The sequence below is a fragment of the Marmota flaviventris genome (genome assembly GCF_047511675.1).
Source record: "Marmota flaviventris isolate mMarFla1 chromosome 5 unlocalized genomic scaffold, mMarFla1.hap1 SUPER_5_unloc_1, whole genome shotgun sequence".
In the NCBI taxonomy this organism is placed as follows: Eukaryota; Metazoa; Chordata; class Mammalia; order Rodentia; family Sciuridae; genus Marmota; species Marmota flaviventris.
This window is the reverse complement of record NW_027287679.1, coordinates 1,080,744-1,224,922: the sequence shown is the minus strand read 5'-3', so window position 1 is coordinate 1,224,922 and position 144,179 is coordinate 1,080,744. Positions and strand designations below refer to the sequence as shown.

At 38.1% G+C, this 144,179-nt stretch overlaps 3 protein-coding genes and 5 pseudogenes across 3 annotated transcripts; 3 read left to right on the top strand and 5 right to left on the bottom strand.

Annotated features, from left to right (window-relative positions):
• Positions 1-1,893: 1,893 nt before the first annotated feature.
• On the top strand, positions 1,894-2,937 carry LOC139703610 (olfactory receptor 2W3-like). Its single transcript, XM_071607099.1, has one exon. The coding sequence runs from the start codon at positions 1,894-1,896 to the stop codon at positions 2,836-2,838; it is 945 nt and encodes a 314-aa protein (XP_071463200.1). The 3' UTR covers positions 2,839-2,937.
• A 3,668-nt stretch (positions 2,938-6,605) lies between these two features.
• LOC114080382 (olfactory receptor 2L13-like) lies at positions 6,606-13,556 on the bottom strand (annotated as a pseudogene).
• Positions 13,557-34,773: 21,217 nt separating this feature from the next.
• LOC114080381 (olfactory receptor 2L13-like) lies at positions 34,774-35,785 on the bottom strand (annotated as a pseudogene).
• Positions 35,786-72,019: 36,234 nt separating this feature from the next.
• LOC139703643 (olfactory receptor 2W3-like) lies at positions 72,020-73,062 on the top strand (annotated as a pseudogene).
• A 3,133-nt stretch (positions 73,063-76,195) lies between these two features.
• Positions 76,196-77,134, bottom strand: LOC139703625 (olfactory receptor 2L13-like). Its single transcript, XM_071607110.1, has one exon. The coding sequence runs from the start codon at positions 77,132-77,134 to the stop codon at positions 76,196-76,198; it is 939 nt and encodes a 312-aa protein (XP_071463211.1).
• A 15,100-nt stretch (positions 77,135-92,234) lies between these two features.
• Positions 92,235-93,172, bottom strand: LOC139703627 (olfactory receptor 2L13-like; annotated as a pseudogene).
• A 10,658-nt stretch (positions 93,173-103,830) lies between these two features.
• LOC139703626 (olfactory receptor 2L13-like) lies at positions 103,831-104,769 on the bottom strand (annotated as a pseudogene).
• Positions 104,770-139,143: 34,374 nt separating this feature from the next.
• Positions 139,144-140,076, top strand: LOC114083335 (olfactory receptor 2L8-like). Its single transcript, XM_027924564.3, has one exon. It carries the CDS (start codon positions 139,144-139,146, stop codon positions 140,074-140,076), a length of 933 nt encoding a protein of 310 aa, XP_027780365.3.
• Positions 140,077-144,179: the final 4,103 nt, after the last annotated feature.

Sequence of the window (144,179 nt, the reverse complement as noted above, 5' to 3'; positions counted from 1 at the left end):
CATTCAGCAATGCTCTTGGAAAAAGGCAATGTTGTAGTATAGGTCAACATTCTCAAAATAGCCAACACCATGGGATTTTTACCCAGTTTTGCTAAAATAAATTATTTTGTGTGTTTTTCTGCTCCCTGGCAGGTCTAGGAATTGTGCACTGTACCATTGTCCCAGCTACTTTCAACCGACTGGTGACATCAGGGAGGCAGAAGACACCACAGTGAGTGCTGGCTCTGTCCACTGTACCAGCACCCTGGCTGCAACCAATTACCTAAGGGCCTAAATCAATAGGAAAGGGATTTCTAGGAAAAGCAGAATTCGGAGCTTGGGAGGTCAGCATACACAATGTGTGTGATAGTAGGAGCATCAGCCGCGGCTCTCTTTAGACCCTTCACTACAATGCCAATCACTTATTGGCTGTCAGTTTGTGAGGTCTTCAGTGCTCAGCTTGTCCAACTCTACCATGGCCTGCTGAAGTATTAAAATTGTGTCTTACTCCCTGTCCAAGCTCTGCGGTGCTGGTCACAGGCTTTAAGTGGGTGTCATTTTAATTTGTTCCACTCAGACTGAGAGTCTGAGCCATGACCTAATGGATCAGAACGGTGACTACTGTTCACTTCCGGGTTGGAGGTACTGTGTCTGACCTAGGATGATGGTGAATGTGGAACCATAGAATCTGTGTCAGTTTTGGTTTCCTTTCATGGGAGCTATGGTTTAGAATTTCACCTAAAAAGGAAGCAATATGTGCACTGGGTGAAGAGGGTGAGGGGCTCCCTAGAATTGAGGACCCAGGAAGCTCCTCTCAGCACATCATTACCTCCTCCAGGTAAGGTTCCATGTGCAGGGTGCCCTTTCTCTGGGGGTCTATAGGTGAGTTCCACTGCCCGGTGGGGAGAGGGTCACAGGAGTCAGGACTGCTGGTGCTCCTAGGGGTCTGTTTTTCCTGGTGGGAGTCAGAAACCTAACCAGGTAACCACCACACATGTTCCAGGGCTTTGAATTCTGTCCCCATTTATTAAGGGAGGAGAAGGACACATTTTTTTCCCCACACCAGGGGTGGCTGAGATCATTACCCAGAGTCAGGCTCCCTGAGTTCCTCTCCTGCAGTGATGATGCCTGATACAGTTTGCTTTGGTTTCCATTTCTCTCCTTTGCAAGTGGCAGGTTGTATGGTCTCTGTTTGTGAAAATATTGATACATTTTAATTTTATATAATATTTATGTATAATTTATGTTAGTAAATGATAAAAATGTAGCATTACCAGCATGTATTTCATGCATTTATGACATTCTAAATGTTTCTTAAATTTTGGGGGTATTTATAGTCACATGCTTTTTCTTCAAGTTTTATCAAATGCTTGCAAATCTCCAAACATGTTTCCAATGCATTTACTAAAAAAAAAAAAAAAAAAAAAAAAAAAAAAAAAAAAAAGATTTTTGTAGAAGTTTACCCATGTAGTTCAAACCCGTGATGTTCAAGGATGAGCTGCCTTTGCTATTTCCTAAATCTTGACAGGGGGTTCTTTGGAGTGTTCTTTTGTGCCTCTGAGCTCAGAAACTTGTGACTCTGGAAGAAGCAGAGGTTGGAGCTCGGCAGGTGTGTGCCTTTCCTCTCTGGAATGACAGAGCACAGGGGTGGATACAGATGATGTCAGGCACGTTCCCTGGGGCAGACCAGCTCTGCCTCTCCACATGTGGCATTTACTTATCACACCGGTGCCTCAGTTTCCTTTTCTATAATTTGGAGATAATAATCATAGCAGAGCCTCCACACCAGTGTTTAGGGCTTAGGTGAGTAAAAAAAACCTGCTCTGTGCTCCTTTAAGCCTGGCTAGGAGTCCATATTCCAGCATCAGCAGGTGCCACTACTGGTGTTGACACCTCTCCTCAGGTGAAGTAGAGATGGATGGGACCAATGGTAGCACCCAGAGCCACTTCATCCTCCTGGGTTTCTCTGACCGCCCCCACCTGGAGAGGGTCCTCTTTGTGGTCATCCTGGTAGCCTACCTGCTGACCCTGGTGGGCAACAGCACCATCATCCTGGTGTCTCGGCTGGACTCCCGGCTCCACATGCCCATGTACTTCTTCCTCACCCACCTGTCCTTCCTGGACCTCAGCTTCACCACCAGCTCCATCCCCCAGCTGCTCCACAACCTGAGTGGCCGTGACAAGACCATCAGCTATGTGGGCTGCGTGGTCCAGCTCTTCCTGTTCCTGGGCCTGGGTGGAGTGGAGTGTCTGCTGCTGGCCGTCATGGCCTATGACAGGTTCGTGGCCGTCTGCAAGCCCCTGCACTACATGACTATTATGCATCCACAACTCTGCTTGGGCTTGGTGTCAGTGGCCTGGAGCTGTGGAATGGCCAACTCCTTGGTTATGTCTCCAGTGACCCTACGATTACCCCGCTGTGGGCACAACAAGGTGGACCACTTCCTGTGTGAGATGCCAGCCCTGATCCGCATGGCCTGCGTCAACACAGTGGCCATAGAAGGCACTGTCTTTGTCCTGGCCGTGGGCATCGTGCTGTCTCTCCTGGTCTTCATCTTGGTGTCCTATGGCCACATCGTCAGGGCGGTGTTCAGAATCCAGTCGTCCTCAGGAAGACACAGAATCTTCAACACCTGTGGCTCCCACCTCACTGTGGTCTCCCTGTTCTATGGGAACATCATCTACATGTACATGCAGCCAGGAAGCAGGTCCTCCCAGGACCAGGGCAAGTTCCTCACCCTCTTCTACAACATGGTCACCCCCCTCCTGAACCCCCTGATCTACACCCTCAGAAACAAGGAGGTGAAGGGGGCACTGAGAAGGCTGCTGCTGGGGAACAGAAAGGGGGGCAAGGAGTGAGGCCCTGGACTGCCCAGCATCCAGCCTCAGGGTCAGCTGCAGTGGGGCCACTGCTGGCCTCTGAGCTGTGGAGCAGAACTGGTCTCAGCCTGGAGGTCTCAGCATCCTAGCAGGGCTGGCCTTCTGAAACCTGTTTATGAGAGAACAACACAGGGCCTGTCACCCACACCCAGGTGTGCAGACATCACCCACCAGCTCGAACCAGGGCCTCACTGGAAGAAGCCCCTCTCTGAGTTCTGCTTCTGTAGCTTGTTGTTAGTTCACATAGTGCTATCAGCATTTTATCTAGAATCCCCCAGCTCTCTCTGGGCTCTTGGTGTGAACCACTGTCTCTTCCTGGATGGCATCAAAGGCTGAGTTCAGTGTGGTTTGGTATTTTCTCTCCCATATTGCACCACAGGCTTACATGGGATCATGTTGTCTTTTTCTGTCCTTTATTAGGGAACAGATAGATGAGTATGGTTGGAACACAAGTTTAAGAGAATAAGTATAAAATAGGCCCACTGTGCTCACTGCACAAGCATTCTTTACCAAAAAGCAATTTCCCTGCAGCCCTGCCAGGCCTAAGTGGACAGAAAGTGTGGATTCCTCAGCAAACTACCTCTTATCTGCATGGAAATGCAGGTAGGAATTAGCATTAATGAGAGGAACCCAAGACACTTTGAAGGGAGTGACTTTTGTGACCCTTTTTCCATACCAGATTCTGAAAGATAAGGAAAATGTCTCCTAACCATAAATCTGTAAGAATGTGTAGTGAAGACTGCAATTAGACCTGGTCAGCATGGGCCAAGGTAACATAGGGTTGCCATGACAGTGGGAACATGAAAGTCTGAGGTCACCCTGTTTTCAATCTAAAGTCAAGAGGCAGACCTGGGCTGGACTTTCTGGAAACTTCTCTGGGACCCCAATAAAACTGGAGTGCAGGAATGGTACACTGTCTCTCTCCTCTGAGTGGACAAAGTCTCTCACTTGAGAGTTTCCCCTTCCTTGTTTTCCTAACCCTTCAGTGAACTCATGCCTGTTACTCTGACTGACATGTCTGAAACCTTTCTGACATGATCACAGAGTCAGGGTTTGAAGGGAGTCTTTCCTGTGCCTCAGTTTCTCTGAAGGCCCTATACCTGTAATATCTTCATCCCCAAATTTGGTCATTGTCCCTGATTCATTGTCCTTGGTAATTTTCTTGATTCATTTCTGGATTAACACTCTGGATTCATGAAGATTTTCACAATGACATTGAATTTTGGCTCATTTACATCTTGAACCATGATGATTTTGTAGTTGTGTTTTAATTTTGCTTGTGAGAAGCACTTGGTGTTTGCCAGGTTCCCACCTGGTGCTCAGTTCATCTCACCTCTGTGCTTGTGAGAGGCCAGTGTGACTGGCATCCTTTCCAGTGTACCCACTTGGTGTTTGAGATGTGGAGGTTGCATCAGGAGATTTGTTCAGGAGAAGAGAACCAGGATTTACTCAGGGCCTCTCTGACTCCAATTTCTGAGGTTCCTACTGCACAGCAAATTTTCAAAGTAAAAAGGTCCTTCAGCCTTTGACAGGTAGAGACTCTCCCCAGGGCTCCTCCACTTGCTGTGCACCCACATCCCCTGAGCTGGGAGGCACACTCTGATTCAGGGGGTCCTGGGAGGGCTGAGGGTCTGCACTTCCCTCATCCCCCAGTTGACACTCACTCCTGGGACTCAGGTTGCATTTTGAGGACCTAGGGGCAGGTCACCTTTGCCCTGAGGGCAGATACCTTTAGGGAAGAGCCAGGACAACATCACAGACCTGGGAAAGGAGGTGGGAGAAGGTGACACAGGCTCCTCTGCCACCATAGCCCTTCTCAGCCCTGTGCCTCCCAGACCTCCTTGGCCTGTGCACTCCCCACCCCACCTCTCATTTCCTCCTTTCCACCCCACAAGTCACCAGCCCCAGGGTGGGAGTAGTGGAAGCAAACCAGAGCTCCCTGAATGGGATTGCAAGGCTTCAGGGGAACCCAGGTGTGAATATGCAAAGGATTAAGGGTGTGGCCAGGCTGAGGGTGAATGGGCAACTGGGGCTCCCTGTGAGACCCTCCCCAGAATGAAACCCAGGAATCCTGCTGGAGCTGAGCCAGCCCTGGGAGGGGTTACTGGGAACTGGGAAGAGCTCCCTGGACCCCTGGGGAACTCTCCTCTTTTTGGAAGGAGCTCACTGGTGCTCTGAGTGGACTCCATGCTCCTTGTTCCCAGGCATCTGGGAATGTCCAAACTTTCTGCTTCCAAAGTATATTCCTGAAAGAACAAACATCACCAATTTTTGACCTTATAGACTGGATTGTTTTTCCTTCTTGGAATTTTGGAAGCAGAAACAAGACTAAGTTCCAATTGAGCAGCCAAATACACTTTTACTCTTTCTCCAAGAGATGAAGAGGTGCTCACTGAGGACAGTATGTCCCTGAATATGCCTCAATTTTCTGCCCCCTCATTTTGTTTATCACCCTTTGACGTCTTCATCAAGCTTTCTTTTGGTGGTCTTGGTGTTTGGTTGCCAGGGTGACTGGGTTGTGGTAGCTTCTGTGATAAGTGAGGGTCCAGTCCACCAGGCAGGAAAGGGTCTGAACTTGAAAAGCTGGTTTTTCTCAGGGTTGTGACTATGGGCTGTGGAAGGTGTGACTCACCAGGCCCCACCCTCTCCCTCCCTGAAGGAGAAGACTTTGAGTCTCCCAGAAACCCTGTGATTATTTGGACAGTGGCCTCCTGTGTTTGTGGGTCACTAGAAGAGTTTATAGTCCATGTTGCTGGGACTTGGGGGCTAGTATGAATTACACACAGAATTGACAAAATAGAAGCAAAACAAAGTCTACAACAATAATAATTTTATGTGAAGCATGTAGATGCGGTAACATATCAACATCAGTATGAATATTAGAACATTAACTAATATATAAGCACATATCATATATATGATAACTTATAATGACATAAGTTATGGTTAATATCTATATCATTCATATTAACATGGATTTTAATGTATTCCATTAAACTCATTAATTATTTTTATATTTGTTTATAATGATCACTATATTAAATTAATTTTACTAATAAACATCTTACTAGAAATTAATTACATATGTGAAATCACATCATAATTCTCTTGGTCATCTCTGCTCCAGAGTGTGCTAGTCAGCATGGAGCAACACAACAGAGAGAAGCAGGTGATGAACCCAGCCTAATTCCACCTTAAGATTGGGGGCTGTCTTGTCACAAAGTCATGAAAATTTAATTTCTGTTTTACTATAAATTATTGCAATTTCTAAACTTGTTTGGAATTCCTGCCCATGACTTGAACTCTCCCATGCCTGGCTTTCCCTGCCCATATAACAACCCTCTCTGAAACCTTAGTGGCAATTGATAAATCCTGGCTCCCCTTGACCAGATAACAACCCTTCTGAAACCTCAGCAGCACCTCATAAATTCTGATGTTGGGATCTGAGTTTATTCCCCACTTTGAAATATCATGCCGTGCAGATCACTAACCTGCTATCTGCTTTTGTATTATGCTTGTCAAAATCTTGTTAACTATAAGTTCTCAAGATACCTCCCCTTTGCAATTTTTTGTGCTATAAAACCTGTTTCCTGAAGAGCTGGGGGCTGCTCTCTAGCCCACGTTAAGAGAGACAGCCACTGATCAGCTCTCTTTGTGTACACAAATACAAGTTTGCTTTAATTGATTTAAAATTGGAGTCGGTGGTCTTTTCTTTGCATCAGGGTTCAACACAGGGACAGTCATGCTCACTTCTTCCTGGGGTTGAACACTTCACATACTCTTCCTGTGGCCCCCAGGACCTCCTTGTCCCTCAGGCTGTAGGTGATGTGATTGCACATTGGGAGTGATAATGGTGTAGAAGACAGCTAGATTCTCATGCTCTGCTGATAAGCCAAGACTCCTGGGCCTGAAGAAGCCAGAATTAGATAGGCAGATAAGCAAGGATCAGATCCAGAGAATGGAGAAATTGAAATCTTAATTCCTTCAGAGCCCTTCCTCCTCCTCTTATCAATAACCTGCCTCTGCTCCAACCTATTGCTAAGGTAACCTGTCCAAGGGATTGTCACTCCATACAGGGAGTTGTTAATTACACCCCTTTCCTGACTGAATCACTCCTCCCTGGCCCCACCAACCCACCTGTTTCCCACTTTAGAATTATAGCTATCTCAAGGAACCTGCAAGCTAGGACAGGAAAGAGTAACCCCACAGGAAAATACCCTCTACCCCAGACCACAAGGCAACTCAGAGGCTACCTAGGGATACTGGATACTACAGGCTTTAGATTTCTGGGAATGGGGAAATGGCTAAGCCTTTTTACAGCCTCATTAAAAGAATTCTACACCAAGTAACAATTGCCCTGACATGGGAACCAAAACATTGTAAAAGTTTCCAGACATTGAAAAGGGGACTTACTTCAAGACCCTGTGCTCAACTTACCTATAAAGCAAAATTTAACCTGTTTGTCACTGAGAGAGGAGGAATAGCCCTAGGAATGTCACACAAGAGAATGGACCCACTCAACAGACAGTAGCTTATCTCAGTAAGCAGCTTAACATAGTAGCTTTGGTCTCGAAAATAATGGAAAATAAGGTATCATAATTTTTGACATCCAGACCTGTGGGTTACCAACTAGCAAAAATGGTTAAAATGCCTTGGACATGAGGTTTCTGCTCAGAACAGTGGTTTTCCTGAGCTCTTTCCAGGTCTTAGCCAGGACTTACATTGAAATGTAAATGGAAGAAGACTGCAGGTTTAGTAGGAGCCTAATCTGAGGCCCAAGGGGGGAAAAAGGAAAAAGTGTCTTTTACCTGAACTTTTACTAGACTAAACCAAAAGGTTAATTGTATAATTTACTAAAATAGTTACCAGCCGTGTCTTTTTTTTTGGTAGGAGTCTTAATTTTTCTTAGATTCTGTATTTTTTAGCTCATAATTTTGATTCTACAAACCTAAAATAGAGTTTTTGTGATCAGTCCTATTTTTTATTCAACCAAAGAGGTTTTTAAAAATTTATGTATTTATTTATTTAAACATCTATAACATCACAAGGGAGATTCACCTGGGGAAAGCTACAAGGCTTTCACTTTTGTGTGTGTGCATACTGTGTTTTGTGTTGTCTGTCCACATGTGTGTGCATCCATACATTAAGAATAGATAGATAAGGAGTGCTCATAAATTTAAAAAAAAAGGATCCAAATACCTTAATTCACATGATTTAAGAAGGTTCAGTTTAGATTGGGTAAACAAATAAAAGTAAAGATATCTTTGAAATTACTTAACCCACAAGTCTCTCTAGTTGTTCAAGGAACTAATAAAATGTTGATATTTATAAAAGTTAAATATCCATTGTTTCTGGGACTTTTCTTCAACAAGGGAGAGATGGCTAATACTGAGCAATACACTTGTCTGATATTTTGGTAAAAATAAGTAAGTTAATTTTGAGTTAGGATTTCTCATAAATGTGTTTGTTAGACATCTGATTAATTTACAAGGTTAAAATGTCAACTGTTGAATTATAACATCAAGTACTCTTAACTCCTTAAATTCCCCTGAGTAGCATTATTGGTGTTTTTACAAATTGAACAATAAAAAAAGAGTTTAAAATTGCTTTGTCATCACTGAAAACAAGATTACTAACAGTTTAAAGTCCCAACAGATATAATTCTATTTAAGGGAATTGCGTATATTTTCATAACATGGTAAACAGTTGTGATTCTGTATACAAAAGGGACCCTAAAATTTCAACTGTGTTTTTAATTAGAGTACTGTAAATAACATAAAGTATTTCTTCTCATTAAAATGGAGTCTAAATTCAGAAATTTACAAGGAATTTTTCAAATTGTGAACAGAAAAGGAGGTTAACAGATGGGAAAGAGAAATTAAAAGGTTCTAGATATGAAAACTATATTCAATAGAAGGAAAAGTAGGTGTTTGGGGGTAAGAAAGTCATCATTTGATGAAATAAACAAAAAGAGTCTAAGTAAGTGATAAAGAACATCTTGTAAATAAAGAGCAAATTTCAACAAGTTTGTATGATACTGAGTTGGTTATTTACATATATGGAACAATCATTCAAACCTATTTAAGTTTTTTCCCTAAGGTCAAATGTTGATATATTGATACAAACTAAAGATTAATCTATATGTTAAAGTGACAAGAAATTTCTTTTCTTTTTTTTTTTCCTTTCCTTGGAAGGGATTTTAGTTTTTATTTAAAGATCCTGCAAAGTCTTTGATGCTTTAAAGGGCTCCACCCATCAATGTGGAATTGGGTGTGGACAGGTAGGAGATGGATTCACTTATTTGATTAGTCAGTCAACAAACATGAAATGAGTTCCTGTGTGAGCCAGGCCATCAGATGGAGATGAACTCCCAGTCCAAGATGCCCTAGTTCTGAAATATACAATGGAACAGAGACTTGCACAGTCCAGGAAATGATAATATTGCTATGTGTTTGTAGAAAACTGAGCAATCATTTTAAAACCTTGCTTTCACAGTGTTGAGCCAGGTCATTACGTGCATGGCTATTTCCCAGGCAGATTAGTGGTGGAATCCTTTATAAAAGCCAAATTGGTTCTCCTCACAAGAAATTTCTTAAAACATTAATTTACTAGCATGGTGTCTGTTAAGTTTTATTTTTTAGAACATATACTTTTAAAGAAATTAAGATTCATACAACTCTGGTTAAACAATTGTTATTTTGGAATATTGCACTTTTACAAAGTCTAGATTTTTTTAAAAAAGTTAACTTGGTTAATATAAAAACATCAATGTAATTGTAGTGCTATTACTCCTCTTTGTATATTAACTGTGTTCATATCTTCCAGATATACAAGTGTTTAATGTAGAAGAATTGAATATATATATATATATATATATATATATATATATATATATATATATATATATATATATAATCAAGCTGGTGTTCTCCAAATTAAAGTTGTATGGTAATTTTAGACTTATAAGGATTACAAATTTTATTGGGGATTTATTTATATGGCTTACTGATCTATAACTGGACTTGTTATCAATAAGATGCATAAAGTTTTATGTTAACTCTTACACTGGTGTAAAATTTCAATATATTTTGAAGCAAATTAGAGCCTAATCAATTTAAAGGTTAATATTGTTAAACATAAAAGCATTTTGCTACTTCTCTACAAAAAAGGTTAAAAGCTCTCAGCTTTTCTTTAATTTACCTTTTAAATGTAATATATTTTTCTAGCTAAAATTCATGTAGACTCAAAAAACAATATATGTAAACTTTATAAAATGATATTTAAGAAGCAAAAATCAGCTTCAAAACTACAACACTTAAGATTTATGAAGAGCCCACCTTACCTGAGATAAGGCTCTGCCCACCCACCTTATTACACAGCAGAATGACTCCAAAGTCGGCCACACTTCAGTTAATTGAAATTGTGTTAAAAGGATTGATTTTTGTTGTAAGAATTACTGTGGTCTCAAACAGGGGATTGTAAGGTCAGGCACTGGTGATCAAAATGAAGCAGATTAAAGGCAGCTGAACAAGGTTTTATTGATATTCACTCCTGGGCAAGACCCTCCAGTCCAACAGAGCAGGTCTGGGGGACTCATGCCCAGGCTCAGCCAGATTGGAATTTTATTGAGTGTAGGGCAGGAAGGGAGGAATTGGGACAGGAAAGGGAGGTTGTTCAAGTCCCTTGTCCTCCTGGGGTTGGTTAAGGAATCTTGATGAAATCTGTGTCCTTCCAGGATTGATCAGGAGACCCCGCTGATTGACAGATGGTTATATGAGGCATGATCACTGCGTGTGTATTGGCACCTGATTGCTTGTTCTTTCACACACACAGTTTGCCTGATGCTTTTGTTCCCTTAGCCACCTCAAATTGACCTAAAAAGGATATAATGTATAACTCAGCAAAAATTCAAGATAGCTATTATATGATCTAAATATGTTTTTACATTTGTTAATTTCATTTTGCATTCTCTTTATAAATGATGTAACTGTTGCCTTTTAATATTTTGCAGAGGTATTGCTTCAAGAACACACAACCTGGATTAATTTAAGATAATAAACCACACCTTCAGGACACATAGGAAAATACAGACCCCAATTAATAAAAGGGGTCAATGACTGTAAGATTATAGACATTGAAGTTAAAGCCCAGTACTCTTACTTTAAGATGGGTGAAACTGACTTGCTGGATCTTTAAGATGAGGACTTAAAAATTAGAGTTAAATTAAAAGGGCCAAGAAATCCAATATTTGGCTCTTGTACTCTAAATCAGTCTGAATCCAGGGAACAAGGGAACTTCTCTGAAGAGCTTTGAAACTCTGGGCCACACAACCTCCTGATCAGGGAGATTAATGTGACCACTGAAGAACAAAAAGCCAATTGGTGCACTTGCTACGAAGAGGACGAGGGTCATTGGAGAAGGTAGACATCTATGATACTTCCAAGAGAACTCACATGGTCAGCAAGAATGTGAACCATTCTAGCACAAATGGCACTAACAGAGATAAGAAGCTGCTCTCAAGATTCACATTAGTGACTCCCATGGAAACTCACCTGACTCTTAACAGTAGGTAGGAAGTCAATTTTGACCAGCATGATTTTAAATACCTAGCAAAAACAGTTAAACCAAAACACAGCCATTTCTTGGCATTAAAAAAAAGAAAGAAAGAAAGTTAAATGTAACTTAAGATATATACACTTGTGTTACCCCCAAGAATAAGTAAAACTGGAAGCTACAAAAGATTACAAGAGATTCTTAGGAAGAATGCCTGATAACTATCAAGAGAAATTACCAGAGTCAGAAGTTTTTAGTTAGTTTAAGGCCTATAGATATTCCTAACCTACACAGGTAAGCTTAATAGATCCCTTTATTTCTGTTACTTAGGGATAGTATGATTATCTAGCCCTAAGTAACAGAAATAAAGGGATCTCTACTAAACATAGAAGTCATACAAGTAGAAAGACTTTACAAAATTAAATGACATTGAGTAACTTAACTACATCTTAAAGGGTAAACCTCTGTGACATTAAAAGTTAAATGTTGTGCTTTAATTCCTGATAACACACAATGTTAAAGATTTACATTCCCAAATAAAGGCCTTGTCCTCTCCAGTCTAGTTATGGAGAAAACCTAACCCTCAAACCTCTGGGTGAAAGACCTTCTATTATTTTCATGATATTCATTGACATGTTCCAGATGTTGCAACATTTATTTTGTATTAATCTCATTTTAGTACTCATGTCTTTTTGTTTATCTCTTATAGAAGCACCTGCCCTGAAATAACTTTACAAACTGTTCTTCCCCAAACAGACTTCAATTCAACCTGACTTCTAAAAGGAAACTTCAAACTGCTTGCGGCATTTCACATCATCCCTCTCAGCTCAAAGCAGCCAGATGATCGTTGTCCCTTTTCCTCACAGCAGTAAGGAGTTTCTAAAATTAGAGGGGAAAATGAAGCCAGAATTTGGTATATAGGCAAGAGTCAGATTCTACAGGATGGAGGAATTGAAATGTTAATTCCTACAGAGCCCTTTATCCAACCTTATCAAGAACCTGCCCCTGTTCCAACCTATTGCTAAGGTAACCTATCCCAGGAATTGTCACTCCCTACAGGGAGTTACTAATTACATGTCCTTCTTGCCCAGATCACTCTTCCATGGCCCCTCCAGACTGGCTTCCCACCTTTTGGCCATCCCACCAAGCATTTCCTGGGCCTAGTCACATACACAAGAAGGAAAAGGGGGAAGAGGGTAGAACAAAGGAAGCCTAGGACACATAAAAAGGAAAAACACCCTTACTTCTTGCCATACCAGGATACCAGCTATAGCCCCCTTCTCCCTCCTGGAGAAGTCTGTTACCCCCTTTTTAAGTAAACCCTGCTTTATATTCTTGTCTTGGCGCACTTCTCTAATGTTATAGTTCAACATCTGAAGGAGCAGAACTCATCACTTATAACTGGCAGTATCACTGAGATAAGTGTAAACAAAAGGTGTATGGTAAAGTGCCACCAGAGTTAAATGTGTGGCACACGTGGTGAAGGCCTTTCTTATTCTGTCTTTTGAGTGCATATGGGAGACAGCAAAAAGGACCCATCCACAGGACACAGTGATGCCAAGGAAAGGAACAAGGAGAAACAGGCTTGTGCTCACAAACACCATGTGTCATAGACCCAGGTGTCCCCACAGGCCAAGGGCAACATGGCAGGAACTTCACAGAAGAAATGATTGATGGCCCTGGACCTGAAGTAAGGAAGATGAAGGGCATAAAATCATCTTCCCACACATCATCTTACTCACATGTATAGGATGGTGGAGGGGAAAACAGATGGCCACAAAGTGGTCATAGGCCATGGAAGCCAGGATTAAATCTTCTGAGCTGGCCATGGTCAGGAATAAGAAGCTTTGCACACCAGAGCCCAGGAAGGAGATGCTCTTCTGTCCAGACAGGAAGTTGATGGCCATCTTGGGGACCGTGGAGGAGATGTACATCAGGTCTCTGAGGGAGAGCTGGCTGAGGAGAAAGTACATGGGGGTCAGGAGCCGTGGGTACAAGAAGATGAGGGCAGTCATTCCTGAGTTCCCCAAACACGCGAGAACAAACACAAAGATGATCAGGAGCAAGAGAAGTAGGCCAGTTTGGTTTTGGGGTAACAACCCCAACAAAATGAAATCATTTGAAGTTTGGTTCTGTTTCTCCATAAAAATGCACTGCTTGAATAAAAATGAATTTAAAAAACTAAGTAAAAAAATATGACAAAATAAGAGGAGAATAAAGGAAATTTAGTATATTAGCATTTGTTTAGAACAAATGGTTAATCCTACAGAGCTTTTGTTAAATGAATTTTTATGTAAGTATATGTATGACTCAGATAACAAATGTGTAATAGTAGCTTATATGATTTTATCTCTTTCTCCATTTTAATTGGTGTGTTACAGTTGTACAGAATGTACAGTTGTACATTTGTTGTTAAATATTTGTATAAGCACAAAGTATAACCATAGGATATGGCTGACATCACTCCCTAGAACTTCTCCCTGCCTTCTCTGCCTCTCTCCCCTTGATCCCTTTCTTCTACGGATCTCCCTATGATTTTTATGAGATTCCCATCACTCTGTCTTTCATTTACTTTTCCTTCTATACCTTTCACATATGAGAGAAAACATATGACTTTTGAACTTCTCAGTTTTTTTTTTTTTTTTTTTTCACTTCACAAAATGGTCTCCAGAGCTATCCATTTTCCTTCAATTGACATAGGTTATTTATTCTAAGGATGAATAAAAGTATATTTTTATTTGTATATGTATATTTTATTTGCTTATTTTTATTTGTATATGTACCACATTTTCTTTATCCATTCACCCACTGAGGGAAACCAAGGCTGGTTCTATAGTTTGAGAATTGTGAATTGTGCTGCCATAAACTTGGGTATGCATGTGTCATAGTAGTATAATGACTTTAATTTTTCAAGCTAAATACCAAGGAGTGGCACAGCTGAGTCATATGGTGTAGTTCCATGCCTATCCTTTTGAGGAACCTCCATACTGATTTCCATTGTGTTTTACTAATTTATAATCCCCCAAATATGAACATTTTCCTTTTCTGCCACATCTTCTCTATCATTTATTATTATTTATATTCTTGATGACTGTAATTCTGAGTGGCATGATGTAAAAGATCTCAGTGTAGTTTTGATTTGCATTTTTCTAATTGTTAATGATACAGAATAGAGGACACAGAGACAAAGACAGACACCTATAGTCATTCAATCCCTGACAAAGGTGCCAAAAACATACATTGGAAATAAGACAGGTTTTTCAAAAATTGGTGATAGAAAAACTTATTATTCATATGTAGAAAAATGAAAATGTATTCCTCACAGTTCTTGAAAGTGAACCCCAAATGGATCTAAGACCTAGGAATCAGACCCAAAACTGAAGCTTCTAGGAGAAAACATGGGGTCAACATTCTAGCATACAGGCACAGGCAATGACTTCTCAATAGGACCACTAAGGCTCAGAAAATAGTGCCCAGAGTCCATAAATGACATGCGATCAAATCAAAACCTTTCTGCACAGAAAAGGAAACAATAAGGAATGTGAAGACAGAGCCTACAGAATGGGAGAAAATCTTTGCTAGGTACTCTTCTGAAAGAAGCTTAATATCTAGAATACATAAATAACTCACAAAAATTTTTTGGCAAAAAGTAAAATAGCTCAATTAATAAATGAGCAAATGAATAAAACAGACACTTTTAAAAAGAAGAAACACAAATGTCCAACAAATATGGGGAAAACTATCAATTGATTTTAATATTTGAATTGAGTATTACTTTCCTAGTTCTCTCTGGTCCCCATCTCAACTTCAAATATAATGAAATAACTGGGGGAGTCCTTCCTCAACACTGCTGGGCAGGAGCATTCCTCAGGACTATGAAGGAGTCTTTGCACCTGAGGAAACAAGGATCCCTGCATTCCCACCACCTCAACTTAACACTGCATTTTTACCACAGATATGGCCTGTTTGGCTCAGAAAATTTCTTGTCCTTGACACTATGTACTTCATGACCTTACCTTTCACATCTTTGGTTTCTCATTTTCCCACCCCACTGGTACTACTGCAGCTGAGTAAGCCAAAGTCTTCTCCCAGGTGCTGTGCTGCTCACCTCCTAAACAGAAGCTTCTCTGCTGGTCCTAAAGGTGGTTCACCATCCAAAGCATTGTTCTTGAACTGAAAAGGTATCATGTGACCTATAAGCTTCACCCTAATTATAACATTTTCTTTGGACATCGTCTTCTAATGAGGTTTCCATTTATGGATAACTTATAATATTTTTTTTTATCAAACATAGGTTTTCAGTACATTTTCATTTTCTTTTTATAAGTAAATTGCATATGATAAAGTTGACCAACTAAATCATTTACAAGGTTTTTATTCTATTTTCACAATGGCAAGCTAGAACTAGAACATGGGTGTTGATAATGGAAACACAGACACACTTTCTTATGTGTATAGGTGAAATTTGAAGATAACATAACTTAAATGAAGTTTTCTTCACATTACCACATTTACTTTAATATGAATTTAGTCATTAAGGTTTTTATTTCCCATGTTTTAAGTAGAATTTGTGGATGTAAAGAATAAATTTTCAAATACAGGCATATCTGGGAACACACTTTGACATCACATTTCTAATCATTCCATGATATCACATTTCATAACTGGTGAATGATTTACTGTGTATGCTGTAAGTTATCCAATGCAATTTGTGTAATTTTTACTGTTCTCTAAGAGATCGTGCCTAATTACAAGCTTCAGACCTGGTCAAGGTGCATGGATCATAGGATACTTGTTTCCCTCCCTGTCCTGCAGTTTAGTTTACAAGCTGCAGGCAGGAGCTGACTCTGCTGCTGAGCTGTTCACCTAGGAAGGAACCTGAGCAGAGGTGGCTTCCTGAATGTAGCTTACACAGGTGTTTCCTTTCTGGCTATTGTTTTTTTTTCTCTCATTTATTCTCTCATCTATGCACATATTCTGATTCTGACATTTATTATATTTCCAAAATATGTGTTTGACTTCTTCAGTGTCAGTATGATTATCTGGTTTATACATTTGTGCCCTTCTATCCTAAAGAAATACTGAGGCCACATTCTATCCCACATATTAGTTTGAGTAGTTAACCTGGATTATTGATTTTTAACAGAAATAAACAACAATTAAGGTTGCATTTTTATTATTCATATTTAGTAACTTGAAATCAACGCCTACTTTCTACTACTGTGAGTAATATGAATAAGTTTGTGATGGAGAGCTTATGATAAAAAAAATGGGAATGTATTTTGGAGTTGTCTGGTAGAAACATACTAAGCATGACAAGTGTGTGACCAGGAACCCAGCTGAGCACAGACAGAGCTGCTGGGCAGAAAGACAGAGAAGATCCAGGCTCCTCTGCTTCCACCACTGACAGTAACAAACACTCATGACTCACAGAGAAGATGAACACAAGATCACCAGCACTGAGATCCACTCATCCATTCAGTAAGTGCTCAGGGTTCCTGCCTAATGGCCATGCTGCCAGCGGTGGACTGGCTTCTGTGGCTACAACACATGAGATTCCATGACCTGGAGTTAAAATTTAGAGTGTGGATACACAGTAGTTCATATGGGAAAGAGGAATCGAGCAGGAAAAAAGGACAGAGGGAGATGTGGGCAGCAGCATTGAAGAAGCCACTCCGAGGTGGTGCTGTTGGGGCCCTCAGGCTCTGGACCACTCTGCACAGACCAAAGAGCAGGACCAGCCCTGGAGGGAGCCCGTCTGGATCATCAGGGCAGCAGCAGAGACAAGAGGGCTCTGGAAGCTTCAGACTTCAGGGCAATTGTGAAGGGAGGGATGAGGACTCAGACTCTGCCCTGGACCAGGTGAGAGGCCAATGGGTGTGGCATGGGGTCATGTCATCTTCTGGAGCTCACACATCAGGCTTTGGTTGAGGAGAGAGGTGTGAGGAGGAGCCCAGGGCAGAGACAAGGCAGTGGGCAATGAGGACAGCTGTGCCTACCCTGGGTTTAGCATAGGAACCCAAGTATGCTAGGGACCCCTGAGGCCTGGGCACCTCAGTACAGCTGGGTGTATTTTAGGGACAAGGTGGGACCCATTGAATTCTGTCTCTGTTCACTGGCTCAGGAGCTATTAAATAATAGGCTTTCAGCAGATCTGATGATTAACTGAACCAAGTATTAGCCTCCAAAGTAAATTAGTAATATAGACCAAACTAACAAAATCTGACTAGAACATTTTATAAATTAGTGTTTACCATGCATAGCCCAGGAACTAGGGCACTTTCTCCTTTATTTAGTCCAGTTTTAATTTCAGAGTAAGAAAGGAGCCAGCAGGCCTGGAAGTGCCACTCCCTGAACACACAGTCTCCTATAAGTTTATGACTTCCACGAAGCAGCCATTTTGAAGAGAGCCTCTGTTGACAATTATATTCTCTGCTATGAGATTATAATTCAGTGTTATAAAATTGTTTAATGATAATTACTGCAATAATTATTTTTCTGTTGAACCAGTGACACAAAGAAAAGGCCACTGACTCCAATTTTAAACAAAATTAAAGCAAGCATACATTGTGTACACAAGAGAGCTGGCTGGCCGGCAACTGTCTCACACAAAAGTCAGGCCAATCTAAGGGCATAGGGTTTTTTATAACCAAAATTTACAAAGACAACTGTCTTGGGAAATTTACAGCTAACTTGTTTCTGGCAAGTGTAATACAAGGGAAGATAGCAGGTTAAAGCTCTACATGGCTTAACATTTCAAGGTAGGGAGTGAATTGAGATTCCAACATCAGAATTTATGAGGGGCCACTAAGGTTTTAGGGAGGGTTGTTATCTGCTCAAGAAGAGCCAGGCATGGGTGAGTTCAGAGCATAGGCAGGATTTCCAAAAAAGTTTAAAAATCAGATTATGATCAGGACAAATAGAAATCCTAGTATTTTATGGTAAAACAGAAATGAACTTTTTATGACTTTGTGATGAGATGGATCTCAATCTGAAGATGGAATTAGGATGGGTTTATCATTTTCCAAAATTGAAAACTTTTCTCTTTTCAGGTAATGGATAAAAAAAACATTTACTTTGAGCATCCTAATATCTTGGATTTGAAGGTGGTATAATCTGGGACAATGGAATTTGTCCTGAGGGTCTGTTTTTATTGATGATAAGCAAGTTTTTTTAATCAGAGATGAGACTTATTTTCATGCCCCAGAATTACATAAAACACCACCCTTTAGTTACATTATAACTTGGAGAATATTGTTTCTGTGGCTACATGTTGTGTCAAAGATTAATGTCTCCTTTAATCGTCCTAAAAAACATGTTCAATGATGTAGTAAAAAAAAAAAAAAAAAAAAAAAACCCAAACAGACAAACAAAACCTCATTTGACAGGTCCTAGCACATGTAAGTGAAGCAAGAGTAGAAACACAAGTTTATGTTACAATGTTTACAAGTAATGCACACTTTTAAAAGTATTACAGACAGTCATCTCAAAAACAATGAGCAAATAGTTGAGCCTCTGCTAACTCAGTCTCAGCAACCTCAGGTGAGAGCTGTGGAGAAGGAGTAAGAGAGCTGTGTGTGTCCAGCACATAGCAGGGCCTGAAGGGGTGTCCATCTTCCCTTTTCCTCCCATACCTCAAGCATGGAGGAGACTCAAACCAAGGGAACTGCATTATCCCAATTAAGATTAATTACTAGTTTGTTAAAAACTAGTAAGGGGGTGTCCAGCACCTGGAGTGCCAATTTCTTCCAGGGTAGTGGCCAAGTAAAATAGGGCACAACAAAAATAGGAAGTTTATCTACATTGAACTCTTTTGTAGACAGTCCTATAATCCTATAATCCTGGAGAGCATCACACTGTGGGATTTTAAAGTTCACATCACTTCATTTAACTTTTTTTTTTTTTTTTTTTTTTTTTTTTTGGTATTGGGGATGAACCCAGAGGTGCTTAAACATTGAGTACATTCCCAGAACTTTTTATTTATTTATTTTTTTATTTTGAGACAATATCTGGCTGAGTTGCTGAGGGCCTCACTAAATTGCCTAGGTTGGCTTTGAATTTGCAATCCTCTAGCCTCAGGCTCCAGAGACAATGGGTTTACAGGCAGGCACCACCATACCCAGCACTTCATTTTCCTTTCATGTTTACTCTTAGGTTTTCCAATCTGTCATGTAATGACTTAGTCTTTGTGCAGTTGTTGTAGGGATAGATGAGGCAAGGCAGCAAAGATAGCAGGAAACATTTTTATTTGGCTGAAGCCAGGTTCAGAGGGCACAGCTTTTGCTCTACGCAATCAATCAATCCCCTGAACCCTGAGTTCAGGTAGTTTCAGAGTTTTATACCCAGCATGTAAGGGGAGGGTCTCAGAAGTTCACAGTCTGCAGAAGTTCACATAAAGCAGCTTTTTCTTTTACTGTTCTGGGCAAGTTAACCCTTCAAGAACAACACCTGAGAAGGGAAGAGCTGCTTCTCCCCTTTCTTTCCTCCCCTGCCAGCTGTTACCTTGGAACCCAATTGGTAACTTTCTTAGAAATGTAGCAATCTCTGTGAAGCCCAGCTCAAGGTTAAAGGCCTTGTTTACACTTTTCAACAAACTACTGTACTGGATAAATGTTTGTGAAAAACTAGTAAGGGGGTGTCCAGCATCTGGAGTGCCAATTTCTTCCAGGGTAGTGGCCAAGTAAAATAGGGCACAACAAAAATAGGAAGTTTATCTACATTGAATTCTTTTGTAGAGACTCTTTTGTTGACAATCAACCATGGTGATGATTTCTGGAGAAACCCAGTTAAAATTTTCTATGAAGAAAGGGGATGCCACTACACAGTAGAAAGTGTTTTCTTTGGAGAGAAAAAAACAGATCTCCAAAAGATCTCCATTAGTTAAAGCCAACACAAATCAACACTCCAGCATAAAAATATCTTTTTGTATCACCCCATTTGGAGCTCTTGAGTTTGTATTTTTTTTAGTTGTAGATGGACACAATGCCTTTATTTTATTTATTTATTTTTAGGTGGTGCTGAGGATCAAAACCAGTGCATAATATGTGTGAGGGAAGCACTCTGCCACTGACCCACAATCTCAGACTTTGAGTTTGTATTTTGAGAGAAGAGAGTTTGTAATTACATATTTCTGCTTACAGTTTATTTAATTCTTCAAAATGTTTAAACACCAATCTTTATTCAGTCTGCCATGATCGGTAAACTAGGTTTGCTGATGAGCAGAAAGGAATCCTTTGTGATTTCAGCATAAACATGATGGCTAAAGAAGGGAGCAGTGAGGCTGAATGAGCATTCACTGCTCCCTCCTTTAGCCATCATGTTTATGCTGAAATCACAAAGCCTTTCTTTCACCTTGTGCATTGTCCCCTAGTTTATTGTTTTGTTCATATGTCTTCCTTTGCTGTTACCTTGTTCAAGTGGAAACAGTAAAACATTCCTCACTTCCTTGGGGCCGGGCCTACAAGAGGAACAGAAAGATGAGCTGTTGCACCTGGTGTAGATACTTCCTGCAGCAAGCCTTGCATGTCCTCTTTCTCCTCTAATTTATCCCCAATGTCCAAGCCCAAGGGACAGAATCCTTGGCCATTTCACCTGTATTTGCTGACTTGGAGATAAACTCAGTTCAAATTTAGAGCAAATTCACCAACCTGCTCAGCTCTGCAGCTCTGGCCTGATGTCCAGAATTAGTCTCAGGAGGGAGATACCCAGCTATTCCAGAACAGGATGGAGAGCTTTAAGTGTTAGGTAATGGTGATTTGAATCCCTTTGAGACAGAAGTTTCAACCACACGTAGGAATCACTTATTAGTCTTCTGCTTGATGATAGCTACACTAGTAGCAGGAACAAATACCTTCTATAGTCTGCTTAGTTTTCAGAGGAAATTGTTGAAGATTGTGACTAAGTTAATTTATGCTAAGACAAATAAATTGTTCTATTTGAACAAAGGTAGATCATGGTTTTGTGATAATAATAACACAGCCAGAAATTCTACTAACATGAAAATTTTGATTTAAATAAATTATGATAAAAATAAAGTTTAAGATTCAGGTAAATAAATCTATACTACAAGATCCACTGCTGACTAGGAGACTGAGTTGTGATAAACATTTAAAATATTAGTTTATTGACAAATCACTAAAACAAAACTAATTTTAAGGACATTCTGAGAACTAAGTGGAATTATGCATGCCAAATATTTGCAGAGTATCAGCTGCAGAGGTGAGCTGGAGAGACGTGAGGGTCTATTACTATCTTATTAACTCCAGAGACTGATAAAACAGAGAGGTGTGCATTCAAGATATCTTGGGTACTTGATTTGTCCCATAGTCTATTACTATATCATATGATGGCAATATTTATTTATGACATTGTACTTAATAAATAAGGAGTGCATCTTATACAGATTTTTTAATATTATTTTTGCTCATCTTTTGCAAGTACCTTCTGCCTCCTCATGTGCAGAGTGGTGCCCCCTGCCCCTGCTGAAGAACTCCAGTTCACCTTAACCCCCCCCCCCACACCCCCTGCTTCAGCCTGTTTCCCCAGCTGCACAATTCACACAGAACAACAAAACATGACTGGAGAAAGGTGCAAGCTATGACAACAAATCTTAGTTTGAATTTATGAACACAAATATCATACTGGTCATTTTGGAATGTCCCAAAATATTCTCACTATAAAATCTAGTAGTTCATGCCTTTTCCAAACTCCAACACCCATCCACATTCCCTTGCCATAACGTGGAAAGGAATGAATTTGGTAAGAAAATATGGTCAGAGTTCAAATCTACTGCCATTAAATGGATTGGCTTCCTTCTCTTTGGACCCACAAGCTCAGCCTTCTCTCCAGTGACAGTGTGGGAAGTGGCCCTTTTCTAGCCTAAGTGCACCATCATCTTCTCCAAGGGCATCATTTCTTCTGTTGTCTTCCCTTTCCATTTTCTTTTTTTCTCAGCTAGACCAGCCTTATAAGCATGTATACAATTTTGTTAAAAGAAAAGTGTGGTTGTATGAAATTTAATCATACTTTTTAAATCAATATAAAATTAAAAAAAAAAAAAACCCTGATGTGTGATTGAGAGTCTTTTTCTGTTGGTAGAGATGGTAGCTGCTCATTATTAAGGTGGTTGATGTGGGTATTATGGATAAAGGGTATACCAGCTCTCCCTCTAGCCCCTTGCTCATCGCTTCATGGGCCCTTTAAAAGTGGCTGTGGGAGCTTAGACAGAGTCAGTTCAGGAGCTCATCAGCATAAGCTTGGTCTTGCTGGGGATAACTTTTTAAAATTATTATTATTAATAATATCGTCATTATTATAATTGAGACATAATGTCAATATGCTTCTGGGATCCTATAGGATAATCTGATACATTTACATAAGACATAATGAGCAAATCAGGGCAATAAACTCTTTCAACCACTCAAACATTAATCTGTCCAGAGTGTTAGGAAGCTTCATCCTCTTCTAGACATTTTTAAACATGCCATCTGTCACTGTAGCCAGCACTTACCCTACTGAGTAGAGAAAACCAGAAACTATTCATCCTCCTCCTGTGTTTGTGCCCTTCTCTCACTTCTCCTTCTCTCTACTCCCCACTGTTCTTCCCAGTCTATTTTTACCAATTTACCCTGTTTATCTACAAGATCAACTTTTTAATTTCCACAAATGTGTGATAATATATCATATCTGTCCTTCAGCCAGTTTATTTCACTTAATGACTAGCAGTACAAAACAGAGTGGGGCAAAAGACAAAATTTCATTCCTTTTGTATCTTAATAATGTTCCATTGTTAATATATATTATTTTCTTTAATGTTGAAAGTTTTTTTTTTTTTTTTTTTTTTTTTTTTTTAATTAGTGTTTCTAATGGCTAATCTGAATTGTCAGCTGGATTGGATTAAGAGATGCCTAAGTTTAAAAGGATTCTGGGTGTCTCCGTGAGACTGTTCCTAGCAATAATTGGCTCTGTGGGACAGCAAATTGAATTGGAGACCCATACTAAGAGGTTGGAGCCTTGAGTGGAACAACCCCGTAGGCTGGAGTCTTAGATGGAACACAGTGGGAAGCACAGCAAAGCACAGTCGACGCAAGCTTGCTACTTCTTGGATGGACTGGTGATTGCTACTGTGATGGCCTGAGGACACCAGACTCCAGGTCCTTCATGCTTACAAAGCAGTTTCTGCCTAGTGACACTTCAGGGAGTTTCCAGGCCTTTGGTTCTGGACTGGGAAATAACCACAGGGTGAATAAAGGGGCCCACTGGATCCACTGTGAGATGGACCTTGGCCAAAACTCCATTGGTCAGCTGACATTCACAAGTCCCCCCCTTTTTTTACAGGACAGCTAAAATAACAAGTTTGATCTCCCAGAATCAATATCAAGTAAGAGACTGTATCTAGCTGTCCCATAAAGGTCTTTATCACTGACTTTTCACCCATGCACAGTTACCCTGGTCAAGACGTTTGGTGTCTTTGGGGAAGAATGGGAGAAAAATTAACAGTAAAGCCTAGAATCTCAGAAGAGATTTTGGACTTGGACTTCTGGTAATGCTTGAACTGTTGAGACTATGGGGACTCTTGGAAATGGACTAAATGTATTTTGCAGCATGAGATGAGAATGAGCTTTGGAAGGCCAGAGACAGATTGTTATGATTTCAATATTAGTTGTACCCCAGAAAACTCATTTGTGACAAAATTTATGAGAATGTAGAAGAGATGTGATTGGGTTATGACAGCCCTAACATAACATGTGAATTAATCCCCTGATAAGATTTACTGATTAGTAAGTGAAGACAAGCAGGGTAAAATGGAGTCTGTTGGTCATTGCCCATATAGACTGGCCCATAACATTTCCCCCTTTTCTAGAAACAATGAAGCCCTCGATTTATTTTTGAAATTAGGTAAGGAGTTATAATGGCCATGCATATACATTAACTCAACTGATAAAATGTGTTGCTTTAACAGCTCAGTCCTTATAACATAGTCAAAGCAAGAGAAAAAATGGGATTAACTTTTTTTTAACTCAAACTAGCCTCCATTTTTCAATTCAACCCAATTATCTATCTATCTCTTATTTTTTCCTCTAATTTTCGGGACTTCCTATTGCTATAAGGAAAAGGGCGTTGACCACTCTTGCTGCTTAAAGCTGAAAGGGGGTGACATGGAGTGAAGCAAGCAGTCTGGAGTCCCTTTTTGGAAATTGGTTTAGTTGAGGGGTCCATGGTAAAAGTCTGGTACAGGAGGAACAGGTCGTAAATTCACCTGGGGGTAGGTGTTTCTATGAGAGAAATAAAAAGACATGATCACTGAAATGAGATTAATTGTTGTAGCATCTGAAACATGCTAATGGATATCATGAAGATAATAGAAATCAATAAGCTCTCACTAGGAGGTGGGAGAACTGAGAGGTTGTCTCCTTAATAAGACCTAATGAAGTCTAATGAGGCCTTTATTTGGGAATGTAAACCTTTAACATTGTCAGAGTTATTAGGAGTGTAAAGACAACATTTAGCTAAGTTACTTAGGGATACATAATCATACTAGCAAACATTGATTAAGCTATGTAGGATGTTAGGAAGATCTTTAGGCCTTAAAATGACTAAAAACTTCTGACTCTAGAAGTTTCTCTTGATAGTTATCATGCACTCCTCTCTAAGAATTTCTTTTTTTTTTTTTTTTTGCCTCCAGTCTTACATATTTCTGGGGGGCTAACACACATGTACACCTTAAGTTACATTAAAATAAATATATATATTTTTTAATGCCCAGAAAAGGCTGTGTTTGGTTTAACTGTTTTTGCTAGGTGTTTAAGATGGTCAAATTGGCTTTGTTCTCATTTGTTGTTAAGAGTCAACTGAATCCCCTTGGGTACACTTTTGGGAAACTTGTGAGCAGTCTTTTATCCCCACCAGTGTCATCTGCTTTAATACGGCTCTAGGTCTTGCTGACCACATGGCTTCATTGGAAGCATCAGGAATGTCTCACCTTTATGATGAGCCTCCTATTTTTCAGTATGTACACTTATTGGCTTTCTTTTTTAGAGTCCCAGTAGACTCCCTGATTCAGAGGTCTTGTGACCCAGAGTTCCAAAGCTCTTCCCCTTGTTCCCTGGGTTTAAGCTTACTCAGAGGGTAAGAGCCACATATTGGTTTTCTTGGACCCTTTATTTTTATTTTTAAGCTTTGGTCTTAAACATCTTGCAAAGCACTATTACTAGTCTTAAACTAAGAATATTGGGCTTTAAGTTTAATGTATAACTTCATAGTTATTTTCTCCCCCTTTATTTACTATTTATTTATACTTGATGGCTTAATATCTCAAATTAATTGTGTGTGCTTTTTTTTTTGAGAGAGAGAGAGAGAGAAAGAATTTTTAATATTTTTTTTTTTTTTTTTTAGTTTTCTGCGGACACAACATTTTTGTTTGTATGTGGTGCTGAGGATAGCACCTGGGCCGCACACATGCCAGGCAAGTGTGGTACCGCTTGAGCCACATCCCCAGCCCCTAATTGTGTGTTCTTGAAGCAGTATCTCTGCAAAACATTAACAGGCAACAGTGGTATGGAAAATACAATGTGAAATTAACAAGAGTAAAAACATATATAGTTTGTGTAGTAGCTATCTTGAATTTGGTTGAGTTATACATTATACCTCCTGTTTGAGATCATAGTAATATTTATAACAAAAATATGGCCTACTTTGGAGTCATTCTAACATGTAGTAAGGTGAAAGGTAGAGTCTTATCTCAGGTAAGGCATGACATCCTACAAATCCTAGATTAAGTGTCATAGATCTGAAGCTGACTTTTGTGTCTTTTTTTGATATCATTTAATAAAGTTTACATATATTTTTCTTGAGTGTATATGGATGTTAGCTAACAAAACACAACGTTAAATCTAAAACATGAACCAAATAAAGGCTGAGAGCCCCCAACTCTTCTCTCTTGTGTGGAAAAGGTGGCAAAATGTTTTTATAATATTAACCTTTAAATAGATCAAGCTCTCATTATCTTTTATAAATACATTTACATTTTTATCATCAGTGTAACATAAGGTTTAGGATTGGTTAGAAAACATTAAGTAATATAAGTAAATCCCCAATAAAATTTGCCATCTTTATAAGTCTAAAATTACCATTGCAGACAACTCTAGTTTGGAGAACACCAGCTTGATTAAAATGCTCCTTTAAACTTTTTACTTTTAAATATTTGTATACCTGAAAGATATGAACATATTTAATATATAAAGAAGAGTAATAATGCCATAATTACATTGATTTTTTTTTTTGGTGTATATGTGTGTGTGTGTGTGTGTGTGTGTGTGTGTGTTGCTAGAGATTAAATCCAGGTCCTTGTGCATGAAAGGTAAGCATTCTACCAACTGAGCTGCATCCCCAGCCCCCTATATTGATATCTTTATATTAAACAGGTTTAGATTTTAAAGAAAAATGTAGACTCTGTAATGTAGTACAATACTCAGAAATAACAGTTGCTGTTTAACCAGAATTGTACAAACCTGAATTTCTTTAAGACTAGTTGTTCTAGAGCATAAAACTTACCAAACAAAATGTTAGAAGTGAATTAATGTTTTAAGATATCCTTGTCATTTTAACATAGAGATAAAAATTTTGGTTTATATCATTATATTAATATTTACATTAGGGAAAAACCTTAAATAGCTTTAACTGCTTGTGTTTCTTATTTGTAACCAATTTAGTTACATTCAAATCTTTTAAAATAGACCCTTTATTTATATAGACCTTTATATTACTGAATTAGACACATTTGTTGTTTACACTCTGAGATAACACTTATGAATTTTCAAATTTAGAGAATTTTTTATTTTAATAAAATAAACTATTTTATGCTATTTATAGTAATTTAATTGAAATGTACTTGAAACCTTTGGTTTCTTTGTACATAGAATTATGCCTGTTGGTACTTTTAACTCTTAGTAACACTGCTTTTAGTAAGGACACAAAGTAATCTTAAACCCTTTTTTAAATAAAAGTGCCGGGCTGAGGTTGTGGCTCAAGCGGTAGCGTGCTCGCCTGGCATGCGTGCAGCCTGGGTTCGATCCTCAGCACCACATACAAACAAAGATGTTGTGTCTGCCGAAAAACTAAAAAATAAATATTAAAAAAATTCTCTCTCTCTCTCTTAAAAAAATAAAAGGACCAATTATGTTTAAATATATTACCCTATGGATTTAAGAAGTTAAGAGTACTTTGTTATATTTAATAACATTTTAACTCTGTAGATTTATTATATTTATGATCAGTCCCATATATGTCAAATATAATTTACTTATTTTTAAAAACTAAGGTATCAGATGAGTGCATTTAACAGCATTAGTCATTTTTTCCTGTTGAAGAGAAAAATCCTAGAAACAATGGATATTAAACATTTCATAGACATTAATATTTTATTAACAACTGTTTAACCACCTAGTAAATCTTGTGAGTTAGTAAGCTTTAAGAACATCTTTATTTTATTTGTTTACCCAATTTAAATTGAATTTTTAAATCATGTGAACCAAAGGTATTTGTATCTATTTTTTAAATTTTAATTTATGAGCTCATATGCCAATTTTGGTACCAAACATATGTAGACATGACAGTACACGTTGACTGACAATACATGGTGTACATACACAAAACAAACACAAAATTATGTTCTTTTTTTTAAAAAAAACTATTCGATTGAGAGCTAACCCTTGTAAATTGGCCTTTGAATAAATCAGAGTGTAAAAAAAAAAACTTTATAATTGGATAAAATAGGTCTTAATTGTCTCTTTGGGACAACCCCTCAGGTTGGGGTCCTGATCTACATTGGTTTTTCTGGTCTCTTGGATAGTGTCCACTAAAATCTTAGCCTGGCATTTTGAAAAATCTTTATCAGTTGGACTGTCACAATTAAAAATCTTTAGGGTTACCTCTAATAGGTGGAAGTTACACATGCAAAACTGTAAATTTTTTTACTATCTGGGTTTGAGAGACAAAAGACAAGTTTTGTAGACAAAATTACACTTTTACATATTTTAGAAATGATAATCCTATACAATTCTCTAATTCTAATCTGCCCTTTATAGGAACTGACATTATCTACTCTGCTGACTACCTGGCCAACTTCCTAAATGAAGTCCTAAGGATCAATAAGATTCAGGAAACATATACAATTGTTCAGTTGGACAATAGATATTTTAGATCAGGAACAACTTCTTTGTTTAATCTGGTCAGCTTCCAGAGGAAGTTGTTGGTGTTTCTGAGTATGCTAATTTATGCTATGACAAGATACTTTCTTCAATTTGAAGGAGGTAGAAAATTTATTCATGAAAATATAATGCAGTCATCAGTTCTACTAAAGTGGAAAGTAGACTCAGAGGTCTTTTTATAAAGTGAGGACTTAGAGAGAGGCATCCAGACTTCCAGATCCCCCATGACTGGGACACTGAATTGGCATAATTATAAGTCATTAGTTTGTTGCCAGATTGGCGAAACAAGACTCATTGAAGGGTCATTCTGGGAACTAACTGGAGGTGTGCATGACCAAGGTCTGCAAAATATCTGTTGAAGGAGTAGAAATGAATAGACAATGCAATCTCTTATTGTCTTACTAAACTACAGATGGGCAAACCAGAGAAGTGATGTTACATGTCAAGTTGTTTTGGATATTTAGCTGGAGACTCTTATCATAGGAGATAAGAATCAGGACACTGTACCCATACATATTAATGACCCATTAGATAAAAATATGATGAAGCACAAAACTTAACCAATGAGGTTCATTGCTTTAAATTTCAGAGGTAAATCAATTATAAATCCACAGAGATTTGTTTTTTTAATTACCATTGTTCATCTTTGTGAATACCCCCTATCTCCTGTTTATGCAGAGTTGTACTCATTGTGTTGAAACCAGCTAATCTCCACTTCCAGACTATTACCAGAACTATAAAATCTACATGGAATAATAAAATTGCCAGAAGAAGAGGGCAAGTCATGATGATGGATCTAAATTCAAATTTAGGAACAAAAATCTCATATTTGTGTTTTTGGCCTGTCACAGGCCAAAATCTAGCCTTGTCCAAACTCCAGCCCCTTTTCAATAGCTGGAAAGTGCTGGAAGTGAACCTGCTCTTGTGGAAAGCCACACTTCTGCTTTGGCAAGGTGCCCATCTCTCATCTCTTCATCTCTTTCCATTTTCTCTCAGCTAGATCATTCTCAGAGGCATGTAAACATATATTTTTTTTGATAGAAAAAGTATGGATATATGTAATTGAATATTATTGTTTGAGCCAATGTAAAAATGAAGACTCTGGAATTAAGTTGAGCTTCCTTTGCTGTGGAGATGGAAGTTTTCATCATAAGGTGGCGGTATAGTAGTTGATACCCATTTTCTTGGAGGACTTGGTACAGGTTATTCCAAGGGTTTCTGGCTTCCAAGATCTGGACTAGGAAATCAGTTGAAATCCTAACTGACTCACCTCAGAAACGTGACCTGCTGCTTTTTTTTTTTTTTTTTTTTTTTTTTTTTTTGCAGCTTTAAAATATCTATTCATATTCTGTATATTAGGAATTTTAATCAAAATGTGCCTTGGAGAGGATGTTTTTTATATTGCCTATTTGGGTTCTAAATGTCTCTTGTGTTTGAATTTCTACCTCATTCTTAAGATTTATAAATTTTAAAATCTTATTTCATTAAGAAATTTATGCAATCATTTTGTTTGTATTTCGGAGTATCCTTCTTTATTTCTCAAATTTCATCTCTAATATTATCTTAATGTTGAACATTTTGTCCCTGGTCTCTTAACATATTTCCTTCATTTTCAACTTTATTTTCAAGTTTATTTGCTTTGTCTTAAAGGCCTGAGAATCTGTCTTCAGTGTGGTTTAATCTACTAGTGATGCTTTCAACAGAATTTGGTAATCCCAGCAACAGCCAGGATCCCTGCATCCTGAACTCCTACACACCACAGAATCAGGCAACAGACATCATCTGCAACTTCTGAGCAGCTACCTTTAGTGACAATTTAGAAGCAGCTGGTGGGAAGTTCATGGCAACCAGGGAAGTGGCCCATGTGTCCCAGCACCTCCTGGGATACCCAAAGCCAAAGAATGATGGACATCTCCTAAAGGTCCCAAATACTGAAAAAAGCCCAATCAAAACTCAAGAATTTTCTTCATCTGGGCATAGTTTATTATAAATAGCTCTAACAGTGATTGTGAATAGCTCAACTTTGATTATGTATATATCATTTTTCATTTTCATTTGGTGATTGTTAACTTGATAGCTAATATTGTGTCCTCAATCCTTTTGATTGTGTTTCTTCTATTTTTAATTTTGAGTTAGGGTTTGAATCAGTGGTTAGCAGGGTGCTAACCACTGAGCAACATCCTCACATCCCCAGCCCTGCTTAATTTTGTTTTGAGACTAGGACTTCTACATTGCTTAGGGCTTCCCTAAGTTGTTGACACTGGCTTTGAACTTGCGATCCTCCTGCCTCAGCCTCCCAAGCTGCTGGGATTACAGATGTGCCCAGATCTCTTATAATATTTTATATCTTTAATTGGAGTCATCCTCTCTCTGTGTGTTTTCCTACATCAGGTTCCTCTTTCCTTTCTTTTCCTCTTACATCACCTGCACTGTCTCAAATCCCCTTAATCATCTTTTTCTTCTTTTTACCTTGGTATGTACTATTCTTAAATACCTTTTGTTTCTTTTTCTTTCCTTCTTTTGACCTGTTTTTTTCTCTTCCCATTTTTAGTTCCTATATTAAATTATATCAATTTTACTAAATTTAATAACTAACTTTTTAACATATCCCATCACTATATCAAAAGTTCACATACTTGAATTGGAGAAACTGTGAAGAACAGTATCAACTTTTTCATTTTTCATGAGTTTGAATAGTAGCTGGCTATGCTTTGAAGAAATGGTAGTAAATAGGGTTTGTGGCTTTTGTCAAAGAGGTGCTGATACAGGGAACAGCAGAAGAGTTAAAACACGAATATTCAGATATTCACCAAGCACAGGACTTTGAAGAGAAAGAAGCTCATAAAATGGTCACTTACATAAAATAAACAGTGATAATCACCTCAAAAAATGGGTAGATGCACAAACAATTTTAAAAAGCAAGGGAATAACCACCCCATTATAGCCCATAACACTATGACTTCAACAACTGACTACAGTGATACCACAGTGGATAAATTGTTAGGGAAAGAATTTAGAAAATTTATAGTTATAATGTGCAATGAGCTTGAAGAAGAAGTAACAAATGAAATTAGGGAGAAATTTCAGGAAATAAAGACCATTTCAATAAGGTGATAGAGATTCTGAAAAAGAGCCAAACATAAATCATAAAAATAAGATAAAATGAAGACAATTAAAACTTTAATGAAAAGCATCACCAGTAGATTATACTAATTAAAGGTTGCTTTTCAGTATTTAAAGGCAAAGTTTAAAATCTGAAAGTAAAGTCAAATAGAAAGAAAAGACATTAAGAGATCATGAACAAAACCTGGGATAACATCAAGAGACCAAATTTAAGAATAACTGGAATCAATGAAGTCTCTGAAATAAACTAAAGGAATAAACAATCTTTTCTATGAAATTACATTAAAAAAACTTCCAAATTTTAGGAATGAGATGGAGATCCAAATACAAGAAGCACACAGGACTCCAAATAGGCAAGATTAATTAAGAAAATCCTCTCCAAGGCACATCATGGTAACATACCTAAGATACAAAGTTTTAAAAGGTGAAAGAGAAAAACAGGAGGTTGTTCACATATCAAATGATCTCTCAATTCAGACTTAAAAAACCAGGAGGGGTTGGAATAATATATAACAAGCCCTAAAAAAATAGGTACCAACAAAGATTACAACATTCAGTCAAATTATCCTTCAGAATATAAGAAAAAATAAAAATATTCCATGATAAGAAGAAACTGAAAGAGTTCATAATCAGTAAGCTTGTACTACAAAATATATTTAAAAATATATATCATGTAGAAGATATAAAAAATGGAAAATGAAAACCAGCATGGGGATAAATTGTAACAGAAGAATTGTCAGTTAAAGGAGAATAAAGTTTGAATTATGGATTTAAAAAAACTCTATAATAACATTAAATGTAAATGGTCTAAGCTGTTCAATCAAAAGACATACATTTGCTGATTGAATTAAAAGAAAACAAGACCAAACCATATGCTTTTTGTGAGAGACTCACAATTACAAATACATCAACAAATGAACTTGAAAATAGAGAAAATCTATAACATGCAAATGGTAACTTAAAGAAAGCAGAAGTTGGTACTCTTATCTCAGACAAAGTAGAAATCAGGTCAAACTAATCAGAAGACAAAAAGAAGTCACTTTTTACTGGTTACAGGAATCATCCAAAATGTATTGTTATTATGTATATTTATGACCCAAACATTGTTTTATCTACTTATATAAAACAAATGCTTTTCAGTATAAAGAAACAAGTAGCTTTCAAAAGTAATATTTGGTGATTTGAACACATCCCACTACACAGGTTATCCAGACATGATCTAAGCATAGATTCTTTAGAACCCGCCCCCCCCCCCCAAAAAAAAAAAAAGAAAAGAAAAGAAGAGAAACAACAAAAACAACAACAACAAAACTATTAATCAAATGAACCTAACAGACACCTATAGAATATTTCATCCACTGACAACTGAATTCACTTACTTCTTATAAGTGCATAAAACATTCTCTAAAACAGATCATATTTTAGGGCAAAAAGTGAATCTTAGCAAACACAATAAAAACTAGATATTTACTTGCATTCTAGCAGATCAAAACAGAATACCATTTAAACATCAGAGAAAAAAACAACCATTCTAACATCTGAAGTATGAATAATACATTTCATCTTAAAGAATTGGTCACAGAAGAAATCAGGGTAGAAATAAAAAAAATAGGAACAAAAATAGAGATACAACATATAAAAATATCTGGGACAGCATAAAGGTGGTTCTAAGAGGAAAGATAACAGTACTGAGTTCCTACATTTGAAAAAAAATAGAAAGTCATCAAATAAATAATCCAACATTAAACCTCAGATTTGTAGAAAACAAAGAAAGTAGCATCAAAATCAGTAGAAGACAAGAAATAACTAAAATTCTAGCCAAAATCAATTAAATTGAAACTAACACAAACAATACAAAGAATCAATGAGACACAGAGTTGTTTCTTTAAAAAGGTAAAGAGACTGATAAATGTTTAGTCAAACAAACCCAAAGAAAAAACTAGATTAACAACATTAGAGATACAAAAGAAAACAAATATCACCACAGAAACTACTGAAGACCAGACTATCATCAGACACTATTTTGAATTTTATATTCCAATAAGCTACAAAATCTCAAACAAACTTGCAAATTCTTAGAGATATTTGACCTACCCAAATCACTCCATGAGGATATAGAAAACTTAATCAGAGCAATATAAAGAAATGAAATAGAAGCAACCATTAAAAGATTTCTAATAAAAATCCAGAACAGATGAATTCTTAGCCAAATTCTACCAGGCCTTTAAATTCTCCTCAAATTATTCTATGAAAGAGAAAGGAAGGGAAGACTGCAAAATTAAGTCTATGAAGTCAGTGTCACCCTGATACCAAACAAAGTCACAGCAAGGAAAGAAAAATTCAGGCCAATATACTTGATAAATACAGATGTAAAACTTTCTAATGAAATATTGACAAACTGCATTAAAAAACATTATAACAAGACAGCATTACCATGAAAGTGTTTCATGTCCCTGGGCTTTTATAAACACAGGCCCCATGTTTCTCTGGGACACTTGACAAGTATAGGGTGGACATTGTTATGTGCTATAAGCTCAAAATTCATACAAGACCTTGACAAATTAGAATGAAAAAAAAAAAAAAAACTAGAGAAGAACATCCATAATATCATCTCAAATATTTCAAAATGATAACAAGCTAATATCAGTATAAATATTGTTATGTATATTATAGTAATATAGGTGTAACATATAAAATATAAATAATGTATAATTAATATCCACATTACTAACATAACATAAATAATTATAATATTTCCTAACATAAATATCCTTAATGATTGTGGATCTATATAATAACCAACATATTATTTAAATTAATTTTACTTTTAAATGAGTCACTATAAAATTTAATTTGTGGCCTGGGGATGTGGCTCAAGTGGTAGCACGCTTGCCTGGTATGCATGTGGCCCGGGTTCGATCTTCAGCACCACATACAAAACAAAGATGTTGTGTCTGCTGAAAACGAAAAAAATAAATATTAAAAAAATTCTCTCTTTCTCTCTCTAAAAAAAATTTAATTTGCACAGGTGGCTTGCATTATCCTTCTATTAGTCAGCACTGCTCTGAAGTTTGCACGAAAAGAAGTGATGCAGAGAAGCAGGAACAGCCATGCTCACTTCTTCCTGGGGGAGAACATCCCACACACTCTTCCCATGGCCCCCAAGGACCTCCTTGTTCCTCAGGCTGTAGATGATGGGATTGAGCATGGGGGTGAGGATAGTGTAGAAGACAGCCAGGTTCTTATCCTCTGCTGGGGAGCAGAGACTCCTGGGACGGAGATAAATACAGACAAAAGGAGCATAGTAAAACATCACCACAGTTAAATGTGTGGAGCATGTGGTGAAGGCCTTTTTTCTTCCCTCTTTTGAGTGCATGTGGAAGACAGCAAAAAGAACCCGTCCATAAGAAGCAGTGATCCCAAGGAAAGGGACAAGGAGAAACACAACTGTTCTCACAAACACCATGTACTCATAGACCCAGGTGTCCACACAGGCTAGGGGCAACATGGCTGGAATGTCACAGTAGAAGTGATTGATGACCCTGGACCTGCAGTAAGGAAGATGAAGGGCATAGACAGTGTGTGCCAGGGAGCTGATGGAGCCCAGTATCCAAGTTCCTATGATCATCTTCACACCAGTCCTTTTACTCATGTGGATGGGGTAGTGGAGGGGGTGGCAGATGGCCACAAAGCAGTCATAGGCCATGGAGGCCAGGATTAAACCTTCTGAGCCCGCCATGGTCAGGAAGAAGAAGTTTTGCACACCATAGCCCAGGAAGGAGATGCTTTTCTGGCCAGAGAGGAAGTTGTACACCATTTTGGGGACCGTGGAGGAGATGTTCATCAGGTCCATGTGGGAGAGCTGGCTGAAGAGAAAGTACATGGGGGTGTGGAGCCGTGGGTCCAAGAAGATGAGGGAAGTCATCCCTGACTTCAACAGGCAAGAACAAACACAGAGATGATCAGGAGCAAGAGAAGAAGGCCTTTGAAGGAAACAACCCCAACAAAATAAAGTCATTTGAAGTTTGGTTCAATGTTTCCATTAAAACCTTCTGCCTTAATTTCCTTGAAAAAAACACCAAAACTAAAACTAAACAATAAATATGAAATGTAACAGAAAAAGATACGATTGAAATTGTTAGTCTTTGTTCATGAATTCTTTTTCCTTCAAATCTGTAGCCTTTGTGAAACTGATTTTAAAATCTGAATATTCCTGCTGCAATTCTCTCTGTATCTCAGCACATCCTGGACACATACGTGGTCTTGGAATACAAAGTCTTTACCAGGCACAGAAAAGGGTAGCTGGAGCCTTCCTGCCTGCTGACTCCCAGCAGGAGCATTCCTAGGACTATGCACCAGGCTCAGCCCCAGAGGAAGCCAGGATCCTGCTTTCCCAGCTCCCCAACTCAGCACTCAGGTTCACCACAGACATGGCCTGTGGGGCGCAGAAGTGCCCTGTGTGCTTGAGTCTGCATCCTCAGTGACCTCGCCTCCTCCACACCTTTAGTGCCTGCTCTCCCCTCCCCACTGGCACTGCTGCAGCTGAGTAAGCCAGGGTCTTCTCCCAGAGCTGTGCTGTTCACCTCCTAAAAGGAAGCTGCTCTGCTGGCCCTAAAAGGGGGTCACCATCCAAAGCATTGTTCTAATCCTGTGATGGCATTGTATGTCCCATAAGATCCACCCAACACTTCTCTTTGTTATCATGCCTAATTCTATATTTCAGGCAGGAGAAAGAACAAGGACCTTTGAGAGGATGTTTATTTCCTTGTCCTGACCTGTAGTTCAGTTTCCAGAAAGTACAGGCAGAGCATGAATCTGCTGCTGTGCAGCTCAACTAGGAAAGTATCTTAACTGTGGTACATTCATGATTTGGAAAAAAAATCTCTCTCTCTCTCTCTCTCTCTCTCTCTCTCTCTCTCTCTCTCTATATATATATATATATATATATATATATATATATATTTTTTTTTTTTTTAATTATTCTCTTTCGTATTAATTACGTAAATAAAATAACAAAAATGGGATTTTCATAACCAAAAACAGAGAAAAAGTAAAGAAATAAAAAAGAGGAAAAAAACAAGTAAAATTCTTCATCTAGATAAATTTTTATTACTATTTATGCCCATTTTTATTGGTATTTATACATTTTATGTAAGTATTTTATACTTATTAATTCATTTATTTGGGCATAACCCTAAGAGGTAAGTGTTAAACTATCACTATTTTATAGATGAAACAACAAAGGCACAGAAAGATTAATTTATGCAAGGTCATATTACTAATAATCAGCAGACCCGGGATGCTAACCAAGTAGTCTTAGGGTCAGCTAATCTAAATTCCACTAAACTGTATTTCGCCTAATGTTAAGGAAATGTTATTCATAGACAACCCAAATTTTTTATTTGTTTTAATTAGTGATACATGACAGTAGAATAAAAACTGGAAGAACAGGGAAGCAGCAGCAAATGCAAGCTCTATTTTTCTTGCATGTTTTCTAGATTGCTGCTTTGATCTCTGAGGATATCAGAATATCCCTTTTTCACTCTTCCAAAGCCGTGCCCCAGAAGTTTTTGTTCTCAGACTAGGTTAACACTGTTGGTACCTCCTGTTCTAGGGCTCAGCCCCTTGGACTGCACAGCTTCTGGTTTTTCCAGCTCTTCAGCCTGCAGAAAGCCCTAATGGACTATCCAGCTTCTGGTTGCAAAGCCAACTTAATAAGTCCTCCTGTTATAACTATACTCCCTGCATATTCTGTTCTTCTAGAGAATTCTGACTAATACATTAATTGGCACTGGATGTATTGTAAGGATGAATTTTCTTAATTGGTTTTGTGGGTTCTGGAAAGGCTGTCTAAATTGGTTAGACCTAATATTAATAAAGTCTCTCCTACTGGTATTATAAAGAGCACTGATAATTCATGGTATGAACTGTTTAAAGAGATTTGTAAAGTAACTACATTTGATGCCACCAATCCACCACTTTTAAAAGCATGATGTTTAGTTACTCTGTACATGATAGTTTTGAACAATTCTGGAAAACTAAGAAATATGATGATGTTTGTTGGTGGCTTCTGGTTTCATTGGACAAAGTGACAAAGGAGAATGATGAGCTCAAAAATTTAGTTTCTAAGCTGCCGTCACATATAATTGATCTGAAAGCTGCTAAGTGTGTTCTGAAGTAGACTCTTCTCTCTTGTAGTCAAAGGGCTGAGTTTGATGAAAACCAAACACAAACTCTAATTGTGCAATTGGCTGAATTACATGGATGTTTAACTCTCAGCCTCAGAAGGTGTCTGCAGTTAAAGTGAGAGCTCTGCTTGGAAAAGGATGGGATCCTGCAAATTGGGATGGTGATGTATGGGAGGAGACTGAAGTGGCTGGGGTTATTAAACTTCCATATTATAATGAATTTATCTTGCCAGAAATCATTGAGTCCCCACCCTTTTCCACAACAGAGGAATCCCTATACACACCTTTGTGGCATTGGCTTCTTCACCCTGGCTGGAGGGAACTAATCCTGCTTTGCTTATGGAAATAGTAAAAACCTTCTGTGACTCAGTTGCTCAGCATGAAGATGTTCATACTCCTAGGACCCACCCTCACCACACACTTTTGTCTCCAGGACTATAACTAGGTCTAAATTCAAATTGACCTCTAGAAGTGACATGTCTTGCAAATAGATCAATACCTTGCTGAATCTCACTCCTCATCCTTGGCTCAGGGTTGTCTTGTGTCAATACTTACTTGGCCTCTATTGTTCAGGTCTGAGAAACGCACTCATAAATAAAAGCAAATCATTGGCCTTAACCCCTAGGTGAAGGGAGACTGGACCCATGGCTTCTCTGTATCTCCATGGAGATCTCTAAGATGTGAAGATGAAGAGGTACATTTACTTGAAAAAGAGTCAAGTAGTTTACCCAGAAAGTGACTCATTTATTGCTGCCCTCTGGACATGGGTTAGCAAGGCAGTGAGATTTGAATGTGAAACCCTCAATATGGCTGCTGTGTTTTATCATGTTTCCTGAGGATGATGTTCAAAATGACAGTTGTAAACCTTTGGTTTCTGATAATGGGGATGATTCCACAAAAAGGCTGCCCCTGTCCTGGATTAGGACATGGTCCCCATAATGTTATTTTAACTTGCCTGTTTATACAAGATTATTGATATGCTCTGTGAAAATACTTGGCACTTCTCAAGTCTGGGGAATCAGTGGCCTGTCTCCACCTGCTGCTCCTCTGACACAAAGGCTAACTTGGACACAAAGCTCTGCAGCCATGTGATCCTGCAGGAGCCAGGCAGGGGGCACCCTTCCCACACACTTCACATGACTTCTCCTGCAGTATTTCTTAATTCAAGGAGAAATGATGGAGTCTGAATCTCGCTTATGCTTTCACTGCAAGTGAAGTAATGAAGTGGAACCTCCTTTCTCCACAGAAAAGTCTTAACAGAGTTTCTCCAGAAATCTTCACCATGGCTGATTTTAGGTCTGTCAGAAAAAGTCTCTACAAAAGAGTTCAATGTAGATAAACTTCCTATTTTCATGTTGCCCTGTTTCCATGGCCACTGGATGGGAAGAAATCAGCACTCCAGGTGCTGGTTACCCCCTTACTAGTTTTTCACAAACCCATGTATACAGTATAGTAGTTTGTAGAAATGTGCAAACAAGGCCTCTGGTCTTGAGCTGGGCATCAAAGAGATGTCTATATTTTTAACATAAGTTACCAAATGGACTCCATGGTAACAGCTGGAAGGGGGAGGAAAGAAAGGGGAGAAGCAGCTCTCCCCTTCTCAGATGTTGTTCTTGAAGGGTTAACTTGCCCAAAACAGTAAAAGAAAAAAAGCTGCTTTTATGTGAATTTCTGCAGACTGTGAACTTCTGAGTCCCTCTCCTTACATACTGGGTATAAAATTCTGGAACTACCTGAGCTCGTGGTTCAGGGGATTGATTGATTATAGCAAAAGCTGTGCCCTCTGAACCTGGCTGCAGCCAAATAAAACTGTTTCCTGCTATCTTCAGTGCCTTGTCTCATCTGTCCCTACAAGAGTAACAGAACAACACCAAAGCTGTAGATGACAGAGTTAATACCATGTTGAACTCTAGCATTAACTAATCATAAAAACGAAATGCTTTTCTCCCTCACCATAATAATAGGAACTGGGGAAGTGCTGTCAGCAATGAGGGATACGGACATCAGCTGTTTTCATAACCTTCCTAGAATCCAAGCGGGAGGCTGGGTGAAAACTGGCCAGCCTGTCTCCTCAGAGCTGGGGGGCTGATTGGAACTCTGTGGGCCACAACTTCATCCTGCTCCTGAGGAAGAGGGTGCAACTGACCTTATGTGAGGAGGGGGTTCTTCCACTTACAGAGCTATGACATGAAGGCCAGGAGACTTCAAGGAAGGCTTGGTTTCCATGAGGCCTCCCTCAGAACCCTAGGCCAGCCTCCTCGCCCCCACTGTCTAGTGTGCGCCTGCTCTTACCACTCGCTGGTGCCCACATGTGTGCCTGTCATGTGGAAAACATCCCATGCATCCAACCCACACAAGTGAAAGAGGCCATAAATCATTTAGTTTGGGAAAACAGGAGGCATGGGACTGAAGCCAACCAGGTCATCTGACCTAGCCCAAGATATAAGACAGCCCTGGGAAGAATCTTGTCATTACTACTATTCTTTTTATTTTTAATATTTTACTTTTTAGTTGTAGTTGGACACAATATCTTTATTTTATTTATTTTTATGTGGTGCAGAGGATTGAACCCAGGGTCTCGCATGTGCTAGGCTAGCGCTCTACCACTGAGCCACAACCATAGCCCCAGTATTGTTCTTGTCTGCAGTGTGTGACACAGTGTCCGCCCACCAGTGACCCCAGATTTACCTAGACCAAGGCATCCTCCCCTAGGCACATTACTTTTCACTTTAAACCTGGGCAAAAGAGGATGCTGAAAGGATTTCCCTGGGTATTTGTCTAATCATGCATCCAGTATGGAAGGGATAGAACCTGAGTTGGACAGAAGATTTTCAATCCTCTCTTTCCATTTCAAATTCCGCTCTAAAGGAACTCTTGTTTCTAGGCTGTTGGGCCTTCCCTTGCTGCCAGAGGACAGGCAAACGTTACCCACCAAGCCCTTTGTGGCTCTAATGACTGTGGAAAATATGGTCGCCCACTAGGGCTAACGCACACCTCTGTGGGTCTCAACTTCCTACTCAGACTCTCCTAGAGGGCCAGAGTCCCAACCTGCATGCACTCAAGCAGCCAGGAAGGAGATCTGGGGCATACCTGGGACCAAGTTCCTCATCACATTTCCTCTTCTGGGCCCCAGGTGCTGATGAAATGTGGGGGTGGGGGACTTACACCAGTCTGGGATTGTCACTGTCCTGGAAATGGGTCTTGCAGTGGTCTGGGTAGAGCCCCAGATTACATCTGCAACCTAGGTGGCCTGGGACCCTGTCCCCAAAGAAGCAGAAGCAGTCTCCAGAACTCAACCTTCTCATGGGAGTAAGATGTGGCATGTCTGCCATTCTGTCATCGCTTCCCCACCCATTGTTCTCATGGCATCCCATTCTTCTGTGTAGACATGAGGCCATATTTCCGGTCCCAAAGTCAGCTTGTGTTTTCAGTTGACCCTGGAATCATTCATCTTGGTAAAAATGTGAAAGGATGCTTCCATATCCAGGGGAGGCCATGAAGGTAGATCATCTAATATTCTGTGGACACTGCCAGCTTTTGAGTCTACAGGACTCTAGAATAATTTAATTCTAAACTCTAATTGAACTCAAACTAAGGACTTTTTTTATTTTATTAGTAAAATATTTTGCTTTGTTCCAGGTGTGGTGGTGATGACTATAATCTCAGCCACTCAGGAGGCTGAGGCAGGAGAATCAAGAGTTCAAAGCCAGCCTCAGCAAAGATGAGGGGCTAAGCAATTCAGTGAGACCCTGTTTCTAAATAAAATGCAAAATAGGGCTGGAGATATGGCAAAGTTGTTGAATGTCCCTGAGTTCAGTCCCAGGCATTCCCCTTGCCAAAAAAAGCCCCCTGTTTCTTCTGATGATCAGAATCACAGCTTCTGGGACAGGAACTCATGTGCTGTTCCTATGCTAGAAAAATTTTTTTAAATACATTTTCTCTCAAAGTCATGTTATTATTAGATTGGCATTGGGGCAGAGGATGAAACATTCAGTAACACCTTAACCGCATGTTTTCATGACTCATAGCTGTTATCTATCAGCAAATTTTTGGTTTTGAAACAGTTTGCCTGATGTTAGGAGAAGTACTATAGCACAGCTTAATCATGCTGTGTGCTTGCATGGTGTATGATTCATATCCTTCTGTTTTCAAAGTATATATTTGCATCCAGACAGTGACTCCTGTAGATAATATAGAATTGGACCTTGTTTTTATTCTGCCTGATGATCTTTAGCTTTGGATAGGATTCTTTAGTAATTTCACATTTCATTTTACTGTTGATGTAGTTAAAAAATTTATGTCTGCCTTTTTACATTCTTCTATTTTCTTATGTTGTTTTTATTCCTCTATTCCTCTTTACTGTGTGTGTTTGTGTTTTACTGGGGATTGAGCCCAGGGGTGCACTATAACTGAACTACATTTTCTGTCCCTTTTAAAGTTTTACTTTGAGAGAGGTGGAGGCCAAGATGCTGAGGCTGGCCTAGAATTTTTGATCCTACCAGCATGGTTTGTACCACCATATCAGGCTACAGCTCTATTTTGTTTTGTTTGCTAATGAAGAATGTCTTCAATGATTTGTTTTCAGTGTTTTTATGTATTGGTCTAGTGATAACTTATCATGTGTGAGAAATATGCTCACTTGTCCAAACCCAAATAATTGCCTTGTTATAGACCTGGGCCTTCTGAGAAACTGAGGCAGAATAAAGATCCCCTTCAAATCTCAATTCTTGCAATCAAGTCAGAAAAATTTCAGACATGTCACCTGGTAATAGGCATGAGCTTATTGAAGGGATAGGAAAAGGGGAAGGGAACACTTTCAAGGGAGAATGTGGTTTCTTTCAGAGAGGAGAAGGACACTGTGCTTCTCCTGCACTCCAGTTTTATTGTGTTATGGGCCAGGCTCTATGGGCAGTGACCAAATAGGCTCCACTTTACCTGAGACTCCATATCATGTAAGAAATGCTTCTCCCATGGAAAAGCCCCACCTCTGTACTCATTAATAGTTACCTAGCATAGCACACTTGGCAACACAACATAGCAATTCTTATACAATGTAAAATTGTTCTCTTTTGTTCCATTTTTCTTGGGTAAGATACCTTGTCAGATTGATTGTCTGGACATTAGTAAACATTTTCTAATGTGTACTGTACTAGGATCATTTTGACCCACTTCCTTCTGCTTGCTTGCTGCTATGCCAACCTGGAAAGCCCCGTGGGAAATGCCAATGTACCCATTGCATCGTCTTGCTAACTGCCCAATCCATCTTCTGTACCCCTGCTTGCAGCTATGTCAACCCAGATGTGATTTTTGCCTTTAAATATCCTAAAATGCTCAGGCTCAGGGCTGTTCTTTGCAGAGACAGTTATGGGTCCTGTGGGGTGCTGTGGCTGGTTGGCCAGCTAAATAAAAACTCCTCAATTTGTACAAAACTGGTGTGTTTTCTAAGTGACTGGCCCCACAACAATTTGTATCCCAGAGAAGTTTCCATAGAGGCCTGTGCAGGCCCATACACTTGACTTTTGGCTGACTGTAGGGTGACATCAGATTTTCAAGTCACCACTGTCATGGCAACTCTATGTCACCTTGGCCCATGCAGAGTGGTTTTAATTGGATTTCTTATAAAAAAAAAATTATCCTTATCTTCCAAAATCTTGCCTGTGAAAAGGGTCACAAAAGTCTCTCCCTGCAAAGTAATTTGGGTTCCTCTAAGGGTGTTTCCTGACTGTATTTCTTCTGCAGATAATAGGTGGTTTGCTGAGGAATGTGACATCACCTGTCAACGTTGGCTGGGCAGGGTTGCAGGTAAATTGCTTTTTGGCAAAGAAAGCATGTGGGATCAGCACAGTGGGCCCATTTTATAGAATAATTCTCTTTACATTGTATTCCCACTGTTGACTTCAGTCTTTACCCTAAAAGACTGAGACAAAGGTACAGAGAAAGCACAGCTTTACTGATGGTCTCACAAGATGGAATGCCTGGGGAAGCAGGCACACCCAGAGCCATTATGATCAGCATTTTATCCTCAGGTGCACAAGGTCCCCTCTACCTAACCCAGTTTCTCATTGGCTAAGTAATATTGGGTGTTCATCTTCCAGATCATCACCTGGGTTCCACTGTCTCCCATTGGGTCATTTAAAGGAATGTGTTGCCAGACACAGTCGCACATACTTGCAACCATAGTGTCTTGGGAGGCTAAAGCAGGAGGATTGCAATTTCAAGTCTCTGCAACTTAGTTATTTCCTAAGCAACTTAGCAAGACCCTGTCTCAAAATAAAATAAAACTAGAAAGAACTGAAAATTTGGCTCAGTGGTTAAGCCCCCTTTAGTTAAATCCCTGGTATCAAAAAAAAATTATATTTATGTATTTAAAGAAATATACCATTAGTTGTCCCCACTTTCCTTTGTTATCTTGCAGCAGAAAAGTCTTTGTGTATTGAATGCATCTTGGCATGTACAGAGTTTTTACTTCTTCTAAACTAACAGATATTTCTATCTCTGTTGGTCAGGTTGATCCCTTCCCCTACCTCCTGTGGTGGTGAAGGTGATCCCCCACTCCCTGTCTTGACAGGGTCACAGTGAGAAAAAGTGCTGGCAAAGCCGCTCTCCCACTGTCTTGACAGGGTCACAGTGAGGATGAATGCTGGCAAAGCCGCACTGGTTGGTGGGAAACCAAAACCATGAGACCCTTTTTTTATGTAATTGGGACTTTTCATTTTCATGCTTATGTTCCTGACAGGAGGCATGAGCATGTTAAATTCCAAACAAATTAAATTTCAGATGGCTGAAAAATAACAGGTAGTTCATGCCTTGGAGGCTGTTCTACTACCCCTCAGCATATCAAGGACAAAGTAGAAGGCTGTTCTTCTATCTCAGTTCATTGAGGACAAATCTGATAATGGACAACAATCATCCTCTGAAAGGTCATGAGAATTTTAGGCACCACATTGATTATATCAACTAGAACCCAAGCCCATATTTCCGGCCTCTTAGAAAACCTAATCATTATGCTTATTTTACAAAGTTCACCACATGTAGTCTCATTTTTGATTAAGGAAAGTTATATTATACACTTAGGAAAGTTAAAACATATAAAGATATATTCTTCTCTTTTTATAAACCCTTTTTTACTTTACATAGGGATATATGATGAGCATAGTTAATATTGGTGGAAAGTGGATTGATGTTTAAAACTTACTTTCTATTGAGAAAGATTATAAAGATATGAGAACAAGTGCACCTTGACTGAGAAACAAAGAAACTCTTTGAGAAAGCAGCTCAACCAGTTTTATGAGAATAAATTTAGGAATTAATTAAAATAGCTTTATAAGACACAGTTTTAGAATAATGTTAGAAATATTATTTTATTTAGATTCTTAAGTTTAGAAATTCTTAAGTTTTTAGTTGTATGGGTTTCTGATATGTTTTAAGAATGATTTATAAACTTTAGGATGTTTTAAGTATAAGATTTAAGGGGACTTTTTTAGATGGGAATTTTAGATTGGAAATAAAGTACAAGTGTACTTTAAACTTAAAGGTTAATGATTGGTTAGGAGACTTAGAGTCTGGTTACGTAGTTTGGCATTAGTTAATAAGAAAATAGCATATCTTGAGGAAAATAGTAAATCTTGGGAAAATCTGAAAAATGTAAATTAGTGACGTATTTTATTAATGATTCTGTACTTTTAATAATTAAATAACTAAAGGTCATATCCTGGAAAAATGTAAATTAATGTTACATTTTTTGTACAAGACTTTGTTATGTCTTGGCAAAGTTTTAAATTATATAATCAATGACGTATTCTGAATCTATAATGATGAGAAAAATTGTAATAAAAGATGACCCAGAGAAAGCTGCATTAGAGCTCTCTCTCTGGAGATTGCTCCAACGGAATGACTCCTGTCTCATCTTTTCGCCGATGCCACTCATCCTTCAGGACTCCCTGGACCCCGCTAGGGCAGGACCCCGGCACTGTGGGTCAAGTGTAGTTCAGGTGCATGAACTCTGGATCTGCCACATGCAGAGGCTGTGGTGCTGTTTGGTAACCTCCAATTATGCTCTGTTTCCCATCAGGCTGCCTTTCCTACATCCCAGTTTTACATTTAAGGGCTAAATACTATATTCTGGAAATTGATCCTTGGACTTTTTATTTCTCACACCATGTATATCTCATCAGAATCATCCACATAGTCATTCTAACAATTCCAGATAAAGAGAAACATTATCCTACATAGCTCTATATCCCCCTACACATATAGCTGTATGTCCCTTTTCTACATTCCGTTTTTGCATATTATTATTTTATATATCATACCTATAAAATTATAGATTAAACAGTAATTGGCTGGAATAGTTTTAGCATTATGTAAAACTATGTCTTTTGAGGACATTAAAGAGAGAGAAATGGTATAATTCGAATTTTTTTTCTTTTCTTTTTTTTTGTTATGGGGAATTGAACTCAGGCGCACTGACCACAGAGCCACATCCTCAATGCTATTTTGTATTTTATTAAGAGATTGGTTCTCACTAAGTTGTTTAGTGCCTTCCTTTTGTTGATGCTGGCTTTGAACTAGCAATCCTCCTGCCTCAGCCTCTGAAGCCACTGGGATTACAGGAGTGTGCCACCATGCCCAGCCTAATCTTTTTTGTCATTTTCTTTATTTAATCAATAATAGATTGGAGTCACCATCTGGAGTTATATTCTAAAACCCATTACATATATGCTCCCTCCCACTTTCTTTGTACTACATAAAAAGGGGACTGGGGATGTGGCCCCTGCCATGGATTCAATCCCTAGAATAGGAGAGAGAAAAGAAACAAAACAAAACAACAACAACAAAAACCACCTGGAGTTCAGCTTTCAGCCCTGGACAGGTGTGTGGCTGCTTTTCCACACTTGTGGAGATATAATCTTTATACATTAGCCCCCCCTCCCCTTGTTCATGGGCGATTTTGTTAGGTAGCATGAATTAGGGCCAGTGTGTAGGATGTGGAAGACTTCACAAAGCCCAAGTTTACAGTAAAGAAAAAACTTTATTTACTTTCCAGGAAGGGGTAGATACCACAGGCCTTATCTGCCCCAAGTATATTTTCATATGCAGGCTCTATGAGCAGAGCTGAGCAGGGTTTTTGTTTCTTTCTGGTTTGACTATCAGTTGAAACCCAGGAAGCTGAGAACACTGGGTCAGCATCTAGGAGTATGTTGCCTTCCTGGTAGGAGAAGGTGGGCTTGTGGATTTTTTTAAAAAATGTAGGTGTCTTTGAATGATTGACATGGGAAGAACACATGAGAGGGGGACTCCTCCTGAGACACAAAGTGAGGTCAGTCTGTGCAATGGAGTGATGGGTGTCAAGGGGACAAATGCGCACGAGCTCACAGACATGTTATGGGATCCATGGATGCATGGATCCCCGAAGCCACAGATAATAGCAAACCTTACATAGAGCATTTCCTATACATACCTGCCTATGATCACTGTTTCTATAAAACCTCAAAATCCTTGTCAGCCCCTGAAGACAGGGCTAAGCACAGGGTTCCCTTGTCTTCCTGGCGCAGCTGTACTAGTCAAAGTTCCTTTCCTGCTTTTCATCATGACCTTTTTTTCTATTTGGTTTTGGTGTAAACAGCTGACCTGACCTGTGGGATCACCAGAGTCAGGCCACTGCCTAGGACTCCTCTAACCGTAGAATGTAGAACATGTACAAAAAATGCACAGGCATCCAATTTATTTCCACTGCACATTGCTGCCTTACAGGATTGCCTCCTTCTCCCACCCGCCTTCTGCTGGGGATGGGACACTGAGCCTAGGCACCAACACCAATTGCTTCCTTTCATAGTTCAGGCTGCCTCCTCTAAAATAAACAGTGGCAGGAGGTGATGAGAATTACTAAAGTAATTGCCAAACTGTTTGCATTTTTAGATATCATATATGTGTGACAAAAGTTTCAATTTTTTTGACTGTGTCTTGCTAAATTGCCTGAGGTCGCACCAGCTTATAAGATTATATATATATATATATATATATATATATATATATATATATATATATATATATATTTTTTTTTTTTTTTTAGGTACTGTGGAATAATCCCAGTGGGACTCGGCCTCTGAGCTGGGTCCCCAACAGTTTTTACTTTATTTCAAGACAGAGTCTCACTGTTTGCAGAAGCTGACGTGAACTTGGGCTCCTCCTGCTTCAGACTCCCCAGGAACTGTTGTTATCATTGCTGTTCCTTTCCGTGGTGAGGTTACAACCTAGGGCTTCACCTGTGCTAGGAAAACCTCTCCCTAGAGCCACAGCCCAGGCCCAGAGGTCACCTTCTGTGCCGAGTTCCCAGCAAAGGCTTCCTTCTGGGATTGGTTCCCAGAACTCAATGAGGCCCGCGAGAAACAGGGCGGGGGCCCAAGGATCTGTCCCTCTAGCCTATGTCTGCCATTGATTGGGTGATGTTAGCTGTCACTCACGATGCGGAGCCGCGCCTGGAGGCGGTCCATCAGGGAAGCCCGGTGGAACTGTCCAATCAGGTGCGCCGACGGCGGGGGAGGGCGGACTTCCGAGGCCTGGCGGGCTTTCGCGGTCTGGCGGTCTTTTCTTCCTCAGCAACTCCGTTCCTACCTTTCAGAGCCCGTCGTCCTCGGCTCGGGAGACTCAGGTGACTGCGCAGCCTGTGTACCGCGCTAGCTTGTGTGCCCGAAGGTCCCTCGAGAGGACATCGTGTCCCTACAGAAAGCAGAAATGGCAAGTTAGCGACCAGGGCTGACGGCACCTTTCAACGCCTGCCTTGAGGCCCGGAGTGCTGGTGAGCTGCGGAGCGTGGCAGAGTCGGTTCTTGCTGGTGGCCCCGGTCTCTGTCCCCTGGTCCCGCGGGTTGGGCTGAGGGGCAGGTTCTTGAAGTCAGAAGCAGGCGTGCGGCCTTCTCCCCCCTGCCAGGTAGCCCTAGCCGCGGTCCCCTGGGCCTGAGGGCCGGGCTCTGTGGCTAGTCCCTGAGGTCAACTGCGGACGTGCAGTTCCCGCTGGTGGCCCTGGGCCGTGGCTCTGAGTGTTGAGTGGGCGGCTCGGGTCGCTGCTTGCCCTCCTCTCCCTGCTGGCTGTCTGCTCCTACTCTTCCACATGTGTCCCAAGTAGGACCTCAGATCGCTTTCCTTCCCCCACTTAGGCGCCTCTGAAGTTGGCTGTGGGTGCTAAAACTGCACTTGCCCTCTGCTTTCTGAAGCGCCATCTGCTCCACAGCTTTGTCAAATAGTCGTTCTTCCTGCTGTGTTTCCAACGGACACATCTAGCAATTTTCATTTTTCCCCCTCGTGAAATATTGCAAAGCATCTATCTATCTATCTATCTATCTATCTATCATCTATCTATTTATCTATCTATCTATCATCTATCTATCTATGCAAAGCATCTATCTATCTATCTACCTACCTACCTACCTATCTATATTGGGAGCAAAACTAGGGAAGCTTTGTCAGTGACATCCCAGCACCCCCCCCCCCTCCCCGTTGTTTTAATTTTTTTTTTATTTAGAGATCTTCTCCCAGGTATTTTGGATGCTAGCCCCCAAAATGTGATGCTCTTGCTTCAGCCTTCAGAGTCCCTGGGATTACAGCCTGTGCCACTATTCCTGGCAAGAATAACACTTTGAAAGCATTTGTTTTCTGTTATAGAATATTATACTTGAGGGGAAAGAATAATCACCTGACACAAACTGTGTTTGGGTAAAGTAAGTGTTTTAAAGAAATAAGGGAGATTGTATTGGTACTAGGAATATTGAATCTTGGGGTACATCACCAGCCCTTTTTTGTTTGTTTATTGTTTTTTTGTCATAAATTATTTATTTTACTTTGTTTTTATTAATTATACGTGACAGGAGAATGCATTTTTGACACATCATACATAAATAGAGTGTAACTTCTCCTTTTTCTGGTGGTACATGATGTAAATTCACACTGGTTGTGTAGTCATATATGCACATAGGATAATAATATCTAGTTAATTCTACTGTCCTTCATCCCCATCCCTTTTAAGCTTTATTTTTAGACAGGATCTGGGTATGTTGCCCAGCCTAGCCTGGAACTTGTGATCCTCCTGCATCAGCTTCTCAAGCTGTTGGGATTAAAGGCCCTGGCCATCCCACCTGAGGAAAATAGTTTATTTTGGTTCAAATATTAATGATGATAGTCAGACACATGAATTCATCTCATCCTGAATGATGTATGTGTCCCACCCTGGAAGAGATTCATATATATATATATATATATATATATATATATATATATATTTATATATTTATATTTATAATTATAATTATATTTGTATACCCAGCCCCCCTCTATAATTATTTTTTTTCATAAATTTTGATTCAGGGTATTGCCAGCTTGCTTAGGGCCTCACTAAGTTGCTGAAGCTGGCATTGAACATGAAAGCCTCCTGCCTCAGCCTCCTGAACCTGGGTGTTTTTTGAAAACTGATTTCGAAAAACACTTTTCCTGCAGCATTCTTTATCAGATTTTAGGTGATGGTTGACTGGATAAACAATAATCTGCTGTTCTTACCAATTGCAGGCTGTTTGTTTACTTAAAATTCTTTTAAGGAATTTCTGCTAATTTTTCACAGTGATTGTTTCTAACTTAGAAGAGTGAAGGTTGTTTTGAACATTAAGATAATCCTGTGATGATTTTAGTACAAAACACAGAAACTTGGATGAGATCTGCTGTGTGCATTGTGTAGCCAGTGACCAGGGTCTCACACTGGGATGTGAGGCCACTGTCCTACATAAGAGAGGGGCCGTCTGAAAGGGGAGTGAAGGCCACACCATGCTTGCTATTCTCCACTGTTCTTCATGACTGCTTCATGTGGATGTGGTGAACATTTCAGGGCTTTTGGTCATGATGATGTTCTTGTTCTGACGGTTCGGCTTGTGTTTCCACTTCTCTCTGGAGGGCAAGCTTGTGGAGCACTCCCTCTCCCTGGAGCCATCGTCATCTTGGATTTAAATGACTTTTCTTCTTCAAAGATCAGTTGATGTATTTGTGTGAGTGTATTTTGGGGGCTGTATTCTGGTGTATTTTATGGTAGTACCAGGATGGTTCCAGGCTTTCAGTTCTGTTCTGTTTCATTGCAGTAGTCTGATGGTTCCAGACTCTCTATTCTGTCATTTTGGTGTATGTTGATCTTTTTTTAGTGCTTATGATTTTTATAGAATTGTGTAGCTTATGACAGTACTCTGATGATTCCAGACTCCCTGTTGTGTCATTTTGGTGTGTTTATCTTTTTCCTTACTGCTCATCATTTTTGTAGAATCGTTTAGCTGATTCTATAAAACTAAATTTCTACTGGGTGCAGTGGTGCATGCATGTAGTCCCAGAAGCTGGGGACACTGATGCAAGAGGATGACAAGTTTAAATGCTAGCCTCAGCCACTTACGAGACCCTGAGCAAGTTAGTGAGTACTGTTTCAGACCAACAAATGTGCTGGGGATATGGCTCAGTGGCTAAGTGTCCTTGGTTCAATCCCACCTTTTTTTTTTTTTTTTTTTTTTTAATTTGCCCCATAATAAATAAATAAATAAATAAGCAAGCAAACAAATAAATAAAACTACATTTCTTCTAAGCTTTTCAAAAGTGTTAGTCTTTCACATTTGAATGTGTAATAAACGGACTTTTGTCTACAGAATAGAGGGATGGAATGCCTTTTGCCACCTAGATTCCGGTTTGCCTACAGCATCATTGTCATTTCTCTCCATGACATCTGCTGTCACTCATCTTTCCATTCTGGGAAGGCCAGCTCACGATGGCTTTCTCATGGTACCTTTCTAATCTCTGCTGATACTGTGGTGCTCAGAAAGTCACATGTTTTAAGTCCTTGAGTATGGTTGTATGTCAGTGGTAGGGGCACCTTCTGGTGGGTGATATTTTTGGCTGTTCCATCACTGTGCAGACACCATAGTGTGCTTACAGTTGTACTTGTGGTAGCCTGTTTCACACCCAGACTGTGTTGAATAGGTGAGGATCAGGCTGATTTACCTCACCCTGGAAGTGCTCCCATGTTTGGTTTATTTATAACAGCATCATTACAGGCACGAGGAATCTCTTTCTCAACAGACAACCATTGCACATATGGCCTATCTTTGTTCAAAGGGCCCTTGAGCAGAACATGGCTATGTGGCACGTAACTGTACCTTATGCTAGTGAACTGGCTACTGTTCAGAAGAAATTGACAGTCATTTATCATTCATTATTGCTATGAAAATTAGAAAAGTAGTTTCTGCTATTTATTAAGAATACTGTTTTTGAGACTTATATAAACCTTTGTAAGGGTGTTATTTGGACAAGGTGATATCTTGGGGTGATATCACCTATTTCTAAGACACATGCTATCTTTCCACTTACCCCATTCTGCTTTGACAGTAACCAAATTATCAAATTGTTGTGTTTATTAATCATTGTACTTTACTAGTTGGCTAAAGTGGTTCTGGAGTAAAGCGCCTGCAAATTGTAGTTCTTCTTTTGGTGTAATCACACAGGATGAGCTCAGTCCCCAGTTAACACATTGTGACCACCTGTGTGAAAGATTTTCTAAATGTTTTCTGAGGGAACTCCTTAGTGACCCCACACTAAGAGTTTTTGCATGGGGGCTGAATATAGGCACTTTTTAAAGGAAGAAACAATATACTTTAAGAAGGAAACAGTAGATCAGTAAATACCAAGTTGTTTACATTAACTGTGTAGGCACAGTAAACCACTGTGGTTGGCAGGATCTGTCCCAAATGCTGAGTTTCCTGATTCTAGCAATTTCCTAATCAGTTAACTTTCTTTCTAAGTATAAGTAATATTGGGGGTGCTAATATCTGCTCTCTACTCCACAGGAATTGTTAGAATGGGTATTGGAGGTGCAACCAACAAAAAAGTTAGGAGTGATGTGGGAGCCTGTCTTTCTTACTATGAACTCATCAAAGGAAGGCTGTAAAACACTCTCCTGTTTTCCTTTTGAGTGACCCAATTACAGTGTAGGAATAACTAAGGAATTGAGTGCAGTAAAGATTTGGTGGACCAAATCATGGAATTGATTGCGAGTCCAGAGAATCATTATACATCATGCTTCTTGAATATTGATTCCTCATGCTGTCAATCTCTCCTGGCCTCCACCATACATTTGGGGGATATTTTAGATCTCGGTGACCCTTGAGGATGTGGCTGTGAACTTCACCCAGGAGGAGTGAACTTTGATGGATCTATCCCAGAAGAAACTTTACAGAGATGTGATGCAGGAATTCCTCAGAAACCTGGCTTCTATAGGGAATAATGATGTTTCTTTATTTAATCAAATAGAGATCTAATGTTTATTTTGGTCATTTATGTGGAACGAGAAAAGGAAATCATTTGGTGAATTATTGCAGCATAAAAGACACCTAGAATTTGTTAAGGAATTTCTACTTCCTAAGAAGTCATAATGATAATTCTGGATTGGCGTTCTAGGGGGGGAAAAAAGGAGAAGACAAGAACATTGAAGATCAGATTGAAAATTCTGGGAGCAATCTAAAGTAATCGTACTCATAAAAGGAAGCAATGTCCTTGAGGGAATCTGAGAATGTCATATTTTTAAAACAAACCAACTTAGGAATATGCACAACTTGAAATTAATTTATTCTTATAAGATTTTTTTTAACTGGAAATATATACTTAACTGTGACAGATATTCAGTCTTCTCAAGTACTTGACATGCAGAAAATAATATGAAACTGCTAGTGTGAATATCACTATTTGGATAATAGCCATAGGGAAGCTGTGTTGCAAAGGATTGTTTCCTTTGAATCTCTTTTATTTTCAGGCAATTTGAACAAGTCAGAAAATCTCGCCTTTACCTGATGTTGGTAGTAATGTAAGCCTAATACCCATGAATAAATACAAAATCATGAATGAATCAAATATTGATAATGTGCCAGTAATTATTCCAAGAAGTCATATGGTAAACTTCAAAGGTAAAGAAGATAATGTGGGGAAACTTTCAGTGAGATTCTTAACCTGACAAAGATAAATTTTAATAGCGTAAATCCATGTGACTGAATCATGTATGCAAAAGACTTCATATGTCCTTCATTCCTTCATAGGCAGATTACATCTCACTCTGAGCAGAAAAGCTACAAGCATGAGGAATGTAAAGAGAACCCGTGTGAATTTAAACAGTATGGGAAATCACTGGTTTCTTTCAAAAGTGTTCATACAGAAATGTTACTACAACCTCAAGATGGACTTTATAGAAGTACAGTAAGTGGGAAAGTCTTCATTTGTTCCAGTTCCATTCAAAGACACAAGGAAACTCATATTTGGTGGCAATCCTATTAATGTAAACAATGTAGTAAAGCCTTTTCTTCTCTCACAAGTGTTCAAAGACACATGATTACACACAGTGGAGATAAACCTTTTCAGTGTAAGGTATGTGGGAAGGTTTTCATTTTTATTCATTATTTAGAAGACCTCATTCTGGAGAGAAATCTTATGAAGGTGGTCACCCCCCCCCCCCCCCCCCCGTTTTTTACTCAAAAGTCTTCAAATCTCATGATTATGCACACTGGGAATGGAAGTTTTAAATGTAAGTTATGTGGGAAAGTCTTTGGTTAGACCAGTTTATTTAGAATACATCAGAGAACTCATACTGCAAAGGAGCCCTATGAATGTAAACAATGTGGTAAATGCTTTCCTACATCCAGTTACCTTCAGATCCATGAAATAATGCATACTGGAGAAAAGCCCTATAAATGTAAGCAGTGTAGCAAAGCCTTCACTCATTCCTCTCACCTTCATGTGCATGGAAGAACTCATACTGGAGAGATGCTCTACAGTGTGGAAAAGCCTTCACTCAGTCATCTAACCTTCACTCACATGAACAAATTCAGAAGAGAAGCCCTGTGAATGTAAACAATATGGGAAATCCATCACTAGTTCCAGTCACCTTGGGATACATGGAAGAATGCATACTGGAGAGAAGCCTTATGAATGTAAACACTGTGATAAAGCCTATAACACTTCCTCTTATCTTCAAATACATGAACAAACTCATACTGGAGAGAAGCCCTATAAATGTAAGCAGTGTGGCAAAGCCTTCACTTGTTCCTCTATCCTTTACTCACATGAACAATCTTATACTGGAGAGAAGCCCTATGATTGTAAACAATGTGGAAAAGCCTTTGTTTCATCCAGTGAACTTCACTCACATGAATGAACTCATACTGCAGAGAAATCATACTAATAGAAACAATTGGCAAAGTCTTCTGTTATTACTTTTTCACTTATAAACATGTAGAAAGTTTGCTGGGAAAAAATTCTTTGAATTTAAAATGTGGTAAATTAATTTTCCTGTCAACTTCAAAGAAAGGGCTCAAACTGCTGAAAAAAAAAATATATATATATATATATATATATACACACATATATTTGTCCCTGGGATTAAGTCTGGTGGTGCTCTACCCCTGAGGTACATTCCCAATTCTTTTTTCTTTTTTATTTGGATACATGGACTTGCTGAGTTCCTTGGGGTCTTACTAAGGAACTGAGGGAGGCCTCGAACTTACGATCCTTCAGCCTCAGCCTCCTGAGTCTCTGGGATTACAGGTGTACACCACCATGTCCGACTGAATAACTTTTTAAATATGACAAATCATTCCATTTCCCTAGTTGTCTTCAAAGCCATTTCACTCACACTTGAAAACAAACCTCCTAAAAGTTTGATGTTCCATTTTCCTGCTTGTATATGAAAATACTCATGGAGAGAAACCCTGTGAATGTGAGAAATGTGGGAAACGTTCCAGTTTTCCCCGCTTCTTCTATGGACTAGGAAGATTCTTATTGAAAGATTTATGCCAAATAAATAAATCCTGTGCAAGTAAGAAATGTAAAGTCTTCAGATGTTCTAGTTTTGTTCAGTTGTATGAAAAGACTCATACTGTAGAAAATCCTGTAAATAAGCAATATGGGGCAGTATTCAACTTTCACAGTTTCCTTCAAAGACATCAACAGATTCACATCAGGGAAAACCGTTCTGCCCTTTAAAAAGTGTGGTAACACTTTCAACTTTCCAATTGTCTTTAAAAAGCATGAAAGAGCTCATTCTGGAGAAAATCCTTGAATGTAGAATTGTGGTGAGGCTTCCAGTTGTTTCAAATCCATTCAAATTTGTTCAGACTTAAGGGAATTTTATTTTATCTATCTATTTATCTATCTACCTATCTATCTACCTATCTACATATTTATTTATTTTGGTATTAGGGATTGAACCCAGAGATGTTTAACCACTGAGTGATATCCTAGCCCTTCTTAATTCTTTTTTTTTTTTCAATTTTGAGTCATGGTCTTACTGAATTTCTTAGGTCTTCACTAAGTTGCTGACTCTGGCTTTGAACTTGTGATCCTCCTGCATTAACCTACTGAGCCTTTGGAATTACAATCATGTACTGCTTTCAGCAAATGACCTCTTTCTTGAGAAAAGCACTATAGGTGTGTGAAAAGAATGTTTAACTTCATTTCTCCTCTTTTCTATTCAGAGGTAATGGAATGGCACCCTGGGGTGGAACTAAGTGTTGCATCAGTGTGAAGATGTGAAAACAGCATTCTTTGCTGGGTTAAATTTCTTTTTACTTATTATTAGATTCAAATTTCCTGTATTTTAAGTTTTTTTTTTTTTTTTTTTTTTTTTTTTGCATCTGTAGTCAACTCTCACATATTATGACACGATCTTATACATACTATGCATAAATATGTGTGTAAACCTAGTATATAGTATAATTTTGTATATAGAAGTATATATTATATAGAATAGTTGACAAAATTTCTAGTTTAAATTTATAAACATTTATTTGCAGCATTTTAATTATTTTTTAAGTTTCCATCTATCTACTTCCTTAAGAACATTTTCTTTCATATTATCTATTTTTTTCCACTAAAGGCCTTAGCAAATAAATCATATTTTAAACCTCTGGTTTCATACTTAAAGTTAACTTTTTAGAGGCCCATGTGTAATTCTAATATTTTCTGTCTCAAATATCTTACAATTTTATATATGTTGTGACAGAATAAAAATGTGAGAGGTTTTAAATTTGATTACCAAGGTCAGAGAACGAAGGGGGAACAGAAAAGTAAAATTATCATCATCATCATATCTGCAGTGCTTAAGCATTGATCCCCATCCCTATCTCTTTTTATTTTTTTATGTTGCTACAGGATCTTTCTAAATTCTTCCTAAGGGCCTCATTAAGTTCCTGAGGCTGGTTTTGAACTTGTGATGCTCATGCTGTAATCTCTTATGCCACCAAGAATACAGGCATATGCTAGCATGCCTGGTTCCTGGATGTTTCTTGATACCCTGATGTAAATCAAAACATGCCTTGTTTGTGTGTAGTTTCCAAGTGTTGACCAATTCAAAAGCAAGAATTTGTTTCTAATGGGTTTATGTACATTTATGTCCTTCAAGCTGGAAGATTCTGTGCTTCTGTTTTTAATAATTATAGCTTGGCTATTCAGTATCACTTTTAAAAGAGAATTTTGAAAGCTCCCCAGGACTACTGAAAAGTTTCTTTCAACCTAATAAGACAATCTGGCAATTTCCTAGTTTTATATATTTGATTCAGTAGAAATATTGCATACTGGTGTGTGATCAGTTGATGCAGAGTCTGGGTTTCTCTGTAATAAATCCATTTGCCAAAGGCAGGAGTTACAGGTTTGCTAGTGGCCAGTGTGAAGCACATGAGTGATTGCAAGTGTCCTGGGGTGGGGGCATGCTCTGTAGTTCAGACGTGGTGAGTACATGGGTGCAGGAATCAGACTCCTAGGAGGGCCACAATATCTCCTGGCAGGAGCTGCCTACGACTTCTGGGCAATTGGCTGGTATGTGAGGTGGCAGGTGGACGGCTGCCTTCTGATGTATTTGGTTGAGTAGCTGAACCAGTAGGGAGGAATAAGAAATACAAGATTCTTCACTGTACTGAAGACATGTTTTGAGAGCCCAAAACCTTAACGTCTTGGATCTTGAGCCACATATTTTCCTTCAAGTATGCTTTTCCCCACAAACTTTTGTAGCTTGATCCTTTTGTGGAGTGAACTGAGATGGATATGAAGAGGTTTTATATAATGGCATAGGGTTGTGGAAATTTTGAAGACCTGCAGCAGATTTAAATTCCAACTCTTGTTACAACTTTATGGAAGATTGGAAAATTCTCAAAATGTTATGACTCATCAGGTGCAGTGGCACACAGCTGGAATCCCAGTGGCTCGGGATGGTGAGGTAGGAGGATTGTGATTTCAAAGCTAGTCTCTACAAAAGCGAGGCACTAACTAACACAGTGAGACCCTGTCTCTAAATAAAATACAAAAGAGGGCTGGGGATGTGGCTCAGTGTTTGAGTGCTCCTGAGTTTAATCCCCTATAATTTCTCCCAAAATACATATGAATCAAGTTTTAATACACTGTATGATGGAAGGATGGGCCATCCATTATACCACTTTTTTCCCTTTGATTTCTCAGGCATGGTTTGGCAGTGCAGAAATTCTGTAAAATGAACAAATTCAATAAAAAAAAAAAAACACAAGTATATGGATTTTTAAAATAATGAGATAGCCAGAGTTATCATATTTTAAACCTCTGGTTTCATACTTGAAATTAACTTTTTAGAGGACATAAATGTACATAAACCCATTAGAAACTAATTCTAGGAGGGCCATAGTATCTCCTGGCACTAGCTGCCTACCACTTCTGGGCAATTGACTGTTATGTAAGGTGGCAGGTGGACAGCTGCCTTCTGATGTATTTTGTTGAGTAGCTGAACCAGTAGGGAGGAGTAAGAAATATAAAATTTTTTTCATAATGACTATTCCCACAGTCTCCTGCTTTGGGAATCCTCAGTAATTGATGGTCATTACTGGTGACCATGATTTCTTTATTCCTAAAAGAGTTGTGAAAGTCTCTGCAGTGCAGGAGTCTCTGAAGCTATTAAGAGTGCCTGTCTGTTCAGAGCCTTTTGGTGGAAGAATCCCATATGGGCTTGCCTGATTTGTAGATGGCATCATCATAGAGATTGTGTGAGACTTACAAGTGAGGAACACATTACCACTAGGTCCCCTGCAGCCTAAAAAGTGTCAGATTTGCTTGTTTTTAAAGAGTGTGTCAGGGATCCTTGGAGGAGGATGTCAGCAATGTAAGGTCAACCCTGTGCTCCTGGAGAAAGGGGATGCTGTAAGTCTAATCTCATGGTACATGTCAAAAGCTGTTGAGTACTCTAAAAGAAGTACTTGGTCCTTTTAGAAGTAAGTACAATTTTCAGTAGAATTGCTATTGAAATAAAGGCAACAGAAAACATTAGCCAAATCTTTCTGTTATTAATGTAGAAAATCAAAGTTATATATTTTTTCTTTCAGAATTGCCTTCATATTCTCTCAAAGATTTGGCATATTGTATCTTCTCTCATTTGTTTCAAAAAAATTATTTCTTCCTGGATTTCTTTTATGATCGATTCTTCTTTCACAATTATATTATGTAATATTCAGGTGTTATAATGGTTTCTGCTTTTTATCTTGTTTTTTTTTTTTTAATTTTATTCCATTATAATCTCAAATGCAAGGAATTGTCTCTAATTTTTATATTTGATAGACTTGCTTTGAGCCCTAAAATATGATGTATTTTAGGGAAAATTCCATGTGCCACTGAAAATGAACTGAATTTGGTTGTCAGTGAATGAAATATTTGATGGATGTCTTCTGGATCCTTTTGATTAATAATGATTTTTAGTTCTGAAGGTTCTTAAATTAGCATATTTCTGGATGATCAATCTACTGGGAAGAAATATGTGTTGGAATCTCCCAGTGTTCTAGTTTCCTTGAATCTTTATATTGGGAAGGGTTTGTTTATGTGGGTAGTTGCATGAATGTTTGGGGTATAAATATATACAATGATTATATTTTGTTGGATGATTCCCATAACCAGTATGAAATGCCGTGGCGTATGTTAAAATGCTACTGCAAGCAAAGGAGTGCAGGCATCTCTTTGAAATAAATAATTTCCTTTGTATATACACCCATTAGTAATATTGCGAAATCCTCTGAAAGTTCTATTTTTAGTTTCTAAGGAACTCTCCATTTTTTTTCCATAGTGACTATATTATTTTACATTCCATCCAACAGTGTTTAAGAATTCCTCTTCCTCAACAGCCTTGTCAGGTTTTGTGAATTATTTTTTTTCCCTTTTGTAATAAATAGCCTTTCTAAATTGGGTGGCATGACTGCAGTTTAGATTTGCCTTTCCTTGACAATTTATAAAACTGAGAAGATGCAGAAATGAGAAAGTTTTAAACACTAGGATATTTCAATTTGTGCTTAAAGAAGTTTTACATATGCCTTCTCAATAATTTGGTAGCTACAGTTTTCTATTTATATATATTTTTTTCATTTTTTATTTTGGTAAATTAAATATAAATCTATCCTTATTTTAGATTCATTACCTAAATATATTTTAGGTGTTAGTTACTTAGACCATGGATTTATTTAAAGCTTGTATGTTTATATTTAATTTCAGAATGCAAAACATACTCATATGTATGTATATGTGTTACGTGTATATATACATGTAAAATTTTATATGGTTTCATGTATGTGTGTATACAGTGGAATAGCTAGGATCTAGAGAAGTTCATGAGCTTCAGGCAAGGTACTTACAGCTGTTTCAATGGATAAAAATTAAAGTGGACCTATTATCTCAATTTGATTTATTTTTACATGAGAAAAAAATGTCCTCACATTATGGAAACAAATGCATATTGGTTAAGGCTGCTTCCATGTGATGTGAAGGCTCTATTTTATTATGTTATAGGTATTATAATGTTAGCAGATTGGAACATGGGTAATGAAATAGATGCTGTGTTGGCTTTTACGACACACAGTAAAGTATATAAGATTCATGTGTCATTCATTTTTATCTCTTCCCTTTTCTTTTTCCAAAATTTTGAATCAGGATAATTTTGGCCATCTCATGGTAGATGAGTCATTGACAATCCTGTGTAAATCAGAAATGGCAGAAATTATTGTAGAGGTAGTTGACTTTGAATAGTATGTTTTTACTTGCTAATAACTAAGTTGTTTAAACACCATGATACATGATGTTATCAGTCTAAACTGCTTGTTTCATGTTGACATGAAATGACATTTAAAGAATAATTTGTTCTCATTTTTTTTCTTTTACAAATTATCAAAATTCATACCTTAATATCAGTTACTCCATAAAGACTCAGAATTCTACCTAAATGATCTTAAAATTCATTTGGGCATCCAAATTAGAATGACTGAAGCTCATTTAAAAGTTTTGGCTTTTATATTAGGATAAAGATATATAAGATACAGTGAAAGCATTCACATTAATGTACAACCATCACTGCCATGCATTTTCAGAGGTTTTTAATCAATATAAACTAAAACTCGTTAATTAAATGCTCTCTCTCCCCTTCTGTTATTCCCAGACAACCACCACTCCAATTCTTAGTTCTGTTAATTTGACTCCCCTGCTTTTTCATGACTCGCTTCTTTCCCAAATTATAATCTCTTCAGTGTCCATCATTACTGTAGTCTATGACTATATTTACTTTTTTGTAACCCCATTTATTTTATCATTGTGTAAGTGTTTCACATTTGTTTCTCATTAACTTGAAGATGGACATGGCACACAGATATCTGTTTTAGCACTTCTTTTTTTTTTTTTTTTTTTTTTCATGTGTGTGCACCCTAGAGGTGGAAATGCTGGCCCATTTATTAATTCAGGGATAATTTTTTTTGAAGAATCATTGTATTGCTTTCCACAGTGGCATCACCATTTCAAAATTGCCACAAAACCTAGCAAAGCTTCAAGTTCTACACATACTTGTCCAAACACATTTGTCTTTTATTTTTGGATGAAACTTTTCCTACTTGATGTGAAATGGATTCTCATTGCAGTTTTGATCTTCATTTCCCTGATAAGTACAGATACTGGGCATAAATAATGTTTTTATAATTCATTTGGATATCCTCTTTTGAGAAATGCAGTCTTCAAGTTGTTTGGTCATTTTGAGTTGCCCTTCTTCATTGAGCTACAGGTCTCTTAATGCTCTGGATATTATTTCTAATCAGATGTGTGATTGTGAGAATCTTTCCCTCCTGTGTTGCCTTTGCACTTTCTTTGTAGTATCTGATGATACAAAAAAGTTTTAATTTTGATAAAGTCAAACTGATTTTTTGCGTGTTATTTGTTCTTTTGGTGTCATATTCAAGAAATCACTGCCTAATACACTGCCAAATACATTACTAGAAAGATTTCCTCTGTACTCTTTCATTGATATGCCTCTCTTCTACCTCCCCCATGCTGCTCACCCTTCCATGGCTCAGCACTCAGCACCCTGTGCTGGCGAACTGACTCCTGGCCTCATCACCCTCTGCAGGGTGCATGCCCTCTTCCAAATCTCTCAAGGGCTGTGTCCCTCGTGATGGCTCAGGGGAGAGTTGACTACATCCTTGCAGTTATCAATACTAGTGTTTTCTCAGATGTTTTAGAATCTTGTTCCCAAGGAGAAAATACTTTCAATAAAATGCTTCTCATTTGTTTTGTGATGTTTTCATAGAATAGCAAAAATATTTGATTTCTGAGAATTTTCTTTCCTTTTGCCATATGAAATCTATTATTTTATTATATGTTTCTATGAATGCACATAAGCATCCATTAGTTATCCATTATTATTTCTCTTTTGTACTTTTTATATTGTCAATTATCTCATGATGTTTATTCTTTCTCATATTACCCAGTTTGTCCTTTAAAACTTCTCTTTATATTTTTAAAAATCAATGTGATTTATTTTCCAGTAGTCCTTTACTGTTCCATCATCTTGTAAAATTAAAGAGACACGTTTTGTGGATTTAATGACATCAGATTCTTCTCCAAAGTTATGGAATTTTCTGTAAAAGGATCATTATCCCAATCACTTCCAATCTAGGGAATACACTTGCATGTATTCTAGTGTATACACTGTGTGTTGCCAAGAGCATCCTGTGTATGTGTGTGTGTGTGTGTGTGTACAGATGTATGCACACAAGAACACTTGTATGAATCTTAATGTTTCATGATGTGAACTTTCCTCAAGTCTGTTGAACTTTGGGTCTAAAATAATATATAAACCTAAAAATACCTTTTGGGAATACTTCTCAAAATTGTTCAATGATCAACTTCATCAAGACCAGAATCCCCTATACTCCTCTGATCTGAATATTCTTGGGACACAGCTCCTCCATCCACTTAGGCAACTGGCAGGTCTTCTATCCAATTCCTTTTTGTTGAAGGGCCCATAAAGCCATGTGTTTGGTACATAAGTGTCACAGAAGCACAGAGACATAATACAAATGCTTTTTGGTAAGAGTTTGGGTACATCTGGGAAGCTGCAGAGAATATTGGCATAAAGTTAGGTACTGACATTCTATAGCACTCTTGAGATTAAATGAAGACCCAAAGGAGACTTGGTGGAGGTGAACACTGAAAATCCAGAGTATGATGAATTACTGTGACTTCGTATGTGAGGTATTGGGCAATAAGATTTCAGTATAGATTTCAGAACAGAGGAAAAAAGTTGATGATCCCTGACTGAACAAATGCTGGACCTGGAAGTGTTGTGCAAGGACCACTCAAGAAGGTAAAATCATATTTCCTTACAGCGAATATCAGAATACTGAAAGTTTGGAAGTAAGTCTTACAAATATAAATATGGAAGAAATAAATCATGCTCTCAGGATTTTAAAATATTTTGTAATATGGACCTCTACTGGATGCATTACGTGAATTTTCTATGTCTATATTTCTGGGAAAAACACAAATATAATAACTTGTGAGTGTGTTTATTGATATAAGACATTTGTATCCTACTGATATTTTAACAAATGCTATTTTCTGTACATCTTCAAGTTTCTTACAAAACATTTTTGTCATAATATTTCTCAGAAAATATTAATTTCTAAGGAAGAATATGAGATTTCTTTTTGGTAAATACATAAAACTGGTTCTTCATTTATGATGTACAAATTTAATGAATAATGCACAGCCTGATTCACAAAGGAATTTTCCAAATTGATCTAATAGTCACTACTCAACATACTGATTCTTGTGTGTCATTGCAGGATGAGCAATATTAAAGCTCTGTGGCAAATTATGAGCAAGTGTCAACTGATTTCATCTTGTTGGGGTTGTTTCCATTATCAAGAGTAGGTCTTGCAGAAACACTGTCACATGCCTATAATTCCACTGGCCCAAGAGGATGAGGCAGGAGGATGGCAAATTCAGACAACCTCTTACTTAGTGAGGCTCTAAGTAACTGAGTGAGACCTTGACAAAAGTAAAAATTAAAAAGTCTGGTAATGCTCCTCACTGGTTGCGTACCCCTCGGTTCAATATTCTGTAACAAAAAATTGGTCTTTCCTGTATATTTTCATTGTTCTCATCATCTTGATTGCTCTAATTGACAACCTATCCATGATCCTTCTCATCCTTCTCGATATCCATTTCTGCAAACCTCTCTATTTCCTGCTTAGTTGGCTGTTTCTCATTAATCTAAGTTACATCTCCACAAGTGTCCCTAAGATGGCTTCTGCTTTCCTATTTCATTGAATGTGGAATTCAGTGTTTCTCCTTTCTTACTTTAATAGGTGGAGACACACTGTTTCTGATATCTGTGGCTTGTGATATATAAGTGGAATTTGTTTTCCTCTCCTCTAGCCCATCTGCATAACAACAACAAAATACCTGATTACCTGTACCGGTGATAATGTTTTGCTTTGTTTGGTACCCGCTATTGAACTTAGGTGCACTCAGCTACTGAACCACATCCCTAGCCCTATTATAGGGTCTCACTGAGTAGCTTAGTACCTTGCTTATGCTTAGGCTGGCTTTGAACTTGTGATCCTCTTTTCTCAGCCTCCTTAGCTGCTGGGATTATAGGTGTTTGCCACTATGCCTAACAATACTGGGTCTTTATAAAGGGCTTTATCATCTTCTGTGCTTATATCACATATGCACTCCATATCTTTTACTGTTGATCCAAGGCCATCAATCATTGCTTCTGTGATATCACCACCATTTTGGCTCTGGCTTGAATGAAAATTTGGGTCCATGAGTACACAGTGTTTGTGAGCACTACCCTTTCCTCGTGATTGTATTAATTGGAGTTACTTCCTTCTGTGGTCAAGTTCTCCTTGCTCTCTGCTTTATGCACTCAAGATAGGGAAATAGAAGGCTTACTCCCCCTGTAGCACCCACCTCACTGTGGTGACTTTCTACTATATATCCTTTTCTTACACTTACCCACAGCCAAGATCCCTCTGGTCTCCACCAGAGGACAAGGTTCTGGCTGTCTTCAACACCACCCTCACCCCAGTGCTCAACTCCATCTTCTACAGCCTAAGAAGGGTATGGGGCCCTGAGCAGATGGACTCAGAGGATCTGTTCTGTGTTATGTAGATAAACTTTCTGCCTTATTCCCCTGGACTTGTCTGAAAGTCCACTCAGCAATGTGTAGTAACTGAAAATATTATTTTATACCTAGAGGGTAGAGACTAAAAAGAATCTAGAATATAAATGAACTGTTCATCTGTACAAATTGTGTTATAAGTATGTGTAATTTGAAATAAGACTTTTTAATGATGTATTTTCCACTAATTATGAATGTGTTTATTTTCTGCTAATTTACTATCAATGTGGAGATTTTTTTTTCTTGGTCTTGTTGAAATACAATTGGAGAATGACTATCTGGATTGGCATTCAACATAACAATTTTATTATTTTTCAATTTATTATTTATGCACATCCAAAACAGAAAAAGCAATTCTGCTAAATAATGAAGCTAATCAAAAGCTGTAAGCTTTGTATTTTCTTCCCCTCATTGTATAAATTTAATCATTATCATTTTTTTTTTAATTTAGGGAAATTATTACAGGATTCAGCAAAGAACTCATTAGGAATTTTTAAGTCTTTATATATCACGAGTCAAATTAGTGCTTCTTTGTGGGGGCTGAATCCTAAGAGTGTGAATATCAGTGAGGACTGAGAGGTACCAACAGAGGCCAAGGGTGGAGGGGAGGTGAACCAGAAGATATACAGGCCAGGGTTTAGTCTGATGAGTGGAGGTAAAAATACGGAGGCCCTCCCACCATCCCCCCCAGCTTGACACACAATCCACTTATATCCCACATGACCACTACTACTCATGCATCCCCTAATGCCTGTCAAATGAGGCTTTCTTTACTTTCTACTTGCCACATCTCGTACATTTATTGAAATGAGTTAGGGAAAGTCAGCATTTATGCACCAAGAATTTCAGTCATTCTTAGCAGATATTTGAAGATGATCTTAATAATTTTCAGCTCATTTAACTAAAGTTTTGCTGAATATTTACAGTTGTAAAATGTTTGGTATGAATTTCTGATGAATAAGTGCAACAAATTTTATTATGCTAAATTTCACAAATCTTTCTTTTTTTAAGTTTTTATTGTTGGTTGTTAAATTTCACAAATCTTAAGAAGTATTTTATGTTCTAATAAAATATTTAACTCTTGCTAAAAGTGAAATTCATATCATTCAGGGTTTAGGCTTCAAAAATAAGAAACACACACACACACACACATGCTGAGAGCCATAGCCAAGTAGGAATGACGCATGGCAATTTCTTTGTCAGCCTACCCAATGTTGCTTAGAGGGAAGACTCTCCATTGTGGAAATGGGCTTGCCTTGGACCCAGGTCATTTGCAGTGACATTGCATGAATGTTTGAGAAAGGTGACCCTGTTCAAGGACCATTGCAGATCCGGGTTTAGGGCAGTTCCAGTTTTAGGGTGTATCCTGCTGGGAATAGGGAGTATCCTGCTGCCTCAGGCACCCGCCTCGCTCCTTGAGTTCCCGTTGAGTTTTCACAGGATTCAGAGAGTATTTTGGGATGCAGAGCCCCGGTGGAGGTGTGGATATTCCCCAGAACGTGCGTGTAGAGTGCCAGTGAGAGTTTCGGGAATAAAGAATTGCTGTTTGAATCTACAAGGCTGTGAGTGGCTCGTGATTTTGTGCCCAGCCAGACTGCGGCACACACACACAACACAAAAATTGATTTTTGGCAGTGTCGAGTATCCAAACCTGAGACATGCACCTATGAGGCAATCTCTCTACCACTAAGGTATGCTCTTTGACTAAATTAAAACTTCATCAACAGCATTCAAAAGATTCTCACTGGGCTGGGGTTGTGGCTCAGTGGTAGAGCACTTGCCTAGATATATGAGACACTGGGTTTGATCCTCAGCACCACATAAAATAAATTAAATAAAGGTCCATTGACAACTAAAAAATATTTTAAAAAAGATTCTATTTTTCAAAGTTGTGGAAATTATGCAAAAATAGAATGTGTGCATGCTCAGCCTAGTTATGTATTATACATCTTGTAGTACAAAGTACACTTAATTTTTTCTTTACTCTTAATAATTGGTTCCTCTGGCTCTTTATAATAAAATAGCATTTTGATCCCCCAGATTTTTTACTTTTCACTCCTATAATCTTTCCATAAACTTTAAATTTCATTTTTCTATCTCAATTAATGGGTATTCATTTCATAGTAAGAGTACTCCAATCCTTAGAATTCAAACTTGCTGAACTCTAATACGTTCCTGCTAGGTGTTTCTGCTAGGTGTTCTTGCAATGATCAGGTGTACACTTCTACTTAGTTATAGTTTCCTAGTGAAGCATAATACCTAAGTTCCCAAGAACTTCCTGTCTGTCTTTCAAATCAGACCGTAAGGGTGTTGTAGATCCCACAGGGCAGGGTTCTGGAACAGAAGAGAAAACCAGCTTCTCACCATGGCTAGTGCCACTGCCAACAGAGTTTCTCTTCTCTCCTGGGCTATGTTCCTCTGTTACATCTGCTGCTCCCACCATAACTACTTTATCTGAACCCAGTACACCCCTGTGGCTCCCTTGGTTACACAGGAACCATGATCTTGTCCAAGAAGTGTGTTTGCACAATGTCAGAGGACAAACTAATATTTCTGTGTACAAACCTATACATAGAGCAAATGTGTGAGCTCTGCTGCTGAACTGAACTCTGTGCTAATGCTGTCACCAGCTTAGCCCCTCAGCTTTCATACACGCTCAGAGAGGAAATGATGAACAATCCAACATGGCACAGCACAGCACTGATGCTCTCACAGGCCCTTTCTGAATGGGGGACACTGTGTATGTACACAGGTCTCATGCCCTAAGAGAGCCCTGGGAAGGACAGCATTCAGATATGGAAATTGATGGGAATGTGATATGGTGGGAATGTCTGTCCCCTCCAAAACTTCTATTTCAAGATCCTAGCCCTGTGTGGTGGCACTAAGAGGCAGGACCTGTAGGTGGTGCCTATCAGGTCATGAATGTAGGGAATCATGAATAGAACCGGTACCTTTGCAAAAGACCTCCTAGTGAGCTTGTTCACCCTCCACCATGTGAGGACACAGAAAGAAGACACCATGATTAACCAGGATGCAGGCATTGAATCTGTACAAATAGATTTACATTCTTATATGCTTCCCACCTTAAGGTATCTTGGCATCGCAGCTTGAATGCACTAAGGTCCAATCTCTGCTTTTCTTGTTAGTTACTGTCCCTGGAAAGGACCTGAAGGATACAGAATTAAGCAGTGGTGCTGAGTGCAGGCCCTGTCTTCATTCCAGGCTGTGAATGATGGAGCCAAACAGGAGCCTGGTCCACTCTTTGACACACTATTTCCTTGGGGGAACTTGTGCATTTCTCTGAACTTAGTTTGTTTGAAAGCAAATGTCAGCACTGTGCCCTGTAATATCAATAATGACATCACTAACACTGAGCATGCAAATTGAACTCTTGTAATTACCCATTTAAGGTAGATCTGAGATGCCAGAAGAAAAGCAGTAAGGTCACACACAACTGTTTCAGGAATTGCTCCAGTAGGTCATAGAATCAGCCTGCTGTCTTGTACTGACTGTATGTTTTGTTGCTAGCATCTTTGATGGAACTTCCAGCCATGACCTTAAGATTACCTTTGCACAGTAGCTGCTGGACCCATCTTTAAGTGCTTTCCAGGTTCCTTAATGACTTGTGCAGATTCTTCTTCAAAATTCTTAAGGTTTTGATATGGGGTGTTCTCTCCCAAGTCCAGTGCAGATGATAGAATTCAGGTTTCCTCTGCATGAAGCAGGCTGGCTGCCACATAAAGCTAAGAAAAGAAGGCAACAAAAAATAAATAAAAATTAAACATACTCATACACACATAAACAAAATGGAAAGTAATTTTAGAAAGCGAGGGCAGGAGAGCTATTTGACATTAGGGGTCCACTTCCACACTGGAAAGAGACAACAAGAGCTTGTGTTTGCTTTATTTTTATGGGGGAACTTCAAAGGCTTTCTACAGAATGTTCTTAGCAATTAAGGTAGGAGGTGAGCTGTCCAGTTCCAAATGAGTCACACCTAACTCTGGAGCTCCAAGATCCGTCTTCCTAGCCATGTGAAGACAAAAGTCACGTGCACTGGGCAATCCATTCAGTGGGAGGAGCCACAAAATAGCTTGCAAGCCAAACTAAAATCTCTTTGGCTCCAAAGCTGAGTGAAGATGCTCAGGAGTGGCTCCCCACAAGGTATCTACCAAAAGTTCATGTGTGAAACAACGCAAGAATTTTCAGAGACGAAATGATCAAATTATGAAAAGTGTGACCTGATCAATGGATTAATGCATTGATTTGGATTAACTAGGTGGTAATGAAAGATGGTAGAGTGTGACTGAAGAAGGGATGTTCCTGTCTATGTGCCTTTTGTGTTTGTGTTTGTCTCTGATGAGTGAAGGTCCCTCTCCCTCTGCTTCTTGACCCTAGCATTAGGGCAGCAGCTTTCTTCCACTATGCCCTTCCCCCATGATGTTCTTCCTGACCTTGGAGTCAGAAGAATCAAGTTGACTCAGACTCAGGTATATACAACCATGAGTTCCAAATAAACTTTCCCTGCTCTGTGTTGTTGTCATTAGTTCTTTTGTTCATGCAGCACAAAGACTAAAACACAAATAAACCCCTTAACCTTTGCTGTATGCTCCATATACTAGCATCAACTTAGTCTTTTCACCAGGATTCTGCACGACAACTCTATTCTTTTTTTCTTTCTTTATTTCTTTTTAAAAATATTTTGTAGTTGTTGATGTACTTTGTTTACTTATATGTTGTGCTGAGAGTCGAACCCAGTGAGTGGCTCACACATGCTTGGCAAGTGCTCTTCATTGAACTACAACCCCAGCCTGCAACCCTATTCTTTATTCCCAGATAAAATATTTTGTTGGAGACTCATCTGCCCATATTTAGTTTTTTGTTTTAGTTTTCATATTGACTTTCCAATAAAAGTCAGAGATGATATAATTTTCATGCCAGTAATTCTTTGCTATCAGTAATATGAAGAAGACCAAGGCCATCAGAAATGATTTTTTGAAATCCTTTTGATATTTGGGTCTTAAACTGAATCATTCTCTTCCTTTTTCAAAACTCTGAACAATCATAAAACAATTTTACTTTTCAGCCAGCTCTACAGTCACTGTCCTTACTTTTCCAAGTACTTCCCATACACAGTTAAACTGACATTTACAGTATGATTGCAACACCCAGGGTTCTTAATTGAAAGAAAAACAAGTAATCAATCCCCCTGATACAAAAAAAAGAACACTCTGAAAGATATCTGGTGGCCCATAAAATCTTCAGACACACAGAAAAAGCAGGATGAATTTGTACACATTAATAGTACCTGACAGCCATGAGGCAGAATTAATAGAAATTGTCACTTGGTTAAACCTCAGCTAGTTGTGCTGAGTAACTCCAGGACTTTCAGGACAAGGGACCTCAAGACAGCCCATAGCATGGGTTTGTGGAATGTGGACATTAAATTGGCTGGAGAGTCATCTCCAGGAAGGAGCTGAACATGTGGCTGGTGGCTCATGGAATCGTCCAGGCAGATAGATTACAAAGGATAGGTCATAGTGACAGTATTCACATGGCTGCTTGTGAGACATTGGATTTTAAAACTAATATGCCCTGTTAGAGGCACACTAAGTACTTAAATTTTAGGGAATCAGAGACCCAATGTCCAGCTCAGGTGACCACTGATGACAAAAGCTCAAGATGATCTTCCAATGAAGGCAAGAACCATGACAATTATTCCATCATGGAATGTGAAAAATGCAAAGAGAGAAAACTGTGGCATTAGTCCCTGTGGCAGAAAGAACTCCTCTATGTATTGTGTGCCTGGAGAAAGATTATATTTATACAGATATAAATGATTTATATTTATACAGATATAAATGATTATGTTTTCTAGGAGCCATTTGGACTTCAATATGTCTGTGTAAATTAAAACTAAAATTTATAAGAATAGAAAAGTTTTGTTTGTTTGTTTCTGTTGTTCCTGACATTTTTTTTTATTGGTACTGGGGATTGAACCCTAGGGTACTTAACCACTAGTTACATCCCAAGCCTTTTTTTTTTTTTTTCTTTTTGAAACATGATCTCCCTAAGATGCTGAGAGCCTTGCTAATTTGCTAAGACTGGCTTGGAACTTGCAATCCACCTGTTGTGTTCAAAAAACAGAGTAATACTGAAACCTGTGACACTCAAATATTTAAATATTCATATGTTTTGTCTTCGAGTTTATCAAAAGCTTTCACGTGTCCAAACATGTTAACGATACAGTCAGTATAAAAGATTTTTGTATGAATGTACCCATGTACCCATGATGTTCAAGGATCAGCTGTGTATGGTATTTCCTAAATCCTTCCAGGTGGTTCTTTGAGGTGATCTTTTGGTCCTCTGAAGTTTGGACAGGAGCTCAGGAACTTGTGGTTCTGGAAGAAGCAAAGGTTGGACCTTGGCAGGTGTGTTCCTTTCCTCTCGGAAATGACAGAGCACCAGGGTGGATAAGGATTAAGATATCAGCCATATTTCCTGGGTGCAGACCAGCTCTGCCAATTTACATGTGATATTTACTTAATACACAGGTATGTCAGTTTCCTTTTCTGTAAGTTGGAGATGATAATAATAATCATAGCAGAACTTGCATGCCACTGTACTGTGCTCATTTATGCCTGGTTAGGAGTCCATACTCCCCAGCATCAGTCATTGCCACTACTGGAGTTGACACCTCTCCTCAGGTGCAGTAGAGATGGACTGGAAAACAGAAGCAGCCAGGGCCATTTTGTTCTCCTGGGTTTCTCTGACCGCCCCCACCTGGAGAGGGTCCTCTTTATGGTCATCCTGGTAGCCTACCTCCTGACCCTGGTGGGCAACAGCACCATCATCCTGGTGTCTCGGCTGGACCCCCAAATCCACACGCCCATGTACTTCTTCCTCACCCACCTGTCCTTCCTGGACCTCAGCTTAACCAACAGCTCCATCCCCCAGCTGCTCCACAACCTGAGTGGCTGCGAAAAGACCATCAGCTATGTGGGCTGCGTGGTCCAGCTCTTCCTGTTCCTGGGCCTGGGTGGAGTGGAGTGTCTGCTGCTGGCCGTCATGGCCTATGCCAGTTTGTGGCCGTCTGCATGCCCCTGCACTACATGAATATTATGCATCCACAACTCTGCCTGGGCTTGGTGTTGGTGGCCTGGGGCTGTGGGATGGCCAATTCTTTGAACATGTAACCTATGATGTTGTGGCTACCTCGATGTGGGCACAACAAGGTGGACCACTTTCTGTGTGAGATGCCAGCCCTGATCTGGTCGGCCTGCATCAGCACTGCTGCCATGGAGGGCATTGTCTTCATCCTGACTATGGGCATCATGCTGTCTCCCCTGGTCTTCATCTTGGTGTCCTATGGCCACATCGTCAGGGCTGTGTTCAGAATCCAGTTGTCCTCAGGAAAACACAGAATCTTCAACACCTGTGGCTCCCACCTCACTGTGGTCTCCCTGTTCTACGGGAACATCATCTACATGTACATGCAGCCAGGACACAGCTCCTCCCAGGACCAGGGCAAGTTCCTCACCCTCTTCTACAACATCATCACCCCCCTCCTGAACCCTCTGATCTACACCCTCAGAAACAAGGAGGTGAAGGGGGCACTGAGAAGGTAGCTTCTGGGAAACAGAGATGTGGTAAAGAGTGAGGGCCTGAGGAATGTCATGTATCCAGCCTGAGGCAGCTGCAGTGGGCCACTACTGGTCTCTGAGCTGTGGAGCAGAGGAGGTGTCAGCCTGCAGGTCTCAGCACCCTTGAATTGCTGGCCTTCTGGAAGTCTGTTTAAGGTCAGCATTTTGAGTTCTATGAGAGAACAGCTCAGGGTCTGTCATCAATACCCTAGATGTCCAGACCTGACCCCACCAACTCATACCAGGGCCATGCTGGAAGCAGCTCCACTCTGAGTCCTGCTTCTGTTGTGTGTTTTTAGTTCACAGTAGTGCTCTCAGCATTTTATCTAGAATCTCTGAGATCTATCAGGCCTCTAGGTGTGAACCACTGTCTCTTTCTGGATGGCATCAAATGCTGAGTTCAGAGGGGTTTGCCAGGCACCTGGTGTTTGCCAGGTTCCCACCTGGTGCTCCCAGTTCACCTTACCTCTGTCATTTTGAGAGGCCAGTGTGACTGGCATCCTTCCCACTGTACCCACTTGGTGCTTGAGATGTGGAGGTTGCATCAGGAAAATTGTTCAGGAGAGGAGAACCAGGATTTACCCAAGGCCTCTCTGATTCCAATCCCTGAGGTTCCTACTGCACAGCAAACTTTCAAAGTGAAAAAGTCCTTCAGCCTTGACAGGTGGAGACTCTCCTCAGAGCTCCTCCACTTCCTGTGCACACAGATCCCCTGAGAGCTGGGAGGCACACTCTGATTCAGGGGGTCCTGGGAGGGATGAGGGTCTGCACTTCTTTCATCCCCCAGGTGACATTCACTCCTGGGACTCAGGTCACAGTTTGAGGACCTAGGGGCAGGTCACCTTTGCCCTGAGTGCAGACATCTTTTGGGAAGAGCCAAGACAACATCACAAGACCAGGGAAATGAGGTGTGAGAAGATGGCACAGGCTCCTCTGCCACCACAGCCCTTCCCAGCCCTGTGCCTTCCCAGACCTCCTTGGTCTATTCCTGTCCCCAGCCCTCTTCTCATTTCCTCCTCTTCACACCACAAGGTACCAGCACCATTGTGAGTTTAAGTGGAAGCAAATCAGAGCTCTCTGGATGGGCTTCCTGGGCTTCAGGGAACACAGGTATAAATATGTAAGTCCCCTGTTTAAAGGATTAAGGGTGTGGCTAGGCTGAGAGTGAGGTACAGGGGACTTCCTGTGAGACCCTCCCCAAAATGAAACCCAGGAGTCCTGCTGGAGCTGAGCCAGTCCAGGGCGAGGTTCCTGGGAATGGGGCAGAGATCCCTGGACTCCTGGGAACCCTCCTTGGTTTAGAAAGATCTCAGTGGTGATCTGAGTAGACTCCATGCTCTTTATCCCCAGGCAGCTGGGGATGTCCAAACTTCCTGCTTTCCAATATGCTCCTGAAAGAACAAAGCATCACCAGTTTTGGACCTCAAAGGTCATTTTCCCCTCTTGCAATTTTGGAAGCCAAAACAAGACCAAGTGCCAAATGAGCAGCCAAGGAGACTTTTACTTTTTCCAAGAAGAGGGTAAGCAGAGATAAAATCCCAAGTGAACCCCCCCACCCCCCAAAATGGGGTGGTGATTTTTTAAATTATTTTTTTAAAATGTAGGCATATGACAGCAGAATGCATTTGATTCATTGTACCCAAGTGCAGCACAACTTCTCATTTCTCTGATTGTACACAATGTAGCGTCACACCATATGTACAGTCATACATGTACCTTGGTTATTAATGTCCATCCACCATCTTTCCTGTCCCTATGTGCCCTCTTTCCCCTTTTCCCAATCAAAGTAGGGTAAAAGACATGAGTGGGCAGACCTCTGAAAGGGGAAATATTCATGTGGGTTATATTGATGAAATCTGAGGTGGTCTGGTGGTCACTCTGCCAGCAAATTCATCAGCCCCTGAAGAGGGACTCTGGCCTCCATCAGCCTGTCCTCTAGACAAGATTCGGGTGGGGAAGAAATTCAGTGAGACCACCAAGGCAGGCCAGGACCAGGCAGGTAACCATCGTGGTTTGCCTACTCTTTAAGTGTTTCAGAGCAGGAATCATCAGGGAAACTGGGGCCCTAGGAAGCCCCCTTCAACCCCCAATTTTTGCCATCAAGTCTGAAAGATTTTAGACAGGGTTCTCAAAGTAGCAGTTATGATTTTATTATAAGGGATAGGGAAGAGAAAAGGGACAGTCTCAAGGAAGAGAGAGGGTTCTCTCAGACAGGAGTGGGACAACATGCCTTTCTGCCTTCCAGTTTTACTGAGTACCAGGGAAATTTCCAGAATTCTGCCCAAGTCCACCTTCTGACTTTTTTTATTGACAGCATAGGAAGTGCATGGACCTCCTCCAGAGATGGGGTGGTGCTCACTGAGGACACTGGGTCCCTGAATGTGCCTCAGTTTTCTGCCACCGTACTTGTTTTAGCACCCTTTGAAGACATCAGCAAATTATCTTTTTGGTGATCTTTTTGTTTGGTTGCCAGGGTAACTGAGTTGTGATAGCTTCTGTGATAAGGGAGGGTCCAGGCCACCTGGCAGGGAATGGCCTGAACTTGAAAAACTAGTTTGTCTCAGGGATGTGATTATGACTGGTGAGGTGTTAATACATCTGATCCCATCCACTTCTCTGAAGGAGAGGACTCTGAGTCTCCCAGAAGTCCTGTAATTTTGTAGACACTGGCCCCATGTGTTTGTGGGACACTTGAAGGGTTTATAGTCCAAGTTGCTAGGGCTTGGGGGCTATAAGTCAGAATTAGACACAGAATTGACAAAATAGAAGAAAAAACAAAATATATAGACAACAGGAATTTCATTCAAAGCATGTAGATGTGATAACATATCAACATCAGTATGAACATTATTACTTTAACTAGTATATAAGAACATATAATGTATGTGATAACTTATAATGGCACAAAATAAAATGTGATTAATATCCCCATTGTTAATATTAATATGGATTTTAATGTTTTCCATTAAATTCATTAATTATTATTGTTTGTTTATAGTGATCACTAGAAATCTAATTACAGATTTAGATTACATTATACATATATAGGTCAGCAGTGCTCTAGAGTTTTTCAGTCTGCTTGGAGAGAAGCCATACAGAGGAGAAGGGACAGCCATGCTCACTTCTTCCTGGGGGAGAACATCCCACACACTCTTCTCATGGCCCACAGCACCTCTTTGTTTCTTAGGCTGTAGATGATGGGATTGAGCATGGGGGTGAGGATGGTGTAGAAGACTGCAAGGATCTTATCCTCTGCTGGGGAACGGAGACTCCTGGGACGGAGGTAAGTGTAGACAAAAGGTGTGTAGTAAAATGTCACCACAGTTAAATGTGCTGAGCATGTGGTGAAGGCCTTTTTTCTTCCCTCTTTTGAGCGCATGTGGAAGACAGCAAAAAGGACCCGTCCATAGGAGGCATTGATGCCAAGGATAGGAACAAGGAGAAACAGGCTTGTGCTCACAAACACCATGTACTCATAGACCCAGGTATCTAGACAGGCCAGTGGCAACATGGCAGGCACATCACAGAAGAAATGATTGATGGCCCTGGACCTGCAATAAGGAAGATGAAGGGCATAGACAGTATGTGCCAGGGAGTTGATGGAGCCCAGTGTCCAGGACCCCAGCATCATCTTCCCACACAACCTCTTACTCATGCGGATGGGGTAGTGGAGGGGGTGGCAGATGGCCACAAAGTGGTCATAGGCCATCGAGGCCAGGAGTAAGCCTTCTGAGCTGGCCGTGGTCAGGAAGAAGAAGCTTTGCACACCACAGCCCAGAAAGGAGATGCTCTTCTGGCCAGACAGGAAGTTGATGGCCATTTTGGGGACCGTGGAGGAGATGTACATCAGGTCCATGAGGGAGAGCTGGCTGAGGAGAGTGTGTGTGGGGGTGTGGAGCCGGGGGTCCAAGAAGATGAGGGCATTCATCCCTGAGTTCCCCAAACAGGCGAGAACAAACACAGAGATGATCAGGAGCAAGAGAAGTAGGCCAGTGTGGTTTTGAGGAAACAACCCCAGCAAACTAAAATCATTTGATGTTTGGTTCCATTTCTCCATGAAAAAGCACTGCTTTAACTTTTTTAAAATGAAAATAAAAACAAAATTAAGCAATGAACATGACAAAATAACAGGAGAATAAAATAAATTATATTTATTACTGTTTGTTTATAATGAATTGTTAATCCTACAACATCACAGCTTTCTTGCTCATTGGATTTTTAAATACAAGTATCTGTGTAATTGAGATAACTAATGTGTAGTAGCAGCTCATATTTTTATCTCTTTTTCCATTTTTAATTGGTACATTATACTTGTACATAATTATTGTATTCGTAGTAATGTATTATATATGCAAAAAATATAGCCATATAATATGGCTGATATCACTCCCTAGTATTTCCCTCTTTCCTGTCTGCCTTTACCCCTCAATCCCTTTCCTCTACTGTTCTCCCTGTGGTTTTCATGAAATTCCCATTTCCCTTGGCTTTCTTTTTCTTTTTCTTCTCTGGCTTCCACACAGGAAGACAGAAAACATGATTTTTAACTTCTCAATTTTCCTTCTTTCACTTAACATAGTGGATTCCAGTTTCATCTATTTTCCTTCAATTGACATAAGTTATTTATTCTTCATGGCTAAATAAAAATACATCTTTTGTGTGTACCATATTTTCTTTATCCATTCATCTATAGATGGACACCAACATTGGTTCCATAGTTTGCATATTGTGAATCATGCTGCCATAAACATGGGTATGCATGTATTACTACCATATGATGAATTTAATTCTTCCTTTTAAATACTGAAGAGTGGCAGGACTGAGTCATATGGGTTGGTTCCATGCGTAGTCTTTTGAGGAACGTCTATACTGATTTCCATTGTGGTTTACTAATTTATAATGTCAACAGTGTAAAAGTGTTTCTTTTCCTCCACATCTTCTCTAGGGTTTATTATTATTTGTATTCTTGATGACTGTCATTCAGAGTGGTATGATATAAATCTCAATGTAGTTTTGATTTGCATTTTTCTATTGTTACTGATACAGACTAGAAGACACAGAGACAAAGACAGACACCTCTTCTCATCTGATCCCTGACAAAGATGCCAAAAACACAGTGGAGAAAGGATAGGGTTTTTATTTTCAAAAATTTGCCATAGGAAAACTGATTATGAATATGTAGAAAAATGAAACAAGAACTTTACCCTTCACACTGCCTAAAATTCAACACAAAAGAGAGCTAAGCATAAGACCAGAAACTTAAATTTATAGAAGAAAACCTGGGGTCAACACTCCAACAAACAGACACAGGCAATAACTACTCAATAAGACCCTTAAAGCTCAACAAATAAAGTCCAGAGTTCATAAATGGCATACCATCAAATTATATATAACCTTTCTGTAGAGCAAAAAATCAACAAGGAATGTGAAGAGAGAACCTAGGAAATGGGAGAAAACCTTTGTGGGGTACTCTTCTACCAGAGGATTCATGTCTAGAATATATAAAGAATGAAGAAAGTGTTTTAGACAAAAATCAAACAGCTCAATTAATAAGTGGGCAAATCAGTTAAACAGACCTCTCAAAAACAGAAATACAAATGGCCAACAAAAATATGAAAAACTATTCAATTGATTTTGATATGCTAATTGAATATTTATAGTTACTGCCCCAGTTCTCTATGGTAACCATCTCAACTTGAAATCCAAGGTTTCTTATGTGTGAACCAATACAAATTAAACAACCAAGGAAGTCCTTCCTAGACACTTCTGGGCAGGAACATTCCTCAGGACTATGCACCACCAGAAGAAAACATGGGGTCAACACTCCAGCATTCAGGCACACGGAACAACTACTCAGTAGGACCCCTGAGGAAGCCAGGATCCCTGCATTGTTACCATCTCAACTTAACACTGACTATTTACCAATTTCATGGAGTGTGTGACTCAGAAATTTTCTGTGTGCTTGAGTTTTCTTTTGTTCCTGCTCTTTCCTCCCCACTGCCATTTTTGCAGCTAAGTAAACCAGGGTCTTATTCCAGGTGCTGTGCTGCTCTTCCAGGTGCTATAGGTCACCATCCAAAGCATTGTTTTTAAACTGTGAAGGTTTTGTGTGTCCTATGTGATCCACCTAGTATGTCTCTATATGATCATGCCTAATTCTATAACTCAGACAGGTAAAAGCACATGGACCTTAGACAGAATGCTTATTTCCTCTTCCAGTTCTGTAGTTTGGTTTCCATAAGGGGCAGGCAGAGGGAGAAATCTGTCACTATGTGGTTCAACTAGGAAAGAATCTTAAATGTGGCACATTCAATATTTATAGCTTATATGTATTTTTAATTATTCTCTTCAGATTTAAATACATAAGTAAAGCAACAAAGATTAGATGTTCATCATTAAAAAGAGAGAAAAGGTAAAGAAACCAATAAGAGGGAAAAATGAGTAACCTTCCCCTCCTAGATAAATATTTTATATTTTTATGCCCATTCTTATTTATATTTTTATGTAAGTACTTTATAGTTATTGACTTATTTAATTCTGACAACAACCCTAAGAGGTATTAAAATATCACTATTTTATAGGTGAAACAACAGAGCCATAGAAAGATTAATTTAAACAAGTTCAGTTTACTAATAATCGTCAGATCCCAGATGCTAACCAAGTAGTCTAGGGTCAGGTAGTCTAAATTCCACTATACCCTAATTTCTCTAATGTTACTGAAATATTAGTTAACTCAAATATTTTAAAGTTGATTGCCACTGTTAATATTTTGGTACACACATACTCAAACTGATAAAATTTCAATTCTTTATTAGTTTAATTTTTATAGTACAACTCAAATATAATGTTTATATTTGTAACTCAACTTTAATACCCCCTCTTTTTCTCTTTAGGTCTTCTCATTTCTGGTAATGAATTTCACCTTTCATTTATTTTCCCCCATTTGTATGAACTCTGATTATGATATTTTATAACTCCTACCCCTGCTAGCCTTTGTATGAGACATGCTGCTTTACAGTTTTGTACACATCCATCTGAAAAGTTGTATCCTGTCTCAGATATAAAGTTTTATCATTTTGGATTATCGACTTTTCAACAGGAAACAACAGTAATTAATAGCTTGTTGTCACAATTTACACTTAGTAACAAAATATTTGGCTTCATGTAACTGGTAAACATGAGTAACATTTTGGAAAAGGACATCTAATAAAAAATGAAAAGCATTTTAGAGCTTTCTAATTGACAAATATTAGGAGTAAAAACACATTTGGGGAACTGGACAGATGAATGGATGTGTTGGGCATATGGGAGAGATGGGATCACAGACAGCTCTTCTTCTAAAAACTTTTGGAAACAAAACACTCAACCTCAGTGAAAATGAGAAAACACCAGACAATGATCTTCATGACAAACTCATTCCTTAAACGTGTTCACTCCTTCCATTTTTTGCCAGTGCTGCTAATAGATAACATACAGAATATCCCACTGTCTGGATTAAGTATTTAGTGGGTGACAAACAATAGAGCAGCAGCTCACACATGCTCTGTGGTCACACAGCCATTCCTAAAGGTAAAAGAAATCAATCAGGGAATAAGGACAGAGGGACAGTTGGGCAGCAGCACTGAGGAAGCCACTCCAAAGAGGTGCTATTAGAGCCCTCAGTTCCTGGATCACTCTGCACAGACTGAAGAGCAGGACCAGCCCTGGAGAGAGCCTGCCTGGGTCATCAGGTCAGCAGCAGAGATAAGAGGGCTCTGGAAGCCCAGGCCCTAGGCAAGGGTGTAGGGAGGAGTGAGGACTCAGACTCTGCTTTGGACAGGTGAGAGGACAGTGGATGTGGCATGAGTCAGGTCCCCTTCTGGAACTTACTCAGGAGGCTCTGGTTGATGAGAGAGGTGAGAGGAGGAGCCTGTGTGTGACAGAGACTGGGCAGAGGGCAATGAGGACACTTGGGGCTACCCTGGGTTTAGAAAAGGTAGTCAAGCAAGCAAGGGAACCCCGAGGCCTGAGCATATCAGCATAGCTGGGTGCTGCTTAGGGACAGTGTGGGACCCATTGACTCCTCTGTGTGTCCCCTGGCTCAGGGGCTATTGCATATTGTGCTGTCAGTATATCTACTGATTGACTGAACCAAATAATCATCTTAGGAGTAAATTAGTGATATAGACCAAATTAACAAAATCTGACCAGATCATTTTATAAAATACTGTTTACCATACACATGCTAGAAATGTTCACTCCTTCCATTTTGTGGCAGTGCTGCTAGGTATTGACTTGCCCTAATAGATAAAATACAGAAGATTCCACTGTCTGGATTTAGTATTTAGTGTGTTTCAGACAATAGAGCAGCAGCTCACACATGCTCTGTGGTCACACAGCCATTCCTAAGGGTAAAAGAATTCAATCAGGGAATAAGGACAGAGGGACAGTTGGGCAGCAGCACTGAGGAAGCCACTCCAAAGAGGTGCTATTAGAGCCCTCGGTTCCTGGACCACTCTGCACAGACTGAAGAGCAGGACCAGCCCTGGAGAGAGCCTGCCTGGGTCATCAGGTCAGCAGCAGAGACAAAGGGGCACATTCTTCTTTGTTTAGTCCAGGTATAATTGCAGAGGAAGAAAGGACCCAGCAGCCCTTGCAATGTCAAACTCTAAACACACAGTCTGCTGTAAATTTATTTCTCAATGGCCCAGTCATTTTGAAGGGAGACCTGTGTTGACAATTAGATTTTCTGCTATGTAATTCAGTGTCATAAAATTGTTTAATGATAATTACTACAATAATTATTTTTTTCCAAATTTGAAATCTTTTCTGTTGTCAGGCAATTGATAAGAATATTTACATTCAGTATCTTACATCTTGGATTTGAAGGTGTTATAATCTGGGACAATGGAGTTTGTCCTGAGGGTCTTTTTTCATTGATGACAAACAAGTCTTCATCAAAGATGAGATTTATTTTTATGCTCCAGCTTTACATAAAACACCACCTTTTAGTAAATTTATAACATGGAGAATATTGTTTCTGTGTCTACATAATGTATCTAAGATCAGCATCTCTCTTAATTATCCTTCAAGTCATGTTGCTCAATTCTGTAGTTTAAAAAACACTGCATCTGACAGATCCTAACATAGGTAACTGAAGCAAGTGTAGAAACCCAAGTTTATATTGCAAAGTTAACAAGTACTGCACATTTTTAAAAGTATTACAGACACTCATCCCAAGACCAATGAGAAACCAGTTGAACCTCTGTTAACTCAGTCCCAGAAACCTCAGGTGAGAGCTGTGGAGAAAGGAGTAAGAGACCTGTGTGTGTCCAGCACATAGCAGGGCCTGAAGGTGTATCCATCTCCCCTCTTCCTTCCATACCTCAAATATGGAGGAGAATCAGACCCAGAGAAATGCATTATCTAGATTAAGGTCACAACCCTGGAGAAAAGCACATTGTGGAATTTTAAAAGTTCATATCACCTCATTTTACTGTTTTTTCTTTATTTGGTGCCTGGCATTGAACACAGTTCTTAACCACTATGTACATCCCCATCCCTTTTTATTTATTTATTTATTTATTTTGAGACAAGTTCTGGCTGAATTGCTTAGGGCCTTGCTAAATTGCTGAGGCTTGCTTTAAACTTGTGATCCTCTTGCATCAGTCTCCAGAGCCACTGGAATTAAGGCATGCACCTCCACACCCAGCACCTCATTTTACTTTTATGTTTACCCTTAACTTTCCCAATCTGTCATGCAATGACTTTCTCTTTGTACAGTAGAAAGTGTTTTCTTTTGAAAGGAAAACCACATCTCCACAAGGTGTCCATTAGTTAAATCTAACACAGATAAACACCTCAGCTAATTAATATTATTTTGTCTCATCTCATTTGAAGCTCATGAGTTTGTATTTGGAGATAAGTAAGTTTATAATTAAAGGATGCCCTGCTTAGAGTTTATTGAGTTCTTCAAAAAGGTTTAAACACCAGTGCATCCTCAGTTTTCCATGCTAAGCAACTAGGGCCTGCCACTGAGCAGAAAGGAATTCTCAGAACATATTCATGTTCACTGCTCCAACCTCTAGCCTCATCTTTGTACTGAAATCACAAAGCTCTTGACCTTGTGCATGGTCCCCTATGTTATAGCTTTGTCCTACATCTTCCTTTGCTGTTACCTTGTTCAAGTGGAAACAGTAAAACATTCCTTACTTAGGTTCTACAAGGAGGACAGAAGGATGAGCTGCTGCAGCTGGTGTGCAGGACCTTCCTCCAGCAAGCCTCACATGTTCTCCTTTTGCCTCTAATTGATCCCCAGTGTCCAAGTCCACAGGGAGAGGAGCCTGGCCATTTCACCTGATTTTGCTGACTTGGAAATGAACTCAGTTAAACTTACAGCAAATCCACCAATCCACTCAGCTCTGCAGCTTTGACCTGCTGCCCAGGGTTAGTCTCAAGAGAGAGGAACCAGCTATTCCAGAACAGGATGGAGAGCTGTAAAGGGTGTTAGGTAATGGTTATTGAATCTCCTTCTTTTTTATTTAGAGACCTAAGGAGCAACCAGATGTAGGAATCACATATGAGTCTTCTGCTGGAGAATAGCTACATTAGTTGCAGGAGCAATTACCTTCTTCAATCTGGTCAGTTTCCATTATTGGATCTAATGTGACTAAGATAAATTATGCTCTGACACATACATTCTTCTGTTTGAGCAGAGGTAGATGATGGTTTTGTGATAAACCAGTCAAAAATTTTACTAACATAAAAATTTGATTTAGACAAAATGTGAAAAAATAACATTTAAATTCAGATTAAATAAATCTATCATACCAAGTCCACCACTGAGTAGACGACTGAGTTGGGATTAAACACTTAAAATATTAGTTCATTGAAAAATCATTAAAATAGGACTAATTGGAAGAACATTCTGAGAACGAATTTGAAGTATGCATGCCTAATGTTTGCAGAGTATTTTTTGCAGGGATGGTAATCTCTCACTATCTTATTGAGTGTCTTACTAGATATGAGGATCTCTTACTATCTTATTGAATCCAGAGACTGATAAAACAGAGAGAATAAGTTCAAGTTGTTTTTGGTTCTTAACTTTGACCTGGAGTGTTTTATTATGAGATGACAGTATTTTTTAATGAGATTGTATTCAATAAATATTAGTAAATCATATTATGGAAATATAATGAAGTACAAAACTTTAACAAATGAGTTTCATTATTTCAAATTTCAGGAGTGCATATGTTATAAATATATACATACTTTATTTTTATTTTTTTTTTTGCTCATCTTTTACAAATACCTCCTGCCTCCTTCTTGTGCAGAGTGGTGCCTACTGCATCTGCCTGCAGAATTCCAGCCCAGCCTATCCTCAGCCTGTTCCCAGGCTTCACAGTTGACCTGGAGCAATGAAGCATGGCTGCAGAAGTGTGCAAGCCATAATGACAGATCTTAGTTTTAATTAAGAACACAAATATCATATTGGTTATTTGCCATGTCACATAACATTCTTATTCTCTAAAATCTAGTCACACATGTTTTTTTGCATGTGTGACTAGATTTTAGAGAATAAGAATGTTATGTGACATGCCAGATAACCAATATGATACTTTGAAATAAATGGATTTAGTGAGAAAGTACGAAGTTAAGTCAAGGAAACTTTGAATAAATGGATTTGGTGAGAAAGTACAATCAGAGTTCAAATTTCCTGACATTAAGTGTATCAGCCTCCTTCTTTCTGCACCCACACACCCTGCCTTTTCTCCACTGACAGTGCAGGAACTGGCCCTGCTCCATCCTAGGTACACCATCATTTTCTGCAAGGAGATCATCTCTTCTGCATCTTCCCTTTCCATTTTTCTCTCAGCTGGATTAGCCTTATAAGCATGTAAACAATTTGTTAAAAAAAGTGTGGTGGTAGGAAATTTAATCGTACTCTTCAAACCAAAGTAAAAATCAAACAACCTGAGGTAAAGTTCAGGATATTTTTCGGTTGGTAGAGATGGTAGCTGCTCCATATTAAGGTGGGTAATGTGGGTATGATGGATATTAAGGTGGATGATGTGGGTATTATGGCCAGGGGTTCATACCAACCTGCAAGGATAAAAGGACTCCAAATTTCCATGATGGGAATGGGATTAGACAGACAAGCAAGTATTTTCATAAGTGTGTGACACAGATGAAGGTGTAACATGAGAGGTACACAAAGTAAACTTCGTTCCTTGAACACCTTGGAATGTATGTTTAGAAACTTTACTAAGAGTTTTAAGGGAGACTATGGGGTGAAACTCACTCCACAAAGGTTGCATACTCTCTGTGACCCAACTTAGGTGTGATCTGGACATCAGAAGAATCTTTAAATGAGAGAATCATTGCTGAGGTCTTTTTAATAGTTGTTGGAACACCTGGACACCCAAACCAGTTCCCTTATATTTATTGCTGGCAATCAATATAAGATTGAGAGCCTGTCTAGATGAACAGTCCAAAGCTGATGTTAGATCAAACCATAGCAGCCTCTAAGACCCCCCGAAAAGGAAGCTAAACAGAAAAAATCTGACAAAGAAAATACAGAAAAGGAACCAGTTTTTCCCAGTGAGGGAGAAAAGAACCCACCACCTTACACCTCTATTCAATATAGAAGAGCTCATGTGGGTTACCCAAGCTGCTTTAAAATGGCTGGAGGGACATGTTCCACATGCAGAAGGCAACATCCAAGTCTATGCCCAAGCCCAGTTCCCTGACATAGACACAGAGTCGGACCTCAACAGAGATGAAAACTTGCACCCAACCTCACCAAGACCTATGAGACAACAAACAGGCCGCCCCCTCAGCCCCTTCATCCCCAGAGGCAACAGATGATGCCCCTTCTACACCAGCTTCTTCTTCCTCTGTGATGTCCTCAGGAATCAAAGGGAGTGAAAATCAAAGGAAGTGAAACTATTGTAACATGGGATTCAAGCAAGTTACTTACAGCTGTTTCAATGGATAAAAATTAAAATGGATAAATTACCTCAATTTGATTCATTTTTACATGACAAAAAATGTCCTAATATTATTGAAACAAAATCACAATGGTTAAGGCTGCTTCCATGTGAGGTGCAGGGTCTATTTTATTAACAATATTTTATGATAGGTGTTGTTAATGTTAGCAGATTAAAACATGAGTAATGAAATAGATGCTGTGTTAGCTGTTATGACACACAATAAAAAATATCACATTTATGTGTCAATCATTATCTCCTCTTTTTTCAAAATTTTAAATCAGGATAATTTTGGCCATCTCATGGTAGGAGAGTCATTGATAGTATATAATTAAATTTATATAATATAAAATACAGAAATTATTGTAGTTTTAGTTAATTTCAAATAGTATATTTTTTATTTGATAATAACTAAATTATGCATCATGATACATGATGTTATCAGTTTAATCTGATTGTCTCAAGTTAATTTGAGATGACATTTAGAGAAATAAATTACCCTTCTCAATTTTTTTCTTTTGCAAATTATGAAAGTTCATACCATAATTAAATATCAACTGCTTCATAAAGACTCAGAATTCTATTTTAATCATCTTAAAATACATTTTGGAATCCAAATTGGGAATAATTGAAGTTTATTGAAAAGTCTTGGCTTTTATATTAGGATAAAGATACATAAGATAAAAATAAATCATTTTAAAATTTTAAGTGTATAATTTTGTGCTATTAAGAGCATTCACACTGATGTACAAACCATCACGGCCATGCATCTTCAGACTTTATTCAGTTCAAACTAAAACTCATGAAAAATTTATCTCCCCTTCCTTTAGCCCCAGGTATCCACCACTCCAATTCCTGTCTCTCTTAATTTGACTAATCTATTTCATGACTAGTTTCTTTCACTAAGTATAATGTTTTCCGTGTTTATCCTTATTGTGGTCTATGTCAATATTTACTTTGTTGTAATCCCAGTGAGTTTTACATTGTGTATATGTACCACATTTTGTTTATCATTCACCTCCAGATGGACATGGCACACAGATAGTTGTTTTAGCATTTCCTTTGGTTTCTTTGAGTGAATACCCAAAGATGGAAATGCTGGATCATTTATTAATTCAGGGCTAATTTTTTTGAGGAATCACTATACTGTTTTCCACAGTGGCATCACCATTTCAAATTGCCACAAAACCCTGCAAAGCTTCAAGTTTTATACCTTCTTATCCAAACATATTTTCTTTTATATTTGGATGAAACTTTCCTTAGTGAATGTGAAATGGCTTCTTTTTGTCGTTTTGATCTTCAGTTGCCTGATGAGTACAGAGGTCTGTGATAGCTTCATGCCTGTGGCATGCTTGGTGGCTAGGAAGTTTCTGTGCAAAGATACAGAGTGCCTGGCTGCTGGGAAACTTCTGTGCAAACACACAGGATACCTGACTGCTATGGCAATGTCCTTCATGAGGATGCTCTGTGTTAGAGTCTTATCAGCCTCTTCCTTGATCTCAGGCCCACAGCTCCTGGGAATAAATGAACACTTGTTAGACAGCCGCAATGTTTCACTGAGCCTAAACTTGCACATAACAGTAACTTTATACAATGGAATTTCCTCAGAGCTATATAAAGCGCCTAACATTGCATATAGCTACTTAGTATGTAACTGAGGAAAAGCAACATAATATTGCTAAGTCTGTAACATGCCTAGTAATACAAGGAACAATATGTATTAATGATGCCAATATAACCTATTGATATAAATAAAGCTAGCAGCTCAGGTAAGCAGCTTTGCTTTTGCTTGTGCACTTTGCTTCTTTCTCCTTTTATTGTCCTTACACCTGTGGCTCCCTTGGCTACAGAGGAACCATGAGCTGCTCCAAGAAGACTGCACAATGTGAGAAGAACAAGCTAATATCACTGTGTACAAACCTGTATGTAGAGCAAATGTGTAAGTCCTGCTGCTGAGCTGAACTCTGTGCTAATCCTGTCACCAGCTCAGCCCCTCAGCTTTCATGCATGCTCAGAGATGAAATGATGAAAAGCCCACATAGCACAGCACAGCTCTCAGGGACTTTCTGGGTGTGGGACACTGCGTATGTGCACAGGTCTCATGTGCCAAGGCAGCACTGGAAAGGAAAGAACAAGGGGATAGGAGGGGAAGGGCAGTGCCAAGATATGGAGATTGATGAGAATGTGCTATGGTGGGACTATCTCTCCCCTCCTAATGCATATACCAAGATCCTCACCCTGCATTGATGGTTCTAAGAAGTAGAACCTGTGTACGGTGACTGTAAGGTTATGAACATAGGGACTCACAAATGGAATCAGGGCCTTTGAAAATTAGCTCCTAGTGAGCTTTCTCACCCTCCACCATGTGAGGACATAGAACAAAGGCATCATGTTTAATCAGGATGCAGCCCTCACCAGGAACTGCATCTGCAAGAATAGATTTACGTGTTTCCTACCTTGAATGCACTAAGGTACAACCACAACTTGGAGGCACTAAGGTACAATTTCTGCTGTTCTTGTCAGGTGCCACCAAGCATGACACAGGCATGAGGCTATCAGAGACCTCTGTACTCATCAGGCAACTGAAGATCAAAACCACAAAAAGGTACTGAATTCAGCAGAGGTTCTGCATACAGGCCCTGTTCTCATTCCAGGCGGTGAATGTTGGAGGGAAGAGGAGCCTGGTCCATTGGTCTCTGACACTCCATGGCCTTGGGAAACTCATGCATCTCTCTGAACTTAATTTGTTGGAAAGCAAAATGTCAGCATTTTGCCCTGTAATATCAGTAATGCCATCACTGAAACTGAGTGAGCAAATTGAACTCTTGTAACACCCATTTAAGGTAGACCTGAGATGCCAGATGAAAAACAATAAAGTCACTGCTTCGGGAATTGCCCCAGTAGGTCATGCAAACAGCCTGCTGTCTTTACAACTCTATTTTTTTTCCTTAGCATCTTTTTATGGAACTGTCAACCATGACCATAAGATTGGATTTATACAGTAGCTGGTGAACCCATCCTTAAGTGATTTCCAGTTTTCTTAATGACTTGTGCAGATTCCACTTCAAACTTCTTAAGATTTTGATATGAGGTATATCTGAAAAGATCACATTTGAAACAATGCAAGAATTTTCACAGTGAAATCTAATCATTTTCAGAAATGATTAGATTAGGAAAAGTGTGGCCTTATCAGTGGATGAGGCCACTAGCTAGGTGGTAACTATAGGCAATAGAGCATTACTGAAGCAGGTAGGTTCCTCTGTGTGTGCCTTTTGAGTTTTTTTGTATTGCCCTGATGAATGCAGTTCTCTCTCTCTCTCTCTCTCTCTCTCTCTCTCTCTCTCTCTCTCTCTCTCTCATCTCTCTCTCTCTCTCTATCTCCTTCTTGACTCCATGATGTGCTTCCTGACCTTGGAGTCAGAACAATCAAGTTGACTATATAGACTCAGATCTCGGAAACCATGGGTTCCAAATAATATTTCCTTCTCTGTGGTCTTGACATCAGGTCTTTTGGTCATGGCAACACAAAACTGACTAAAACAGAGTTTTAGTATATGGCTCATCCACATACTAGAATTTACTCAGTCTTTTCACCAAGATTCTGCAAGTCAATCCTATTTTTTATTCCCAGATAAAATTCCTTTGTTGGAGATTCATCTGTCTATATCTAGTTTTTTTGCTGTTTTGATGGTTTTCACACTAATATTCCAAAGATGGGAGGCAATGATGTAATTTTCATTACAGTAACTTTTTGCCATCAGTAAATATGGACATGTCCAAAGCCATCAGAAATGATGTTCTGAAATTCTTTCCTAGTAAGTCCTCTGGATCAGGTGAATTATATAGTAGAGCCCACCCACATGAAACTAAATTCAGAAGCTCTCCTTCCCCTCAAGTCCCTGACATTCAGAGAATAAATGTAGAAATCTGTGGCATTGCTCAGATTTCTGCAATCTGCTAGGTTCTTTATTAGCATCTACTCCATATAGTCTTGAATGTTGTGCAGTAATGCATCTCAGGGAAACTTATCAAATCATCTTCCTCTCAGCATCCTGGTTCCCTACTCAACATGCATAATTGTGGCCACATTTTAAACCCAATTGCTAACCTTCAGTCATTATTTTTCACTTCCTTTCATTCATTTTCCCCTTGCAACTGTTAGATGAAAAAATTTATAGCACATGGTGTCTATTCAAAATATTTTTAGTGCTCACTGTGTCTTTAATATATTAATTTAGGAAAGTTTGATATGAGGAAAAACAAATGAGTATTTTCTTATCTTTCTCATCACAAATGTAGTTAAGCTTTATGATAACATGGAATGTCGCAACAATTAACTTGTATTATGCACATTAATGCTACTAAGCATTTTTTCTTGTCTTTAAATCTATAGGGAAAAAAGAACTTATGTTAAAGAGTAGATGTATAAGTATCTGAATATTGAGTACTTAAGTTATTTTAGTGGACAAAAAGATGTATAAATGTCTTGTAAGTTGGATACCGGTTTGATATTTGTGCCTTAACCTGAGTTCTTCTATTCCTTTTTCAGAACCCTAAACAATCATGAAACAATTTCACTTTTTAGCCCAATATTAAAATATTGTTTTAATTCTCTTCAAGCCCTGTAGTCAATACCATTAGTTTCTAAAGAACTTCCTAGCCACAGTTAAACTGACATTTACAATCTAATTGTAGCACCCGGGATTCTTAATTCAAGAAATAAATTAATCTCCATTGAGACAAAACAAAGAACATCCTGAAAGATATCTGGTTGCCCATTAAATCTTCAGAAACACAGAGGAAGCAGGCTGGATGTGTACACACCAAGAACAGTGCCAGAACAGGCATGAGGCAGCATTATTAGAAGATGTCACCTGGTCAAACCTCACTCCAGGACTGTCAGGTCAAGGCACCTCAAAACAGCCCATGAGCACAGATTTGGAGGATGTGGACAGCATAAAGGATGGACAGTTACTCCAGGAAGGAGCTGGGCATATGGTTGATGGCTCCTGGAACTGACCAGGCAAACAGGAAGAATGGGATACAGTGATACAAGGCTGCCAAGGAGATGTTTGATGTTGACACCAGTGTGCCCTGTTGGAGGCACAGGAATTACTTAGATTTTAGGGAATCGGAGACCCTATGTGCAGCTCAGATGAGCCACTGATAACAAATGTCAAGGATAATTTTTTAGTGAAAGCAAGGAACGTGGCAAATACACAATCACAGAATATGAAAAAGGCAAAGAGAGAAAACTGTGGCCTTGGTACATGTAGCAGAAAGAGCTTCTTTATGTATTATGTGCCTGGAGAAAGATTACAGATGTGAATAATTGTGCTTCCTAGGAGCCATTTGGATTTCAGTATCTCTACAAAAGATAAAACTAAATGTTAGAAGAATACAAACTTCTTATTGTTGTTGTTATTTTTGACTTTTTCCCCCATTGGTACTGGGGATTAAATCCAGGGTGCTTAACCACTAAGCTACATCCCCAGCCCATTTATTTATTTTTTTGTTTTGTTTTTATTTTGAGACACGTCTGCATAAGATTCTGAAAGCCATGCTAAGTTGATAAGGCTGCCTTCGAATGTGCAATCCTCCTGCCTCAACCTCCCAATTTGTGATTTTAGGCACCACATTCACGTGAAATAGCTGTGTTAAGAGTATAATTCCTTGTCCCAATAATAATAAGTCATATGTGATCCTGAAGAAGAGGACTACTAGCCACCCAGAAGTGCTGGATATTTGGAGACCCAGGCCCCATGTTGTGGGAAATTTGAAATGTACACAGTGCAAGCTGCTAACAGGATATAACTCTAAAAACATGCAGTGCTGGAAAACATGAAATAAAAACACAGGATACAAGCACAGCAAGAGTATAATGTCAAAAATAGAAATAATATTTCAATATCCGTTTATAATTATTTTAAAATATTATGTGAACAAAGAGCATATTGTATATTACATATAATAGGAGAATATCAACATTGTCAATGTTATCATTGAGTTTTCAATTAAATATATTAATCATTAATGTACATATAATAATATATAATTTAATATCACATTTAAACATGTTACTAGAAATCGAATTATATATATGGAATAACATACATCTATAAGTCAGCAGTGCTCTAGAGAGGTCCAGTCTGCATGGAGAGAAGCCATACAGAGGAGCAGGGATGGCCGTGCTCATTTCTTCCTGGAGGAGAACATCCCACACACTCTTCTCATGGCCCCCAGCACCTCCTTGTTCCTCAGGCTGTAGATGATGGGATTGAGCATGGGGGTGAGGATGGTGTAGAAGACAGCCAGGTTCTTATCTTCTTCTGGTGAGCAGACATTCTTGGGACGGAGATAAGTGAAGGCAAAAGGAGCATAGTAAAATATCACAACAGTTAAATGTGTGGAGCATGTAGTGAAGGCCTTTCTTCTTCCCTCTTTTGAGCGCATGTGAAAGACAGCAAAAATTACCCGTCCATAGGACAAAGTGATTCCAAGGAAAGGAAGGAGGAGGACCAGGACTGCACTAAAAAAAATCATGTACTCATAGACCCAGGTGTCCGTACAGACAAGAAGCAACATGCCTGGGATGTCACAGTAGAAGTGACTGATGGTCCTGGACCTGCAGTATGGAAGATGAAGAGCATACACAGTGTGGACTAGGCCATTGAGGGAACCTAGTGTCCAGGACCCCAAGATCATCTCCACACACATTCTTTTGCTCATATATATGTGATAATGGAGGGGGTGACAGATGGCCACAAAGCGGTCATAGGCCATCATGGCGAGGAGTAAGCCTTCAGAACTTGCCATGGTCACAAAAAAGAAGCTTTGTACACCACAACTCAAGAAGGAGATACTTTTCTGGCCAGAGAGAAAGTTGTACACCATTTTGGGGACAGTGGAGGAGATGTACATCAGGTCCATGAGGGAGAGCTGGCTGAGGAGAAAGTACATGGGGGTGTGGAGCCGGGGTCCAAGAAGATGAGGGCAGTCATCCCTGAGTTCCCCAAACAGGTGAGAACAAACATAAAGATGATCAGGAGTAAGAGAAGTAGGCCAGTTTGGTTTGGGGGTAACAGCCCCAACAAAATGAAATCATTTGAAGTTTGGTTCCATTTCTCCATGAAAACCATTGTGAAAATGCGAATGAAGAAAGCAATTCTCCTAAAGTAAAGTTTGACTTTGAGGTTTTGTAATAAAATGAGGATTTGGAATCACAGTGGTTTCTACCAGGAAGCTCCAAACACTGACTAGGAGATCAAAATGGAAAAATCTCTTCACACTTTTCTTTCTTGTCAATGTTTTTGTTTTTAGTTTTTGGTATAAGAGGCTGAACCTAGTGATGCTTAAACAATGTGCCACATCCTCAGCCCTTTTTCTATGTTTTATTTTGAGACAGGATCTGACTAGGTTGCTCTGGGCCTTGCTAAATTGCTGAGGCTGGCTTTAAACTTGTGATTCTGCTCCCTCAGCCTCCTAAGCTGCTGGGATGACAGGCATGTGCCACCAACCCTGACAGTTGTCAACTCTTTAAAAAAGACCAACTGGAGGGATGTTCTGGGAACTCCATGGAAGTATGCATGCAGATGTTTGCTCCCTGTTGCATGGGTAGCAGTGACAGACAGGATGATCTCTTCCTGTCCTGCAAACCACAGACTGGTACACCAGGGAAGGATACATTTCATGTCACCTGTGGGACTTAACTGTGACCTGGTTCTCATCATATATGAAGAAAATATTCACCCTTTGACTTTCTGAGTCTGTCTTTTTCACAGAGTATGATGTTTTCTTGTTTCATCAATTTACTGTCAAAAGCCATAACTTCATTCTTCTTTATGGCTGAGTAAAACTTCATTGTGTATGTATAGCACATTTCCTTTATTTATTCATCTCTTGAGAGGCTCCTTAGTTGTTCTTATAATATGGGCATTGTGTATTTTCCCGCTATAATCATTGATTTTCCTATAGACTTTTGATGAACTTCCACACAGCTTTTAAGTTGGTTTCATTAATTTGCAGTCCCATTAACAATGCATGAGTGCATTTTCCCCATATCATCACCAGCATTTATTATTACTTATATTCTTGATAATGCCCTTTCTGATTGGAGTGACATGAATTTTCATTGTGGTTTTAATTTCAATTTCCTAGATTCTTATGGATGTGAAACTTTCTTTTTCATGTATTTTTTGGCCATTCTATATCTACTTTTGAGAAATGTCTGTTTGGTTCTTTACCCATTAATCCATTTGGCTTTTTGCTTTTTGTGGTAGATATTTTGGATTTTAGAAGAATGGCTGGTGAATATTTTCTCTCTTTTTGCAGGCTGTCTCTTCATACTTTTTTTTTCTTTTCTTTTTTTTTTTTATGTGTAGAACTTTTTAACTTGATGCTGTCCCACTGATTGACTGTTGCTTTTATTACTTGAGCTTTAATTTTCTTTTTAAGAAAGTTAATACCTGTGCTGATGCTTTGGAGTGTTCACCCTATGTTTTATTCTACCTTTGCAAAGTTTCTGGTGTATTTCTTTGATATTTATTGCACTTAAGAGTTGGTTTTTGTATAGAGTAGGGATCTAGTTTCATTCTTCTTCAAATGGACATCCAGGTTTCCCACCATTTTTGTTAAACAGTCTGTCTTTTCTCCAATGCTTTTGGGAACTTTGTCAAGTATCTGATGACTTTGTGTATGTCAGTTGTCTCTGTGTCTTCTATCTTATTCAATTGTTCTTCATACCTGTTTTGAGACCAATATTATGTGGATTTTGTATAGTTCTGTTGTATAATTGAAGATTTTATATTGTGAAAGTTCCTGCACCACTACTTTTGTGAAGGATGGCTTTGTGTACTCTGGGATTTTTATTCTTCCAAGAGAATTTTAGGGCCATTTTCTTTTGTTCTTTGAAAAATGTCATTGTTATTTTGTTTTGGGTTCCATTGAATCTGTATATTGCCTTTGGAAGTATGGCCATTTTGACCATTTTAATACTACCTACCCAAGAAGGGCAGTCTTTCCATTGTCAATGTCTTCTGGAATTTCTTTCTTTAGTGTTTGTAGTTTTCATTGCAGAGATCCTTCAGCCTCTTGATTGAATTCATTCTAAAGTATTTGTTTTTGAAATTCTTGTGAATGGGATAGTGTTCCTGATTTCTTTCTCATCAGATTCATTATCAGACTATAGTAAAACAATTGTTTATGCATTTTTGTTCTTGTGTCTGGCAACTTTGCTGAATGTATTTATCTGTGTTAGAAGTCTTCTAGTGGAGTTTGAAGGGTCTTCTAGATATAGGAACATGTCATCAGCAAATAGATCATATGAATTATTTCTTACCTATTTGTATAGTCTCAGTTTCCTTGTCTTGTGTCATGTCTCCTGAAACAGATTCAAGACACATGTGGAATAATAGATGTAAGAGTGTCCATTCTTGCCATGCTCCTGATTTTACAGAAAATCCTTATTTTTTTTTCCATTCAGTATGATGTTGGCATCGGATTTTTCATTCATTTCCTTTAAACTGTGGAGATAAATATCTTGTATTCCTTTCACTGTTGTGGTAAGTTTTTTCCACATATTCAACATTAATGAATTCTGGATTTGTTGAATGCTTTTTCTGCATTTATTGAGGTGATTATGTAATAATTGTCCTTAATTCCACTTATGTGGTGGATTATATTTATTGATTTGTGTGTAGAACCAAACCGGCATAACTGAGGTAAAACTTGTTCATGGTGGCCTTAATGTGATTTTCCATGTGATTTAGTCATATTTTATTTTATTGGGGGATTTTTCATGTGTGTTTACTAAGTGCATGCTTCTAAAGTTTTCTTTTCTTGATGTGTCTTTGTCTGGTTTTGGTGTCAGGGTGATACTGGCTCCATAGAATGAACTGGTAGTGTTTCCTCTCTTTCTATTTATGGAACAGTTTGAGGAGGATTGGATTATTTTAACTTTAAGGTCTGGTAGAACTACTGTGGGAACCCATCCAGTCCAGCAGTTTGTCTTTTAAAAGGCTGTTGTTCTGTGCTTCAATCTCATTGCTTGATATTAGTCTACTTAGTTTTTCTGTATCTTTCAGGCTCAATTTAAGAAGGTCGTATGTGTCTAGGAATGTTTCCATGTCTTCAGTATTTTCCAACTTCTTAGAGTATAAGTTTTTTCAAAATAGTTTCTGATGATCCTCTGGATTTCAGTAGTGTCTGTGGTGATATTTCTTTTTTATGTTAGATTTTGAAATTGAGTCATTCCTTCTTGTTTTTAGTTAGTTTGGCTAAAAGTTCATTAATCAAAAAACCAACTCTTTCTTTCATCAACCGTTTTTTAAATCTTAATTTCATAGTTTTTGTCTCTCCTTTCAATTATTACCTGTTTTCTACTGAATATGGTGTTGGTTTGGTCTTTTTTTATGTCCCAGAGTTGTAAAGTTAGATTATTTATTTGGTGTCTTTCAAACTCAATGACATGAATTTTCCGCTTAGACCTGCATTTATACCTTCGTAGAGATTTTGATAAATTGTTTCACTAATCTCATTTATTGCTCAGTATTTTCTAATTTCTCACCTGATTAATTCTGCTATCCATTTATCATTCAAAGGCACATTATATAATCTCCAGGTCTTATTATAGTTTCTGATTTTTAATGTATCATTGATTTTTAATTTTATTACATTAAGGTATGCTTATATAAACATACCATAGTGAATCTCATCACCACGTACATCCACAAGACAGCAATTTTGAAATTACTTAATGAAGAAACAGAAAGATCAGTGGAGTAGAGGGAAGGAAATGGGGGATTGTAAGGGGGGGGCAAGTAGGGGAAGTACTGGTGACTGAATTAGAACAAATTATATTTATGTTCTTATAATTATGTCAAAATGAACTCTATTGTCATACATATCTAAAACGAATGCACACAAATAAAAACTATTTAGAATCCTTAAGAAACAAAGACAACTAAAGGAATGCACAAGCTTTTCAATCAAATAATAGCAAAAAAATCCAAACTTTAGGAATGAGATTGAAATTCAAATGCAAGGTATATTTAGAATCCTGAATCAGAAAGATTGAAAAAATCCACTTTAAAATAAAAATGCCTAAAAGATATAATAAGGATATAGTTTTAAAAGCCACAAGAGAAGAATACAGATCACATTTACAGGCAAGCCAATCAGGATTTCAACTGATTTTCTTGCCCAGAGAGTAAAAACAGGTGTCCAACAAGAATGTCATACCGAGAAAAACTACCTATCAAGCTTGAAGATGAAATAAAAGTTTTCCATGACAAGTAGAAATAAAAACAATTCACAGCGACTAAGATTGCATTCCCAAATTATATGTTGAAATATTTCATCCTAAAGAAATGAAAAATAGAAATCAGAACCATCCTAGGATCCAATTCTACTAGAAGAAAGTCAATTATAAGAATCAAATCTGAATTAACCATTAGAAATAAATCAAATTGGCAGAAAATACAAATCATCTCTCTATAATAATATTGAATATAAATGGTCTACGCATTCTAGTGGAAGACTTAGATTGGCAGAGTGGTTTTACAAGAAACAAAACAAAACAACAACAGACCACCCTCAGTATGTTTTAACAAGAGACTCACCTTAAAGACAAAGATACCCACAGAGTGAAGGTGAAAGGGTGGAAGAGATATGTGAAGCAAACAAAACCAAAAGCAAACAGGCATTGCTACTCATATCAAAGTAGATTTTAAGCCAAAAATGATCAGGAGATACACTTTCTGCTTATTAAAGAAATTATCCAAAAAGAAAGATTATGATTGTAAGTATTTATGATCCAAATGTTGATGTACATATGTAGATAAAACACATCTTTTCAATATGACAAATTAAATAGACCACAATAATACACTACTGGGTGATTTAACATGCTTTCTCCAATAGATAAGTTATCTAGATATAAACTAGGTAATGGCTCTTCAGAACTAAAAATACTTTTAGTCACATGAACCTAGCAGACATCTGTAGAACATTTCATTCACTGGAAACTGAATTCATTTTTTTTTTTTTGGAGACACATGGAACCAATTCTAAAATAGATCATAATATTGGGCATAAGTCAAGTCTTTGTTAATAATTGACTTACATCTCACGTAGACACTCCTACTCATGGATAAGACCATGTCTGCCAGATGAGGCTTTCCTTTTCCTTATTACATGTTGCGTAACTACTAGATGCATAAAGGAAAGTCAACATGTAAGGACCAAGAGGTGTCAGTCATTCTTAGCAAATGTTAGAGGATAATTTTAATTACAATTATTTTGGGGAAAAAAAATTCAGTTTATTTTTGTGGAGTGGCCTGGAATGTTTGTAAGCTGAAAGATCATGTTTTGTAGTACACGCTAAGCAATTATATTAATTTAATTTCAGCTGTACGTAGGAAGCTTTTTTTTTCAACTTTTATTCTGAAGGACCATTTTTCTGGCCATAGCAGGTCATCCAGCCTCCAGATACCAAAAAGAGAGGGTTCTCTTTATTGCTGGCATCTCATAACAGCCATTGGGAAGACACCAATAATGGTCACACTGGAGCATCTGCAGCCCAGGGGCTGGTTCTGAGTAGTTCACATCCAGAATGGTGAATGTAAAGTCTGTGGAGGATTAGAATCTGCACTCTAAGAGTGGAATTTATGAAAGGCCCTGAGAACAGAAATCCAGCAAAAATGGATAACTCCCAGGAATAAGGGATGGGATCAAACCTAAAGCACCCACCTACAGAGCTCCAAAGGCCAGCCAAGACTAAATTCCAACAACCAGAACTTCTGAATTAGAACTCTACCCCACCTCCTCTACTGGAGTACACAATTTTCTAGCAATCCCCAATCTATTTTATTCTACACTGGGAAACAGCAAGCTAAGAGCTATGACTTTGTTTTGTTTTTTTTTAACTATCCATGCTGAATTTTCTTTTTTTTTTATTGTTGGTTGTTCAAAACATTACAAATTTCTTGATATATCATATTTCACACTTTGATTCAAGTGGGTTATGAACTCCCATTTTTACAGATTGCAGAATCACATCAGTTACACATCCATTGATTTACATATTGCCATACTAGTGTCTGTTGTGTTCTGCTGCCTTTCCTATCCTCTACTATCCCCCCTCCCCTCCCCTCCCCTCCCCTCTTCTCTCTCTACCCCCTCTACTGTCATTCATTTCTCGCCCTTGTATTATTTTTCCCTTTCCCCTCACTTCCTCTTGTATGTACTTTTGTATAACCATGAGGGTCTCCTTCCATTTCCATGCAACTTCCCTTCTCTCTCCCTTTCCCTCCCACCTCTCATCCCTATTTAATGTTAATCTTCTTCTCCTGCTTTTCGTCCCTACTCTGTTCTTAGTTACTCTCCTTATATCAAAGAAGACATTTGGCATTTGTTTTTTAGGGATTGGCTAGTTTTGCTTAGCATAATCTGCTCTAATGCCATCCATTTTCCTGCAAATTCTATGATTTTGTCATTTTTTAATGCAGAGTAATACTCCATTGTGTATAAATGCCACATTTTTTTTATCCATTCATCTATTGAAGGGCATCTAGGTTGGTTCCACAGTCTAGCTATTGTGAATTGTGCTGCTATGAACATGGATGTAGCAGTGTCCCTGTAGCATGCTCTTTTTAGGTCTTTAGGTAATAGACTGAGAAGGGGAATAGCTGGGTCAAATGGTGGCTCCATTCCCAGCTTTCCAAGAAATCTCCATACTGCTTTCCAAATTGGCTGCACCAATTTGCAGTCCCACCAGCAATGTACAAGTGTACCCTTTTCCCCACATCCTCACCAGCACTTATTGTTGTTTGACTTCCTAATGGCTGCCAATCTTACTGGAGTGAGATGGTATGTAAGGGTGGTTTTGATTTGCATTTCTCTGACTGCTAGAGATGGTGAGCATTTTTTCATGTACTTGTTGATTGATTGTATGTCCTCCTCTGAGAAGTGTCTGTTCAGGTCCTTGGCCCATTTGTTGATTGGGTTGTTTGTTCTCTTATTGTCTAATTTTTTGAGTTCTTTGTATACTCTGGATATTAGGGCTCTATCTGAAGTGTGAGGAGTAAAGATTTGTTCCCAGGATGTAGGCTCCCTATTTACCTCTCTTATTGTTTCTTTTGATGAGAAAAAACTTTTTAGTTTGAGTAAGTCCCATTTGTTGATTCTAGTTATTAACTTTTGTGCTATGGGTGTCCTATTGAGGAATTTGGAGCCCGACCCCACCGTACGTAGATTGTAACCAACTTTTTCTTCTATCAGACGGCGTGTCTCTGATTTGATATCAAGCTCCTTGATCCATTTTGAATTAACTTTTGTGCATGGCGAGAGAAAGGGATTCAGTTTCATTTTGTTGCGTATGGATTTCCAGTTTTCCCAGCACCATTTGTTGAAGATGCTATCCTTCCTCCATTTCATGCTTTTAGCCCCTTTATCAAATATAAGATAGTTGTAGTTTTGTGGATTGGTTTCTGTGTCCTCTATTCTGTACCATTGGTCCACCCGCCTGTTTTGGTACCAGTACCATGCTGTTTTTGTTACTATTGCTCTGTAGTATAGTTTGAAGTCTGGTATCGCTATACTGCCTGATTCACACTTCCTGCTTAGCATTGTTTTTGCTATTCTGGGTCTTTTATTTTTCCATATGAATTTCATGATTGCTTTCTCTATTTCTACAAGAAATGCCGTTGGGATTTTGATTGGCATTGCATTAAACCTATAGAGAACTTTTGGTAATATCGCCATTTTGATGATGTTAGTTCTGCCTATCCATGAACAGGGTATATTTTTCCATCTTCTAAGATCTTCTATTTCTCTCTCTTAGGGTTCTCTAGTTTTCATTGTATAAGTCTTTCACCTCTTTTGTTAGGTTGATTCCCAAGTATTTTATTTTTTTTTGGAGATATTGTGAATGGAGTGGTTGTCCTCATTTCCATTTCAGAGGGTTTGTCCCTGATATACAGGAATGCCTTTGATCTATGTGTGTTGATTTTATATCCTGCCACTTTGCTGAATTCATTTATTAGAAGAGCTACGACTTTGGATCCTAGCCACAACAGCTGACTATGACCCAAGACTTGGATTTAACAGCCCAGCCCCCAATTAGTGAAAGGACAAAAATCCATCTTTGCCAGTGCTTTAGTCTGCCTTGGCAGAAACAAACCCTTTATTTCCCACTAAGTTTTTTAAAATTTATTTCATATATAAAACCATTTTAAAAAAATTTTTTCAACTTAATTTAGTCTTTCTTTACTTTTTAAATTCTGCATTTGTGTGTGTGTGTGTGTGTGTGTGTGTGTGTGCTTGTGCTCTACTTCTCAGAGGTTCAAGTATATCTATATACATATATATGTGTTCAAATATATGTTTGTGTATGTTTGAATAGATATGTGTGTGTATATAATATATATATATATATATATATAATGAAACAATGAAACATTGTATATATATATACATGTACATTGTGTATATATATACATATACATTGTGTGTGTGTATATATATATATATATATATATATATATATATACACACACACACACATATATAATGATTTTCTTTCTCTTTGATTGCTTTCTTCTTTACCCATTTACTAGGTAACCATGGTTTGATGTAGGTGGGGTAAAATTATTGGTGGGATTGAGTTGTAATAATGTAAACTTATTTCTTTGTTCCAAACTTTTTTTGGCTTTTGCTCCTCTTACTGCACTGTCTTCACTCTATTCCCCCAGTAATAACTAATTTTTTCTGTTTTTTCTCTGCCTCTCTTTTAATATTTTATTACTCTAAGTTATTTTTTCTTCCTTTTTAACAGCCATTATCTGCTTCCTATCTCTACCCCTCCTCTGTACACTTTTCACAAATTCCAAACTTTCTTTTGCCTTCCTACACTATCTTCTTTGCAATTAACAAACTATAATTCCAGTATCTGAAAAAATTATATAGTTTATGTAATTCCTACCCCATACATGTTGTTGGCATTATTAATACATTGGATGATGTGGTAGATTCCTGCTGTTGAATGTCTGATCTAGTTCACAGTTTCCTATTGCTAGTGATGATGTTAAATGCTGACCTCACCATTCCTACATAGGTGGCAATTTGGGTTATAGATGTCATAGTAGACACAAAACATTTATTCTAATGAACACTTTTTTGTGTCATCTCTAGCTGAGTTTCATACACAGTCATTCCTCCTACAGATGGGCACAGAGCTGTGATCAGCTTTCTGAAGGACTTATTCTGGCTCTATGGAATCTATTACCTAAAGCTTCCTGATAAAAGTGACCTGCACCTGGTTTATTCTGAAAGGTCAGGACCCTCATGATATCTCAGGTAGAGAAGAGAAGAAGTCATTCCAAATTCTGCAAAGCACAATAAAGAGTGGTGAAGACCTTAGAGGAAGGCATTTTTTGTGTATGTGTTAAATCTATCTTTATTAGTTCATTTCATTTAGAGGCTTCAAAGTCCAATCAGATTTCTTAGAAAACTTCCTGCAAAATCAACTTTAGGAGGCTCTATTATAAAATCCCCACCATGTGTGCACCTGGCAGATAGTCAGACAATGTTTAATAACATCAGACTCACTTTGTAATGGTCTTTATTCAAGAATCACTTTGATTCAAGGGAGGAGTTTGTAGGGAGAACATCTGTGCTTCAGTGAATGCTGCATGACCTGGGCTCTGCAGGACTCTCTCCCTTGGTCCCCAACTCCTACCCTAGGATCCGGTGTGCTCTTGAGTAGATCTTCAAATCTCTGTGATTCAGTTACTCACAGACCTGGGTGTGAGGCCACGTATTATGATCCCAGCGCTTGTTCTATGGCATGCTCCTTGATTGGATGCTGCAAGGACAATTGGCCAGAAATTGCATTGGTGGCTGTGTGTAATCTGCTTAGCTACCGCCGGAGTATATAGACATGGTAACTGCTTCTTGCTTGATCTCTGGTGGTTTTGATTCATGACTCCAAAGCCACACTCTCCTCTACCCTGTTACATGCAAATAATTTGTCAAAGAATTCATAAAAGAGAACAGTATTATTTCGTCCCCATGAAAGAAAGAACATTTTTCCATATTATATTGCAAGGAGAATAATTAGAGCTGTAATAATGGTGAATTCTAGGAACCACTTCAACTTATTTATTTCTGCAAGTATTAAAACTAACTTTTACAAGAAAAACAAATGGCTATTTTTAAGAGTTTGGAGTACAATTGTTTATCCCAAGAACAGGGAACAGAGAACAACAAGGCACATTAGGTCCTAAAGGAGAGGACTGAAGTTACCAAAAGGTACTAACTTTAGTTGACACTGGCCACATGTGACATTGGGACACTTGATATTTGAAAAGTTCAAGTTGCTATGGTTTATATAATTGACACAACGCTGAGCAAAATTAGAATAAAATTATATATACAAGCACAGTAATAATTCATGTAAGATATGTATAAATGATAAATATCAATAAGAGTACCAATATTGTATTATTATTACTCTATGAAACAAGATACTATATATAATATAGTATAATGTGAAATTAATTAATTGATATTATTCATATTAATTGTAACATTTTAACCAAATATATAATAATTATTATAGTTATATATAGTAATCAATATATCATCTAATGAATTTTAACTGATGAATATCTCAGTAGAAATCTAGTTATATGTGTGGATCATATTATACATCTAAAGGTCAGCATTGCTCTAGAGATTTACAGTCTGCAAAAAAAATAAAAGCAATGCAGAGAAGCAGGGATAGCCATTCTCATTTTTTCCTGGAGGAGAGCATCCCCCACACTCTCCTCATGGCCCCCAGCACCTCCTTGTTCCTCAGGCTGTAGACAATGGGATTGAGCATGGGGGTTAGGGTGGTGTAGAAGACAGCCAGGTTCTTATCTTCTGTTGGTGAGCGGACATTCTTGGGACGGAGATAAGTGTAGACAAAAGGAGCATAGTAAAATGTCACCACGGTTAAATGTGTGGAGCACGTGGTGAAGGCCTTTCTTCTCCCCTCTTTTGAGCGCATGTGGAAGACAGCAAAAAGGATCCGTCCATAGGAGGCCGTGATGCCAAGGAAAGGAAGGAGGAGAAACAGGCCTGTACTTAAAAACCGAATATACTCAAAGATCCAGGTGTCCATACATACCAGAGGCATCATGGATGGGACCTCACAGAAGAAATGATTGATGGCCCTAGACCTGCAGTAAGGAAGATGAAGGGTATAGGTGGTATATGCCAGAGAGTGAATGGACCCCAGTATCCAGGTTCCTATGATCATCTTCAAACACTTTCTTTTACTCATGTGGACAGGATAGTGGTGGGGGTGGCAGATGGCCACAAAGCGGTCATAGGCCATGGAGGCCAGGAGTAAGCCTTCAGAACAGGCAATGGTTATAAAGAAGAACATTTGCACACCACAGCCCAGGAAAGAGATGCTCCTCTGGCCAGAGAGGAAGTTGTATGCCATCTTAGGGACAATGGAGGAGATGTACATCAGGTCCATGAGGGAGAGCTGGCTGAGGAGAAAGTACATGGGGGTGTGGAGCCGTGGGTCCAAGAAGATGAGGGCAGTTATTCCGGAGTTCCCCACCAAGGCAAGAACAAATGCAAATATAATAAGGAACAAAAGAAGAAGGCCAGTTTGGTTTGGGGGTAATAGCCCCAACTACATAAAATCCTTTGAAGTTTGGTTCCATTTCTCCATGGAAACACACTCCTTTAATTTCTTTGAAATATAAACAAAATAAGAACTTAACCTGAAATGAAACAGAAAAGGAAAAGAAAAAGGAATCATCTTTATTAGTGTTTGTAAAGAAGGGATTAATTTTTCTCCAACAGTGTAGCTTTTGTTGAATTGATTTTGAGACCTAAACTCAATGTCCCAGTCCCAGTTCTCTCAGGTAACCAATTCAGCAAGTCATAGACAGATGTATATCTTATGTTTTAAGATATAAACTCGAGTACCACTTGTGTCAAACCCAGTGAGGTAGCTGGAGCCTTCCTGCCTGATGACTACTAACAGGAGTTTCCTAGGACTATGCACCAGGCTCAGCCCTGGAGGAAGCCAGGATCCTGCTTTCCCAGCTCCCCAACTCAGCACTCAGGTTCACCACAGACATGGCCTGTGGGGCGCAGAAGTGCCCTGTGTGCTTGAGTCTGCATCCTCAGTGACCTCGCCTCCTCCACACCTTTAGTGCCTGCTCTCCCCTCCCCACTGGCACTGCTGCAGCTGAGTAAGCCAGGGTCTTCTCCCAGAGCTGTGCTGCTTATCTCCTAAACAGAAGCTGCTCTGCTGGTCCTAGAAGTGGGCCACCATCCAAAAATTCTTGTAGGTAAACTTGTTGTGTGTCCTGTGAGATTCACCCTAATTTAAATGTGTTCTGGATAGTGGCTCTTCCCTGAGGACATTCTATTGTTGATGCCCTACAAACTCTAAAACAAACAAAGTAAGTCATGCATGATTTTATTCTTCATATAAGCAAATAACAAATGACAATAGTGACAAATCAAATAACATGCAAAGTAGTTTTCACCCTGATTTTTTTATTTCCTCTTTTAGTTATACATGCAGAGTTTAATTTGACTCATTTATACAAACATGGAGTGTATCTTCTTCTCTCCAGGATCCCAGTCTTGTGGTTGTACATGAGGTGGGGTCTCACTGTGGTGTATTCTGATGTGAACATAGCAGCCTTAGGTCAGATTCATTCCACGTCTTTCCCATTCCCTTCCCCTCCCTTCTCTTGGCTCACCATTGTGTAACCACTGATCTTTTATCCTTCCCCTGTCCTCTTGTTGTGTGTTAGCACCCATGTATCAGAGACAACATTCGACTTCTGGTTTGGGGGGATTGCCCTTATTTCACTTAGCATGATAGACTCCAGTTCCATCCATTTACTGGCAAAACTCACCCTGTTTTTCAAAGCAGCAGTTAAAACTATCATGGTAATAGACATGTAGCATAGGTATAGATAAAGGAGAAACACATTTGCATATATTCTTTTTTCTATAGGAATCTTTCAATGCCCTAATTTTGTTAATTATTCTTTATATTACATAATTTATTATAATGTATCCATAGCACAAATTCTATAAATTCAGGCATTTGTGTCCTCATTTGACAAATATATACAATAGACTTCATTGATGTGAATGATAACATTTTTAAATTAAGTTATGTTGCATATCAGACTATGAGCCTGTGTGCCTACATTGTATTTTTAAGCATTTAGTCATCCATTGGAAGATGTCTTACTCTGTACAGAACAATTTGTTCAATTAAATTTGTATTAGTCTTGATCTCCTTTAGAGATCATGCCTAATTACATGTTTGAGATGAGGTAAGAGCACATGGATCTTGGGCTGTTGGTTTTATCTCCCTGTACTGTAGTTTAGTTCTTACCCAGTACAGGCAGGAGGGTGGATCTTATGCTGAGCTGTGCAAGTAGGAAGCATGTGAGCAGTGGTTCCTTAGGAATTATAGCTAACATGTTTGTAATTCTCATCTTCAGAGTTAATCATTAAAGTAAAAGGTGTTAATCATTTAGAGTGAAAATCAAAGTTAGATAAAATGAGCAATATTCCCTTCCTAAATAATATTGTCTTCATTTTTGTGCCCATGCCTTTACTTGGGAATTTATAACTGTAATTTCACTCTAAATAACCTCTCTTTTATCCTGAGTCATCCCAGTCCAGGAAATTAGTTTTTCTATCATTCATTCTCCCATATATGGAGAAATTATGATTTATATTTACAGTCTATGTTTTTTACTTCTTTATTTATCTAGTCTTGATATGAGATTATCAACTTCATATCTTTGTGTTTTTCCATCTTACAGAAATACTAATGCCACATTATGTCCAGGTATTAATTGTATAATCAATTTGCATTATTAATTTTCCAAAGGAAAGAAAAGCTATTAAGAGTTTGTTGTCATTATTTATATTTAGTAACTTTAAATCAATTGTCACAACATATAACTCTGGTAAAAATGAATAAAAATGTGGAAGAGAGTTTATCATAAAAATGGAAGAGCTTTTTGATGCCTATCTAATTGAGACACACTGAGAATTAAATATGCATGGTCAGGAACCCAAAAGGAGCACAGAATCACAAGGCAACTGGGGAGGTAGGATAGTCGGCTTCTCTGCTTCTAACTACACTAGGAAAAAATTTCATGACCTCACAGAGAAGATGAACACAATATCCCCATCAAGGTGACACATGGTCCTTCGAATTATGCAATGATTGATGGCAGTGCTCCTGGCTCTAGTGGTTAAAATACACAAGATTCCACAGTCTGGAGCTCATATTTAGTGAGTGTCACAGACAACAGAGCAGCAGCTCAGACACATGCTGTGGGCTGTGTGGACATTAGTAACAGCAAGAACCATAGAGCAGGAAGGAAGGACAGAGGGACAGCTGGGAAGCAGCACTGAGCACCACTCCAAGGAGGTGCTGCAGGGGCCCTCAGGCTCTGGACCACTCTGCACAGACTGAGGAGCAGGACCAGTCCTGGGGGAGCCTGCCTGGGTCATCAGGGCAGCAGCAGAGACAAGAGGGCTCTGGAAGTTTCAGACTTCAGGAAAATTGTGAAGGGAGGGATGAGGACTCAGACTCTGTTCTGGACCAGATGAGAGGCTAGTGGGTGTGACATGGGGTCAGGTCTCCTTCTGGAGCTCACACAGGAGGATCTGGTTGAGCAGAGAGATAAGAGGGGGTAATCCATGGGAGAGACTGGGCAGTGGGCAATGAGGGCAGCTGATGCTACCCTGGGTTTATCAAAGGAACCCAAACATGCCAAGGACCCCTGAGGCCTGGGCACATCAGCACAGCTGGGTGCTGCCAAAGGACAGGGTGGGACCCATTGAATCCTCTGTCTCTGCCACCTGGTTCAGGGGCTATTGCATAGTAGGCTCTCAGCAGAGAACTAAATATGACTTTCTGAAATAAATTAGTATGAATGTTCAAACTAATGATATGTGAGTTTATATTATTTTTACATCATTGTATAGTATATGTGCACTGAATATTAGGGCATGAGGGCCTTCTGTGGTACTTTCTCCACTCCTTTGTTTAGTCCAGGTTTCATTTTGGATGAAGAAAGGTGCCAGCATCTCTGGCAGTACCAAGCCCTGATCACACAACGGGCTGTAAGTTTATGTCTTCCGTGGTCCAGTTATTTAATAAGGAGACATATGTTTACATTTAGATTCTCATCAGAAGAGAGTTCAGAGTACCATCAAAAAGATGATAGTGATTGCTACATTGTGATCTTTTTTACTAAATTAAAAACTTGCATACTTCAGATAATGGATGAGATTATTTACTTCCCATTCATCTGTAATTGAAGTGTCAGGATCTGGGAGTTAGACATGAGGGTCTAATTCCATGGATGACCAGCAACTTTCTTTATTGGGTATTGCACCTTATTTCATGTGCCAGAATTTCTTGAAACCCCACTCTCTTGGTTACACTAAAACCTGGGGAATATTGCTTCTGTGACTACAAGGGTGTCAGAATGATGGTCTCCCTTTGTCATTTTACTGGGCATACTGCTCAAATACTTAGAGTTGAAAGAAATATCCTTCACTTGAAAGAACCCAACACATATCACTGCAGCAAGTGTAGGTGGCTGAGTTCATTTTGCAAAAGTTACAAAAAAGCAATAATAATTAATACAATGAGACTTAATGTTCTTGAAAAAGAGGTACAGACAATCAGCCCATGACCAATAAGCCAATTGTTTGTCTGAGCCTCAGCTAACTCACTCCCAACAACCACAGCTGAGATCTGGGATGATGCAATTATCTGAACACTGTGTTTAGCACAGAGTAGGTCTCACTCCCTTTTCTTCTCCTTGAAATGGGAAAGACTCAGAAATTCAGACTTTAAGACCCAGTGAAATGAAGATCACACTCCCAGAGAGCATCACATTCTGGAATTTCAACAGGTTCACACTAATTGATTTTACATTTAAACTGACTCCTGTGTTTTACAATTTGTTATGGCATGGCCTATTCTTTGTGCAAAATAAATGTTTCCTTATGATAAGAAAACCTGGTCTCCAAAATATCTTCTTAGTTAAAGCTAACCCAAATCAACTTAGTATTTTGACTTACATCATCTGAAATCTGGGAATGGGTTTTGAGAGAAGTAGTTGTTTTTTGCAACAGTTTTTATTTACAACATTTCCACCCAATAGTCCATTGAGTTCTTTAAAATATTTAAACCCCAAGCTGTGCTCACACTCTGCCAGGCTAAGCAACTTAGTGCTCAGTCTGAGCAGGTGGCCCGGATCTCACCCAGCTCTCCTGATGTGAGGAGCCAAAGGCACCAGGAGGGAGTTCTCAGAACACACTCAGTGCCCAGCGCTCCCACCTCTAGTATTCTCTTATGCTGAACTCTCAGAGCTCCTCACCTTGAGAGCTGCTTCCTTATTGCTTTGCTCAGTCATCTCCCTCTGCTCTTCCCTTGTTCCAGTAAAACAGACTCAAACATGCCACGCTTACTTCTGGAGAGTGGGACAGAAGGATGAACTGCTGCCTCTGATGCACAGAACCTTCCTCCTTCAAGCCTTACATGTCCTTCTTTCTCTAATGGATCCCCAGGGTCCAAGCCCATGGGAGAGAAAACTTGGTCATTTCACCTGACTTTGCTAGCTTAAAGTGAACTTGGTTGAAGTATGGAATAAATCAGCCAACCCACTGAGCTGCCGCTCTCTCCTGCTGCCCAGAATTAGTCTCAAGAGGGATGAGCTCAGTCATTCCAGAACAGGATGAGGAGCTGTAGGGGTGTTAGGTCATGTCTACTAAATCCTCCCATTTGGTAAGTTAGGACCTGAGGATCAACAAGAAGCAGTGTTGAACTGGGTGATATCAGCAATAGTAGTGAGAGCAGTTACCTTCTACAGTCTAGTCAGATTCTAAAGCCAGTTTCTGGCTGTGGTGCCTGAGTTAAATTATGATATGACAATAGATAACATATAAATTGATTTTTGAAAATGTTAATGAACTCAACAACTCTCCTGAAGTGAGAAGTTGGTTTCAAGGATTTTTGATAAAATGAGAATTTGGAAGCAGAGTGGAGTCTGTCAGCCATCTCCACCCATGACTAAGTGATCAAACTGGGAAAATCCCTGAACACATTTTTCTCTTGTCAATTTTTTTAATACCATAAATTGAACCCAGGGGTGTGTAAACACTATGCAACATCTGCAGCCCTTTTTCTGTGTTTTGTTTGAGGCAAGTTATTGCTTAGTTGCTCAGACCTTACTAAATTTTAGAGGCTGGCTTTCAATTTGTAATCCAGTTGCCTCCGTCCCCTAAACTGCTGGGGTTAGAGTCACACACCACCACCTCTGGCTGTGGAGGGATGAGATTAATTGGAGAGATATTCTGGGAACCAAGTGGAAGTATGCATGCAGATGTTTGCAAATTACCTGTTGCTTGGGTAGGAATGCATAGACACGAGGATCTCTTAGTACCCGAGCCAAGCACATATTTGTACACCAGGGAAGTGTACATTTTATGTTATCTGCAGTACTTAACTGTGGCCTGTGTCTCATCATATGAAGGGAAACATTGAACCTTTGACTTTCTGTCTTTTCCACTTAGCTCTCCAGTACCATTCATTTACTGGAAAATGCCATAGCTTCATTCCTCTTTTGGCTAAGTAAAACTCCATTGTTTGTGTACAGCACATTTTCTTCATGAATCAGGGTAGTATGGCGATTTTGTCTGCTGAAAAAAATAACGAGGTGTGGGATGGCTGAGTCACATGGTGGATCCAACCCCAGTCTTTTAATGTACTACCATACTGTTTTAAAAGTGGTTGCCTAATTTTACAGTCCCATTAACAATATATGAGTGTATTTATCCCCACATTCTCTCCAGCATTTATTATTAGTTATAATCTTGATAATTGTTTTTCTGACTAAAGTCAAATGAATTCTCAGAGTTGTTTTTATTTGGATTTCCTAGATTCTTATGGATGTGAAATTTTTTATGTATTTGTTCACCATGTGTAGTATGTCTTTTGAGAAGTGTCTGTTCAGTTCTTTTGCTCATTTATCCATTTAGTTATTTGCTTTTTGGTGGTAAGTATTTTGAGTTCTCTACATATTCTGGATGTTAATCAGAAGAACAGCTGATGAATATTTTCTCCCTTTCTTCATAATTTTTCCATGTGCGGAACTTTATAATTTTGATGCTGTCCCTCTGATTGACTCTCGCTTTTATTTCCTGAGCTTTCACATTTATTTTTAAGGAAGTTAATACCTGTGCTGACATTTTGGAATGTTGAGCTTATGTTTTCTTTTAGCAGTTGCAAGGTTTCTACTCTAACTTTTTGTTATTTATTTCACTTTGAGTTGATTTTTGTACAGAGTGAGATATAAGGATCTAATTTCATTCTTTCCTATATGCATATCCAGTTTTCCCAGCCCCATTTCTTAAAGAGGCTGTCTTTTCTCCAACATGATTTTGGCACCTTTGTCAAGTATCAAATGACCATATTCAGGTGAATTGTCTCTGTGTTTTCTATTCTATTCCATTGATCTTCATGTCTGTTTTGAGACCAATACCATGCTGTTTCTGTATACCTCTGTAGCATAATTTAAGATTTGGTATTGTGCACTTCCTGCACCACTGTTTTTGCTCAGGATTGCTTTGCCTACTCTCAGATTTTATTCATCCAGAAAATTTTAGGACTATTTTTTCTAGTTCTGTGAAAAATGCCATTGTTATTTTGTTGAGGGTTCCATTGAATCTGTATAATGCTCTTGGAAGTATGGCCATTTTGATCATATTAATTCTACCTATCCAAGAAGGACAGTCTTTCTATCATCAATATCTTCTTGAATTTCTTTCTTTAGTGATCTGCAGTTTTCATTGCAGAGGTACTTCAGTTTCTTGATTGGACTCATTTTTAAATATTTAATTTTGATGTTATTGTGAATGGGGATAGTTTTCCTGATTTCTTTCTCAGGAAATTCATCATCAAATTATAGGAAGACAATTGTTTATACATTTTATTCTTGTGTCTGGCAACTTTGCTGAATTTATTTACCAGTGTTAGAAGTCTTCTGGTGGACTTTAAAGGGTCTTCTAGATATATGATTATATCATAAGAAATTGAAAATATTAATTTTTAATTTTTCTATTCCAACTTCAATACCCTGAGTTTCCTTGTACTGTCTCAAGTCTCTGGAAATAGTTTCAAAAATTATTTTAAATAGGAGTTTTGAGAGTGGACATTCTTGACATGTTCCTAATTTTAGAGACATTTTTTTCAATTTTTGTTTGTTTGTTTCCATTCAGTGTGATGTTGGCATAGGGTCTGTCATTCATCAGCCTTACACTGTGGAGATAAGTGTATTGTATTCCTTTCACTGTTGAGGTAAGTTTCTTTCATGTTTTCACCAAGAGTGAATGCCGCAGTCTGGCTGGGCACAATTCACTAGCCACTTGTCAAGCAGGAATGAACTTTATTTTTAGCACCCACACCGCACACCACACCACGCGAGCTCTCCAGGAATTCCCCAAGAGCTCAACCATAACCTCAGGCACTTCCACGAGCACTCAACCGGAACTCTACCCGAAAACTCCGCCCACGTGAACTTTCTAGGAATTCCACAAGAGCTCCACTGGAACTCCGGGAACTCCGTGAACTCAACCCTGGCAAAACGCCAGGCGCCATCCCTACTAGGCTGCAGCTCTCAACATCCGGCTGTGGCTTTCAACATCTCCCCCTCTCTGTTTAATTAAACAACAAGCATGTGGCTTAGGGACTCTGCCTGTCTTAGGTTGTCCAATACTGCATATGGTCCTTACCCATCATCGGATGAGCTGAGCTCAAGGCTTCAGCCTCCTGTCTTAGGTTGGTACCATTGCAATTGGATCTTACCCGTCATTGACTACGGGTCCAGCATACAGCCACACCTGTGGATAGCTCTTTGTACCAGTGGGGGGGTGAGGTTCTTTGCCTCACCTCTGTTGGCCCTCAAATTTTAGCTGAATGACCATCACAAGTAGAAGGGAAGAGGATACAAAATGCCATGACATCAAGCCAATTGATGGCTACTTTTGGAAAAATTGTACCACCGATGACACCATCACAAAAATACCCCGGCACTACCACAAGTCGCTGCACCAACAGATAGTTCACAATGCATACAAGGGATACATAATCCAGGCAAGTTCTGCAAGCAGTTCAAAGCAGAGGAATCCATTAATATGTCCATTTCCTCCCAAAGCAAATCGACTTTTTGGTTGAGCATCACTTGTTGAGTTACATTATTCATTGATGCATCAGTTTATACAGTTTGTTGTGATAGCTATTGCAGAAGCTGTAGTTTGGTTTTATCTTTGTCTTCACCGGCACTGGGATGAAGATAGGAATTCTGGCAATGATGGCTAAAGAAAAAATTATGTAACATTCCAGCAGGCACTAAAAGAAAGCAATTTTCTGAACAATTTATATTATCCTGAACAGAATCATTATATAATGAAAAGGAAAGGTTAAAGTAAACAAACAGATCTGTTAACCTCCTTTTTTGTTCACATATTAAAACAATCCTCAACAGCTGTTTACCCAATTTAAATTAAACCATTTAAATCACGTGAATAAGAAAAAAAATATTTGGATCCATTTTTTCATGAGCACTCGTCATATATGATATATGGACATACACACATACAGACATACAAAACAAAACACAAGTGTGCACACATAATATAATACATACAACACATAACATAATAGTAAAGGCCTTGTGATGTTTTACAGGTGAAATCTCCATTGCAATGTTTAAAACTCCATAGTCAAAAAATAGAACTGATCAGCAAAACATTGACCTAGGTTTGTATGAGCTCAAAAAACAAAATAGAAATTCATGATGTGGTAAAGGGCAATAATAAAATAGATATTGAAAAAAGCATCCTGGTCTCATTAGCCCCCAGGTGTGGGAGAACCACTGTCACAGATGTAAGGATAGCCAAATTGGAGTTCTGGATATCAGCTGTTACGGATTTGAGCCGAATCATCTTCTTTTTGGTCTGTAGAAATCGCTTTAGTTAATCTCTCTGGAATCCAAATTGGCTGCTGTTGTCCCTGTGGAAACACAGAAACAGACCCCCGACTCCAGACAATCGATGGGTCAGGACATTTCCTTTGTCCTGTTAGAATATCCTTCCAAAGTACCTTGGGCTTATGTACATTTTTTGGACACATATGCCTTTCTGCAGCACTAAGCCCTGATGAATCCAAATTTAAAAAGTTTAGAGTAAAAAGGGTTATTTTAAGTTTATCTTTGGGGGATATATATACCCCTTCACAATTCCCTCATTTTGCTTTAATAAGTACATTTTAATAGTTTGATGAGCTCTTTCAACTGTGAGTTGTCCCTGTGGATTTATGAGATTCCTATTATATGAGTAATGCCAAATGATGAGCAAAATTGTTTAAAAGAGGTAGAAGTATAACCAGTGTCATTATCTGTTTTTAACTGTTTTGGAACTCCCACAGTGGCAAAATTTTGTAAGCAGTGAACTATAATATTTTTAGTTTTTTCTCCAGCATGAAGGGAGCCCATCAAAAATCCAGAAGAAGTATCAACTGTAACATGCAAATATTTTAATTTTCCAAATTCTGAAAAGTGTGTGACGTCCATCTGCCAAATATGGTTAGGTATCAGTCCTCTAGGATTGACTCCAAGATTAACTTGTGGTAAAAAGGTCACAGAATTTTGACATTGTTTTATTATTTGTCTAGCTTGTTCCTTAGTTATTTTAAAAAGCTTTTGTAAAGTATTAGCATTGACATGGAACCTTTTATGAAAATTTGTAGCTTCTTCTAGTGTAGAGAAAATATATATGTCATGTGTAGTTTTATCTGCTAAATCATTGCCCAAACTAAGGGCTCCAAGCAATCTGTATGTGCCCTGATATGTCCTATAAAGAATGGATCTTTTCTGTCCCAGATTAGACTTTGTATAGTGGAAAACAAAGAGAAAACAGTAGAGGAAGGGGAAATCCTACCAGTATCTTCAAGGGATACTATAGCATTAACTATATACTGACTATTGGAAAATGAATACAGAATCTTTAAACATCACAAAAGCTTGTAATACTGCATTAAGCTCTACCTTTTAAGCTGATTGTTTGGGTACTAAAAATGTAAAAGTTTGATCAGGGGTAACTACTGCTGCTGTACCATTATTTGACCCTTCAGTGAATATATTTGGAGCATTCATGATAGGTGTTTTTCTTGTCATTTTTGGAAAAACTACAGAATGTGATGACCAAAAAGACATCAAAGGATTAAATGGTAAGTGGTTATCAAATGAAACATTAGATTTGCCCATGATTATTGCCCAAGTATTTAACTCATTAGCTAACTCATCAATTTGATCCATAGTATATGGAGTAATAATTTTATTGGGAGAAATTCCAAACACTCCCTTTGCTACTTTTATTCCTTTCAGTATCAATTGTCCTACAGCCTCAGGATACCTAGTAAGAATAGTGTTAGGAGAATAACATAAATGTATCCATAATAATGGACCTTCTTGCCAAAATACTCCTGTAGAAATATTTTTTGTTGGTAGTACAATAAATAATAAAGGCAAACATATCAATTCTATCCAAATGCATATTTTCCATATATGTTTCAATGATTTTTAATGTCTTTCTTGCTTCAGGCATTAACATGCGGGGTGAATTTGGATCTGATGGACCTTTTAGGATATCAAATAAAGGTCTCAAATCTCCTGTTGGTATGCCTAGATAAGGTCTTATCCAATTTATGTCTCCTAATAACCTTTGAAAGTCGTTAAGTGATTTAAGTTGATCTACTCAAATTTGAAATTTTGGTGGACGGATCATGGTTGAGGATAATAGAACTCCTAAATAATTAATTGGAAAATTTAATTGTACTTTATCTATTGCTATCTCTAGATTATAATTTTTTAATAAGTTTGTAGGTGTGGCATAACATTCTAGCAATGTGTTTTTATCTTTGTGGGCTAATAATACATTATCCATACAGTGAAATATTTGTATTTCAGGATTTTGATTTCTAAGTGGCTGGATTACTTTGTTAACATAAATTTGACACATAGTTGGGCTGTTAGCCATCCCTTCAGGGAGTACTTTCCATTCATATCTCTGATCAGGACCTTCATGATTCAGTGCAGGGACAGTAAATGCAAAATGTGGACTATCCTCAGGATGAATTGGAATTGAAAAAAAAAAAAAAACAATCTTTAATATCTATAGCTAAAACATACCAGGTTTTTGGCAAAGCAGACAGTTGGGTAATCCCCAATTGAGCAGGTCCCATAATAACCATCTCATTATTAATGGCTCTTAAATCTTGCAATAATCTCCATTTACCAGATTTCTTTTTGATGACAAAAAATGTGAGTATTATGGGAAGATACAGAAGGTTGTATATGTCCCTCCACTAATTGTTGTTTGACCAGATCATGGACTGCTTGTATCTTTTCTTATGTCAGGGGCCACTGAGGAACCCATACTGGTCTTTCTGATTTCCAATTAATTTTTATTGTCTCAGTGACCCCTACTGAAAATCCAACCCATGTCTATCTATTTCTTGATCTATTTGTATTGGTGCCAATATACTTTGTCCTTTTTCTTCCAATCCTTTTACTTTCCTAAAACCTTGTCTAGCCATAATAGTGGGCACATTTGAATTGATGTTATTTGTTAATGTCAGTTCTAATTGATCTGGGACATCTCATCCCCATAAATTTATAGGAAGATGATCCAATACATATGGCTGTATAGTTCCCTTACATCCTTCAGGATCCTTCCAATCTAATGCCATCACACTTCTATGGGGATTAGTCACCACTCCTAGGCCTCGAAGCATTTGAGTGGCTTGTTGTAACTGCCAATGTTTTGGCCATTCTTGATGACAGATGATGCTAAGGTCTGCACCTGTATCCAGTAGCCCATTAAATTCATATTCTTAAATATTTAGTTTTAGCATAGGGCAAGCATCTAAATTTAAAGAAAGCATAGCCCAATCTACACCTGTGGAGCCTAATCCCCTGGAACCTCTTTCTACAGTATGACTGGAAAATTTATCATGTAGGCTGGGTATTATTAATAACTGTGCTATTCTATCTCCTGGTGAAATTAATAAATACCCCTTGGAGAACTGGCTATAATTTTTATTTCACCTTCATAATCGGGAACAATTACCCCAGGACTTATCATAAGTCCTTTTAGAGTAGAAGAACTGTGTCCCAATAATAAGCCTACTGTTCCTTGGGGAAGAGGCTCTTTTACCCCTGTGGGAATGATTTGAACTCCCATCTCTGGAGTTAATACTGCTCTGGTGGAGGCACAGATGTCCAATCCTGCGCTCCCTCTGGTTTGTCTAGTGAGGGATCTAATTTATAATGTGTCCTGGGCACTACCCTGATGGTGTTGCTGGGTTCCTCCAGTGCCCCGTATATTTGTGGTCGTGGGCCCGGGAGCATTGAGCCCTCCTGTCCGTTTTTTTTTGGCAATGGATCCTGACATGCCTTTCTCCATGATATTGTGGGTAAACACCTGGTCCTTGTCTGTTTTTTGACAACGGAGTACCCTGTATGGTGGTTTGAGAACAGCATTCATTAGCCCAATGTCTCCCTCTACGGCATCGTGGGCAAAAAGCCGGTATTCTACCCCTTTGATACCTAGTTTTGTTAAACCCTCCTCCTATGGGGCAATTCCTTTTAAAATGTCCTGTTTGTTCACAATTGTAGCATGTTTTTGGCCTGGCATCTAAAGCCTGTTGCACTGCAGCTGCCAAGACTTGCCCTTGTTCTTTAATGTCTCTACATAATTTAATATATGTGTTTAAATCTCCATGTTTCCATGGTCCAATGGCCTCCTTGCACCATCTGTTTGCTTGTTCATAGGCTAGCTGTTTAATTAATGGCATTGCTTGTTCTGTATCCCCCAAAACTCTGGTAGCTGTTTGAATAAGCCTATCTACAAATTCAGGGTAAGGTTCATTAGCTCCTTGTATTACCTTAGATAATTGACCTTGTAAATCTCGATGTCCTTGTAAAGTCTTCCATGCCCTAACCGCATCTGCAGCAATTTGTGAGTATATGGCAGGATCATATGCAATTTGTTGCTGCTGACCCTCATAAGGTCCCTTTCCTAACAACATATCTAGATTTCTCTGAGGATAACCGGCTGCTGCATTTCGCCTAGCCATCTCCGTGCAAAATTCCTCATTGGCAACCTTCTATAACAGGTATTTTCCTCCATTTAGCACAGCTTTACACATACTAGTCCAATCTGCTGGCGTCATGTTCAAGTTGGTAATGGATTCGACCATGCTTACAGCGAAGGGTGCTTGAGGACCATAGGTTGTTACAGCCTCTTTTAGCTGCTTCACTGTTTTGATATCTAAAGCATGGTGAATTCGCTGCCCTCCTGCCTGCTCAAATATTGGGCATGCTAATCTTTGAGGTCCTGTCTCTGCATCCCATCTATCAACTACGGGGGTTGGGGGCCCCCCAGCATATATTGTCTCTATAGATGGAGCTGTTGGTTGGACACTTACGCCCTCTGGTGATAGAAAGTTATTAGTAGAAGCCTCCTGCTGTAATTCTCCCCTGATAGCCCTTCCTCCTCTACACCTTTTTCCTTTGTCTGACTAACTTGAGAGACTTCCTTTTTTACTTGATGTAAGATGTCTTCTTCTAGACTAAGCAAACAAGATTGTATCAATGTCCATAATGGTAATGTGCTAACTGGCAGAGTTCCTGGGCTTTCCTTTTGTATCTTTTTTAAATCCTCACCATGATGGTTCCATTGTGATATATTTAACAACCCCTCTTTAATGAACCATGGGCTACACCTTTGTATCGTCTTAACATATGCCCAAACTGTTCTTAATTTTACTGAGATACCTCCTTCCTCTAGCACTTTACTTAACGCCCTTTCAGTTTGGTTCTTAGTAATTTTTAATTCCATATTTCTGTGACAAAGATACCCCTCACTAAGATAATGCAAAAGAAAACCGAGACAAAATGAAACAAAAATTCATTATATCAGCCTTTCTATCCTCCTGAAATGTCCATCCATCCTTTCTCCCTATCTGTTCCTCAGATGCAAATAGTTTTTCCTCAGATGTGAGCATTTTTTCTTCCGTCTCACCCATCTCCAGGGACTGGCAACTTAAAACAAAAGTGAAACAAAATGAAAGAAGGATCTTAAAATGGCTACCCATCCTCTCGCCCTGCCCTCAGGGGCGAGCAGTTTACCTTATCACTTACCCTCAGTTGTTCCCCGTACAGGCCACCAAATGCCGCAGTCTGGCTGGGCACAATTCACGAGCCACTTGTCAAGCAGGAACGAACTTTATTTTTAGCACCCAGGCCACACGCGGCACCACGCAAGCTCTCCAGGAATTCCCTGAGAGCTCAACCGCAACCTCCGGCACTTCAGCTAGCACTCAACTGAAACTCTACCTGCCAACTCCACCCATGCAAACTTTCTAGGAATTCCGCGAGAGCTCCACCGGAACTCCAGGAACTCCACAAACTCCACCCTGGCAAAACGCCAGGCGCCATCCCAACTCAGCTGTGGCTCTCAACATCTGGCTGTGGTTCCCAACAAGTGAATACTGGGTTTTTTTAAATGCTATTTCTGTATTTATTGAGGTGATCATGTAATACTTGTCTTTAACTCCATTTATATGGTAGATTATATTTATTGAATTGTGTGTTGAATCAAACTTGTATCCCTGGGATAAAAGTTACTTGGTCATGGTGTACTGTCTTCTTAAAGTGGTTAGCATGTAATGTTATGATATTTTACTAAGTTTTTTGCATCTGTTTTTATCAAGTACATTGGTCTGAACTTTTCTTTTCTTGATGTGTCTTTGTCTAGTTTTTGTATCAGGGTAATACTATCTCCATAGAATGAATTTAGGAGTGTTCCCTCTCTTTCTATTCATGGAATAATTTCAGGGGGATTAGTATTATTTCATCTTTAAGGTCTGGTAGAACTAGTGTGAGAATCCATTTGGTCCTACAGTTTTCTTGTTAAAGGGCTTTTAATTTCTGCTTCAATCTCACTGCTTTGTATTTATATATTTAGATTTTCCTGCCTCAATTTGAGTATGTCATAAGGATGTATAAATTTTTTTATATATTTAGGATTTTCTAGCTTATTAGAATATAAGTTTTCAAAATAGTTTCTCATAATTCTCTGGTTATCAGTAGTGTCTGTAGTGATATTTTTTTTTTTTTTAGATTCCTTATTTTTTATTTTATTTCTTTTTGCTGCTGCAGCTGCTTCTTCATCTCTCCTCTTCCTTCATTTTCAACATATAAATATACAATGATTTTATTTGGCTTGGAAAGACTATCTTTCCTGCATTGAATTCCCTTTGCTTTTTTAATATTTCTTTTTTATGTTGGATTTTGATGATTGAGTTTTTTCCCTTTACATTTGGTTAGTTTGGCTAAGAGTTTATCAATGTTAGTTATCCTCTCAAGCAACCACCTCTTTGTTTCATCAAAGTTTTGTATTTTTTTTTAAAAAATATATATTGATTTCATTGATTTTGTTTCTCATTTTAATTATTTCCTGTCTTCTGAATTTGGTGTTCTTGTTGTTGTTTTTTTCTTTTCCCACATCCCTGAGTTGTGATGTCTGAGTATGCATTTGGTGTCTTTCTATGCTTTAAGGTACGAGCACAACATCATGAGTTTTCCTCTTAGCACTGCACTTGTATGCTCCCAGAGATTTTGATAAATTGTACCACTATCATTCTTTATTGCTCAGTGTTTTAAAAATTTATCCCCTGATTTCTTCTACTCATTTATGATTCAAAAGCATATTATTTAATCTTCGAGTCTTAGAGTAATTTATGTTTTTAAAATTATCATTAATTTCTAATTTTATTTCTTTTAAGATGTACATGTATAAATATACCACAATGAATCTCACCATCACGTATATCCACAAGACTGTAGTTTTTAAAACTGTAACTAAATAGCAGAAAGATCAGTGGAGTAGAGGAAAGGGAACGGAGAATAGGAGGAGGGGACAGGATGGGGAAGTACTATTGACCAAATTAGAACAAATTATATTCTTTACTTTTATAATCAAAAAGACATCTATTGTCATGCATATCTAAAAATAACCAAGATAAATAAAAAATTTACTGATAAGCCTTAAGAAAAAAATAAAGTTATGCATAAGTTATTAAATAAAATAATATCAGAACATTTCCAAAATTTAGGAATAAGATCAAAATTCAAATGCAAGATATATTTAGAACTACAAATTGTCAAGATCTAAAAAGATACTCTTCATAATAAAAATGGTTGTGGCTCCATGGTACAGTGCTTGCCTAAAAAGTGTGAGGCATTGGGTTTAATTCTCAGCACTACATATAAATAAAGTAAAGGTCCATTGACAACTAAAAGAAAAACATTTTTAAAATTCCTAATAGATATAATAAGGATATAGTTTTAAAATCACAAGAGAAAAACAGTAGGTCACATTTACAGGCAAGCCAATTACAATTTAAACTGATTTTCCAGCTCAGACTCTAACAACCAAGGGGACTTGGAGAATCTCTGAAAGAAAACAGATGACCAACAGGACTACTATACCAGCAAAATTACCCATCAGACTTGAAGATGAAATAAAACTTTTCCAGGATAAGAAGAAATAACCATGAAGCCTAAACTACAAAATGATATATTGAAATATTTCATGCTAAAGAAATTTTAAAAAAAATAAAATTAAAAACAAATATATATAAATAGGGGTCAATCTTAGTAGAATATTAAATTAAAGAAGAATCAAATATGAATTAACCATTAGAAATAAATCAAACTGGAAAAAATATTTTAAAAACCCTCTAAAATAATATTGAATGGAAATGGAATAAAATTTCCAATCAAAGACATAAATTGGCATAGTGGCTTTACAAACAAGAAACAATTTTTTTTTTATAAAAAGCTCACCTGAAAGGTAAAGACACCCACAGAATGAAGGAGACAATTTGGAAAAGGTATGTCAAGATAATAGAACCAAAAGCAAGCAGACATTTGTACTCGTATATCCCTGATGAACATAGATGCAAAAATTCTCAATAAAATTCTGGCAAATTGCATACAAAAACTTATTAAAAAGAAAATGACTCATGATCAAATAGGTTTCATTCCAGGAATGCAAGGTTGGTTCAACATACAGAAATCAATAAACATAATGCATCACTTCAACAGATTAAAGATAAGAATCATATAAATATTATGATAAATGCAGAAAAAGCATTTGACACAATACAACACCTCTTCTTGTTCAAAACCCTAGAAAAACTGGAAATAGCAGAAACATATTCAATATTGTAAAAGCTATCTACGCTTAGCCCAAGGCCAACATCATTCTAAATGGAGAAAAATTGAAAGCATTCTCTCTAAAAACTGGAACCAGACAGGAATGCCCTCTTTCCCCACTTCTCTTTAACAAAGTCCTTGAAACTCTAGCCAGAGCAAATAGACAGATGAAAGAAGTTAAAGGGATACAAATAGGAAAAGAAGAACTCAAACTATCACTATTTTTCCAATGGCATAATTCTGTATTTAGAAGATTCTAAAAATTCCACCAGAAAATTTCCAGAACTAATAAATAAATTCAACAAAGTAACAGTATATAAAATCAATACTCATTACTCAAATGAATTTCTATACATCAGCAATGAATCCACTGCAAGGTAAATTAGAAAAACTACCTCATTCACAATAACCCCAAAAAAGTAAAATATAATACTTAATCAATCTAACAAAACCAATGAAAGACCTCTACAATGAAAACTACAGAACACTAAATGAAGAATTTTAAGAAGACCTTAGAAGATTGAAAGATCTCCCATGCTCCTAGATAGGCAGAATTAATATTGTAAAAGTGGTCATACTACCAAAAAACACCATACAGGTTTTATACAATTTCCATTAAAATCCCAATGGCATTCTTCATAGAACTAGAAAAAGCAATCATGAAATTCATTTGGAAAAATAAGATACCCAGAATAGCCAAAGCAATGCTTAGCAAGAAGAGTAAAACAGGAGACATCACAATATCAAATCTTAAACTATACAATAGGGCAATAGTAACAAAAAAAAGGCATGGTATTCACACCAAAATAGACATATAGACCAATGGTATAAATAGAAGACAGAGACAAACCCATATAAATATTGTTATCTCACTCTAGACAAAAGCATCAAGAACATACTTTGGAGAAAGCATACTCTATTCAACAAATGGTGTTGGGAAAAGTGGACAGCCATATGTACCAAAATGAAATTGTCTCTCACCCTGCACAAAAGTCAACTCAAAGTGGATCAAAGACTTTGGCACTAGAACAGAGACCCTATGCCAATAGAAGAAAAAGTAGGCCCAAATCTTCATCATGTTAGCTTAGGACCTCACTTCCTTAACAAGACTCCTGAAGTACAAGAAGTAAAATTAAGAACCACTAAATGGGGTGGATTCAAATGATAAAGTTTATATTTAGCAAAGAAAACAATAATGTGAAGAGAGAGCCTACATAATGGGAAAAAAATATTTACCACATACACCTCAGTTAGAGCAATAATCTCTAGAATACATAAAGAACTTAAAAAACTTAACACCAAAAAAACCCCAATCAATAAATATGCTAAGAGACTGAATAGACACTTCACAGAAGAAGAAATACAATTGATCAACAAACATATAGAAAAATGTTCATCTCTAGCAATTAGAGAAATGCAAATCAAAACTAAGCTAAGAGCCAGGACTCATGCCTGTAATCCCAGTGGCCTGGAAGCTGAAACAGGAAAATTATGAGTTCAAAGCCAGCCTCAGAAACAGTGAGGAGCTAAGAAACTCAGTGATACCATGTCTCTAAATAAAATATAAAATAGGATAGGGAATGTGGCTCAGTGGTTGAGTGCCCCTGAGTTCAATCCCCAAAACAAACAAACAAAAAAAACCTACTCTAAGATTTCATCTCACTCCAGTCACAATGGCAATTTTAAAGAAGACAAGCAATAATAAGTGTTGGTGAGGATGTGGGGAGAAAGGTACATTAATACATTGTGGGTGGCACTGCAAATTGGTGCAGCCACTCTGGAAAGCAGTATGGAGATTCCTCAGAAAACTTGGAATGGATCCACTATTTGACCCAGCTATCCCACTCCTTGGTCTATACCCAAAGAACTTGAAATAAGCACTCTACAGTGATGCAGTTCAATTCACAATAGCTAATCTATGGAACAACCTAGATGCCCTTCAGCAGATGAGTGGATAAAGAATATGTGGTACATATACACAATTGAATATCATTCAATCTTAAAGAAAAACAAAATTATGGCATTTTCAGGTAAATGAATGGAATCAGAGAGCATCATGCTAAGTGAAATAAGCCAATCCCAAAAACAAAGACCAAATGTTTTCTCTGATAAATGAATGCTGATATATAGTGAGGGCGGCGGGGAGGGAAGAAAGAAGGAACTTTGCATTGTGCGAGGGGAGTGAAGGGAAGGGTGGGGCAGTGGGGATAGGAAGGAAGGTAGAATGAGACAGACATTATTATCCTATATATGGAGTGACTCTGCAACATGTACAGCCAGAGAAATGAGAAGTTGTGTTCATTTTACAGTGTGTCAAAATGCATTCTACTGTCATCTATAACTAATTGGAAGAAATTAAAAAAAAAAAAAAAATAGAAGGGAGACCATAGAATGAAAGAAGGGAATCAGAGGAAAGGGGAGGTACTGGGGATAAAATTGATCAAATTATACCATTTCATTTTGTGCATGTATGAATATATTATAAAAAATAAAATAATTTTAAAAAACAAAGATTTTAAGCCAAAATTAATCCAAAGATAAACTTGCTCCAACAAAAATTTGCTTTATACTGATTAAGAAAATAACCCAATCAATAAACATGCTAAGAGACTGAATAGACACTTCACAGAAGAAGATTATGATTGTAAATATTTGTAATCCACATGTTGGAGCACTATGTACCTAAAGCACACCCTTTTCAAAATAAAAAAATCTATAAATAGACCACAATAATAAAACACTGGGTGATTTAACACACTTTTAACAATAGATAGGCCATTTTGATGTAAACTAAGTAACAACTCTTCAGAACTAAAAAATACTATTAGTCAAATGGACCTAACATATAACTGTAAAACATTTCATTCATTGAAAAGTGAATTCACTTTCTTCTCCATGGCAAATGGAACCAACTTGAAAATAGATTTTATTATTGAGCATAAATATTTGTAAATAAAAAATAGAAATAATACTTGAATTATACCAGATAATAATGGAATGAAATCTGATGTCAACAAAAAGATAGAAACAGAAACCATTTTAATGTCTGGAGAATAAATAATACAGTTTAGAATGATGAAATAATTATAGAAAAACAGTGGGGAAAAAAGAGAGTGAAATGGAAAATAAAGATGCAATATATATAAACTTCTGGAAAAATATCAAGGAAGTTCTAAGAGGAAAGATTTAAACATTGAGTCCCTATTTAAAAAGCAAGAAGATCCTAAAATAAATAATACAAAGTTAAACCTCAACACCATAAAAAGGAAAGTAAACTAATTGCAAAATTAGTAGAACAGAAAATTTTGAAATTCAGAGTAAAAATTATTGAAATCAAGAATAAAAACAAAAAAGAGCTAATGTAAGAAAGAGTTGCTTCTTTGAAATGATAAAGCAATTTATTAATCTTTAGCGAAACTAACCAAAACAAAGAGATAGAAATCCAAATTTTAAAGAAAAATAGAGATGAAAAAGGAGATTTCACCTCAGAAACTTTTGAAATTCAGAGGACAATTAGAAACTATTTTGAAAATCTATAATGCACTAACCTGGAAAATATAGAGAACATTGACAAATTTGTAGGCATATGTGACATACACAAATTAAAGCAGAAAGATACAGAAAACCTAAATAGACAAATATCAAGCAACACAACTGAATTAAAATCAATTCTAACAACAACAACAAAAAATCCTAGTTGAGTTCCATCAAAACTCTAAAGAACAACTAATGTCAACCCAACTCATATTATTTGATGAAAAAGAAAGAGGGGAACACTGATAAATTTATTCTAAGAAATCAGTTTCACCCTGATACTAAAACCAGATAAACACTTATCAAGGAGAAAAACTTCACATTGAAATCTCTGATGAACATAGAAACAAAAAATTTTAAGAAAATATTGGCACACCACCTTAAAAGATGCATAAAGAAAATAGTATAGGGGCTGGGATTCTGGCTCAGTGGTAGAGCACTCACCTAGCATGGGCGGGATCCAGGTTCAATTCTCAGTACCACATAAAAATAAATAAATAAAGGCATTGTGTTGTGTCCGTCTACAAAAAAGATTCTCTCTCTCTCTCTCTCAAAAAAAAAAAAAAAAAAAAAAAAGAAAGAAATGAAATGAAAATAGTACAACACATGATTAAATGAGTTTGAGTCCATGGATACAAGTTTGGTTCAACAAAAGCAAATTTAAAAATACAATTTCCCACACAGAGTGAAGGATAAGAATCATAGGGTTATCTCAATAGATAAAGAAAACGCATTCAGCAAAATCCAGCACCAATTCATGTTAAAAAAAAAATCTCTTGAAACTGGGAAAAGAAAGAATATAATTCAGCCTTATAAAGGCTGCATATGACAAATCCAAGGCCAACATCATATGAATGAAAAAATAAATAAAATCAGTTAAAATACAAGATGGCCACTTACACCACTTCTATTCAGTGTAATTTTTGGAATTCTAGACAGACCAATCAGAGAAAAAAAAGAAATTAAAGGGAAACAAACACAAAAAGACAAAGTCTAATTCTCTCTTTGCTGATGACATAATCTTATAAGATTCGATGATCTCTAAGAGATGACTTCTAGAGCTGATAAATTCAGCATAGTAGCAGGATACACAGTCAATATGTATAAAACAGTAGCTTTTCAAACTCCAATAATGAACCTGCTGATAAAGAAATTAGAAAAAACTGTACTATTCACAATGAATCTTTAATAAGTCTGGGGATTAATCTAACCAAAGATAAGAAAGACCTCAACAATTAAAACTATAGAACACTGGGAAAGACATTGAAGAAGACCTTAGAAGATGCAAAGACATCCCATGTTCTTGAATAGATACAATTAATATTGTCAAAATGGCCATACTACAAAAAGGATTATACAGATTCAATGCAATTCACATCAAAATACCAATGACATTCTTCACACAATAGAAAACCAGCTCTAAAATACATTTGGAAGAGTAAAAATCCTAGAATAGCCAAAGCAATCCTGGCATAGAAAAGTGATTCTGGAGGGCTGGGGTTGTAGCTCAGTGGTAGAGCACTTGCCTTGCATACATGAGGCCCTGGGTTTGGTCCCCAGCACCACATAAAAATAAACAAATAAAAATAAAGATATTGTGTCCATCTACAACTAAAAAAAAATTTAAACAACAAAGAAGAAGAGAAAAGTGATTCTGAAGGCATCAGAATACCAGATCTCAAATTATACTACAAAGCTATAGGAACAGTATGGTGTGGGGAACAACACAGACATGAAGGCCAAATAAATATGATAAAAGACACAGAGACAAAATTATATAGATATGGTCATCTGACACTTGACCAAGATGGCCAAAACATGGTGGAGAAAAGAAAGACTTTTTTAGCAAATGGTGCGGGGAACCCTGGATATACATAGTGTGTGTGTGTGTGTGTGTGTGTGTGTGTGTGTGTGTGTATACTGTCTCTCAAGCTGAAACAAAAATCAATTCAGAGTGCACCAAAGCTCTAGGAATTAGACCAGAAACTTGGCAAATGCTACAAGAAAACATAGGGTCAACACTGCAACATGGTGGCACAGGCACTGATTTTCTTAGGAACCTTAAAGCACAAGACATATGACCAAGAGTCAGTAAGCGAAAGGGTATCAAATTAAAAATCTTCTGAACAGCAAAGGAAACAAATAAGATCATGAAGAAAGAGCCTCAGAATGAAATTCTTTTCCATCTGCTTCTTCAGCCAAGCATTAATATTCAAAATGTATAAAAAAACTCAAAAGTTTAACAGTCTCAAACAAATAACTCAATAAATACATGGATAAAGAACTAAACAGACACTTCTTAAAAGAAGAAATAGAAATGACCCCCAAATATATGCAAAGTACTCAGCATACCAGCAATCAGGAAAATGCAAATCAAAACTACTTTGAGATTTTCATCTCACTCTAGTGAGAATGTCAATCATCAATACTATAATAAACTCTGGGGAGGATGAGGGGACAAAGGTACACTCATATACTGATTGGACTGCAAATTAGTACAGTTACATTGAAAAATTGTACAAAGATTTCTCAAAAGACTACAAATGGAACCACCATATGACCCAGATTTTACTTTAAAGAGTAAAATGAACACTCTATAGTGATACAGGAACATCAATGTTTATAGCCACAGAGTTCACAATGGGCAAGTATGGACACAGCACAGATGCCTGTCAACAGATGAATGGATAAAGAATATATAGCTAAGTAGAATGCCATTTGTTAGCAAAGATCCCTTTGTTGGCAAAGAACTAAAGAACATATGCTAAGTGAAATAAGCCAAACCCAGAAAGTCATGGTTCAAATATTTTCTCTCATATGTGAAGGCAACAGGGAAAGGAAAAGGTTGGCAGAAATCCCATAAAGATAGTAGGGAGATCAATGGAGTAGTGAAAGGGGATAGGGGAAGGGAAGAGAAATGGGAAAAGGGATGAACGGTGGAATTAAATTGACTAAATGATGCTATGCATTGAATGTCACCCTCATGAAAAGGTGAAGCAGAGATCAAAATGTGTACGGAGCAGGGCATGGTGGCCCATGGCTGTAATCCCAGCAGCTCCAGAGGCTGAAGGAGGAGAATCACAAATTCAAAGCCAGCAGCAGCAATGGCTAGGTGCAACTCAGTGAGACCTTGTCTCTAAATAAAATAAAAAATAGGGCTGAGGATGTGGCTTAATGGTTGAGTGTCCCTGAGTTCAACCTCTGAAACAACAACAACAAAAAAGTGTATGGAAACTTAACAGTGTGAGTATAGAAATAAAAGATGGTTAAGTATGTAACTAAAAACCCTGGAGTTCAGTTTACTGAAAGCATTTGGCTGAATTTAGCAATCAATGCTGCTCACTCAACTGACTGTTAAACAGAGAAAAAGAAAACCAAACATAGCCCAAGGATTTCAATAATACATGCTCACACCTTTGTAAGAAATGCAGATGCCCTGAAATCACTATGGGAAAATGTTTTCTTGATCTTCTTCCTGAGAGGTAAGAAAAGTCTCAACTATAGAGAGTCTAAAAGAAAAAAAAAAAAAAACCTCAAATTGAGGGCTGGGTTATGGCTCAATGGTAGAGCACTTGCCTCTTGCATGGGTGAGGCACTGGCTTTGATCCCTGGCACCACATATAAATAAATAAAATAAAGGTCAATTGATATATATATATATATATATATATATATATATATATATATATATATATATATATATATATATATATCCCTCAAGTTGAAGAAAAATCCAGGTGTGTTGTTGTCTGTATAAAGGGGAAATTGCCAGCATAGATCACTGCATGACTGGGGTCATTCTACCTAAGAAGTCAGCAGTGAGGTCAGCTATGCCTGCACAGTGCACCCTGCCACCTGGAATTTCCTGACTAAAGAACATCAGTATTTCTCTTGGTGTCCTTACTTAATAGCTTGGAATTGTACCTAATACCACTTACCAGTGGTGATTGATGATTAAATTATTGTTCTTCAATAACAGAATTTTCAAGTCTAAAAATGGATAGGTAGGTTTTTCAGAAGAATAAAATAATCTCATGAAGCTAGAAAGGAAACTGGTAGATTAGAGAAAGGGGTTCAGGGTTAAAAGGAGAGGAGGGAAAGGGGAGGTTCCAGGGAACAAAACCGACCAAAATATCTTGTTACATTATATCAGTGTATGAAAATGCACCATTACATATAATTATAATGTGTCAGTGAATAAAGCAAATAAACAAAAACTAAAAATATTTTGGATATTTAAGGTACTATATGCAATACAACCTTAATTACTGAATATTTTTGGTGAATATTTTACAATAGTCCATAATAAAAAAAAGTTTTCAATACCAATATAATGAAAAAACTTTAATTATTTAATGGTAATTTTCACAATAAAGGAACCAATTTGAGCATACATAATACCTAATTAGGTAATAAATACAACATATGAGATACTCAAATTTTTACTCATGGTTTTATTAATGTAGGATCATTTTATTGTACTTTTTGCTATTATAAAGCAAATGGAAAATAACTTACTATATTCAGAGACATTATTATATTCAGAGACATTACTATGTGCCATTACTGTGCATATATTGAATAACAACACATGAAATTCAGATTTCAGAAACTACCAGGCATTGAGCAATGCTGTGGCGACACACCACAGCAGCCCTTGACATGCCTTGAAAACCTCTAAGTGCCTTCCTGGAACTCCCTCCTCTACCTGGGCCTGAGGCCCTCTTGTGTCATTACTGATGTGGCCTCTGTTGTCCACATCTCAGGGACGCCCTCATCAAGAGATGCAAATCATTACCCTCAACACACAGGAGGCTGTCCCCTGGCTGCTCCTTAGTCTCCACAGATGTCTCCATGGTGTGAAGAGGAGAGGAGTGATAAAAATATTCATTTCTAAAATATTCAAGCAGTTTACTCAGAAAAATGATTTTGTTGGTGGGTGACTTCAGGGCACACTGCTCAGCAAGGCAGTGAGTGAGTAAGTGTACTGAGGCCATAAAAGGTATGAGCCTATTTATTTGTTATTTTTATGTATTACCTGGGAGAACTTTGCTTCAGAAATGGACTTGAAGTTGACTTTGAGGTCAAGAGCTCTACTTTTAATAGTGCTGTGTAGTGGAAATCCTGGGCATGAAACACAGAAAAGAGAAAGTGATTTTGAGCTAATTGATAAATCCATTGTCAGGAAGGGAAGGGAGGTGAGGTAATGGAAGGAGCAGCCCATGACACCTGGGAGGAAGCTTCTGACGGCAAGTGAAGCTGGAGACTGACTAGGCCCCCAGAGCCCATGTTCACAGTAAGGAGGTGATGTCCCATTTCTCACTTGGATTTTCATTTACTTGGTTTTTGCTTTAAGTTTGTTTGGCTTTTCCACAGTGACAATTGATTACATAACTTTCTTTTTCATCTTATTGCTGTTTTCTGCTCACTAAATTGCCTTCTGTGATTTCACTTTTATCCAATTAAATACCTGGAAACTACCAGTGTTGATTTTATATGAAAATTTAAAGTAACCCTTGTAGTTTCGGCAAATTGACAATGGTTAGAATTACCAGTGCTTGGAAAAACTGACCTGCTCTTTTAAAGTAAAGGACACAATGAAAAAAAAGCAGGTAAATTTGTGATTTGAACATGTGTTAAGGCTATTAAGAGTTTGTCTGTAAAGTGCATCTGTGTTAATTGTGAGTTTTGGTGCTCTCAACTTTTGCAACTTGCTCTTTTAATGTGGATGTGTAACCAATGTGATTCTGCAATTTGTATTTGGGGTAAAAATGGGAGTTCATAACCCACTTGAATCAAATGTATGAAAGATGATATGTCATGAGCTTTGTAATGTTTTGAACAACCAATTAAAAAAAGCAAAAAAAAATACAAAATTTTACAAAATAACAATAATAATATGTACAATAGCAAAAAAGAAAAAAAATTGAGAATCAAATTAGCACAGTTTTCCAAAACAATTTGAAAACTATGACACTCTAGCAGCTGAGTCGATGACAGCATATGGATATATATGATGATAATTATGTTGATATTTGCACAATGTCAGTGATGGAGATTCAAAACTTTTAGCTTCAGGTCCAAGATATTCACATGAATTTTCAAAGAGACAGCTTGTATTAAGTCATCCAACTTCTCTTCCATTTTTGAAGTACAATATCTACTATTACATTTGCCAACCATGTGGATATTTCTTTCAAGAGAAGGGATCGAATTAGATTAAGTTAAAAACTAAAGGCATTTTCCCATGAAGTTGAAAAATGAAGGAAAATAAAACCAACCTCATTGCAAAACAAAATTAAAAGGATATAATCTCAAAATTAGTTTTAATCTATTCATGAAAATAGCTGTCTACCTACTTCCTATTTATCTATTAATGGTGATTCAACATTGTGGAAAATCATGGGGCTATATCACTTGGAAACACAGAAACAAATATTCACTAGGTGTCCTGAACTTTTTTCTCCTCTATAAAATATGATTCTCCAACTTTATACTCTTCTGAACAGCTGAAAATTCATATTATTTAAATCCTCCTTGAGATAAGTTGTTCCTATGTCAGCACACCCTCTCTCCCTTCCTTAGTAGACTCTAATGTGGACATACACAAAGGAAGAAACATCTAACAGAAACCCTACAGGGACACTCTGAGGATAATCTGTGTCCAGAAACCAGGGGACACTTTGTAGTGTTGTCTGTTAGAGATTTCAGGAGAGTCATTGCACAAAGCCATGAACTCTAAATAACTGAGGTGATGCAAAATATTTCTTATACATTTACAGATGCAACTGCAACCAGCTTTCTTAAAAACTGACTGTGGCTCTATGGAATCCATAATCTAAATCTTCCCAGTAAAAGGGACCTGGCTCCTGGTTTACCCTGCAAGGTCAGGACCCTCAGGGTATCTCAGATGAAGAAGAAAAGTGATTCCAATCTCTGCAAAGCATGGTCGAGGGTGTTATAAAGATTCAAGGTATCCATTTGTTTACTTAGATATCAAAGTCTGTCTCTGTCAATTCATTGTATTTAGAAGCTTTAAAAAGTCCAGATAACCTACAAAACTACCTGCACAGCCAACTTAAAAAAGCTTTTTTGGGGGTAAATTCTCATTCTTACCGAACTGATGCAATTAATTAGAACAAACATTATAAAACTAGCCTTATTTTGTAATGAACCATTATTGAGAATAATTTTGACCAAAGGAGAGTATAGAGTCATTATAAAGATCTGCCTGAATGCTGCCTTATCTGGATTCTGCAGGACCCTCCCCCTTGGTCCACAACAGTGTGCCCAGGTCCTGTCTCATGACAAAGAAATCAAAGAATCACTAAGCTCTTTTTACTCAAGAACAAGGCCTTTTCACATTGCTGCAAAAACAACAATGTTTCTAATTTCTCTGCACCTTTGTCAGAATATATTCTCTGCTTGGTTTCTTGATTAACTTTCCTAGTGGATTGAAATTAGTGTCTCTTTGCGTTTTATGTGCATTTCTTTTGTGATTTTAGAGAAAATACTTTTAGTTTTTCTCCATTTGGTATGATGCTGGCTTTGGATTTCTTTACAGTACTGAGGCAAATCCATCTATACCTAGTTTTTCCAGCATTTTTAATATGAATAGGTGTTTATCAAATATATTTTGCATCTATGGAGATGATTGTATGATACTTATTCTTTATTGAATTTAAGTGGTGAATTACATTTATTGGTTTGCTATGTCAAACCAATCTTGCATCCCTGTGATGAAACCCTCTTGATTGTGGTGTATTACCTTTCTAATGTGTGTTTGAATGTTTGCTAATAGTTTATTATGAATTTTTTCATCTCTACTCATAAGAACATTGGTCTGTAATTATCTTTCCTTGATGTGTCTGTCTGGTTTTGGTGTCAGGGTAATATTGGTTTCATGGAAAGTGTTGGAGAGTGTTCCTTTCAATTTCTTGAAGGATTGAGAAAGAATGATGTTAGTTCCTCTGAAAGGTCTGCTAGAACTCAGCTGCAGATGCAATTGTTCCTCAGCTTTTCATTTTCGGAAGGATTATAATTGCTCTTTCAATTTCCTTACTGTTTTTCCTGTGTGTTTATGTTTTCTATATCACTATGGTTTAATTTGGACATATATACATGTCTAGAAATTTGTAAATGTCTTCTATATTTTCCAGTTTAATTAAGTATGAGTTTTCCAAAAAGTTTTTAGTGATCCTCTGGATTTAAGAAGTGTCTGTTCTGAAATCTCTTGTTTAACCTTGTTTTTCCTTACGTGCATCTTCTCTTTCTAGAAGTATATCGATATTAGTAATCTTTCCCAAGAATCAAATTATTACATTGATCCTGTGTATTTTTTTCTGAATTGAATTTTTCCTTCAATATCAATTATTTTCTCTTGTCTACTTATTTTTAATTAGTTTGTTCTTCCTAAGTCCTCAAGATCAAACAATAAGTTTATTTTCTAGGAATGTCTACTCTTTAAATGTAGGCACACAGTGGTATAAATCTTCCACTTAAAACTGCTTTTATACTGTCCCAGAGGTTTTCATGTGTAGTGTATTTCTTCTTGTTTTTTTCTTAGAATTTATTGATTTTTTTCTTCTCTCATTTCTTCTATTATCAATTCTTCATTGACAATAGAATCATTCCTCTCTATGTTTATATGTTTTAAATCATTTTTTAATGTAATTTCTAGTTTCTTTCCATTATGATCTGACAAGAGGTACAGGATTCTATCCTTTTTTTCTATGTTCTAAGACTTACATTGTGACCTAGAATACGGCCTGTTTTGGAAAATATTTCATGAGCTGCTGAGAAAAACACAAATTCATCTGTTATGAGATTAAATATACTGTATATGTGTATTAAGTCCATTTGATTAGTATTATTATATATGTCAGAAATGCCTGTTTGGATGATCTGTCTATTGACTATAAGGGTGTGTTAAAATCATTGTACAGTTGTATTGGGGTTTATCTGTGACAATGTCAAGAACCTGTGTGTGTGCATGTGTGTGTGTGTGTGTGTGTGTGTGTGTGTGTGTAATTATATACACTGATATTTGTGGTACATGTATTTACTATTTTGTATCTTCTTGTTGGATTATTATCTTTACCAGGATATAATGGCTTTCTTTATATCTTCTCATAATTTTTGCTTAAAATCTGCTTTTTCATATATGAGAATAACTACTCCTGCTTGTTGGGGGCTTCATTTGCAGATAATTTTCCTATGCTCTTACCTTCAGCCAATTGTTGTCTTTGCCTGTGAGATTAGTCTTTTGAAAATAGCATATAGTCATATCTTGTTTTTGGATGCACTTTGGTAATCTTTGTCTTGTAATTATGCATTTTAGGCCATTTATATTCAGGATTATTTTGGATATGTTTTTATATTTTCTGACTTTTTCATGTTATGCTTAATTTTATCTTGATTTACATTTAGTTGGTTATTCTAGTGATTGGTGTCTGTTCTGGAGCTTTGGGGTTTGTTTTAGAATCCTCTGTGTAGTTTATCTTTGAGTATTCTTTATAGTGCTGGTTTAGTGATTATGAACTCTTAGTTTATCCTTGTAATGGAAAGTTTTCGTTTCCACATTGATTTTGAAAGAGAGCATTTCTGGATATAGCAATCTTGTCTTTTCTTTTAATGATTGGAATACCTCATTCTAGGATCTCCTTTTTATTTTAGGATCTGACTTGAGAAGTCAGAAGTGAGGCCTATTGATTTTTCTCTAAATGTGTCCTGATGTTTCTCTCTTGCAGCTTTTAATATTCTTTCCTTATTTTCTATGCTAGAACTTTTGATTATGATGTGTCATGAAGAACTTTTTTTCCGATTGGTCTATTTGGTTTCCTGGATAGACCGTGCATGAGGGTGTGTATTTCATTTCTGAAATGGTGACTGTTATGATCTTATTAAAAATACTCTTACTGCCTTTAGAGTGAATATTCATGTTCGCTTCTGTCAAATGACTCTCAGGTTTGGTGTCTTGATGTTTACCCAGACTTCTTTTTTATTTTGATTAGGTTCATTTATTTTTTTTTCCTTTATTGCATACTGAGTATTCTAGTTCATGTAGCCTGTCTTCAAGGCCTGAGGTTCTGTCTTTAAGGGCTGATGTTCTATTTTCTATGCAATCTAATTTGTTAGTGAGGCTTTCAAGTGATTTTTAATTTTATTCATTGTTTCATTTACTGGTATCATTTGTTGATTTTTATCATCTCTATGCTTTATTGAAATGGTGTTTTATCTCCTGTGCTTGTTCTTTTAATTCATAGAACATTTAATAATCAATTTTTATATTATTTCTCTGGATTCAATTCATCTGCAGGATCTTTTGTTAGTGAATTGTGAATTTAGGGATGAAATTTATTTGTCTTTTTTTTTCATATGTTCAAAGGTCTTGGACTTGGGCTTCATCTGAATTTGATTCCCCTTCTTTAATATGGGTGTCCTTTTTGTGTAGTTTTGTTTGTTTGTTTGTTTGTTTCAGAGTTCATCCACATACAAGTAGATGTCCAGGAGTGTGATATGAGATCTTTTAGGGTTGTTCCTCCTTGGCTTGGTTATTGGTTTGTGATTGTAGGCTCCCCAATTCTATGTGTTGAAATAATGTTGAGTCTCATATGTGATTAGATCCTGTATGGGATGAGATCCACTTTTACTTGGCTGAGTTTTGGTACTTTCAGCTGCAGGATCTCTACTCTGTAACATATTCTAATCACTCTCCAGTCCCTGTTGGTGGAAAGTGGAACCAGGAAGAGCGTTAATGTTAGCAACAGATGTACAGCCTCAAGATAAATATCTTTAATACTAATTGCCATTTGTATAGAAATGGTGAGGTTATAACCAAAACAGTACAAAGAAATGAGAAAAGAAGTGATATAAAAAAGCCTTAATGAGGAGTGAGGAGCTTGTTTTTGCTTAGGTGGTCAAAACTGTGCGCAGTTGTAGATTTTTATTTTTTATTGTAGGAAGCCATCCATGAAATGCATGAGGAACTTCTGTCGGTGAGGAAGCCAGGGAGTGTGGGGTCTGGCACTGGGAACTTTCCATGGCTCTCCCACAGCAATAGATTGCCCAATGCCTGTGACCTTCCCCTCCACTCTGCTAGAAGGCTCCTCATAGTAGCTCTGGACATGGGCATAACCTATTGGGAATTGAACTGCCCACCTTTAACTGTTTTTAGAAGAAAAGATTGTGTAGAATCTCTTTGATGTTCCCTGATACAGATAAAGCAGGCACCAGTCTCTGTTTTATCTAGAAGCTCCATCTACCTGATCAGCTTGCCTGTCCTGCCCCTGCTTTGAAATTCCCTTTTTTCTGTGTTTTGTTTCACCTTTCTAATTTTCCTAGGTTTTATTTCTCAGACCTCCCATTCCACCCAAGGGGAACCCCATTCCTACTGCTCACACGGGACATGGGCGAGAATTTATATTAATTTTTGGCTCTGTAAGCCTTAAGTCAAGGTCTAGGCTTTTTAAAATTTAATTATTTTTGTGCTTCTCATTCAGCTAACAGCCTTTGTGTCTGGAAGCCAAAACTAGTTGTAGTAACTGTCACCTCCCTTTCTCCCGGTTCAGGGTGCAATAGACTAGGGGATGTTGAGTAACTGTGTCTCTACTGTAGCAGGCTGTACAGAGTTATGAATCAGAAGTACCAGTAGTTGAGGTTTAGTCTTGCCTGGGTTTGGGTGAGTGTTTGAGATTTAATCCCACCCCACTATGTCTGGGGGGATATTGAACTTTGCTGAACATCTGGATTTGTGGGGCCACTGGTAAAACTAGGGCATAGGAACTAACACTCCACAGATTTTATATTCACTGTTATGAATATAAATTGTTGGGTATGTGCCCTGGAGTGCAGATGCACCCATGTGACTCTTACAGACATCTTCCCAATAGCTCTTAAGGGGCATCAACACAAAGAGTGCACTATTTCCTTGATATCTGGAGCTTCTAATGCTCCACATGGAATTTTCTTATTATCTATTTCAGTCACTCTGTTTCAGACATATTCTTAGGACCTTAACTGGTGACTGCTGATAACTTCTTTTACAAGCTGCATAAAAGTGCTGACAAGTAGTACTTACAGATGTTTCCAAATTTGGCCACCAGTTTCCACACTGGTGATCCTGGTTCCTGGATGAGTATCCACACATGGGTGGAGTGATTTTTAGTTGGTTTTCCTGAACAACTTCCCCACCAACACTGGGACCATTAAGTTAAGCTTCTTCTCTATTCCACATCTCCTCTCAAGGCAATTATTCTAATATTCTTATTTTATCCATCACAATCTCATTTCTTTCTATATTCCATCCCTCCCCTCAGCAGGTGCAACTGCTACCTGCTGCTACTAATCAATTTGATGTATCTCTAGCATATTATTTCTTACATTGTCTTTGAACTGGGGAATCTCTGTGTCATATAGGGTTTCCTTTACACTTCAGTGTATGTTTCAATGAGTTCCCTTAGTCACCCACCTTTCTATGGAGCAATCACCCCACTATCTTGGGCAGGTACAAAGTAAATTCTGGGAAGTGCATCCTTCCTCTAATTTGCAATCTTCCATATAATAATCCAGTCTAGATTTCTGAACAGAAAACCAAATAATAATTATTGATTTAAAAGAAGTTGCTAATGATGTTATTGTACAAATTCTACTCAAGAAGAAACAAAAAATCTTTACAGTGAAAAACAAATATAAAATTTTAGACTTAAGTCTTAAGCAATAAATATGGAAGAAATGAGTCATACTGTGAGGGTTTTAACATGTTTTTATTTATAAACCTACATTTGTGCATTTACATGAATTTTCTATGCCTGTAGTTTGAGTGTACCTTCTGACTTGGATAACTTATAAATTTGTGTGCAACCATAAAGCATACATGCTAAGAAGTTGAAACACAAATATTTTTGTTCAATAAATTTTCAGATTTATCACAAAATATTTTTATCATAAATTTCTGTCTCAGAAAGTACCAATCTCTAAGGAAGAATATTAGATTTTTTTATAAGTAAGGAACACTGGTTCTTTGTTTAAGAGGCATAGATTTTATGAATAAGCCACAGAGTCTAATTACACTAAGGAATTTTTCCAAATAGGCTTCATATAATGTATTTGACCTAACTAATTTTTGTATCTTCCTTTAGGATAAACCATATGAAACCTATATGGAATATTACAATCAAACATCAACTGATTTCATTTTTTTGGGATTGTTCCCATCATCAACAAGTGGCCTTTTCCTCTTCATTTTCATTGCTCTCATCTTCCTAATGGCTCTAATAGGCAACCTGACCATGACCCTTCTCATCCTCCTGGATATCCATCTCCACACACCCATGTATTTCTTGCTTAGTCAGCTCTCCCTCATTGACCTAAGCTACATCTCCACAATTGTTCCTAAGATGGCTTCTGCTTTCCTCTTTGGAAACAAGTCTATCTCATTCATTGGATGTGGGATTCAGAGTTTCTTTTTCCTGACTTTAGCAGGTGCAGAAACACTATTGTTGACATCTATGGCCTATGACCATTATGTGGCAATTTGCTGTCCTCTCCACTATCACATCCGCATGAACAAAAGAATTTGTGTGCTCATGATATTGGGATCTTGGATGATGGGCTCTGTCAACTCCTGTGCACACACCATATATGCTCTCCATATCCCTCACTGCAGATCCAGGATCATCAATCATTTCTTCTGTGATGTCCCTGCCATGTTGACCCTGGCCTGCATGGACACCTGGGTCTATGAGTACACAGTGTTTGTGAGCACTACACTTTTTCTGGTGTTTCCATTCATTGTAATTGTTTGCTCTTATGGTCATATTCTCCTTGCCATCTGCCATATGCACTCGGGGGAGGGGAGGAAGAAAGCCTACTCCACCTGCAGCACCCACCTCACTGTGGTGACCTTCTACTATGCACCTTTTGCTTACACTTACCTACACCCAAGATCCCTCCGCTCTCCAGCAGAGGACAAGGTTCTGGCTGTCTTCTACACCATCCTCACTCCAATGCTCAACCCCATCATCTACAGCCTGAGGAACAAGGACTTGATGGGGGTTTTCAGCAGATTGACTCAAAGAATCTGTTCTGTGTAGTGTAGATAAACTTTCTGCCTCATCCCCCAGGAATTATCTGCAAGTCCTTTCAGTAATGTTGGTAACTGAAAATATAATTTTGTGACTATCATGAAGAGACTACACATAATCTGTAATATAAGAAAACTGCTCATCTCTGTACAAAATTTTTATACTAATGTTTGTAATTTGAAATAAGAACTTTTTATTTTATATTATCCAATTTTACTCTCACTCCATAGAACCATTAGCTCTTAATCATCAGCAGCTAAATCCTGTCTTCTCTATATGCCTAGATATTGTTTACTGATGATCTTCATTTATTTCACTTTAAATATGGATTACTTATTCTCAGTCCCTGTATTAGCCTGTAAAGTTCACCATAAAATTGATGGCATTTGAGACTGGCTACTTGGAATCCAGAGAATAATTTATTTTAACAAAATATTTTCTCTATCAAGAAACTTGGTTTATCAACTAAATATACTCTAACATATATATGACAATTTTTGAATCAAATAAACTCATCCATATCCCATTAATAAGTATGATGTTTTTTTCTTAATTTCACAGATCACTCACAAATTTTTCTGAGATAGGGTTTGCACTATGTGCCAGGCTGGCGTCCAACTCCTGGGCTCAAGAGAACCTCCTGCCTCAGTCTTCTGAGTGATTGGGGCTGGAGGCCATGCCAACATCTTGACCCACATAAATGTCTGTCAGCAGAATTTTGGATGTTGGGGACACAGTATGGAGTTTCTTTATCAAAATGAGTAAACATGATTACTATCTTAAAGACCATGTAATTTAAGAATTATTCATATGAATCAAAGAAATTTTAACATAGTATTATAATAGCTCCAGTTTATTTAAAATTCTATTATCATGTTTTCCTTTAGAATAACCCAAAAGTTTTGGATCACTCCAATCTCAGTACTAGAGTTCTTCTGGGGAAGTGTGAAGTGCTTGATGCCTCCATGCTTGGCCCCCTTGGTGACAACAGTGGCACTTAAGGAGCCTTCCTTTTGCAGCTCTCCTGGATTGGGTAGAAGTTGAGAGGGTTTCTCCCTCAGTGCTTCTCTTTCCGCCCACACAGACAGCCTGACGTGCCAACACTCCTTTTTACATACCCATTGACATTATGGGATCCAGGGGTGGATTTCTTCTGAAACTCAGACCATGGCCTGCCTGGTGTAGTATGCTCACTGCATGATGTTCCTGTCTCCAGTGTTACATCCCAGTACCTGACTCCAGTGTGTACTTGGGGTCACCACTCAAGAAGTGTGTCTTTCTTGTAAAAATTCTTTCCAATCCCTTATTCCCACACAAATGAGGATAATCAGCACCTCCTCCTTCAGTGCAAAGGTGTGGAGTCCTCTAGTGGAGCCATAGTCCCAACTCAGAGTGGGCAGGATGTGCACCTGCTCTACCACTCAAAGGCAGTTTGTTAAACTTAGCAAGTGCCCCAACTTCTCACATGCAAGAACATTGAAATGTCAGTGCAGTTTGCCTTCCAGGAGCATCTTACCAACAAATATTAAAAATTCAAATATTTTTAAGACCTTGGAAATTTAAAATGGACCAAATTTATCCTTCCTGAAAATAAGATTACTTTATCTAATAAAAACCATGTGAAATGTGTTAACATATTAGCTACTATATACAATATAAACATTATTGCTGATAATATTTTGTGTGTGTGCTATAGATTGAGGCCAGGGCAAGCATCTACCTCTGAGCTACAGCCCTAATTGATGAATATTTTAAAATAATATTTAAAAAAAAAACAGAAATAAAGTACTATTCTTTAAGTATTTAACAGGAGATACCTGTTTTATAATTTAATGGGCATTTCCAAAAGAAAAAAAAGTGAACCTATGATACCTAAAATGTTAATAAATTCCATGTAATCAATATTATAGAAATTTCATCACGTGTTTTTATTAATTAGGTTCATTTTATAGTAATGTACCTTTTGCAATATAAACCAAACTGAGAAAGGAATGATTATATTGAGAAACATTACTTTGTGCCATTAATATATGCATATACTGAATAAGAACATATAAAACATAAGGACAGAGTAATACTGAGACAATCTCAGTGAATATATTTGTTTTTTTCTGCACCGTGTCGACTCTTGACATGCCTTGAAAACACCTCAACACCTTGTGAACCTCACTCCTCAACCTTGGCCCAAGGCTCTTCTGTGTCATTCCTGATGTAGCCTCTGTTGTCCAGGTATCAGGGACACCCTCATGAATAAAAGCAAGTCATTGGCCTTAGCCCAGATGAAGGAAGACGGGACCCATGGCTGCTTCCTTTCTCCATAGAGATATCTTAACATGTGGAGATGAAGAGGAGTGAGGAAGAGGTATGTTTGAAAAAGAGTCAAGAAGGTTGCCCAGAAAGTGACTTGCTCACTGGTAAACATTGGACACAGGTAAACAAGGCAGTGAGATTTGAATGTAGGGGTAATGAAATACACTTATCCAATCTAAATATTTATTTTTTATTCATCATGTGGGAAGAGAAATGTCTGCTCCAAAAATAGATCTGAAGTTGAATTTGAGGACCAGTGGTTAAATGTTTAATCACATCATTCAGCAGAAATCCTGGGGCATGAAACACAGGACACAGGAAGTGATTTCCAGCCCATTCACAAATGTGCTCTCTGGCTGGGCAGGGGGATGGGGTAATGGAAGAGGTGGGGCACATTGCCTGGGAGTGTGCTTTGATGGACAGGTGAGGCTGGAGAAAGAACTGAACACCCAGAGCCTGAGTTCATAGTAAGGATGTGATTCCTTTTTTTATACATGGATTCTGAATTGTTTTGGTTTTGCTTTTTTTTTTTGTTTTGTTTTCTACATTTGATTTGCCATGAGTGGTGATTAATTATATGATTCCCTTTATAATCTTAATACTGCTTTATGCTTACTAAATTACCTTCTGTGAATTTTCATTATTCCAATTAACTACTTGGAAATTACTGGTGCTATTTTTATATGAAGATGAATAATGGCTTCTAGTAAGAGCATTTTTTTCTTTCTTTTTTAAATTTTTATTTGATTTAATTAGTTATTAATGGAAACAACTGAGATCATCATAGTATTGGCAGCTGTGCTATAGGTTATTCAGATTTGGTTTTTAAAGGCAATTTGTGTCAATTGTGTTTTTTTAATGCATTTAACATCTGAAAATCACTTTTGTAAATTTCCTTTTAAAAATGCTAATTTTCAGGGATAACAGGAACATAGCTCAACATCATAAAGGGTATTCACACTAATCCCCAGGCCAACATCATTCTAAACAGAGAAAAATTAAAGGCATTGCCTCTAAAAACTGGGGGGTGGGAGGAGGGGGGAAGCCCTCTTTCACCACTTCTATTTAACATAGTTCTTGAAACACTGGCCAGAGCAATTAGACAAAAGAAATCAAAGGGATATGCATAGGAAAAGAAGAACTTAAATTAGCACTATTTGCTGGTGATATGGTTCTATATATACAAGACCCAAAAAGTTTCACCAAAAAACTTCTAGAAATAGTAAGTGAATTCAGTAAGTGAAAGTCGCAGGATATAAAACCAATACCCATAAATCAAAGGCATTTCTGTATATTAGTGACAAATCCTCTTAAAGGGAAATGAGAAAAATTACTTCATTTACAATAGCCTAAAAAAAATACTTGGGAATCAACAAAAGAGGTGAAAGATCTATACAATGAAAACTAAAGAATGCTAAATAAAGAAATCTAAGAAGGCCTTAGAAGATGGAAATATCTACCTTGTTTTGGATAGACAGAATTAATATTATCAAAATGACCATAATACCAAAAGCACTATACAGATTTAATGCAATTCTGATCAAAATCCCAATGGCATTCCTCATAGAAATAGAAAAAGCCATCATGAAATTCATCTGAAAAAATAAAAGATCCAGAATAGCTAAAACAATTCTCAGCAAGAAGAGTGAAGCAGGTGGCATCACTATACCAGACCTTAAACTGTACTACAGAGCAATAGTGACAAAAACAGCATAGTATTGGCACCAAAACAGACTGATAGACCAATGGTACAGAATTGTGGACACAAAGGCTAACCGACAAAATTACATTGTCTTATATTA

Coding starts and splice junctions, on each gene's coding strand:
- LOC139703610 (XM_071607099.1), top strand. CDS start 1,894: ATGGATGGGACCAATGGTAGCACCCAGAGCCACTTCATCCTCCTGGGT.
- LOC139703625 (XM_071607110.1), bottom strand. CDS start 77,134: ATGGAGAAATGGAACCAAACATCAAATGATTTTAGTTTGCTGGGGTTG.
- LOC114083335 (XM_027924564.3), top strand. CDS start 139,144: ATGGAATATTACAATCAAACATCAACTGATTTCATTTTTTTGGGATTG.